This window comes from Acanthopagrus latus, chromosome 9 (assembly GCF_904848185.1).
Source record: "Acanthopagrus latus isolate v.2019 chromosome 9, fAcaLat1.1, whole genome shotgun sequence".
Classification (NCBI taxonomy): domain Eukaryota; kingdom Metazoa; phylum Chordata; class Actinopteri; order Spariformes; family Sparidae; genus Acanthopagrus; species Acanthopagrus latus.
The window spans coordinates 10735099-10856984 of NC_051047.1; the positions used below are offsets into that span (position 1 = coordinate 10735099).

Consider the following 121886-nt stretch of genomic DNA (forward strand, 5'->3'; position numbering starts at 1 on the left):
TGATTTGCGAGTGTGTGTGTATGTGTTGTGTTCTCAAAGGACTGTATATTTGTATGCAGAAATAGAAAAAGTATTCTTCTTAAACGCAATTTGCAGTACTTAAGTTATGTCAGAGGGCTGCAAATGCTGCTGATCACACATCACACTCTACAGGGATATAAATAGATGTTATGCTTTCTTGCCCTGTTTGCATTACCCTGTGTGTAACCCTGGTCCAGTCCTCTGCTGGTCTCTTGGCCACCGTCGCACAAGACACCTGCTTGTTGGCATGGCGACGTCTGAGCCTCTGAGACAAGCAAAGGGGCATCTGTTGAGCAGACAGAGGAGCGAGAGGCTTCTGAGCAGGACTTGGCATCTGCTCATGGATTGAACCTAATGAGGAGGGTTGTCATTTTGTGATTGGGAAATAATTAGCCCTGCAGGCCGACTGTTATGTAACACAGACTGTCTATCCAACCGTCCGTCCGTCAGTCCATCCGTCCGTCCACCCACCTCTGCTGAAGGTTTTTCGTCATATCAAGACTGAAGATGATGGTAAAAGATGACCAGACAACTGTAAATACAACATCAGACACCATCTGTCTGAAAACATCTGCATTTGAATACTCCCTAAAATGTGAGCAAGCTAAGTAAACTAGTTTCTACACTTACCCTGTTGTAACTGATATAATTGATAACACCCACCAGTTTGTTGTGTATCCACTGTGAAGAGATTCTCAATCCGCATCTGACCTTTCTGACACGTTTCTTGCCTCTCGTCATCCCTTCCTGTTTGAACTCTTCCCTTCCCGCCTTGCCATCTGTTCCCTCAACATGTTGCCGTTTCTTGCAGTGAACATCTTCTTGCTTAACAGCCTTGAACTCTGCAGCACACATCATGTCATTTGTATTCATTTCCCTTTAGAATGAACTGGTCGTATGGTGTGGTCTTCATCAAAATGTTGTGAATATGGCCAGTTACCGTGGATTTTGATGAGTTATTCCTCATGTAAAGACACATACTGGGACTTCTAATGATTGCTCACAGTACGTGCATGTTTTGTGTTGAAAGCTGCACACAGTGGATAAACTGGCTGACTTATAATAAGATTAATATCTTGCGCATTATAACAATGATTTGCATGCCTTTTCCCCACTGCAATAGGTCATCTTATAGGACAAATTTATACACATTTGTCAACAGTTTCAGTAAATAAAATATGGATTTGGTTCTAATGGAGTTAAAGTCCATCAGAATATGAATGAATATTTATTCTGATTGTCAGATTTGGAGGCGCGTCACCTGCAGTGCTCTCCTTTTTTAACCTTCACTAAATGCTTAAGCAGCATTTTATTCTCATTTCAGTCCCGGGAATGCATTTTCTCAGAGTGAGTTTAATATCTTTTTTTGCATTATGTGCCACAATGATGGATTATCTTGATTGTAGATCCGAGCGTTGACAAGGGAGAGGGAAGGGGGGGAGAGGCGGGATACACCGTCTTTTGGTGGCGTTTGTCCAACTTCACAGACCTATCAACGCAGGACAATAAATCTTCTGAATGCATATTTAACACTGAATCAATGTACACTGTAGCTTGAAGGTTAACCTGCTTTTTTTTGTTCAAATTTGTTATTCAAATGCAGCCTGCCTGGTGCGGCAGCCTTTGTCCATTCACAGCACTTATGCATGGTTCACTGATTGTCTGTGAGTTACTGTACGAAGGAATTAAAACAACAAATGACCTTAAACAAAACGCGGGTCCCATCTGAGTGTACGTGTCTCTTTAAACTAAACTGATTTGCTCAGACATTAATATCTGAAGACCAAAGTTTAGCTGTCTCTCCTGGACAGACATGAGAGGTTGACCTCTGACCTCTGTCTCCATCATTACATCTGAAGCTGCTCGGTAATACTGAGGACCTCCTCTTGTGTCCAGAAATGAACATCATCGCTGGAAAATTGTCTAAAGATCTTATTGTCTGTGGTCAGTTCTTGATAAAACAAAGACTGCAATACACTGTCCAACTTCCTCATTCTTTCATTCTTCATATTCACATCTATATGACTGTCTCCAGAGCAAATGAAACAACCATAGGTCCTTTTACATGACCAGTTCATGACTGGTCTGTTGCACCTGTATTCTCCACAATGTGGTATGACATACATCTGTTTTACCTACTTTTGCTCCAGGTTCCATCTTTACTGTATACATTATGTTGGTGCTTTTTCACCCATAGCTTAGTTAAATTTATATATATTGTTTGTGTCTGTAACCTCTATAGTGCTTTTAGCATTTTGGAACATGTTGATAATCATGTAGGTGATTTTAACTAGCCTGTCAGAAACGAGCAACCTAACATTAGCATGTGGCGAGCTAACCTTGGTTATCAAAAAAATGTTGAAAACGCTATAAACAAAAACAAACTGTGAAATGGATAAACGTCATTGACAAACTACATTGCGCAAGTAAGTAAAACGGCAGTATAGAGGGTTGTTGTTGTTGGAGCGGGTGTAAAGAGAGTGAGCTGGCCAGGCGGGGGGATTTGAAATGCAGCTAGCACCAGTTTGCAGCTGATTAATATAAAGAAGAAGAGCACTGCAAGTGTGAGCAAACTGAGAAAACAGTGAGGTCCAGGAGCTGCTGACCCTCGGAGTGGAGGACAGGATCAACCACCACATAACAGAATAATGATATAATGCAATTTTTTGGTCATCACTCACAAAAATGCTGCCTGACTCAGATGTAACGCTAAAAGCCGATACACGTAACCCCTCTTCGCTTGCGGAACACTGGCTTGCCATTTAAAAATAGCACCCTGGGGCAGCAGTGAGCCAACTTTGTTTTGGTGAATACTAAAAAGCCTTTTCATTCATAATAGAATACAAAAAGAGAGAAAATTAGTTATTTACTGTGGTGCTGTCTTACATAGTCAGACTCATGAACAACAATTAAAAACTGGATAGTAACAAAATCACTGATCAACAGAAACTTTCTGCCTATTGCCTTCTATTTTATTCCACGTTCTTCCTCCTTGTAATGACCTGGCGCCCAGGATACCCACAATACAAATAAACCAAGTACAGTTCTGTGAGCTACTTGCCTACCAGAGAGATGAGAAGTGGGCTACAGATGCCTGGAAAAGCTCAATCCTTTCCAACTTCACACCCCCAGATTCTTTTCTCTTTCAACCTTGTATTGTTCAGCTCTAACAGACGCTGACACAAGTGACATCACTTGAGGCAATTTTCCTGATTGCCAGTGTTTTATATGTTTTGTTTTTTTTCGAGTGTTTGCACATAGACATGGCACAGTCAGCCAGCTAACCTCTTCATGCCACATGTTTCATCAGGGAAAGGAATGAACAGTCATGTCACACCACACCCCCACACACAACACTGGGTGTGTAACAGAGGAGCGTCAACATTCAAAATGGTAAAGTAAAACATTCATACATTGACACTTTGACTTAACACTAATTCACACCTACAGGCAATTTGGATTTGTCACTTAGCGTAACCTGCACCCCAGGAAACTGCATCACCTGCGGGAAACCCTCACAACATGCAAACACCAAAAACGAAAAGATACACACTTAATTGCTCAAACACTTTTGATAGTAGAAGTAGGACACATCTGGGGGAAGAGGATGGAAAATCGGTTGAAGCCTCTGTTTTTTTTTTTCAGATGAAGTGCTCTTGTGAATCAAGGTAAAAGCCATTTTCCCTTATTGATTTCCTTTTTTTATATCCAGAGGTAAATAAACATGTAGAAAACATATGTAGGAGTTTTAGATCCTTCGGAGGTTACAACTCAATACATCCCAAGTGTTTGAAAATTCAGTGCATGCTGGTGCGATTACATCATCCACATTCACAATCTCAGTATTCCTTTCGGATGAAGAGGAGTGTTTTTTCTCTTAATTCTCAGGGAAGCTCTTTGCAAGGGCACGATATGTTTAAAAAGCTGTGTGACAAGTTCATGAATTAAAATGTGCCACACTGATTAGAGGCAACTGGAGGATGAATTTATGAATTTTTATCCAAATGAGGTCCGTAAATCTCATCTGTTAATGCAAAGTAGCCTGGTGGTGTCACAGGCAGTCCTTCATCAGGGGACATAACATCATCAACAGTGTTGTAAACAGTAATGAGTATAATAACTCAGTCTGATACAGTCATTACACACTTAACTAAATAAACTAAACTGATATTCTAATGTGTACTGGAGTAACTGCTCCACCAGCACCGTGGCATCTTGTCTTGGGATTATGAGCCCCTGCTCTGTTAACAAGGTGCTGTGGCTCTGAATCACAGCTGCTAATGACTTAAAGAGCATATCAGCTATGGCTCGTTTGCTCAGCAGCGGAGGAGCACACTGCTTTGAGTCGCTACTTTAATTAGGGATTGGCTAAAACACAGCTCCCTGCAGTCCTGACACATTACCGATACTCACGCGCTTAAAAACAGCTCCACAAGGACAGCAGGTTATCCCACAGCTGTCCGAAAATATAATGCAACAGAGTGATGTTTCCTCAGTATTCCGATGGCATGACCTGCCCGCGCACGTTACAACAAAGGAGTGCGATGCATTTCCTGCGCTTTGAATTCAATGTATGCGGGTATTGACCGAGTTCTGTGTGTGGAGGTCACAAGTTCGCCCTCGTTCCAGAGCAGACATTCTTACTCGGGGAGAGAAAGCACCAGTCACAGCCTCTCTCAATCAAGCCCTGATCAAGCACAAAGGCAGATCTGACTCTAAATAATACATGACTTGACTTCCCATACACACTCCCCACTGGGACATAGAAAAGAGGGTGCGGGTTCAAACATCTTTCCTCATCTTCAAACGTCCTGCCTTCATCTTGGCTGCTGCCACATTTTCTGACACTGCTCAGACCCGGAAAGATCAGGAAGGAAGGGCTGTTAAAGGATAGTGCCACTCATTTCAGTACCTGGTCGTCCTTGTCCTGAAAGGCTGTCTTTGATTTGGAGACGAATCAGTAATATACAGGAGAGGAGAAGAGAAAGGTGGACAAGCTGGCTGTTGGGGTGAATTTAGATATTTTTAAGGGCCATAATTAAGTTTTCAATTTCACATTTACTTTGATTTAAAGGCAAACAAAGAGCCACCAAACCAGTGTTCAACTGTTAATATCTTTTTGAAATTATGTGGGCATTTTGTATAATAGAAGCTGAAAAAAATCCGGTCCTGGTGCATACAGAATTATGTCACATTGGTCATTACATTTTTCTAAACAGAAATTATGTCTTGTTAACAAGTGTGTAACGTGATTTGAACCTGAAGGTCATGAGTGGATTTTAATTTCGACTTCAGTGAAGGGTTTCAACGTCGAGGCTATCTCATGCGATGACCCAATCATGTGACTTCACAAAATGTGATTGTCCGAGACAAAACAAAATTCTCCAGGTGTTCGACAAGCAACACATTTGTCAAGTGAAAATGCAAAATTTCTGTTGAGCAACTTGTCCACTTGGCAACTCTATTGCTATGCTCAGTGCTCATTGTGTGAGGATGTACTGATGGCACGACAGTATTTTGAGCTAAATACTAACTTCAGCATGCTAACATGCTCAAAGCAACAACACAAGTTCATCATTTAGGTGTTGTGTTTAAGCGTGCCAACATTTGCTTATTAGAACTACACAATAATTAAGATAAATCATGCAGGGAGCCTTAATGCCAACATTTTTGCCTGTTATTTCGAAGGTGTCAAAATTGTGGAGATCTGCTGGTCACCAAAGTCAGTGGGATTTGTCCTCTTGGGAATGTGAATTTCTTGGCAATCCATCCAATATATTTTCAGGTAATAGTTTTTGTTGGTCTGGACAAAAGGAGTGGAACAACCAAATGACACTGCCATCTCTACCGCAATGCAGGTCACAGGGCCACTGTAGTAAACATGAATCTGATAGAGCTGTAGTTTATTCATGCTGACAAATTAAGGTTCATTCAACTCCGTTAATAGTATCAAATTCTAAAAGCAAATACTGTCGTAGATGGCACTTGATCCAAGAATACTTATAGTTAACCTCAGGAACATGTTTTTTTTCTTTAGAAAGGCTAATAAAATAAATGCTAAATGAGTGATTGCATTAATTAACAGTGGCTACAGCAGCACTGCTCTTGTCATTGTTGCTATATGCAGTATATTCTTATTAAGCTATTAGTTGATGTTACTGGACCCAAGTCAAAACTAACTTTCAGTTCTATCTCAGCACTTTCACTGGAGTCATTTTTGCAAAGAATGCAATATGTTAATTGAGCTCTATGTTAACTTTCCGTGTCCAAATCCTGGTCATTTGATTAGAACCAAATAATATTCCCTCCTCTTTGACTGGGAGTGCAGACACGAGCACAGAAGGCAGACTGCTCAATAGGAGTCACAGTGCTGCTGCTCTTTGGCTGGTGATAAAGATTCAGCCTGTTCCTTTAGCTCCAAGTGTAGTCATGTGTATAATTGCTCTGGGACTGGAAATGCACCATGTGTGAATATAAAGGAAGGTCCGTTTAATGGGAAACACTGTCCAAACAACATAGCTTCACTTCGTCCCATGTCACAGAGAAGCTGCAGAGGATGGAAGGAGGTTCATGATAGCAAGCGACAAGCAGCGACAGTGAGCCGAGCTGACAGGGAAGAACGAGAAGCTAGATAAAACACAGACTGTTAAAACAAAATGAAATGTCTGATTCTCCAAACTATGAAACGCAATATTAGATTTCAGCTCTGTTTGGATGGGATTAACATTACAGGAGGAGGTGAGGAATAAAATATTCACTGTGCTTCTCGGTTATTTAATTTGTAGTACAAGTTGTGCTAATTCAAGCCTCCATTAATAGATTCACGGCTACTTTGAGGCAGCATAAACAAGCTGTAAAGGAAATCGTGACAGTTCATCACCTTTTGAGTTGTTATGACAAAGCCGTTGCTGTATGGCATGGTTGCTGAGCTAAACATTCATCAAAAACAACAGAGAGAAACTCTTGCATTCTCGATGGCGTTAGTTTCGTTTTAGTCTCCATTATCTCCTGAGAGAAACTTCTGCTTCTTTAGATGCTAAATGCGAAAGTCGTTAACGTTGTCTGCCAGACATTTGGTGCTGGGAGGGTGACTTGCAGTTAATTTTTTGAGTTTTTTTCTCTGAAAATTGCAGCTGGAAACAGCAGAGCAGTGAGAGTGAAATACAACAGTGAAATTGCAAGAATGTTAACAAGAATGTTTACGGGTCAAATATAATGCATGCCACATTAATATAGCAGTAAATAATTATTTGATATATATATATACTTAGAAATATACATACTAGAATAAAGTCACTCTTCCTCCGTGTGTCATGGTTTGAGTTTCTGGTTCAGATATTTCTTTTTTTATTTTGAAGTTCTCTTCTCATGTGTCCTCTTTCACTTCCTACTTCCTCCCTTTGTCTGTTTTCCCAACAATTTTCTGTGTTCAGCTGTGTCCCATCAGTTATCAAATCATGTGATAACCTGATTTGATAACCTGTGTGGTAAGTCCTTGTCTCTTGCCCTTGTGTTGCTGCGTCTCCCTGTTCTATCATCCCGTCGTGGGTTTCTGTCTTTTGTTTCTTGATTCGTGATGTTATTCCTGGTTTGTACTTTGTAATTTTTGCATTCCATGGCCTTGGTGAACAGCTTTATTTAATGAAGCTCGCCTTTTTTTTTCCAGGTATCTGCCTCCCTGTGTGTCTTGTGTCTGGGTCCCCTTTTGTTTAAGCATGACATTGTGTGTCTTGATCCGAGCTTCTCTGTTCTTTGCTTTCAAAGCTGGGCAAGTCATACTTGTGTCCATCAAACATGGACGTTTGGGGTTGCTGGCAAGACATCAACCCAAAGCGTTTGTTTGACAGCTTGTGAATGAGAGTCATCAGTTGTGTTTCTCCAGAATTACTAAACACGATCTGAAAATTATGTGTAAAACTTTAAAATGTGGCCACTTATGTCTTTTGTTTTGCAGAAATGACAAACTGCGCATTTACATAAAAAAACTTTTGTCACACAAGTGAATAACCTCAGTGATTTAACTGTCATTTGACCTAAGACTCTTTCAAAAATTGTATACACATGGCACCAAACTGACAGTTAAAACCAATAAGACTCCAATACTGTGCGTAGATCACAAGAGCAGACAATGACAGCAAAGGTCTGGACGTGTACTTGACAATCAATCATAATGAGAGACATTTCTTCAGCATCATCACAATAATGAGAAACAGTTCATGTTAGCATCTACTTGAAGGACTGAGGGAAGAGATACTCCAGTTCTAATGAAGTGCTGACTTTCGGGCAGGCATTAAAAGTCACACATTCATAACTGGATCTTCATCCTCAGGAAAATATTGTTCCAAAAGTTGAAATACAAAAATAAATAAGAATGCATTGGATTTACAGAGTGGCTTCTAACCAAAGAACAATAAGAACAGGCGGAGAAACGCTGTATTCACAAAATAGGCTCCAATTCCAAAATATATTTGGGTGTCGGGGGACATGTGGGGGTTTGGGGATATGTGACGGGGCTAAATGTTAATGTCTCATTGATCGTTTGGCTGAGGCAAGCAGAGACCCTGCTCCCATTGATCAGATCAAGGCCAAGGGCAGGATAAAGCTGACAACTCAGACACTGACCTCTGCTGTCTTGACCTTGGCCTAAAGCCAAGGAACTGACCTTTAACCTTCATTATGTGACCTCTGGCGCTCAGTGGGTGCCAGATGTGACCTGCGCTGTGTGTTTTAGTGTCCCGAACGTGTGCTCTTTTCTCCTCAGCAACCTCCAGAGAGGAACGGGGAGGTTAAAATATGTCAAAAGGTTTCACGTGAATGCTGCTTCATTTGAGAGGAGTGACTACAGTCTGAGAGGAGAGAGAGAGAGAGAGAGAGAGAGAGCACAGAGAAGGGAAGAAGGAGGAAGTAAGAATATTTCTACCCTCTATAGACGCAGTTGTGGGAAAACTGGCCGCTCTTTGGTATTGATCTGGTAATTTAATCACATGAGCACGCATTAAACACACATCCACATTCAGAGACATGGTGATGGATCACCGGATCAGGCAGCTTTTGTTTTCTTTGTGTTCACACGCCACAGAGGACGATTCTTTAACAATAAGTATTGCCCTCAATTCAATGCTCAGCCTCACATCAGGACACTGATTCCTGCAGCTTGGACTGACACTAAATTAACAGACACATATGACTGCATCATGTACCCTGTGTTTGTCCGTATTTCAGCATAGGTACAATTAAATTAGAAGTACAAGATTTTTACAGGACCTTTTATTAATGTAGTTGCTTCAAATCTTCACTTTGGGACAAAACCTTTCCAAAGTCTCACCCGCTCTGTCTTGTTGCTTGAAGTCCTGCAAATAACTTTGTAGATTTTTATGATATTTACTTACTATATTTGAAGCCAGTTGTCGTGACACGGTTGATGATTAAAATTTAATTGCAACTGCTGCCATCCCCCCTGTAAAGCATGATTTCAGAATCACTGGTGTATAAAATAATTAACAGCAGTGAACCATTTAATGTCAATGTAATCACTTGTTTTGTGGAATATTTTTGCAAAAAATAAGGGATAATGAGCATTTCAGCCAGATACATACAGCTGGTATCTCGCCAGTATCTTGATTTCTGCATCTCTGGGCTTTTTTTCCTCCCTCTGTCACTCAGTAAATATCGTCAAATCACTTTTAGTCCAAGTCAGGTGATACACAAGGATCTAGCAAATTAAATAGCCAAAGTATAACAAATCAGCCAGAAAATTAAGTGTGTGTTATCTTCTGAGCGTAACTGATAACCAGGTGCTACATGAGTGTTGCCGCAGACCTCTTATTATCTTTATAACATGTTTAAGCCAAATGGTATACTGTGTCTGTACAGGTCTTTTGGAATCTTTTCAAAGGTGCTCTATGAAACAATTTGCTGAAATGTGTATGAACTAGCTGCCGATACAAGCCTGTGGACGATTTGTTGAAGTTATTTGATGCTGCTGGACTGCGGATTTCTTTGTGAAGGGCTAACATAAATGATCGGTTTCCAGCACTGGTTTTCCCCACCTCAGGTGACCTCACTGTTGGTAGTTGGTAGTCAGATTTGTGTTACCTTTCCACAGACCCCAGCTAGCTGTTCCTCAAGGTTTGAGTTCTAATCTGAGTTTCGTGGGGGTTTCGTGGGGGATCTCTAAACTGACACTTTTTTACAAGAAAGAAAAATCTTATTGTATTTAATGCCAAATTTACAAGAAGGCACCAATGATGTTGAATGTTTGTAACCATTTCACAAGGTTTGATGAGTTTTTCCTTATGCAACAAATTCTTTATATCACACTACTTGTCTGGGATATTGCTCAAACTCTGCTGTTCCCCTGTTTCCAATTTTCAAGGTAAGCTAAGCGAAGATAACCATTTTGCTACTGGTAGCTTAAAGTAGTATTGACATTAGAGTGGTATCACCTCTGTCATCTACCTGCTGTTAAGAGTGGAAAAACATATTTACTAAAATAGTATTTCTTTAATGTGGGGGTGAACTTCCTTAAACTGGGATATAATTCAAAGTCGTCACATGAGGCCAGCAACTGTCCTTTTGTATGCCGTTGTGGTACCTGGCGCAGCCAGACATAATCGATAGACCATCAGGTTAAAGGTGAGAGATCATGGCCATTGTGTGTGTGTGTGTGTGTGTGTGTGTGTGTGTGTGTGTGTGTGTGTGTGTGCGTGCACGCACATCAAGTGATGGTGCAATGTGTCTGGCACGTGCTGTTGAATCTGGGGAAATGTAATACTCTTAAAGAAGAGGACAAGTGCGTGTGTGGTGTATGTGTGTGTGTAGGGTTTGGGAGCGGCAGCGGGTGGGGGGTTCCTTATTGATCATCACCACCACCCACACTGACCAATTGGCGGGAACACCTGAGCCCCATAAATCAGTAATGACATTAACAGAGGGCGAATGGGTGAGAAACAGACAGATGATGACCACATAAGAACTGCGCCACAGGAAATGCGTTTGAGTTGGTGAAATCACACGCTAACAGTCTGCACTGAGAGGATGCTGAGGCTCCCTGCATGTGGTAAAAGACAGTAATGACTGAAGCAATTAACTCAGCTGATCTTTCCACTAACACCTGCAGCACAGGGAGCTCAGTCGCATTTATTAATTTTTCTGTATGAACACAACAAGGAACAATCTCCATACTACTAATTGTCTTGTCATATGGTCCCGGCGTGTTAAAGCCTTCGTACTGTAAGTTCACAGCCCCGTCCCGTCTCCAGCCGCTCCACATTGTGCTCATATTGCCTTTATCAATCTGGTAGAGCCCGGAACAAAGACCTTCGTGTTCAAACAGCAATTACTCTCTCATCTCCTGAGGCATCAGCACAGGCCTAATTGGATTTAAATGAACCCCCAAATTTCCCTTTGTTACAGCAAATAATATGCAAGGCTTTTTAATTAAGATCCGATACAAGCCCACATGGAGGGTCTGCAGTTGCTTTCATGTCCTGCTCTTCAAATGGAGGCTGAAGCTTGCGTGGCGGACAGTGGTGCAGAGTTTGGCTCAGCGGGAGGTTGCATGTGGTGGTAGTGTGTGTGTGTGTGTGTGTGTGTGTGTGTGTGTGTGTGTGTGTGTGTGTGTGTTGTGGGGAGGGGTGGTTGTTGTCTATCAAGAGAGGTGGATCGGTTAATTAAATGAGCTCTAATGTGATTGATGAACTTCTTTCAGAACTGTGGAAACAAGTTGTTCTGTGTCGCCCCTTAACTTTGGTTTGTAGCTCGACAAAACATGTCTGATATCAGAGGAAGCTCTGCGAGGTGAGAAGGAACTAAACGTAACACATACAGTAAGTCATAAAAAGATTTTAGGAAATCTATCTTACTCGCAAATTCCCTGTCATCCAAACTGCACTAATCGGATGTCTTTCAGTATTATCGTTGTTGACTGTGTAAACCCCCCTGTAATGTAGCGAGGAATTATAGCCAAAATTTTACAAAAAAAAAAAAATGCTCAAGGAGGTTTCTTTTTGCTCGTCATCCACAGTGTAACTGCTGCATCGCTCCCAGAAAACACTTGGTTGGGGTTGGAAAAGATCACTTTTTGGCTTACCTGCTTCTGTGCCACAAATACAGAAATTGTCCAACTGTGTTGTTAAAATACCTGTTGGTTTCGAGCTTACAACTGTTGAAAACCGTGTAGAATATCAGTCTCTCAGAAACACGATATGACATTGAACTGTCGCTCGGTACTTCCGATATATTGTGTTTTGTGAAATTTCGTTTTGTTTGGACCCCCGGGGGCCCACAGTAACGTCACCATTTTACCCTCATCCTCCTGACATTAACAAGTCGGGTCATACACATCAAATGCGAAAGTGCTATGACACATTGTATAAATATAGATATGATACGCATAACAAGTACAAGTTGAACTTTTTCAGGCTTTGCAGAAACATAAAATGGCAGCATTTTTCTTCTGATGACAAGGCCGCTTTATCTGCTGTTTCGTGCTGAGTAGGTAGCGAGCAGTGGATTAAGCAGAGCTTTTTTTTTTCTCTGCTTGTTGCTGCTGGAAACAACGCTGATGAGAAATGTGACAGAAAAATAAAACAGAAAAGTTGAGAAACCTAAAACAATGAGCTGAAAGATGTTATAAAGCTCAGCAGTGACAGGTGATAATTCTTCACAAACAAGCAGTCCTGTGATGCATTGTTAATGTAAATATATTCATTTGTAGAAGCATATAAACTCCAGTGATTTACGTCTACTGTCTGTACATCTCATTAATGTAGTTGAATCTCTTTCCTTCTCAGAAATGGTCAGAAAAGTGTTAAATCCAGCATGTGTACCTCAGGCATAATCTAAAGTTGTGACATGTGTTAAACAGATGCTCCAGCACACAAAGAATCCTTTGCCTTTGGCGAAGGTGCACAGACAGAGTGAAATGTGCTGAGTCTGGAGTCGAAGTGTCGGCCTTTACACTTGGACAGTCCAACGACAGTGATCATTTTCTGCTTCAAAAGTGATTAGACGGCAACTAGAATGTTCTCTCGACGGATCTCAATTGTCGGGGGGGGATATGATTGATTGATTGATTGATCTGCTGCTCGTGTCCTCTTTGAGAAACGCAGCCATATAAGAGGGGCTGGAACAGGAAGTCATCAGTCAGCCAATTGGTGTCATGAATCATTCAACCTTTGACTTCATTACTTTGTCGAGTCAGCTTCAGCCAATCACAATGTGAGTTCCAGGAGAGGACAAACAACACTCTTACTGCAGAACTTGTAGTGACATTTTGGGATTTGTATTTTGCTTTTATCGTGGTTGATCTTCAGTTTTATGGCAAGATTAGGGCTGAATTCCGCTATAAGACCCGTCACACTGAGTATACGGATTGAATTCTCTCTTGCTTCTGTGAGTTAGCAGAGGAATTAAAGAAAATCTTTCCTCTTCCTTGCTGATAGCAGGACCATCTCTCAGTAACTCTGCACACAGTTTAGGTAATTTCCATTACCTCAGCTGAGACAAGATAATGATAAAGTGCTGAACGGAATACGTACTCGCGCTCCTCTTTTCTAATGTGTGATCCCACCTTTTTTCACTGGGAAAGCAGAGGAAATATTAAGTTAAGCTAGGAAAATATTAGCCAGCATGAGGTATGAGCAGTTTTGAAAATTGCTGTTTTTGCCGTATTGCGACTTCATTATACGTGCAAGCGAATTTATATTCACAGTTCCAACCTGTGTTAACATCATTTGACGAGCAAAGCCAATTGCAAGCGTCGCTCTATAATCACTGACTGCTGTTACATCCGTGTGAGTGCATAGACGTGCTCGTGGTGAAAAAGGTGGAGCTTCAGGGTTCTTTGTTGCAAGTGTGGCGTTAACAGCTGAAGCAGTGTATTGAGAGGCTGATCAAGAGTGAATGGAGCTGTGAGACCTTCAATACGCCTCGTTCCTCCCTCTTTTCAAGTCTGGAGAGTTTGGCTCTTATTCCGTGAGGTGAAGTCGAACAGTTCCATGTGGTTTGTGAGTGAATTAATCATGATGATTAATTGGCTTTCAAGTTAAATATCCAGTGAGCGATGTCAGGCTGCCAGACATCAGGGCTAAATTGACAGGCCTTTAAGGAGAAGCAGATTGATTTACACAGCAGCTAATGAATCCCCCTCGACCCAGACGGGGAGGAAAGGTAAACAAGTCTTTTCTTTCCCTTCCTCCCTTCTGCCTTGTTCGGGCACACTTTGCTCTCTGTATTGGACTCTAACCTGGCTTTCAGACTGACACTTGATAAATTCCCTCTTTGCTATTGTTTCCTCCACTATCATCCAAAGAGGACAGCAGAAACAGACCGAAAAAAAACTCAGTTGGCTGATCCAGCACCTCCAGCCTGAAACATCTCAACAACTACTGGATGGATTGCAATCAGATTTTGTTAAGACATTCATGATTCCTGAAAGGAGGAATACCAATTACTTCATTGATTCCCTCAATTGTCCCGTTGCTATTCAGTGAAATATTTCAATGTTTCATGGATGGTTTGTCACATAATTTCATTGAGACATTCATGGTTCTCAGCAACCCAATCGCCAGAATTGATGTCAGCCCAGTATGTTTCTGCAAAACTACAGATAAGTTATATAGTTATGTTTCTTTATGTTACAGCTTTTCCTTTGGTTCAGGCTGAAATTTTCTATTTCTCTTCCGTCAAAACGCTGTGCTTATGCTGTGGTTAGTTGTAGGCACGTTTGGTTAAATTTAGGAAAGCACTGTGGTGTGGCTTAAAATACCTGTTTGGCTCGCCACGGTCACAGATAGAGAAGGTCTGACCTCTTGTAGAAAAAAAAAACGCTCAGTTCTGGTGCCGCAGGAACTGCCGGAAATGTCCACAGCTCTCTTCAAAAACACCCAATTTTGTGGCTTCCAAAATGGCTGTAAATGTCTCCAGGCTTCCTTAAACATATCCAGTGGTGTGACTCAAACTCCGCCTGTTTAGCCACCTCCTGCAGGGCTAATAAGCACACACTGTGAACCTGATATGCCAAGTTTGGTACACAGGATGTTACTGTGGTTTGCAGAAACATTAACTGCTAAGATTACGCCCTGGTGACTGGGCTGTTCTCAGACAATGAAGAGTAAAGATTTAAGATTAACATTATTGGCTGTGGCTGAAGTATCTTCACAGTTATTGTATGGATTGCCACACATTTATGTCCCACTCAGGATGAATTGTAATAACTTCTTCTGCCTTTTTATTTAGCGTCACGAGGTCAAAATCTTAACTTGTCAATGCTTTAATAATAATGAAAAAGCTAACATTATGTGTGTTATGTAGTAAACGTTAGCATCATGTGAGCACCTTAGCATGCACGGTAGCATTTAGCACAAAGCAACACTGAGCCTGCCTCTGTGCTGTTCCGTAGCTTCCACAGATTGCTACGCTCAGGAGACCTCAGGTATTAGACCCAGACAAATTGAACGTTTCGTAACATTAGTATACACGTCTCTTCAGTTGTCCTCATCAATAATTCATCTGGAGATGATCAGCATGCCGATGTGAAGCTGGAAACACGGTGGTGGTGGTGAATGACTCGCAGCAGGTAGCTGACTTTGGTGGAGTCTGTCCAGGTGATGAGGCAAATAACTGTTTAAAACAACATTATGCAACTGTTTAACCTTAAAAAAGGCAGCCTCAGAGTCATCTGGATGCCACGCTCACTGCAACGCCCGACAGCAGGTTGAATGGCGCCTCTCGCATTCCCACTCTGTGAGGAGAGCAGGGGCAGGAGGGCGGTTCAGCTTGTCAACAAAAGCATGCGTATGGCCGCCCATGAGGGGAAGGAGGTAGAGGACACCAAGTCACCTGAGAGAATGAAAGACGGTAAGATTTATGCTAAGACTGAGAGTTTCATTGGGCACGTGGTCTGAATGGTAAGTTGTGCATCCACAGACTCAGCCTCAGTCCGGTAATTAACCAGCATATGTGCAAACTACAGTTGCCACAATACAGGTTTTCTGTGAACTACAGACATGTTGAATTCCTGTTTCACACTTATCATGTTAACTTTTCCACAGTAAAAGTAAAGTGACATAGTTCAGATGTCACCTGGAAGAGCTGACTTTCATATTCAGAGGAGGAGGAGTTGGAGAAGGCAGAGCCCTGTTCTGAGACAACCTTGAGACCAAGATGTGGAGATGTTTTTCAGGCAACAAAACCAGGTATTTGAACCCAAACCATGACGTCTTCCATACCCAGTGTTTTTTTGTGCCTAAACCATAACCGTAACACAACAATCAATCATTTGAAAGGTAGAAGTGCAACATATCCAGGGTCTGCAGAGACTTAGAATTCTACAGATTCAGCAGCTTGTGTAGATTTCCAAATCATTTACTGAAAGGATGAAATGTCACTCATGTTTATGTTTTAATTTATTGATTTATAGTAGGCTTTTGTACACATCCAAGGGTCAACATCTTAATCTCTCTAATCTGTTCAGAGGCTAACCAGAGAAAAACTTGCTTGTTATGAAAAGTCTCGTGTTTTAATGAAATTCCACAAAAGTCTCATCACGCGGTGTGTTATTTGGTCTTGAAATAACAATGTTCGAGTGTTGTTGAGTAAGACGTGTTTTCAAAATGAGACTTGATGTGTTTTGTCTCCAGATTGAATATCAGTGCTCCGAGACGTTCGGTTGTATCATCTCATTATCCAAAGAGTTCAGAAGGAAGAGACACTTCATCTCAGCGGGAGCTCAGACGATAAAGATCCCAGACTGCAGGAGGATGTCGTACCTGGACGTATGACTCATCTCCACGCTCCAAGAAAGTGGCGAGCGGTGCTGGACTATGTGCACAGTAGGATTAGATTTGAATTAGAAGTCGCAAACTTTGACGCATCCACATGGCAGTGACACCCATCAGACGAACATGTTTCTGACTTTGAAGATCAGCAGTAGAGAGCGGCAGTCTGAAGGAGCTTTGGGGTCTTCTTTAACAAAACAAAGCAGCAACAAAACGCTCTGATGCAACAAGCAGCTCTGAATGTTCAGACAGTATTTCTTCCCGCATCAGTTCAGACTTACCTATTGTTGTCTCCTACAAAGCTTTTGTCCATCTTTGCAGTCACAGTCTGCGTTGAAATTATGGATTTGTTGATAGGCGTAAAAACAACCTGTGCAGACAGAGTAAGTCGAGTCTGCCTGTGACAGAGGATTTCAGAAGTTGTTTTGTTCTGTTCTGTGCTTCTGTATGTTTTTGTTGCTTTTTTTGTTGTTGTTATATTGTCATTTCAGAATACACTTATATGTACCTCAGGCCAGCTCGGATTAGACCATGGTCAGTACAGATCATCCCGATAGGTGGAAACCTGGACAAAAAGGAGCTTCTGGGCCGTTTTAAAGTCCAGTTAGTCCCACAGTCTGTGAATTTCTTTTTTCCTGACGATGAAATACCACCTGGTTACTACCAGATTTGCTGAGTTGTAATGTGATTAAACATAATTCTCAAAGTCATCCGGTACTCAACAGTATGCAGTAGCCACATTTTACTCTTTGGTGCAATATGACTTTTTCTTTCCCTGGTGGGAGGCAGCTGATTCACAAGCTTGCATGATCATGTGATCTAACAAGTCCGTCTTGCCAGGCCACAAGCTCTGCACTTGTGGCTGAACACACAGTGTTTGACCCATTCAGCACCCGCTGTGGAACGATTAGCCGCGGGGGAAGCGACTGGTTGTTTAAAAACAACAGTGTATTATTTCATAACTGGAGAGTTTATTTGACTGAGAGAGGAGCAAAGAACGACACTGATGTTCCCGCTCTTCTCCTCACTGGCTCAGGTGGGATTTACCAGCTGGCTCTGCTGGTGGTAGCCCGCTCTCCTGCTGCTGATCTGATTGGCTGAAGTTAGCTTGTGATAGAACGTGATAGACAGCCATGCATTTTGAGTGTCTGCAGTGTTTAAAAGAGTTTCCAAGGATGATTTCCCAGAATGTTCTGTGCAACAAACCTCTCCGCTGCATCAGGTTAACTCCTGGTTACAAACTATTTAGTTACAAAGCAAGGCCCACTTTAACGCTGAAAATGTAAATAACATTGGCTCTAATGTGCATCAGCCCACCTGGAAAATGCCCCGTTTACCAAATCACCTGTCCAGCTCTTTAATTTCCAGGCAAACCTTCAGTCGGCTTCGCTTCTCCATTGTTTATTTTTCAGCGGAAATTCACAATTTCCTTGTTCCATCCTCAATCCTCAGCGCTGCACCGAAAGGTCACGGCTGGTGAAAAGCAGAGGCTGGAGTACGAGCTGTGTTTTGATGTTCCGTGCTACCTATTCCCTTTCTCTAACCCCCCTGAGCTCCTCTGATCTACTCCGCGGCTCATTAAAACACCCTCTCCACCTCCGCATTAGCATCAGAGTCATGGTCAGACTGCTTTGTGTTGTAAGGGTGGAAAAACAATATCAATAACAACAACAAAAACAATAGTAGCCTTTGGTCCGGGGAGGAGAGGAGGAGAAAGGTCTTTGATAATGTACATCAAAGAGAGGCGCTGAAGTAGGCTGTGTTTTCGTTGCGTGCGTGCCAAGGTCGTCTCTGATCCGGCTCGCGTGGTGTTAGCGCTCGGGGGGGGTCGGTCTTGTGGCACAAGGTGAGCTGCTAGGTCTTGCAGGACAACTTCTCAAGGATGGGAAGTCAAACATTACAACCAACAAAGGCTTGTCACGGGTTCAAGCTGCGGCCCTCGGTTCACTTTGATTCCCTCTCTCTGGCAGTGCATACGCCAGAGTGTTTTAAGACGGAATGCGAGATTTCTCTAACAGCGGCAAGGCCTCTGTCGCATATTTAGGTTGAGTTGCGTACTTAACGTTATCCTAAATGTTCGCAGCAATGTTCAAACCCGGAGGAACTCACAGGCTTACTTGAAGCGACGGTTCGTTTCATTTGGTCGCCTGCTGCCATTACCTGTAGGAGAAAGAGAGAGAGAGAGAGAGCGTGGAAGGAAGCCGGAGAATAAAGGCCCCCACACACACCGTCCAGACGTCCAAAGGCCTTATCCGACCACTCCGTTGCCTCTTGTCTGACCCGTTCGGCAGAAAAGTTGCATTGAAACACACACCGGTTCGACGTGCTGCCTACTCCACAGTAGTGTGTACGTTCTGTGCTTGCACGAGATGCAGCAAGCGGGTGGCGCTCGTTTTGTGAGTCGTAAACGAGGCTTATGCACTCAAGTCTCTTTACTTTCGATCAAAACGAAACTTAAGCTTCTGACGCAGCTGAACACGCCAAACATATTTGTTCCCGGCCTCGTCCAAGTCTCTCTAAAGGCTTCAGACGTCCAGCGGTTGGGCCGGTGTGTTCCTGCCTTAAGACTAAACATAACGTGAATAAAACCTTAAAGCATTACCTCGTCTGTGAACATGCTGTAGGTGTATTTTTGTCAGTGATGGTGTTTTTTTATTTGACCGTGGGATCATTTGTGTTTATTTGCCCCCAAAACTGCCGGATTCATGCACGTTAACCAGAAGATAGTGTGCAATGGCACCAAGGGAGTTTGTGTCTGTGCGTTCAAATTCAGGTCAACACTGAATGAATTCAGTACTCACCGGATTGTCCTTTTGTTTCCCCTCACGTCTCTGTAGTGTAGTCAGTGTAGTTAAGTACATTCCCTTAGAGGACTTCTTGTCTGTGTTGGTCTCAAAGCGAAGGATGGAAATTCATGCTTTAACCAAACAGTCCCAAATCAAGGTCCACTCGCAAGCTTGGTGTGCAGAATTTTGTACATTTCTTTCTCCTTGTTTTTTTAAATCACTTTACAGCTTTTGTATGTTAATGTATGTTTTATTTATTTTTCACATGTTGCCTTTTAAAATTACTTTAGTTCTCTATATTTTTACATTGTTGGCATCCTGTGGACAGCAATGGAAGAATTTCATTGTTTGGAGAAACATGTTTCCTTGCTGTGCATATGACAGTAAACGCTGTGAATCTTGACTCTTGCATATGGTTTAAATGCTCTGTACTTAAATGAATAGAACGTTAGCACATCAACTTAATTGATTTTTAGATTATGTTTAAGTACAGATCTACGGACAATTGTTTTTTAATGATGACCCAGAGCTTTCAACCATACAACATGGACTTTATTAGTGACAACTATTTGAAGATGGATCAATTGAAAGCCTGTACTGTATAACTGTTACTGATAATGCATTCATATGTGATTTCTCAGCATTAGGAAAGATAGTAGAACATAGTGCAGCGTGTGTCAGGTTGAATAGTCTAGTTAACATTAGCTTCCTTTGCAAATTGTCATCAGCGCTGAACCTCAGTCAGTCTGCATGTTGTCCAAATGTGTCACTTTGACAAGAACTCAAAATTGTCGCGAGAGACTAAAAATAGTTTTTTCTTTGAGCTTTTACCCTCTGGGGGTCAGTGTGCAGTGATGATGTGAGACTCCCCTCACTGTGCTGTGAATAAGTGTTAATTCCAAAGCTGCGCGCCACCATTACCACGCTGTGTTTAAAGGTATGCATTGCATTTATTTAATTAGGTTCCACTGTAAGGTGTCTTGATTGATGTCTCAGTTCTACTTGAGGCGCTATCATCCACACGTTTGAGTTTGTTCTTTTGTTACTGCCACGATGATTCAAACATAATTGAACAAAAATATGTAATTATAAATTCAGCCGCTGCTTCTCACCCCGCTGAGTAATCACAGGTTGGTGTATTATTTGATCTGTGCGGTTTTCCCCGAGGGTCAGGGGAACACAAGACACAAAAAGGCAATTGACATCCATAATTTTCGATTTCATAACAACCAATAAATTACAAACACTTTCCCTGTGATGGCTGCAGTTATGATCCGTAATCCACAGTGTGACGGGAGTAAAGTACCCCAAATCCAAAATGCCGCAAACTATTCCGCCACTTGTATCGCAGTCACTTAATATTTCAGTATCTGATACTTCCTTCTTTCCCTCCAAACCCACCTGAGAAATCATCTTAACTACAGAGAGTCTTTATAACCACGTGGACCTCGGTGGGAGCTTCAGAGAGAAATCTGTCCATTCATGAAAAGTGCAGGGCCAGCCAGAGTCAGCCAGACCGGCCCTTCAGGGACACCCGCTGTTTGACTTGGCTCAGCACTGGGCCTAGGTACAGGGCTATGGTTGTCTGTAGCCACAGGCTGCAGAGCTGCAGGTATTTCCTGACTAAATTTCTCTGTCATACTGTTTGCAGGCGTTTTGCAAAGGGCGGCATGGGAACTCTAGAGATAGAAACTCAAAGACACAAATACAACCACAGAAGTAGTCACAATATATATTTTCTTGTGTCTACTTCCGTTCTTGAGCCTGGGTAAGAGCTGAAAGGAAATTAAAAACTCACAGGCTTCCCCTCCATGTCTTATGTTTTTGGAGCCATATACTGTATATGCAGTATAGTTCTCATTTTAGGCCCGTGACTTCACCCGAATGCACTAAATCCCGTGAGTCTCATCTTTACTCAATTTCCTCTGTTTTCCTTCGATGATGGCCCAGATGTTTCTCCTCTGTCCCTGCATTCTGTTTAGTTGAGCGTAAGTATTCAGCAAAGACGTCCTCTTGTAACGGGCCATCATTCCAAGAACGTCTTTCACCATTACGTTAATGTGCGTTGACACTTAGAACGGGCAAATTTCTGACACCTGCAGGCTCACACACACACACGCACACACACACACACACACACACACACACACACACACACACACACACACACACACACACAGATGAGTGATGTCTTTGTACCATTTCCCGGCTGTATTCTCTGTGCTGCTCCTTGTCACTTTGGCCCCTTTCAAATGATCCGTTGGGATTAATGAATGTAATTTTCACACATTAACTTCCACCAATTCATCCATAATGGGCCAAAGCACAACAGTGTTTAACCAGTGCATCTGTCCGTTGGGTATCATCATTTACCCCGCCGCAGGCTTTCGTAAGCGAATAGTCCTTTCCGCGATGACTAATTGCACTACATCAGTTAAGTACAGTTAAAGGAACAGTTCACTTACAAATACTGAAATTAGTCATTACCTACCCACTCTCATATCGACAGGAAGTCAATTGAAGTTTCATAGTCCACAAAACATTCCTGGAGCCTCAAAGCAAAACAGTATTGCGGCATTCTCCAAAAACAAGTGAAGTAGCTGGGGACTTGTTTTAAGACAGAAAAAACAAGATAAAATGTCTCCATATGTAAGGCATAATCAAAGTCTTGAAACAACCCAAGATCCCAAATTGATTTGAAAAGATTTACACCCTTGACGCACGGTGCACTAACGCTTTTATCTTAGCAGTCACAGTAAAGATTCCAGTTTAGAAAAGGGCGCAAAAAACATCTTTTCAAATCTGTTTGGGATCTCTCGGCTTCTAGATACTGGATGAGCCAATTTATGTTGGGTTCATAAGTGTATGTTACGTTCAAGCTCCAGAAGTGTCCTGAGGACTACAACAACTTCAGCTTCAGTTGGCAATGAGGAGATAATGACATTGCATTTTCTTTTGGTTGAACTATTCCTTTAAGAGATGGATGGCTGGCCCAGCAAACTTTTCGCCCCTGCTGAATCTTCACTGTGCACTCAGACATGTAGCCAAACCTCAGAGAGACCTCCCTTTACAACTGAGTGTTATTGGTCATGTCTGCCTCATATTCTCCTCTCTCTCAGGAAGAAGATGAACACTGATAGTTTCTCCTCCGTCTCCTCTTTTCCTCTTTTACCTCGACTACCACACTTTGTCTCTCTGCGCGTCGCTCCCGCTTCTCCGCAGCTGCCTTTGCTTCTGATTTAAACGCGCAGCAGGGTGGGTGTGGATAGAGGCTCACGCTGCGAGGGATCTCTCTGACTCGGGGAGAGCTGAAGGTCAAACACACTCACGATCAGAACCACAGGATGACACTGAAGTGGTGGAATATAACAAATGCGGGGATGGAGGCCACGAGAGATAAGCTCTGTTCTCTCAGCAGTGTTTCCATTCTGTAAACACCTCAGACAGAGATGCGCCTGCTCTTAAAGCTCTTAGGACATAAACATATATATTACCTGAAAGCCACGAAGAGTGAGATCTGATAAGAGTAAGTCTCCGTGAAGAATGTTAATAACAAGAGTAAAAACAACTTCTCGTCATCCTCACAACTTAATTCTTTGTTTTATCTGCCTGGTTTGTGTTTCTCTCTGCTTAATTGGACAGACCCTTGACTGACAACGCAAAAGGACAAGAAACAAGAGAAAATCATCTGTTTCTTTGAATGGAAAACTCCTGGAGCCCAGATGAAGGTTTCCTTTATATTTTTTTCTTTTTTTTTTCCCCCTTCCTTTTCTCCTTTGCAATTTTTGTTGGAAGCATTTGCATATTTCAAAAGTCTACCAAAGAAAATAGCCCAGGGGCAGAAATGGCCGATCTGCATATTGAAGACTCAACAGAGGGCGAAGAGTGGGAGAGAGAGGAGGGGAGAGGGAGAAAGTCTACGCGTAACTGATTTGAAGATGATCTAAAAGAAACAATAATGTCAATTAGCTGACGGTGTCGTGCTTATTATGCCGGATTAATTGCAGCATTCACTTCGGCTGAAACTGATTATTTGCTCGGTTGTCAAGCAGTTTGGCGGAGAGCGAGCGAGAGAGGGCAGGGAGAAAAATGTGCATCATAAGAAGGCCTCTTCACCCAGCTTCCTTCATGAATAACAAATAGAGGACCCAGTGCTGTGACCAACCAGCACAACACATGAAAAACATTACTGCATTCCCCGACTCGTCTGGTTTTCTCTGCATTGTGCTGGTAGGCTGGAAATGTGAAACACTTTGGTGCTTTTGTAGGCTTTCTCTGTTTTTACTGAACGCAGCTCAACAATAAACAGGTTTTATACACTCTGGAGTACATTAATGCTTGCTTACTTTACCAACTGTAAGTCATAAAAAGCCTTGTTAATGGTCAGTAAATCATTTCTTCTAATGCTTTATAGATCAGTGAGAAGTCATTCATAACTTTGGAGCTGGTTGTGCTTGCTTATAAATGCTAGTAAGGCATTAATAAAGGTTTATAACAATAATCAGTCAGCAGTTTAGAATTCACGGTGCGCAAATTGTTGCTGTCTTTAAATTAATCATCTATTAATGCCTATCAGAGCAGTTACAAGCTGTTAATAAAACTGCATATTCTACCAATGAGCAATGTGCCATCTGATGTATTATGTGTGTTACGATATCGTACTGGATGAACTTGATAGACATATGCCCATATCCTTTTTGAATGCATTATGAATTAAAAAAAAAACACAGACAGACTACAAATGTGCTGGATATAATTCTGGAATCTGAAAAACAAAACAAAACAAAACCCCCATCAATTAAACAAATCTAGTCTAAACATTATGAGGTTTCAGGTAACAAAGGGTGTCACTTTGTGGAAAGGTTGTGGGGAGATACGGGTGATAAAAGATTTTTCAAACAGTCCATAACATCTTTATGATATGTAATCTAATGGGGCGGTTGCGCAGTGGCAGAGTAGATAGTTTCAAAAAATGCATCGCACCTTTTTAATCTGCCTTGTGGTTTCAACACCGCGTATTTTAACATTTTAGAAGCAGAGCGATCACAACAGCTCATGAGTCATGTTCAACCAATCCTGACTCACTGACAGCATGCGGTTCAAATATTGATATGTGAGAACATGGATTGCACTTGTACAGGGATTTGATTATTAGTTTATTTATCAATATGAATGAAAAATCTCGAGTCACTGATTTGTTTTCTTCACATTTTCTTCACACTTTCAAAAATCTTCACGATTAATTCACACATTTGACACAATTAAACCCAGTATACCTCCCCAGCATTGTACTGTAAGTCACGATCTAATTATATGCTGTAAAATCCAGCGAATAAGACCCAGTGATCATCATGTGTCAGCGAACCTTGGGCTCTGATCACATTATCAAATGAGCAACAACAGTTTTCCTGCACGTGTTGCTGGCTGTTGTTCAGCCGAAGTTTATAGTTTCAGACCTGGGTTGAAATTTTAATCACTTTGCACCCGAGTCAGCAGCAGGCAGGAACAACTGCTGCTGCTGAGGGACAGCTACGCACATGGTGTGAGTTAGTTTCTATTTTCAAGAAATGATGCTGGGACGGTGGGGAAAAACGTGCCACTTCAAAAAGCGGTGTGGACATGTCCCAAGCATCCCCGGTGTAAATGACACCTATGCCGGTAATTAATTTGGCCTTTGTGGTGGATGAAAACTTGCTTTGTCTTCCAGCTCTTAAGTTTGTTTCCACCTGCAGAAGGGCTGCGGCGCTTCTGTTTCTATATTGAGTTACCAACATTCACAGCTGCAGACTTGGGGTTTGTAAGAAACCCTACTTAATGACTTGTTAACAACCGTTATGTTGGAGGAGAACACACCAGCAGAAGAGACATTTCACAGCTAGTCACCTCACATTGTGCTTGGAAGTAGTTAAAAGCTGATCTGTATGGCCCAGACATTTAAAAAAAAAAAGGCCAGGAGTTCCAACGTTTGTAATTGTTTAGTGATTTGTTTTTTCCCTTCAAATTGGTATCTAGCATGAAATGATTGTCAGAACGGTAAATCAGTTGAATTCCATCATTTAAATACAGCAGATTTTTCACTTGAAATGCAGCATTTTGTTGTGTTGTGCAGCCTGTGATGCCACCATTAGTTGATCTGTGTTGTGTGAGCGTCAGGGATGAACCCCTGAGTGCCATGCCCTCCCCTCCAAAAAAGGGGGCTGCTGGACTGTGGAAGGGACATTTCCTGACGGGTTTCCATGGTAATCTCCAATATAAAACTCAGACAACAGCTGAATAATCACTGATACACAGGACATGACACGCAACTGCTTTTGCTGATTTCTCTACTGCTACAGAATGCTGTGACTTATTTCAAACTTACACCCTAAAACTGCATAAATCTACAGGTAATGTGGTGCATGATCACCGGGGGAGGTGGATTTAAATGTTATGATAAAAGTCTCAGTTTATGTTGCAGGTTGGGCAAAGACATTTTTGTGCCTATTTATCTTCCACCTTTTGGATGAGATCCAACACAAATCCCGCTGAAAAACATAAATTAGCACATTTATTGGGCTCCACCTGGCTCTCTCCTCTAGTCGGAGAACTCCGGGGCTTCTCAGTCGACGCTTTTACTCTCCAAAGGCCCTTAAATCTGAGGCAGAGCCGTGGTAGAAACATTCCGCATGACACGTTTACTTAACAGGCCATCCATAAACTGACCCAGCATGGAAACAGCCCAGCAGAACCGGTTTGTTTTGCTTTGTTTTTTGGAGGATGGAAAAATCAAACTGCTGGCTGGTTTTTGTGCAGATTCAGCGCTCACCAGTGCGGCGCGTCACGCCACTGTGGCCTTTTCCTTTACCATATGAAAAGGAGAGCGCATTGACATGCAAGAGGCGTATAAACACCCCTATGTACCAAAGCCGACTTGACACCGGCCTCGGCTGTTTTGGAAAAGAGATATGTACAGTATCCACCCTGCAGCATCTCTAACTCCAGGGGCACTAACACGTCAGAGCTGTTTAATTCTGAAGCATAATAATAATTATAATAATTAGAAGAGGAAGAAGAAGAAGAAGAAGAAGAAGAAGAAGAAGAAGAATTTAAGTTTTGTTTTGTTGATTTCTCTCTTCAGATTATTTACACATCACTGAAGATAGAGCCGCCCTCTCTCTTTTAATTTTCCAATATTTTCCGTCAAATTGTTGCCTTGATTTCTGCAGCAACAACTTTGTGCACCCGAGGCTCGACTGAGACACACAACTCCTCTCGGGCCGTGCGTCCAATCAGCGGGAGCTGCGCGCAGCCTTGCTGCTGTAATTGGATGGAGAGGGGAGAGGAATACGCAGCCCTGGCACGCCGTAAACACATGTCTTGTCTCCTTCGCTCCGCAGAGGACGCGCCGGAGAGACAGCGGATGGAGTGAGCGCAACTACCGAGAGGACCGCAGAGGCTTTCCCCACCTGTGTCGTTATCACTGAATCGCTTTAAAGCGTTATCATCAGAGGTTATAATACGCGAGAGTTTGGCGCGGACTCAAATCAGGTGTTTTTTTTTTCTTCTTTTTCTTCATCATCAGGTCTGGGGATTACGCACGGCGCAGCTCCCGGGACAGAGTAAAGTTTTGAAGACCTGTTTTGTTGCACAGGAATGCCAAGAAAGCTGCTTTATACCTAGAATTCCCATCTGAGATCCTATGGAGTGAATTCACACCTTAAAAAAAAAAACCCAACAAACAATCACGCAACTGTGTCGCTCATGTTGAGATAGACTTGATGGATTAGAGTAAACTGGGACTCACTAAGAAATCACCAGAAGAGAGAAATATATCTTCAGATTTATGCTTTGGGGGATGGCAACAGCTACCTCGAGTCCATACCTAGCCAGCAGCAGGATTTTATCCGGCCCTGTCCTTCACTCTGACCGGAGGGCTGGTGGCATGCAGCCGGGCAGCACCGCTGTGACCACCGTGTCTAGTGGATACAGAGGGGACCCTTCGGTAAAGATGGTGCAGAGTGACTTCATGCAGGGAGCCATGGTGGCGAGCAACGGGGGCCACATGTTAAGCCATGCCCATCAGTGGGTGACATCGCTGCCTCACGCAGCAGCCGCAGCAGCCGCAGCCGCGGTGGCAGCAGTGGAGGCCGGCTCCCCGTGGCCCCCCAGCTCCCAGCCGCAGGACGTGAAGAGGAACGCCGGCAGAGAGGACCTGCACTCGGGCTCCGCTCTGCATCACAGGTCGCCACATCTGGGGCCCCATCAGACGCACCCGGGAAGTTGGGGAGGCACATCTGCGGCGCACATCGGCATCACCGAGGGGCAGCAGCAGCAGCAGCAGCAGCAGCAGCAGCAACCACAACAGTCCCTCATTTACTCGCAGCCCGGCGGCTTCACCGTCAACGGGATGCTCAGCTCGCACGCCGGGCAGAGTCTCATGCACCCGGGGCTGGTGCGCGGGGAGTCCCCGGAGCTGGACCACAGCAGCCACCACCACCACCACCATCACCACCACAACCACCACGCGCACCACCACCAGCACCACGGCGTGAGCCACGAGCCGCACTCAGACGAGGACACCCCGACGTCCGACGACTTGGAGCATTTCGCCAAACAGTTCAAACAGCGGCGGATCAAGCTGGGCTTCACGCAGGCTGACGTGGGCTTGGCTCTGGGCACCCTGTACGGCAACGTGTTCTCACAGACCACCATCTGCAGGTTCGAGGCGCTGCAGCTGAGCTTTAAGAACATGTGCAAGCTGAAGCCTCTGCTGAACAAGTGGCTGGAGGAGGCCGACTCCACGACCGGGAGCCCGACCAGCATCGATAAGATCGCCACCCAGGGCAGGAAGAGGAAAAAGCGCACGTCCATCGAGGTGAGCGTGAAAGGCGCGCTGGAGAGCCACTTCCTCAAGTGTCCCAAACCTTCCGCGCAGGAGATCAACTCTCTGGCGGACACTCTGCAGCTGGAGAAGGAGGTGGTCAGGGTCTGGTTCTGCAACCGCAGGCAGAAGGAGAAGCGCATGACGCCGCCGGGACTGCCGCGCACCCCGGAGGACGCGTACTCACAGGTGGGCAGCATGGGTCCCGACACACCGTCACCCTCCATAGACTGCAAGAGGATGTACAGCGACACGTGAACACGCGCAAATAAAAAGAGAACAAGAAATCCTGAGCGACGTTAAGTGTTCGAATAACTTTTTTGGAGAACACGTCTCCCTAAATGACAGAAGAGAAAATTCACTTTTCTTACAGCTCCACGTGTCCTTCACCCACATCAATGTTATCCAGTGTGTATTCATTTCTGAGCAGTCTACTTTTATGCATTATTCTGCACTATAAATCAACCTGTGGGACACGGAAGTAAAAGAAAAAGAAAAGGAAAAAAAAAAGGTTATCTTAAATCTGAGTTGAAAATAATTCAAGGTTTATTAAAGGCCTACAGGTTGGACATTTGTTCAATTGGATGCCAAGAATCTTAAACAAAAAGTTATTTCCACCTCTGTAATGTTCAAAATGAAAGCTCCCTTGCAATGCTGCAGGTTATTGATGTCCCACAGGCTGGACTGGGCTGTGTTAGTCAAATGAAAGATGTTGATTTAATGCGCTTTATCCTGCATCAAGTTGTTTCTCAATGAGCAATAATTTATCTCCCCTCCAAACGTGTTTCTCACCTTTGTGTTGTGTGTCCAGTGGATTTATGTTGTGACACAGTTTGAGGTCAAAGAGCGATTTTCACAAAAATAACTCCAGTATGGTGTTTTTCCTCCATAGGAAACTTTATTTTTTAATAATTAGCAAGAACATTCCCTTGAGTTTCTATACGAGTAAGTCTGCTGTGTATTCCTGTGTGATGATTTGTACTATTTATTTTTTCCACTGTGTTTATTTTCATGGAATAGACTAATTATTTAATAAATCTGACAAAAGAAAAAGAAATGTGTTAAGATATTTGGGACGATGACACACACACACACTCACACACGCACGCTCTCACACACACACGCACACACTTACAGTGACCTAATAAACATGCAGTCTTGCTGCTTTTCAGCAGAAATTGTCAAATAAACTGATCATAGCCAATAAATGATATAAAGAGGTTATGAAGGCTGAAATGAAAGTGTTTTTTAAAAGACTGATTCTATTTTACCTGGGCGTTCTTGTCAAAAGCAGCTTCTAAAGCTCCAATAATTACTCAATTAATCAAGAGGAGAAATAGACTAGTTGTAAGATTTTGCCACTTTCTTTGCTATTTGTGGCAATAAACGGATCATAAACTCAAACTATCTCTGTCTGTTGGACTCCTGCCCTAACGCAACAAGCTGTCGGATACCCATCCCTCAGTCTGTTTTAAACACTTTTTAGACCAAAAGATTAATCAACAAAACTGAGCGGCAGATTCATCAAAATAATCGATGATCGCAGCCCGAGCAGCTTCATTAAGTTATCGTCATTTAAACTGACATGTAAATCAAAATAATCCATCCACCCAATCCTAGTTTTTCACGTTGCGCTCGAGTCCATTCGCTTGCCACCACATTATTGTGTGATATACTGTGGACCAGTCCACATACATCCTGTGGTGGTGATGTGGACTGCAGCCAACAGAGGTCGGCTATCCCAGCTGGCAGTTCACTTTGCCAGCGGTTGCCAAGGTGACGGCGAGATGGAGTGACATGAGGCGGCGGATGTTTTGCCACAGATGATGGGTTTGGCAGATATAGGCGGAAAACAATCTGTGCTTCTTCTCCCTGTCTCTGATCCACAGAAACACGAGACGCAGTGCAGAAACACACACACGTACGTGAGCTGATGTTTCATAGACCTCAAAGATGACAGGGGGAGCCGTGGAAAAAGCCGAGCAGGAGAGGTTGTAGTGAAACTTGAGGGGAGGGGGGTCAAAGGTCGGGTGGTGGTGCAGTAGCCGCAGGGAGAACACAGAGAAACAAAACACAAACCTGGAAGTTAATGTATGACTGCAAATGTTACGCTTTTGATTGTACTTCAAATGTGGTCTTTTTAACTGACAATCTTTGACAAGCTTCCAAATCGACGTTTTCACTACCTCCATCGCTCCTCATGTGAGTGCTGATGACATTATTTTCACGCATTCATGCACTTTTTGGAACACCGAGTCTCCGGATGATGCCAAAAATAAAATAAATCGTACTTTTTGTTAAATTTGGGCAGACAGGCCGGCCAATATGTCAGAAAGTGTGTAAAATGTGTGCTTGTGTGTGTGTGTGTTTTGGTTGAACATTGGCAGGATTTAGGGGAAAGGGAAAGTCTGGCCTTGCAGGTTATAAATAGCAGCCGGCCTGTATGAATGGGTGGTTTGAACGTGTCCTCAGACGTCAGCCTGTTCAGCCACCGTCACTCCAGGTCCAGGTCAATATTCAACAACATCACAGGCCGAAAGGAGATGTATGATGGGGGACAATGCGTAGGCCGGACCAGTTTATGTTAACATCATATTGCTGGTCTTTTTCTGATATTTCTCTATAATTAATACTTCCAGGAAAATCTGCAAAGATTCTGCTGTTACTGGGCAGCAGTTTTGGAACGTAACTAAGTACATTTACTAAAGAACTACATTTAAATACATTTTTGAGGTACTTGGACTTTACATGAATATTTCCATGTGCTGCAACTTTATATTTGTACAATTCAAAGGGAAATATTTTACTTTATACTCCACTGCATTTATTATTTTTTTTACAACTTCAGTCACTTTACATTTAGTCTAATAAATGCAAACTATTGTATAAAATAAACTGTGATGTTAAATTATACATAAGATAAAAACCTATTGATCCCAGAGGGGATGTTCACAAGCTACCTGGGAGATACACTATAGATCGCCATTAAAAATATAATATGTGACATTTCTTCAAACACTGACTAGACCTTTGTTATATACACTATCCTAAAAGTTTCCAACTAGGACTGACACAATAGTAGTAAAAATCTGATATTTTTACTACATCATTATGATGGCCAAACACATTCACAATACCCATATTACCATGATATATGTAGACAGTATGAAAAAAAATGCTGTCAGTTAAATGTACCCTTAACTTTGTTTAATGTGTGTTTTGTCTCTTCTTTGGCAAATAAATTACAGTCAAAATGTTGTGTTGGGAGAGTCTGTAACTATAACTGTATAAAGGCACACAGAAAGAACAATTACACTGAAGGAAAAGTGAAAAGACAAGCAGATGAACTGACAGACAAACTGGATTAGTTGCATGATATTATCATATGTGTATCACTGACACAGCATCAATATTTCATTTTCTACTATTATCTAATTTCCATCATTGTTCAAACCAAAAGAAATCCATAATTTGGTTCAAGGCAACGGTGCATCAATTTTTATAATCCTGTAATATGATATACATTATTCTGCAATGTGCATTCTGCACAACGAGTACTGTTACTTTTGGTACTTTAAGTATATTTTTATTCTCATACTGTAGTATTTTTTAATTTAGTTTACTGGAATTAATTGACTTTTAAATGTAACATATTTCCGCACTGTGTTATTTCCTCTTTTAATTAAAGCAGAAACAGCAACATATATAGTACATAGAACAACTTTATTAAACCCCGATGAATTCCAAAAGTTGAAATGTGTCGGTCGATAAAGTTGTCCTATATACTACAAGTGTCGCTGGAGATCTTTGAATCATCTTTGACTTTTTGGCTTCTCCGTGCACCGTGAAAGGACGTGAAGTTGTGTCAGAAACCCCTGACTCTACTTCAAGCAGAGACAACTTTTCAAATCCCCCCTCCAAGCATTTTCAGATGATATTACTATTCCAAAAGACAGTGTTGGCAATATGGCTACCGCTAATGGCCTGGCTATTGTCCAAAGCAAAAAAAACAACCATAAGAATCCCATGAAAAGGCAGAGTGAAACACTCAGTTGTGTTAATTAGTAGGCAGGCTTCGTTACTTACAGATTAAGTAGAAGGAATGCTGGTTATTAATCATCTCATCTCATGTGCTAAGGGAGAACACATATCAGCTGAATGGTCATCCCTTCACTCTTGTTCGACCGTTGCCTCCTCCATCAGCGGACTTCAGTTCTTTTTCTTTTGCAGTGTAGATTTTCCACAGTTATTCTGGTTGTTCCACCAGTACCTGGGGATAGCGACCAGGGAAAACAATGCCTCTTTTGCATAATAGCGGTCGCGCTTCCTTCGTGCCATAACGCAACCTTCATTTATGCAACAAAAATGGAGTATAGTGAGGCTTTATGGGGAACCAGTCTACACACTGATGGTGTCATTTTTTTCCACTTTGCAATCAGCATTTACTTAAGAATGATAACTGAAAGCAACAAAACCGCTTCTGTTTGCCAGTTTAAGTGCAAGATTGTCAGACATCTTCCACCTCTGCTGGGCAGATAAAATCAAAGTCAAAACCATCTGAGTGAATTTAAAAACTCAGAGTGAACATGGAGCTGTCTCTGCCTCAGACGAGTCGACGCGTTTTTAGAAACACTGTTTTCTCCAGACAAGGAAATGTGACCTGTTATTACTTTCTACGAAGACACACTGAGCTTGACTCCTAACTTGAACGTAAAAACGCCAAAAGATATCCACGGCAGTCTGTCACGCATATGAGTCCCGGTCCACACGTCAAACACACACACACACACACACACACACACACACACACACACACACACACACACACACACACACACACACACACACACACACACACACACATAGTTAATGCAAATGAAAACTTCTGCGTGCTCACTCAGCTACAGCACTGACATCACAAAGAGGTGGAGGGGTGGTATGCTGTAATCGTCTACCGAAGCCTCCTAATACGATGTGTTCCCGCCGAGCTGCAAGAAGTTGTCTGATAAAAAGATGGAGGCAAAAATCTAAGCTGGCAGGATTGCGCTGTGATCCCCTTGAAGCTTAGCGATGTAAAGATGGGAGATAAGGCTGGAATTGGGGGGGATAAAAAGCCCTTTAAAGGGTTTTTGTCATCGCTAGGTGTCTCCTCTGAATCTTAATGCCGGGATGGTGAAGGTACAAGCTGACAGTGTTACAGTAACATGTAAACCTCAAAAACATCTACCTGTGCATTTAGATTTCACATTATTCATAAGTGAAGAGTTGTTTCTTTCCTGACCTGGACAAGAGTTTGTTTGCATCCACACATGAAGGATGTTACAACCTCCTCCGATAAAAACTACTAATATAATTGCTCATAATTGCTCTTGAAGCCTTGTTCAGTGGCACTTTACAGAAAGCAATTATTGCACGATAATCCGCTCCTCGGCCCTCTGTGTTTGCGAACCACAGTTTGGGCACAACAGGCATGGAAGCTGCAGCTTTTCTAAGAATTACTGAACAACAGCAAAGTTTCAATCTACAACTCTTTCACCGTGGGTTGCACATTCTCAGTCCCCACTGTTTGGTGTTAATTATTTTCACATGGCGGAGCTCAGTTAACCGCTGAAGTCTAACACTGATTAACACACTGCGGCTCACTCAGTGTGAACACTCCTGACACGTGACTCAAACATGGAGTCTGAGGCAGGAGTAAAAGTACCTTTCAAGCGGTTGCGATGTCAGTATATTCAACAGAAGAGTCAATATGGTTACTTCTCCTCTGAATATTCTGATGTAGTGGCGAACATTTTTCACTTTCCCTCTGTTTGCTTTTTTGGCAAATGATGGAGTACCAAAGTCTCTCCATCAGGAAGAAATTAAAGCAAACATCTGTGGAATAATGGACAGGGAAATGAATTCTCTCACTAGCAAGCTCGTCGTGTGTGTGTGTGTGTGTGTGTGTGTGTGTGTGTGTGTGTGTGTGTGTGTGTGGGTGCCACTGAACGTGACGAGCATGCATGTGCCAGACCGGTGGAGTGGAACTCGTTTGATGGGCATGTTCAACACATGGGCACGATGCCAATTTAGACAAGCATGCCCATGAAAAGAATCTCCGCCTGCATGCTAAGTGTGAGGACGTAACCGTGTGTGAAGACTGGGAATATGCTCGTTTTCTTAATAAAATACAAATTAGTCACAATTGAATTAGCTTTAACATATCTGTGTCTGTGTATTTTATTATGCACATCTAAGCTCACTATCACTGTCACCGCTCTCACTGATGTGTGATCCACCTCTTGTCCAAAATAACAACACAAGAATTTGATCAATTCAGAGTGAAATATGTTAATTAATTGTGATGGACTTGTGATGATCTAAAATAATGATAAAAAAAACCCTTTTAAATAAGTTTGAGCAAAAAACAACCTATACATGCCAATAAAACCCTGAACACTGAACACACCAACATAAAAACTGCCTGCTTGCTTCAGTAAGAACAGCCAGATGTAAGATACAATGCTGCCATCTCCTGCACAAAACATTAAGTGCATGTTTCTGAATTTGTTTTTACTCTACTAGAGGATAATCATCAGAATCCAAGGAGGACTCTGGCACTGTGAAGATCCCACATAAGGGTTGATTAATGTTGTTGATCCATTTATGTTTTTAAATGTGTCTTGTTTCTGTGCTCTGCTGTAAACTTAATAGCTTAGTTGGGTTGTCATTCAGTTTACTATCTTACTTTATGGCTTAAAGCTGCTGTTAGTGTTATTTTCTTTTTTGAATTAGGGTTAATATCTCTGTATTTCAACAGTAGTTGGTCAGTAATGTTTCTGTTCTGGTATCCCTGTCAACTTTATCCCATGAGGACAGAATCCTGTTCCGGTACCTACACCAGTAATAGAGGAACAGGGAAAGCTACCAGTTCCAGAGCTACCAGTGACAGCTTATACTACCAATGAGGCCACTGGATGGAGACTGCTTGAAGAGAAGAAAGAGGCACAGAGAGTGGAAGGAGGGCTTTAAGGACCAGACCAGGGCTGCCCAAACTTTTATTTTTTTAACTGACTGTCCTCCTGTGCAAAGTGTCACCCTACTAACCCCATGATCAGATGATTTTTAATTCCTTTAAATGTATTCAAATGTATTATTTTTTCTCTAATAATCAGCAGGAGTAAGCTGATGACGTCTGCCTGCTGGCCCCACTTTAGGGCACCAATGGTCTGGACTAGAGCAAAAGCTTATTTTGAATATAATTTAAATATCATTATTATTGTGTGTGTGTGTGTGTGTGTGTGAGAGAGAGAGAGAGTGTACGTGTATATATGTTTCATTTCACAATAGGTCAGTACAACAAGATGTTTCTTTTGTTTTACTGCTTTTTACATCTGTAGTCTGTATATGCAATATTCAATAACACCATGGCAAATCTGAATCTGGGTGATCCATAGCTGAATTAATTAATTTTTTCTCTCCCTCTCTTTTCTCCCCCAACAAACCAGCTCGTAAATTAATACATTTGGCGCATTGCTCCTTTAAATCAGCGACCACCTGCTCCTCTGGCGTCACCATCCCTCCTGCAGGCGGCACGATGGCGATCGATACGGCAGCGAAATGTTCCAAGTGGGGTGTTTTTCGCGAAAATCTCGACATGGACGGGAGGAGAAAGGCGATCTGCGGGGGAGACTGACTCGGCGGGAAACGGGCACGGACGCTGATACCCGGTGTAACATCAAGGTAGGTTTATATCTGTTCAAAAACATGCGGCTTTATTGTTTTAACGAGGCATCATCCGAGCTCTGTGCACCGTCCTGTCCTGCTGTAGGGATGCAGACAGCCGAGACAAGCACAGGTGTGAGACAGACACACGCTCAGATGGAGACACAATGTGTGCAGGCTCAGTAGTGGCGGTATGTAAAAAACAAAACAACAACAAAAAAAACAAGTCCCTGATATGATCTCACTGTATGTCAGCCATGGATCATCAGCGGAGGTAAACACAGGTGGTGGTCACTGCATTGTAAAACGCATCACCACAGTGCGCTGTAATGAAAAATACATCTGGATGATGTTTCCAAGCAAATCTAACACCGAAACGGAGACATGATTAAAGGACCATGATGACTGATCTGAGTCGTTAGATCTGTTTTTGTGTAGATGTTCTCTGGCTGGAACATTTCTCTCTGTCTGTGTGGCCACAGCAGCCTCTTATCACCCATTGAATCAGTGCTGGGGCAGCTGGGTGAAGGCATAGAGAGCCAGCAGCTGGGATCCCCCTGCACGGCCAGCCAGCTCCCCACCCCCTGCGTGCACATCAATATCCAATGTATTTTGGGGGGGGGGGAAATGTGAGTTAGAAATTTCAAGGGTTCTTTTGCCTTGTTGTCTAATTTTGTCCCATTGCCTCTTAATTGCCACCTTGTGCCTCTGTTGCCATTTAAATTTTTTCTCCTACTAGATGATTTATTTCCTACATTTGACTGAATAAATGCCAAACTGCTAAAAATAATGACACACATATGAATGTCACATATATATATATATATATATATATATATATATATATATATATATATATATATATATATATATATATATATATATATATATATATATATCTCAGTGGCGTGTATGTTAAGATTTTTACTGTTAAAGCAGCAATTTGTAAGATGTCGCCAGAATTTTAGTTTATTTTACATTATCAATGTGAGTGTGAAGAAACAGCAGTGTTGATGTTGTATGTATGTGATGTGTTGCAGAGATCTCTACTGAAGTTAGCATGCTAACCAGCTAGCCCTGGCTCATCCTGTCTAATGGCAACACCTTGTACCACGAGAGGCAATAGTGTAGTCACTGGCTGCACAGCTAGCTGAGCCGGGAGCTAATTAGCTGACGGCAGCTAGCTACAGCCAAGGATAGCTAGCAAAGGGCAGCAGCTCTCTGTCACTCTGTTGGCATGTCACGGAGGAAAAAGTCCACCAAAAGCCTTCTCCATCCAGGTTGTAGTTCACAGGGCTTTAAACATGGAGGTTACGACCCTTAACTGGTCTTCTCGTCCCCCAGCTCTTCGGTGCCAGTCCACCTGGGAGGACCACGTCTGAGACCTGAACACCAGAATGACCTCAACACATTGTTAACGCTTGCACTGTCCCACCACCTGGAGCAGGAGGTGGAAACCATAGCAACAGACGTGTCTTGTGTGTGTGTGTGTGTGTGTGTGTGTGTGTGTGTGTGTGTCCTGAGGATGCCTCTCTGTTTTATCAAGGTTGCATCAGAGTCAGAGGCGTCAGCCGAGATTCAGCTTCTGCTTAGTCGACTGAAGACAGCAGCGACTGTTCCACGGGTAGGTACTAATACTTGTGTCAGTGTGTGCGGTTCTGTTCACGTGTGAAACATTACACATACTGCATGTGTTGGTGGGAAGGTGGTGTGAATGTTTGTATACGCGCCCATGTGAATCTGTGCAGCTTAACTGTTAATCATCAACCTCACTGGAAGGCAGTGAGCAGCACGTCTCTGTCCTGTGTGACAATATCCCGTAATATGGCGTGTCTGTGGGTTGATCCCACGGTTTACATAACTCTGTCAGCATCACAGGGACGTCATTCCTCCTCTCACTGCTGCGAATGTGAAATTATCACTGAGTAATAGATCAAGGAGCTGCTCAACTTCTCTGATTATCTAATGAAGAGCAGATTTTCTGTGGTTTGCAGTGTTATGAGACAGACGGCACAATAATGTATGAGCCCAATTTCCCAAAAGGTAGGGCGATGTATAAAACAAATGAAAACTGAGTGAACTCATTTGTAAACCGTGTTGAGTGAGATCAGTTTAAAGAAGTGTTCCTGTAGTAATATCCTTTTATACAGGTGTTTCACAAAGATGCAGACTTCACGTCATCCTTGTTATGAACGACTGAGCCTTTCATCTGTTATAAATGAACCCGTTTACCCATGGAACTTTTGTGACTGTTTTCTATTGAGCATATGTCAAAAGGATGATCAAATGATCACATTCTATTTCACTGAAGCTTTTCACCTTGTCCCAACTCTTTTGGAATTGGGGTGGTAACGGTAACATTGCTAACACCAGTAACATTTAAGTTCCTAATGCTAGCTACAGCTAATATTAACGCTGCCAATGCTAGCTAATGCCACTTGACCAAGGCCCTGGTTTAAATCTGGAGTTGGTTTCTTCTTCTCCTTCTTCTTGAAGTCATGGAATGCTCACCTTATCAGTTATTAACCAATATGTATTTTGATTGTTGGTTTGCAGATTGTTTTACTGTATTTTAGAAACATGCATCATGTGGATGTTCTTGTCTTCCCATCTCAGATAATGCCATGGAGGAACAACTCCTGGCAGACGTCCTAACACGCACACCACCACAACAATCAACCCTGTAGCTTCTTATGGGCTGATAACCCCTGATATTAGCTGCCATGGCTTTCTGTAATGAAAGCCGGCTGGAAGACTGTGACTTCATGGAACCAGACAGAGCAGAGGAAACGTTCCCGTCAGAAGCTGCGACTCCCGTCATATCAGTCACTCTGCGCGTGACCCTGGCGGCCATAATGATCTTCATGATCACAATAGGTTTCCTCGGCAATGCCATAGTGTGTCTGATTGTTTACCAGAAACCTGCCATGCGCTCTGCTATCAATCTTCTCCTCGCCACGTTGGCCTTTTCGGACATCATGCTCTCCCTGCTCTGCATGCCCTTCACTGCCGTCACTGTGGCCACAGCTGACTGGAGCTTCGGGAGCGGCTTCTGCCGAGCATCCATCATGCTGTACTGGTTGTTCGTCCTGGAGGGGGTGTCCATACTCCTTATTATCAGCGTGGACCGGTTCCTCATCATTGTGCAGCGGCAGGACAAGTTGACCCCGCACAGAGCTAAACTGTTGATTGCAGGCTCATGGGTGCTGAGCCTGTGTGTGTCTCTGCCGTCTGTGGTCGGGTGGAGGACTGGTGCGGCAGGTATGGGAGGCGCCTGGGCGCCGCAGTGTGTGCTGGGGTACAGTGACTCTCTGGCAGACCGTGGGTACACCGTGCTGTTGGCAGTAGCAGTATTCTTTGTGCCCTTTGCTGTCATGCTGTACTCTTATATGTGCATCCTCAACACAGTGCGCCGCAACACCCTGCGCATCCACAACCACACCAGTGAGCATTCCTGCCTGCCGGCCCTCAACCAAGTCAGCAAAATGAGACTCACCGGGCTGCAGCGGCCCCCTCAGATCAAGGTGGACATGAGCTTCAAGACCAGAGCCTTCACCACCATCCTCATCCTCTTTGTCGGCTTCTCCGTGTGCTGGCTGCCGCACACGGTGGTCAGCCTGCTGGCCGTGTTCAGCCGGCAGTTCTACTACAGCTCCGTCTTCTACCCAATCAGCATAGGTGCCCTGTGGCTCAGCTACCTGAAGACGGTGTTCAACCCCGTCATCTACTGCTGGAGGATCAGGAAGTTCAGGGAGGCCTGTCAGGAGTTCATCCCCAAGAGCTGCAGGCTGTGTCCCAGAGTGCCGGGCAGGAGCCGCAGGAGAGTGAGGCCCAGCAACATCTACGTGTGCAGCGAAACTCAGTCAGCTGTGTGAAGGCGAGGAGGAGCAGCTTCTCAACGCACAAACGTGCTAGAGTTTTTAACTTGACCCTTTTCTCGTTTTAAGCAATCAGAGGCTGCCGAGGCTGAGAATCTACAGGGTGTTGACAAAATAATCGCCACAAGAATGCACTTTTGATATAAACTTTTATGCCAACATGCCAGAGAAGTCCTTAAAGTGCTCAGAGAAATGGGGATATGCTGAGGAAGGGCGTGTCATACAATCAAAAGCTCCAGAGTAGCTACTGAATGAATCTCGTGGTGAGATTATTTTGTTTGCTTACTCCTAGATTAAAGATTAAATTTTACAGTCTCAAGATATGTTGATTAATTTAAAGGTCCATTGTGTAGGATTTAGGGCCAGACATGCGTGTCATAAATCGGAATGAACCTTTGAGGTGGAGCGGGGCCTTCCCCATTGACCCGTGGCCAGAGACCATATCGGCAAGTCTTTTACAACACCAACTTGAGGTTATCTTATTGTTCAACAAATGCAAGTTTAAAGGAATAGTTTGGGTCTATTGATGTGAGGTTGTATGACTTAATTATCCCTAGTCTGTGTATTACCTGCAGCGGATGACTGTCAGCTCTCCCCCTGTGTGAAGACATATGTTAGCCACCTTAAAGAAAGCCCACCTAAAAGAAAATGTATATATGTTTAAGTGCAGTTGTATTTTTAACATATATGGCACTTTACATTGCAGACAGCCCTTTCCTTTGGCACTACCTTCCCTCAACCATGCATTGCTGTATTCCTACACACAAGCAGGAAACACGCTGACTAGGAATAAGTACCTTATACAAACCAATACAACATACACATCAAAAGACCCGAACTGTCCCTTTGATGTCAAATGTTTAAATAACCTCACTTTTCATGATAATCCCATGGATTAGCGTGATATCATCCTCTTCTGTGATTATTAGAGGTCTGTCCAACATCGACAAAGCAGTTGACTGGACACCTCAAGCTGCAAAGAAGGTCAATTATGACTCTTGGTGTGAAGACTTTTTCATCAGTGGAGGTTTTATAGGTGAGCAATTCTCACTTGGATGAATAGACCCAATCTTTATCTAGTTGTCTTTATAAATCACTATCCAAGTTGCAGTGCCAAGTTTCTTCAGAAGCCCAGATTGGACAAACCAAACACTGACTCTCGAGAGGACTTTTCACTTTTTTAGCAGCCCCCCTAGGGGATGGTGAGATGAGGAGCCTTCACGTTGTTGTTACCTGCAACATCCTCGCCAGAAGCCACTAAATCCCACACACTGGGCCTTTTACTTCATGGCCATTACGATTTACAAGACTTACTGCTATTCAAACAATCCCGTGCCGTCCATTGTTGCTCCACATCTCTGTTTCATCATTTGTTCCTGATGTGTTTTTTCAGCATCATTCTGTTTAGTGCAGACTGTGGACTTTCTTTAAGGTGTAGTGGTGATAATAACTCTACTGTCAGTTATGTGAGGAGTTTCACAAAAAAACAAAACAAAACAAAAAACATTCATGATGTCAGTGTTCAGTGGTGTTCTCAGAGGAGAGTCTGTGAGCTTTTTAACGTACAATCTGACTTTAACGAACTGTTGTTGCTGAAACACGATCTCATGTGAGATGAAGCTGTTTTTTGAAACTGTGAGTGTGTTTACAAAGAAGCGTCTGCTATTGAGCTGTGAATGTTGGATGTACTGTTGTGTCATGAATGACCAGGTTAATAAACACTGTTTATAAAAGAGGCTGCATCGACAGACTTGAACGCTCAGAACAAAAAAACACGCCTGCTGCTTTTATAATGTACATAAACCACGTCGGTGCATAATAGAAAGAGATTGCCGAGTTGCTGGGATACTAGAGGCATCTATTCACTGTGAGCTGATATATATCTGCTTCACTGAGGACGACGCAGACAGAGGTTTGTGTTGTGGATACAATCAGGTTAGAAAATCCCCCCTGGAAGAGTGAGGCCTGCACAAAAACTGTAACTCATTTTGCCCTGAGGAATTCTTTGATATGCACTGGGTTGCCTTTTACATGTATTTGGCACTTCAATATAGATGACAAGTGCATTCATTTTGAGATATTTGTATACATGCTATAGATGTAAAAGCTCATGAGTAACACTGGCAGACTCATGCGGCCGGATAGAAGCTGTGTTGCTGTACAGCACAAAGCAGGAAGATGGTGCTGTTCTTTCATTGCAAATTGAGTTAGCTCCATTTCCTACCGAATGCTGGGCTTCATTATCAGGCTGAATTGCCATTTTGTTTTCCCTAATTAATTCATTTATTCTTAAGCGATTTTGGCGAGGATCTAGTGGTCTAGTGAAGGTAGGTTAATAACCTGTGCTAGGGATTTTTCTAGATAATCAGTTTTATTTTTTTTAAAGTAAAAAAATGGTTGTTTCGTGGTTTAAACCTGACACTCACAAGGTCAGACAAGAGATATGTCCCTAAATCAGATAAGTTTTTGTTTATAACTCCTGAACCACAGGAAGAAAATAAGTAGTATTTGTTTGTCTGCAACTATCAACGCTGCTGTAATGCACTTTTCTTACATTCCTCTCTTCTTCATACATGTTAATTCTTTAAAATGGAAAGGGAAGGATAAACCAGGACTTTTCTGGTGAGTGTTATTTAGCCTATTGAATGAAGTGTGTTTAATACTGTGTTAAAGAAGGCAATTAAGTGAAGGACACTTCAATTCAGGAGGTGTATGATTGTATTTTTCCTTTTAGTAAGAAAAAATAGAAGTGAGAGCATTTCATTCTTTGTGAGTTGTCCATGTATAACAATGTATCTGCCAGCTGAAACTGCAGGGGCTGTCAGACTAGCACCTCTTGCTGGTGCAAAGTGGTATTAGGAGACAGGAGGTGAGCTGTTTAGCATGCTAACTTAAGCAGACATCTCTGCAACACAACACATAGACGTCTTTAACGCAATGTTATCGCTGTTGTTTCTTCACACTTAACAGTTCTTGGATATTGGCCATGTCACCATCATGGTGACCTTTGACCTCAAATATGAAGAAATTCCCACAAGGCACTCCTGAGATATCCTAATCAAGAGAATGGGAGATGCAGATGGGTGGAAGGACGCACAACATAAAATGTACAGGCCCTCCAGTGTAACTAAAGGCTTGTCCCAACTCAATATGTCCTTATTTCTCAGTTATGTCCTGTTAGGTTCAGATAACTAGAAGATCCAGTTCTCAGTCAGTGATTGTGCTGGTTAGGGCTTCCAGATTATTCACAGCAGCACTTAGAACTAAAGAAGCCTTTCAAACGTCCAGTAACGTGGATAGGATTAAACAAGATGACGCCAAACTCTGTGTTGATCAGGGTAGCGAAACACGGAGGTGTTGTCTTGAACTGGCCCCATCTAAAAGACAGACAGAGAGGTCCTTCTTCTGCATTAGCATGCTGCTAAACAAGATGAATCCACTTCAGTCACAGTGGAACTGAAAACATACTGTATCGTTGAATTTTTAATGTCAGTACATACCACACCCATGTTCGGGAGCCCGCTGTGGCAGCCTCGGGTCAGAACAAAAATGTCCCATCCCCTGTGGTGTCTGGAAATTACTCCTTAGATCCACATCCAAGAAGCTATTAAGTTAGGACTGTAATGCGATGTTGGAGCAACCATGAGATCTAAATTAAGATGGAGGGACATGTGCATTGGTTGTCATGAGATGTAACATTATTAGATGCATAGGCCTCCTCGTTTAGGAACTGCGATGCAAAACAGCGTTAGAAAGACGGATTGCACTTTTATACACCTAAAGTACACTGTAAATATGTTTTGATGTTAATTTGCATCATTTTGACATTAATTAGTTAAAAGTAATTCTTACATTTGGAAATAAATACTCAAGTGACAGCGTGAGATATAAATATATTCTTCGCTGTGTTTTGTCACAGCCTTGACTGGAGCTGCTGTATCACCTCCGATGGTCCCAGTCCAGCCGAACTCTCAGGCCACTGATTGAGCCCTGAGCTAATTAGCTAACAGAAGATAGCTTCAGCTTCAGCTTCAGTTTCTGGAGCTACCTTTCAATTCTAACCTTTTTCCAAAAAATACACCGTTAAGAATATGCATGCTGTAAGAACGACAAGACTTCACACAAATGCTTCACAGGATAAAACAATGAAGTGATAATATTTTATATCCAAAACGTCAAAGGTCAACGTCACTAACCCTTTCTGGCCATTACTCAATGCCGTAACTCATAACACTAATCTTGGAACTGTGCTGATTGTGTAGTAGTGTGTCTTCTGTTCCGTCTGGATGAAGATGTGCGTGAGGCGCACAGTTGTTGTTGTGGCTACAACGTTGTGTAGAACTTTGTCAGAATCAGCTGACTGGTTTAGTGTTTCTGTCAATGAACAACACACAGCACTAGTCAAACACAAGCTCTGTGGTTTTGCTGATGCTGATCATTAGCTGTACCATGTGAAGAAGCTCCTTTGTGAAATTAACCTCTAAGTGGAGGCGGTGTGTTTCTCACTAGAAACTGTTCGCTAGATTGATGAAACATTTCCATACTGTGATAACTTCAAATTCGGCATCAGTTATAATTGATTATATTATACCTTTTCCTAGCAAGATTTTCAAGAAAATATAGCATTAGACTGGGCAGAAATGGCTGTAAATTACAACTTTTACCGGTTGGCAGAGGTCCACAATCACGAGGCTGTAATTCCAGTTAAGACTGGGCTTGAATAATTTGGTGCAGTTTACTGTAATGACGTGGACCACAAAATTGCCCCCCCCCCCAAAAAAAAGTGCAGAAGCAAGGATCCAATAAAGACACAGAAAGACTTCTGTTTGTACAAATTGCATAACATCAGCCTGGAATGATTTCAAAGGATAATTCTGTGTGGGTCTTATTTTCATAGCTGTGGCTATAATTTTTATCTGAAACAAATAACAGTACTCAACACATTTGTTGCTCATATCTGGGAACAAGGCGCCATCTGACAAGCTGAGACACATGACCAGGCTGCATAACAGACATTTATTGTTTATTTTATGTTGATAGAACAATCCTAACATTTTCTTTTAAGCAGGTTTGAACATATAGAGACTTAAACTACACAAAGGGGAATCACGTTATCCATTGGGAAATATTGTAAAAGCTATGCTGTCTTTACATCTATACAGTTTTAGGGCATAGTGAGTCAGTCTGCAAAAAAAGAGCACATTGCAGTTTGTTCTGTACAAACACAATGAACTGTGCAACATAACATTTACACAGAAAAAAACACATTTGGCTGAATGAATATTTAAATATGAGCGATTTAAACATCTCTTCTTAAGGAATACCTATTATGGACAGCTGTTCTTCAAACGTAGTGTGTCCTACAGATGTGTCCAACCTTGGACTACTGGAACATGCTACATGTTCCCTGTTTAGATGGTAAATCTGCAGTCAGAGGTAGTTACTGGAGTAATTTGAGCATGTATAAGGCTAACGTATAACGTTTTGTGAAGTCTGCAGATAGCTCTTTTATTCTTGGTGAAAACAAATAAATAAACAAAGAAAGAAAGAAAGAAAGACCGGCTGACATTGTAAAAGGGACTGAAAACAAAGATTTGTATTTACATCTGTGTTCACCCCGGTGCTTCTGCTGTCGGCACGCCGGGTTGTTATGACGCGGTGCATGCTGGGAGTCGGTGAGCATCAAACATGGCGACCTCCACGGGACAAGATGGACAGGCTGATGGTGCCTCTAAATTGGATCTTTTACTGCACCCTGAGCTGTTGTCTCAAGACTTTATGCAGCTGCTCTTGAGTGAGGTGAGTTAATGTCCATAGAGGAACGCGGAACGTTTCATTTAATGCGGATGTTATGGAGGGAGGTCGCCATAATATGAGCAGCATACCGGCTAACATTCAGCATAGCTCTGTGTTTATATTAGCTCTCGCGCCAGCAGCGCTTTCCTTCATGTCAGACGTTGCAAAGTGAGTTAACAGTTCTTTCTGTCTGAATCAGAAACGTGTCAGCACCAGGGACTGTGAGAGTCGGGACCAGCTCACAGAGCTGTACCTCAGGCATGTTATCCCGCTGCCGCAGAGGAGCCTGCCCAACACCCGCTGGGGCAAGAGGATGGAGAAGAGCCAGGGGAGACAGACACCAGCTCATCTACTCAAGTCAAAGTACAAAGACAACACTGTAACACTATTAGAAACAACGTGACATTACATATTGAAGTCCCTTTGTTGCTATTTTCAGACAAACCAGACACCTTCATAGTGACAGCCAGCCATACACATTAATTACTTAAAGTGATAGTTGGGGTCTTTTGATTTTGGGATGTCTGAGGTATTTCTCCTGAGTCAGTACAGTGCTCTGCTTCCTGTTGGTGCTAGGCATTGCTTCACCACACAGGCGTAGAGATGACAGTCATCTACTGTAGGGTTCACACTAGGGATAAGTGTCTCATACAACCCCAAACCAAATAGCCCAACTCTCACTTTAAATTGAATTTCAGCAGTTCACAACAGAACATTGTTTATCACTGTATAATGATATAGTTAAGTAGCTACCCAATTTCTGTTTTTGTGGATCAAGTAATTGTTTGAGTTCTATATGTCCTGGGTAGATACGTTTGTAATAAAACCTGATATTTTATAAGGTCTTCACATGTTTTGGATTCACATACTTAATTTTTGAAGTCAGTAGTGACTAAATCTGTTTGATAAATGTAGAAAAGTACCATACTTCCCCCTGAAATGTGAGTAAGTAGAACTATAAAATGAAATGAACACACTCAAAGCACCAAACTACCTAAAAGATGTAATTTAAGTGCAATATTTAATGTATATGGTTACATTCCATCACAGCTGGGGAAGTATTGGATTCTCTATCGCATCGTTTTGGTTACATTGCCATACAAGTTGAACATGTAGTTTTATTCAACAATCACAGGGTCTCTTGAAACGATTTTATTACGAATTAACAGGTATTAATCACTATTTTTATAGGTCATATGTGAGTAGATTATAATGTGATGTGGAAAAACTGAAACCTTTTGAGTCTCTCTTGGTTACCCACAAGTTTGTGGATGATTTGTTGAAATTGTTTGATGCTGCTGGGCTGTGGATTTCATTGTGAAGGACTCAGGTCAGAGTTTCCACGAAAGTCCGAAGGCTGTGACTTCATGGATGTCCTTAAGTGCCTCGTCTTAGTGCCTCTCTCCGCTCCACTAACAGAGAGCAACACAGAAGTTCCACAGAGCCCTCCACTGTGTTTCTGCTTCCACTGCTGTATGTGGCGAGTCAAAATATAATAACAAACCAGCATAGGCGAGGGAGCAGTCTCAGCGTGCTTTCAAAAAATGTCCGTAAAGAGCAGAGCTTCTTCCTTTGCACCTGCTCAAAAATAGAGCCCTGGCTGTCAGCATGAGTGTTAACAACTGATATTTGCTGTCACTGCTGTTTGATCATTTCCAGCTCCAGTAACGACCACAATAGGAAAAGGCCTCTGATTGTGTTTGATGGCAGTTCCTCTCACTCTGGCCCAATAAAAGTAAAGAAACCAGAGGGAACCACCGTGCCGACAGGAGTCACTGACAGGTTAAAACCTCCCCCTGTTGCAAACCTGTCCAACCCCATTCGCAAGCTGTCTGCAAACACATCGTCCACCTCTTCACCCAATCATCGCAGCAACGACACAGACACAAACCTGAAACGGGGAGCAAACAGCTCGGTAGGAACCCTTATTTATGTCAGCTCAGTAACACACAAATTTACTGTATGATTTAAGGAAGATAAGCACAATTATCAACTTTGTTCTGTGTTTCTCGTATTTAATCTTGTATTTAATTGTTTTAATTAATCGTTTGCGTAGTGATCGGGAGGGAAATCATGTAAGATAAACACTGAAACAGTACTTTGAACAGTATTACAATTATTTGATATCTAATATATTGAGAGATAACCACAAACACTGTGTAAATAAGGATGAAAACAAACCCCTAACATAGGAAGTGTTTTCTTGAATCAGACATCTTCATTATGTACAGAACAAACACTAGCAAATGCCAATGGATCAGCAAAACATCGTTGATACATCCTATGTTACATTGACCGCTTTTGTAACTTTGTGCTTGTTTTTCTTCAGGAGTCAGTGACGTCTCCAGAGGTAAAGAAAAAGATCCAGCATGTGACATGGCCCTGACCTCTGACCCATGACGGGAACTGACGGGATCTCAGGCTCTGAAGAACAGACCACTCCCCTCCCACTACATGTTGGTGCCCTCTGCCTGTCTTCTCCCCCGTCATACTTATCCCACTAACTGCATCACAAGAGGGAATGACAAGCCCTTTAACCTGTTTGTCGAGGCCGCCGCACAGCTCTCGACAAGAAGGTGTGGCGCTGTGGAGGTCATCCTGCTTGTCAAGTCACACGCTTCCATGTGGCTTCCCACAACCTCAAGTGGCCTTACCATCAGTAATCAGCAACTCCTCCAGTCCCCACGGAGACCTTCTACAGGACAAAACAACAACACACCTTTTTTTTCATTTCCTGAGATACCATTTAATATAAGTATGGTTGTTGGAATACTTTGTATGTGCACGAGTTGGTTTGAGAAAGATGGCCTCCACTGCTGTGAGAGCCTGTGGACTGCATTCTCTTAAAAAGCGTTTTGTGCTTTTGAAGTTCTTCCTAGTAGTGTTCCTTAGCTATTGAAATTTGAACCTTCAAATTTTATGTTTTAAAGAAAAGCAGCATGACATGCAGTTTTTCCCTACAGAAGAGCTGTGTACTTGTGTACCATCCGTATTTGACCACCCAAGAGTGAGTCAATTGTCATTCTTAAGACGAGCTGTATGAGTTTTCCCACATTACATAGTGTTGCTTTAATTGTCACTGGCTTTCCTTCTCCTCTCTGCATCTCGTTTCTGTTTCTTCTTCTGTCTCTCTACCAGCAATGTTATCTGCTTTTTTTCAGCAGAAAATTTGTTATGAAGTCACATTAAGATTTCACCCTTCACTCTGTTGTCATAACAGCAGGTAAGCCGTGTGTGGAGGCAGCTGTTGATTATGTAGCCAATAGGGCTGTAATGATACACGTATCGAAACTGAAATCGCGAAACTCAGATCCATGAACCTGTCTCGCGGTGTGAGAAGGCAGAGTCGCAACACAACTTCAAGTCCAGATCCAGCCCTACGAGCAATAAGTTGCCCCTTTCACACAGCGATTAACACCACAGCGGTGGTTTGCCGATTCTCCGCAGTTGGTTGTTCACACATTACGAAGCATTGCTGGAGTAAAGACGAACCGCTGTGTAAATCACACAGAAAGCTGACACTACAGCTTCAATAGAGACATGACGGTACATGCCATGTTGATGACGTGTGTGTGTTTTCAAGGTGTTTCCCTGGTGTCTCCCCCATCAATCTAAACCCGCGGACAGTTTATAATCATGTGAATGCTGTTATAATGTGTAGTGATTGAGATCCTGACCCACCAAACACCTTGGAAAGTGACAAAGTTATGTTTTTTTGCTATAAATGACATAATTCCATAATCTCCATTAGTAAACAGGTCGCTGTCTGAATCTGACACTCGTGAAGTCGGAGGCTGTTTTCTGGGGGAAAGTTCACTGAAGTGATCATCGCAGTGATTGTTTTTTTCATCATGAACACTTAGTGAGTTAAAGTTTTTTTTGTCGGTGACACACACTCTTTATTGGGGAGAAATGTGACAAGGAGTTGGTAGGACAGGCGGGAGGATGGATGCTTCTCCACATAACAGCTGCGGTACTTTTTCCTCGTTGCCAAAGACAGTTACAGTTACTACGTTACCTTAGTTTGGTTCTGTGACTTTGCTTTGTGGGACATTTCTCTTAATTTACTTGAGTGAGGGTCCAGTGCAGTTATCAGACCATCTGATAGACACACCCTCCATCTGCACAGCCGGCTCATCCATTCATACTTGTTCAGTTTGCCAATATTGCGTCTTTGATACTATCAGATGAATATCATATACAGAAGTTATTGAAATGTTACATAAATAAAATGTTTAATTAAAAAAAATAATCAAGGTTTATATCGATCCGTGGGTCAAAACTCGTGATACAACCGAATCGTGAGTTTGATGTATTGTTACAGCCCTAGTCATCTTAACAACCAGGTGCACTTACAAGTTTCTACAAAACACTGATATGGACACCCATAACTGTTAAATGACCTGCTTCTCATGGCCAATACCAATACGATAACTAAATTTCTAACCTGTAATTTTTGCAAACCTGAAGGTGAGAAAGACTGAGATGTATTGAGCAAAGATGGATGATTTAATAATTCATAGCTTGAATAAGAAGTTTTGTGTTGAAGACCTATAGACTTTACTCCCTCCCTTGGACACGACCAAGGGAGCTACTCACAACCAACAGAATAAAATGTGCACTTCGTCTGAATTTGCACAAAATTCGGCAATGCGGCACCTTCCCACAAGATTCTTCTTGTGCTTTGGAATGTATTGACCACGACACAACCATAAATTAACATTTTATTTCTCTTAGACGCTGTTGTGTTCTCACTAGTGGCGCTCCTTCTCTTCATTCACTCATGCCGCTCTGTCTCAGTTAGTCTCTCTCCATAAGCTATGGAGTAGTTGACAACTTTGAATACTGTTTTTACAAACAGCTACCAACAAATCCTGCATAGAATGCCTCTAAACGAAGGCTTGATAATAGCAAAATAGCATCATCTCGTACCTCTGAGCTCAAATCTTCCAACGCTTTTGCCACTATATGCTTTCACTGTCAGCGAGTCTCTGTGTGTGGTGGTTGAGGGAGTGGAAGGTATCAGCGCTGTAGCCAACATCACTACGTTTTGCAACAGCTGAGTGGGAGTGTCCATTTTAAAACCCTGGCAGCACAGATGGACTCTTAAACAGTTTGTAATTGGTAGTTCTATGACTTGATTGGACAGACTGATATTCTAGAAAATGCCATAGACTCTCTTTGAGACTGATTGTCCAAATGATGGACATTGGAAAGAGGTATTGCGATCATGTTATGAAGCAAATGATATTAAACATTTTAAAGAATTTTCAGTTTTTCCCTGGTATACCTTTAAAAAAAAAGAAAAAAAAGAAACCACAGATCATGCTGAACTTAATGCAGACATTTTGAAACAGTAGTAGGTGTCAGTGTGTCCTCCACTGAATGAACATCAGTACTGTTTTCAGATTGTTCAGGGTTTTTTAAAATATCAATGTGATGTAAAATTAAATGGAAATGATCATGATACTGCTTGGTGTCCATTTTGAGATACAATAAGCAACATATTGAATATCAGCTAGACCAAGAAAATGTTCTTTTTGAAAGTATATTTATTTGGAATTGTGGCTAATTGACTTTGCTGGTAGTTTGAAGTGGATGTAATCAGAGTTCATCAAAAACACACAGGAAAAAGATTTACCAAGCATTTTGAATCCATTGTCATTTTTTGTACCAACTGTTTTTAAATAAATTATGTCAATACAAAGGATCAGTTTTGTCAGTTTAATTACTGTAGAGGAGTCAGCAGCTCGGTGACCCATGTCTGATATCCCGGTATTGTAACATAAACGGTAATAAACACACTCTTAAACCAATATTGTTGTAAGAAATAAGAGAAATCTATGTCCTCTTGAGTAAACAGTTGGACACCATATGAGTAAAGACACAGTTTCAGTAAACTAATTGAATAGATTAAATTTTATTGTTGAATAGTCTTTGGTAAGAGCAGAACTCATTCACAAGACCTCTACTAAAACCTCAACTCACTTCATCAAGGTAATCCATGCACAAAGCAGTGATTATTATTACACTTCAAAGTGGATCGCTTATATTAATACTGTAGGTTTATTTCACAAAGATTCATACAGTGTCTGTCTGAAAACAGTTTGCTGCTTCATAATCATAATCTGAAATATCTTTACATTCACACCAAAAGTTATCTATTAGTAATTACTTTTTTCTCAGAGTGAACATTTAACTTAAATAAACTTTCTTAATTCAAATAACACCATTATTAGTCTCTGTTTCATGGCATACGACAATGTACATTCATAGTGATGCTAGGTTGTAAAGATGCTGTGCTCTGGTAGTATTTAAATTTTTTTTTTTCATTCCTCTGTCATTACATGGTTATCAGATCAGATGTATCCGTCGTCCCTCAGACGAATCAGATGTCCTTGCCGCACTCCGGGCACAGGATGTCATCACGTTCAGTCAGGAAGCCGCGACCAACCAGGGACACAGAGCACTTCTTACAGTTGAAGCAGTCGTTGTGCCACTGGCGCTCCTCAAAGGAAATGTACTTGCTTCCTCCGAGGCCTGAAAGAGAAGAAGAGGTACCATTCAGAATGACTATAAACACTCCTGTCGACTCGTAGGAGGAATGATAATTAGATTAGTTATGATTACCGCTGATGGGGGTGGTGCAGGAAGCGCACTTCTTGGCATAAAGGTTGCAGAAGCAGTTGAGACAGTAGGCGAAGTCATCTCTAGAGGTGAACCTCTGGCCAGTCAGCTGCTGCTTGCAGCTGGTGCACAGGAAGCAGTCCTTGTGCCAGGGCTGGTCATGATAGGTCACCCCACCAGTGGTGATGGGCTGATGGCAGAGAGCGAGAGTGACATATTGTCACACATCTTTCTTGCACATACAGGAGATGGTAATCGTGCTTCTCTGAGTCAAGATGGGCAAGAATATAGTTGTACTTTAAAAACCAGCTACTTTTAAGAGTCTTGTCATACCTTCTTGCAGTGCACGCACTGCATGGCAAACTGCTTTTCATAGCAGGGCACGCAGAAGTTGTGGTTGTCCTTAGGGATGAAGCTCTTGGTGCCGATGGGCTGCTGGCATCTCTGGCAGGTGAAACAGGTCTCATGCCAGCTGTTCCCCTTGTGCTCCATCTTCCTGGAGCCTTCAGAGAAACATAGAGGAAGAGAGTGGATGGGGTTAGTAAAGGAAACAGATGGGCCTAACTGAAAAAAATCATCACAATCACACACTAAGTGATACATTTTCCAACATCTGAATTTGTAAGATAGTTGTATCAGTGTGACATTTCAGCGAACAGCTATATTAATATACGTGATAATGACAGTCTAGCTCAGGGTGACAGGGACTGATAAGATGAGCGCCAAGAGAACAGTTTTAGGTGTTATCGGCTTTTAATGTCAAACTTGCAGGATTCAGAGGGATCATAATGAAATACAACCTTCATGGTTATGTTTTCAGTATTGCATTTTCAACTGTAAGTAAGAATCCATGTTATTTGTTGCTAGATGCCACTTGATCCTACACACTGGACCTTAGACATGCCGCTCTCTTCGTTGCCCTCGACCTACCTGGCATGATGGTTTTCTTGCAGTCATGGCACTTGGAGGAGTACTCGTTGGAGTAGCACTCGGTGCAGAGCAGCTGTTCATCCTTGGTGGAGAAGGGCTTGTCCACCAGCGAGCGCTTACACTGGAAGCACTTGAAACAGTCCTCGTGCCAGTGACGGTCCTTGTAGGACAGATCCTTGAGAAGAAGGACAGCAGATGGAGAGTGATGGAACTGCAAATACTCCACGGCTTACCTAAGTATTGGCTTAAATTTTAGTGAAAAATATCTAATTCCACTCGATGTAATACAGAATCACCAAGAGAGCAGACTTCCAGTGAGATAAATGGAACATGTTTTTGGACAATTTTTCCTTTTTCCTTTACCAGATTTTTACTTTATTATCAGCAATAAGAAATCCCTTTTGGAAAATGTATTCCTGAATTGGAATTTTTTTCTGGTGTTATAATTAGTTTTCAGGCCATAAACCAATGGAAAGAGCAAGTCATGGGTCATTTGTCATTTGTTTGTGATGGCACTTACCCTGGAGTTGCAGCCAATGGGCTTCTTGCACTCCTCACAGGTGTTGGAGTACAGGCTCTCGTAGCATTTCACACAGTAGGGATTCTCCTCTCTCAGGACATATCTCTTCCCAAACAGGGACTCCTTGCAGTAGTGGCAGTCGTAGCGCTCGGTCATCTTGACCCAGAGTCACTCAGCTGAGAGGGCGAGGAGGACAGAGAGACACAGACAGAAAGAGGTAGAACACCACATGTGGTGAATTTCACATGAAAAAACAGCTTTCGCTGGATGATGACAGACTATTTTTCATCACCTGAATGACTTTAGGTCTGTTAGACAGTTTAGTCTTTTTTTGCAGCAGCATGTGGAAATGTCTTAAAGACTGTAAATTCCCAGAAATGAACGTCTTCTAGGACACGTTCATTATCAAGACCCTTCACATTACAGCCTTTTTCCATGTTGCATTTCTCCACCTTCATCTCTCCGTCTCATCTCTCGGCAGTCCTCCATGTTGTTCTCGGCGTCAGGAGGAGAAGGTGACAGATGAGGAGGGTTATAAATAACCCCTATCAGTCCTGCTTAGAGACAGTCAACTTTGGCCCCGGTGCATACCAACGCTCGCCAGGCACACTGTACAACGACCCATCCATCACCTCACGTCCAGCTGTCAGCACCAGAGCACAGTATCCCTTGTCATCGTGTGTGTGTGTGAGGGAGTGTGTGTCTCAGTGCGTAAGTGGGTTTGAATGGCACTCGTAATAATGGCCGCTCACAATCTGCAGCTGTTTGCGGTGCGTCTGTTAAGCCCTCTGCTTATCCCACCTGTGCTTACATATACTCTTACTCTCTGTTAACAGAGGATAGTGTAGGCTGTATATTGAAGTGCACGTGTGTGTCTTTGTTAGCCTTATGCAGAGGATAAGATGTTCCCTCACACACACGCACACACACACACACACACACACACACACACACACACTCTTTTATTCTTCTTACTATATGTCCATTTATTCCTCAGCAAAGCTTCGTATTAAAGCCAAAAAACAAAAAAAACCTAAAAACTAAAAGTCTTTTCTGCTTTTCTTAATTTCTTGCCTTCCTGTCATTATCACCATGTAAGCCCACCCCCGTGTTCAAGCGTGATCTCCATGAGTCATTTGTGATGTTTCGCCACACTCAGAAGGTTATCATCTTTTATTTGGCGGAATGAAACTGAGACGTTTAATCTGCCTGTCCTTTCTGCTCTGAATTATTGTCAGCCCCCCCCCCACATTCCCTCATTGTCTGTCTCCCACCATGACTCACCTAGCTTATGTAAGGATTTATCTGACTCCTAAAAATAAAAAAAGGATAATCCGAACCACCACAAATAAAACCTTAAGCTACCCAGACATGTCGGGCAGCTGTTTCCCAGCTTCTGGGGGTCCCTTTGATGCGGCCCCATCTGGGGAGTCTCACGGTGTGAAATCACTTGATGCCAAACTGAGCGACAGCCCGGTCTATCCCGAGAAAGTTCCAGTGGGTTTCACCCACACCATCAGCTATTTGGATTCAAAGTGGAGCCAGATTCTTACTCGATTTTTGGGCTGATGGCAATGCCACATTTTTGGCAATATTTCCTCAAATGTAGTTATCAAACTCTTGTGACCAAGAAATTTAACAGAGGCATTTTACTGTTTAACAAAAGACTCTATTGTCTAAAATGAAGTCAATGCACTAAAACTGAAGACTTCAGTGGAAATTTAAAATAAATCATCCCAAGCATATTTTTTTCAGTATTGTATGCAAAATACGTTTTTCACATCAACGTATTTCAGGCAACATCTATGCTGAAACTGATATATCAGTGACATGTAAAATTGCAGGGTTTTTTCTTCTTAAATTTGTGGTTATTTCACAATTCTTTGTGAGGAATTCTACTTTTTAGTCAGGCTGAACACCAAACATCTACACATCTTTAATGGCACTTCCAGAAAGGTGCATAAAACTGTCTTTAAAAATGTTATCTAACCACCTACACTGCAACTGAAAAACCATAAACAACTACTCTCTGACAGTGAAACCCGTAAACAGCTTTTTAAACACCTATTTGTCTTCTACTCTTCCAGATCTACAGTTTTCCTGGGAATTATTGGTCAATTCAGTAAGTAAAACACAAGCAATAGCTTTGTAAGTGGATTATGGAAATGTTGAATCTAATTAAGCTCTCAGTTGAGAATGTTCTCATCAGATCCCATCCAAGCTCAACAAACTTTACTGTATATACAGTAGACCTCTACTATTCAGAGATCTAGCAGGGACCTTTCTGCTCTTTGACAGTGTGACTACAAGATTTAGACTAGACCTCATCACACCAAAATACTGTGAAGTGGATCAAATGCTGTAAAACCACAGAAAAAAAGCAAAAGAGCAGACTTCTTTGCCAACACTAAAGTCACTATTGTGTAATAGAAACCACGGAACAGACATCTCTATCAGCACAGTTTTTTTCTGGAGTGTGAGATGAGAAGTGTGGGGGGGGGAGTAGGGTGGAAATGAACTCTGAGCTGTCATCTTTTTTGGATGCAAAATAGAAAATAAAATGATTTAATGAAAGAAGGAAGTCAGGCATCGTCTCTGAGATAGAAAGGGCTGAGCGAGAGGAGGTGGTTAAGTAGTGAAGGTACTGTGCAGGTGGAAAGAGGGAGGACACGAGCAGACGGGTGGGGAGGCAGGCGCACAGTGAGCAGCTGTGCCCCCGGAGGATGGAAGACACGGTGGAGAAAGACCAGTGAAATGGGTGGAAAGATGGACGAGGGAATGGATGGAGAGTGGAGCAGCTGGAGCAGAGTCGGGTCTTACCTTCCTATCTGAGGAGTGTGTGCCTGTGCGGAGTCTGGGGCAGACTGAGAGAGGAGGCTGCGGGTGAGCTGAAGTTACTCCTGATTGCATTACTCCACCCATCAGGGGCTAATTGAAAGCAGGGGAGGGGCTTCTGCAGGGGAAGGGGTGCCAGCAAGGGGGCAGGGAATCTTTTTCGAGATGATCTATAAATACAGTCTCGCTTCACAGAGATAACCCCAAGGCCCCCTTTCACTTGCTCACTCGGTCAGCGAGACCGTGTGGCCTTTTAAGGTCACCCAGTCGTTCACTCTCTCACTTGCATTTTACTTCATCCCTCAGATATTTTCGTTTTGTCCCCACGACAGCCTGATCATATCCTCCCTCCCTATCTCACTTCCTGGAGGAAAAACAAATCATTCTTCTTATTTACTGTTTTCATTTCGTCGGAGATATCTGTGGTTATCATTATCATAATATTACACACAACCCAATGGTGGAAAGCACATTTAATCAAGTTGTACTTGTGTACAATTAAAAGCTACTTTTTGCACCACTACATTGATTTGACAACTTTAGCGACTATTGTTTGCAGATTTGGTTTAATAGTAGAAAATACAATCCAAAAATGAATTGTTATCACGCTGTGTTAAAACAGAGATGGAAGAGTAGTTATTTATACACGAAAGACAGAAAGACACATTTGTGCTGGGGGGAGTGAATGTGAACAGCAGCAACATGGTGATGATAATGTGGTTGTCATCCTCACATTCAAAGTTTGACGTCTGGGAAACACTATCCATCACCTTTGACAGCGTGTGAGCACCGAGCGTTGATGATGTAAACACAGTGTCCACCTCTCCTTGTTTTACTGAGCACTAAACATGGTCCAATGTTTCTGATTTCCAGTTGTTTGGACACCTTTACCAGCTTCATCATTAAAGAGATATGTAACTTTCTGCAGAAACAACTATACAAGTATTCTATATTTTTGATTTGTATATTTATATTATCCTAAATGTTTCACCTGTCACTATAACTTTTGGATGAGAGTTGCAAAGTAAGGAAGGAAGCTGGGGAATGTGATAAAATAAATATAACATGAGTCCTGTCAGATAGATTTTCAGTAGTAGTGTTTGTTGTTTAACACTGAAGACAACAACTCCCATGATCCCATGCTACTTATGTCTTTAGTTCAGTTCTGACTGAGAGACCCCTAGCAGCCAAAATTACATGCTATATAATTAAAGGTGCAATACATAAGAATCTTTGAAAACATTCAAAAATGAGCAAAACTGATCAACAGAAGGTGAAGACAACAACAGTTTATTTTTATGATGTACATGTGTTATGTTGAAGCGATGTCTTTAGCATGCTAACCAGCTAGTCACTTCCAGTCCTGTTCCAAAGCTACTGTGTCAGTGCTGTAAATACCTCTCCGGTGCTCCAAGCTCACAGTCTGGACTGCTAACTGCATGGCTAACTGAGCTAACTGGCTAGTGGCAGCTACAGTTAATGGCAGTAAGAGGTTACTACCCTGTCAGCAGTAAGGCTCGTCTTTGTTTTGAGTAGGAATTCGACAGGTGGCCAGTTCTTACATATTGCACCTTTAAAGTGATGAAAACATTAATGTGTATTTAATTATGATCCTGTTCAATAATGCTGCTAGCTTATTCTGAAATAAGTCCTACTGCACAACGAGAAGTTTTATCGCTGTTAAGCATATTATAATACTTTTACACCTTTACTTAAGTAAAATATAAATGCATGACATTTACTTCTAACAGAGTTCTTGCTACTTTTCTTATGTACTTCCCCCATCTCTGACACACACACACACACACACACACACACACACACACACACACACACACAATGAACACTGTAACATGATGCCAGCATCTACCTATAGACTGATGCCAATGGAAAAGATGGCAAGGGTCAAATGTTAAAAATTGTTGTCCTGTGAGATTTTGTCCCTATATATGTCTCATCTGTCTCTACCTCCCTATGTTTTACTCACAGGGGAATACACATTCAATCCCAGACCTCCAACGTGTCGGTTACAGTGTCCAGGCCTGCTAATGACAGACACCTACATAGTTTCTAAGAAAATTGTAGCACTATTTTCTGCAGCCCAACACTCTCTAGTTCACAGACCACCCTCGTCCATCAACCACACGCTGTTCCTAACTCTAACTCTCTCTCTCTCTCTCTCTCTCTCTCTCTCTCTCTCTCTGAAGCAGGTCTTCCTGACCTGGTGCTCCCTGGACACTCTCCAGTTAGAAAATGCGTCACTAGATTCAAGGGCTCTATTTATAGACAGCCATAAAGAGATGGGGGCATCACAGAGTGTTGTGTTTGTGCTGCGTGTCAATGTGCATGCATGTATTCACGTTTGTATTAGTTGTATCATAAAAAAAGATATTTTCAGGCATGTTAGTGACATAGTTCCAGGTCAGGCTGCCACTTTGGACCAGACTGAAATAAGTGTGAGATGGATTGGATGTAAGTTTGTTAAAACTTTTTGCACACTCCCCAGAAGATGAATCCCTATTGACACTGCTGGTTCTCATCTGTGGTTTTGAATAAAATGTTTCACAAACTAGTATATGGAGTGTCATGTGATTAGATAGATACGTTCATGTTCCTCTTAGAACCTCAGTTGTCCCTTAACTGTACATATTTTCATTATAAACTCTGCCCATGTTGGAGGGTATGGTGAATATGTTGGATGTTTTAGCTTGAAAAATGACTAAAACGACTTAAAACAAGTCAGCACACCTGATTTCTTCAATGATGTGCTCTCTCAAAAATGAGACTTCATTCTGTACTGTCTTAAGTGTTCCTTTAAACACAGCAGCGCCCTGCAGATGTTCTGGTACTGCTGCATCTGGTGATCCTACAAATTCCACCAGTCATCTGAAAATGGCTGTATTTTCTGAGTGTACATCTTCATCACGGCCACGCAGGGTGAGCTCAAACGCACCACGGAACTTTACACAGTCTATTATTTTAAACAAGATGTGCCTGTTTTTGTTCCTCATTGCGTCTGCGGATCCCTATCCTGTTGCCTTCATCAAGCTGAGTATTTACGATATATACTCTACCACACATGCCAAGATGCAAAGCATTTTCCTTGTGGCTCTTAACTTGTTCATGCCTTTGCACTTTTTCTGCAAAGTGCTTTAATATGCTTTAATCCATGCTGGTTCAGTTCCTGCTGTCTGAAAAAGAGGTCCAGGAAAGCAAAATAAGATGCTGACCTCACTGCATGCACTTAGCCACGACTTCTGAGCAAACCGGCTGCATGAAAACGACAGGGTGTACTGTCTACTGTCTTCCTCTGCTTCGCAATTGTAGGGCCCCATGTTGGGACTCAAACCCAAAGCCTCTGTACTTGGGATGCCCTCTCTACCAACTGAGCTAAATGCAGCCCCTAACTGCATTATATTTAGGTTTCTCATTTTAAAATATCAAGTCTTATTCAGTGAGTGTCTATGGTTCTTCATGTGGGACAGGTGGGGCGGCACAACAGCGCCCCCTATTGATTAGTCGCCACTGCTGCTTAGCCCACTTGGCTAACACTTCAAAAGCCTTGAAAGTGCCACTGGTCTGTCAGTTATGATACCTGGTTACTTCGGCTAGTTCCACAGAGTACAGAGCATGTACTCGTATCACCAATACCCGTTTCCACAGTGACTTCAATGGTGACCTCTTCAGAATCTTAAAATGTGCCACTAGGCACATGTCAGCATGCTAACATGCCTAACTATGATGGTGAACATGGCATACATGCTAAACATCAGCATGTTAGTGCCTCATGTTTGTGGTCTATGTTAACATTAGCAGTTTGCTTTCTGTTAATGTAACTTGTAAACTTTGATTTGTTGCACTTTTCTGTACATGCAACATCTATTGCATGCTCCTGCTAAAAGGGTTTTTTTTTTTCCATCAACGTGAAGTTTTTCCTCACTCGAATCGAGGGTCTAAGGACACAGGATGTTGTCCACTGTACAGATTGTAAAGCCCATTGAGGCAATGTGATTGTGATTTTGGGCAATGTCAATAAAAATTGATTTGATTTGATTTGATTTGATTTATAGCACTGCAGTGTAGCCCCAGCTAGCATGGCTGTAGATTCTTAATATGGAGATATAAGTGAAACAGTGTGCTTTCCTTGTAATACTAAAACTAAATGTTTTCTTTACCGCTCTTCGACGTAATGTTCTCCAAATATCAGCAGACAAATTAGATTAGCACCAGGGACTTTTTATTCCCTGTTTAGATGCAATCATGCAATTATTGCCACCCTAACCATGTTTTAAGAGACAACTGGGACAAAGGCGATGCTGTGTTGTCCAGTAGTAGGCAAAATTGAAGTCAGATGTCAGTTTGTCAGACAGGAGAGGATGTTGTAGAAGTTCCCAGGACAATACTCGAAACAGTTTTAATTTGATTACTCTGCCTATCAGACATGAGGCATGCTTTTACGATGTACTAAGAAAAAAAAAACTGAAAGGATTATTCTTTTAAAACTTGAGCAAAGATGCATTCAGAAACCACACATTAATCATAGTCTAATAATACTAAACTATTTAATTCAGGAAATCATGTTTATTCACTTAACCTGAAACATGTGGTGTAATGCCTCAAGGCAAAATCTTTTTTTATGCCCAGAACTACCCCATCATGCCCTCAGTCCTTGCCTCACAGCCCCAAGCTTGGACACAGTTGTCCCTCCCCCGCTCTGTGCTCTGGATCGAGGCCTCCACCTCAGCTGCTAAGGCCAGAGGGATAAAGGTGCAGCTGTCTGGGCACTGCAAGGCTATCGTGATGCTAAAGCCTGGTGCTTACTTCTACTGCAAATACAGCCATATGGAAAGGTCAAGCCAGGCAGACCCCATCATCACTAGTGGACCGTTAATCATTAATGCCACAGCAACCAATTGGATTGGAATTTCTCTGGGTCATCCAAGATCCAATATGATCCTCTGGAAGAGCTTTGCCGCACTGCAAACAGTCAACCGGAGTGAAATGGATCCCAGCAACTGACGTAAAGGAACGTGCAGCGTCATAATGAACGTCCCAAATGGGCAATTAGAAGTGATGAAGAAGGACAGAATCATTTTGGGCTCCCAGTGTGGGAATAGGGTATACTTGTAGCTTAGCAAGTGTACAGCAGGACTTTGTTCAGGGCTGCAAGCCGTGATTTGATGCTGAAGGCTCACAAGGTTAAATTACCTACACTGAAATAAGTAGTTTGATACTGTATTTTGCTAAGAGGTAGATAAGAAGATATCCCCTTTATAGTATTCAGAACCATTCACTGTAAGGCTAAAGCAAACATCCAGTTAGCTTAGCGTAGCACCAATACTGGGAACTTGGGGGACAGCTTGGCTCTGCTGTTAGAAAATCCACCCACCAGCACCTGTACAACTTCCTTAATAAGATGTTATAGCTTTTCTTTAATCCATGAAAAATACAAAGTGTCAAAATGACAAGCTGCATTTTTTAGGGGCCAAAAAGACTTCAGGTGTGTGTCATTTTTACACATCGTTTTTCATATAGATATGTTACCAGCTAGCTTGGCTGTTTGGAACTTTATGCTAAGCTAAGCCAACTCTCTGAAGTTTTCTTAGAATGCTTAGAACTATTGCTCTATTAAGTCATATCCTATTATGCCATCTGAGGCAGAAGCTAATCAACACCAGTGTCAAAAAAAAGTATAAAGCATACAAGCTGTGCCATTTCCTTATTTTAGATCATGTGATTCAGTTTGTGCTATCTTACATCTTGTAATAATGATAATTCTGGACTGGACTGGACTTGACATACGGCTATTAAGGTCAGGGCTTTTTTTTTGCCTGAGTGATCCAATTCTGCTGTCAATGGGGCAGTCTTGTACACTGATCCACTTCTCACAAACTGCTTGATTAAATAAGATCCGAGAAAAACATTGGCCTGTGTTATTGTAAATGTCCTGAGATTGGGATGATAGCGTGGCTACAAAAAGTCTTCAAGTTGCCAGTTACAGTCTTAACTAACTCCATCTAACCATGGGATTTGCTCTCTGGTTATGTAACATAAGTATTAAGCCCCAAGCAGAAAAAGTACAAATTGTAAAAGTTGAATTAAGCCCCACTTAGTGTTAAATTGCTGTTTCAACTTGTTCCAACAATGTTTTTCAAATGATTCACTGATGGATATTTTGGTACAATTTGTGGAAGGGATTTGAAATAAAAAAGTATGCCATGAAATGATGACAGTGTGTGATTCTTTCTTCCAGCAACATTTCAAACAAGCAAACTGAAAGAATTAGTAATTGTAAAATATTTTTTCCTCACATAATGTATTGTGGGGCCTCACTGTATCACAGTTCAAAGATGCTTTGGCTGCAAGTCCAAGATATATCTCTAGACCGTCAAAGATTTGCTGCTATTTATACATTTATCCCACATAGGTGGACCCGTACATGCTGAGTCCAATCATTTAGTGTGAAAGCAGACTAACATGAGTTGGACTGCTGTTCATGATATGTTTAAAGGTGCAAAATGTATGAATTTTAGGTTAAAACATCCAATTCGCTAGTCAATGTGTACCACAAGATGTGATAGATAGTAAACAACATCAACACTGTCCCCTGGTGCCCCGAGATCCCAGTCTGAGCAGAATTAGCTAATACGACCACTAGCTGTGTGGTTAACTAACGAATAATAATGAAAATGGTGTCTATTGTGTTTACCCAGGAAAGACAAAAAAGTCTCAAATTTAAAGGGGGCCAACTCTATGTGTTAAAGTGAGTTTAACGGTCTTGGAGACCACTACTGCATATGTGAAAATAGAAGTAATCAACCTTCTGTGGCTCCAGAGGAAGCTGGATGTTATGTGATAAAATGCCTCCAATGATGTCACTGAGTGGCAGCTGCATTTTGGGTAATGTAGGCACCAGGTTTTTGGACCCAGAGTGGACAATTTGATCAAAAGCATGAAAAAAAAAATCAATGCGGCAGAACCAGAGATATCCCCTTTTTTATTCTATGAATTCTTCTTCCTTTTCAAAACCTGGAGCCTGTATTACCCACAATGCAATTTAGCCACGGAGTGACACCACTGGAGGAAATTTGTCAGATTAAATGCAGCTTCCTCTGGAGCCACAAAATGCTTGTACTATGTTCACATATGATATATTATTCCCCATCACTTTAATGTGTAATGTGGGGAGTTACCCTTTAAGTTATATGTTTTTAAACTTGGGCAAGGGCCAAAACACGTTATTGGTTCTTGATATTCAAATGTGCAACATTATAGAACTTTTCCACTCCTGACCCCTGTACTCGCTAGGTGACACGGATGATTAAAAAACTCCTGTGCACATTTTCACTCACTCTGTGCCGTAGGATAAATGTGGGTCTAAATACAGTATATGACACAACAGGTCTTGAGTCATTTAGCCTGGTGTTGTGTTCCCAGACTACTAAATCCCTGCAGAGATTGGTGGGATGTTTCTAGCCACCAGACACTTTATTTAGATGCTGAAGTTTGTCTTTTCTCTTTGTTCAGTTTGATACGGGTTTTAAAGGGTTCTGATGAGATCCTTAAAAGCAGGGGCAGAAAGATGCTTACAACGGCATTGATAGTTTTCCCTTGAAAAATAATTCCCCAGCTTTGCATTTTTTCATGTAAAGCTCACTGATTTAATGATGAGTCTCATTTTATCTGTATCGGTAAATACTTGTGTAGTCTCTTTGTGTATCTCCATGGAAGTACGTGGACATTTCATTTTATCATCATCAAATTATTTTCAGTGAAAGGTCCCAGTCTTAATAACTTGGTTGTTTCCCTCCTGTTTCCATTCACAAACAGGGTGCTTCAGTCTCATCTGACCTCACTTAACTGGAGAACAACTGGGCCCCTCTCTGGCTCTGTTTATCTCACTAATTCTGTCAAAGCAGCAGCAGCTGTCATATGGCACTCTGGCAGCCAGTACCTACCAAGCCCCATGTCCCAGAATACAGATCCACAGGATCTGGGGGCTGGTGGAAGATCGAGGCTGCTGGTGGTGTGGTGGCAGCTGGGGGCCAACACTCCCTTGCTTTTTATGGCTGTTAGGCTTCTACTTATTTGGCCACTCTTAGAGCAAAGGCCCGGTTTGGTGGACGAGATGTTTGACTTTTGACTCAGAAAAGGAATCGGGTTTAGAACTAGAAGACTAGAGTTCAAAGTTACAAATTAGTTCACTGATTTGAATAATTTTGCTGGGTTCAGTTCAAAGACATAAAGTCAATGATTTTGCCAATTGTACATCTTCTTTTCTTTAGGCTGATCAATCGCATCATTGTTTGAACACACATCAGCGGATGCCAAGCGCGACACCACTGCTGGGCAAAGTGATTCAGCATTTGTAATTGCTAAACCACTGTTAAACCACAATTTTACAGTCAGGTGTAAAGTGGATTAAATGTGTGTAGATAACATTTTCAAGCCACCCATTTTAACCCATTTGGGCAACTCTGTAGGCTACTTTGTAGGAAGTGAGTCAAACATCTGAACGCACAGTAGTTTCTTGTAGAGAAACTGATAGGCTTCCCTGCCTCCAGTCTTTATGATAAGCTAAGATAAACTAGGAGGAAGCTTCATGTTAAAGCAACATCATGTAGAAATTGGCATTTTGTGCAGTTTGGCTCCACCCACAGTGCAGCGCCACTGTGGTAAAGACAAATCTATGTTACAAATCTGTTCCAGTTTGTCAGACTTACTATAGGTCCTAACTACAAACAAAACTCAAATAATGTCGTGTGGTAGATAAACTTTGATTGAACTGTGAGGCATTTTCTAATATCTAAAACTAATCGTTATAACGCAAGGCAAATTATATGTGTGACTAGTTTACATTTAAATTTACAAGTCAATGGTAAAATATTAATATTTTCTTTGCATTTGGTCTGAACACACCATTACACTGTATTTGTTTTTTCAGGTGCAATCTGTAAGAATTAGCAGTGTTGAATTTATACTCCCAACAATTAGGGGGCAGTATCAACTGTTAGCTAGACATACTACAAAGGAGCGTTTACACTGCTAGCAAAGGAGCTTTGGACCTCGGATGAAAAGGTTTTCAGGCCTGGGGCTAGCTGGTGAGCATGCTAACCTCAGTAGAAGTCTCTTTAACACAATACATAGATGTCTTTGACATAATGTCAACACTGAAGGATGGTCTAGAGATGGCATGCATGACACAGCTCCAAGACAAAAAACAAACACATATGAATATATTTCATTATACACATTCTCTACATTTGATGTGATTCACGTTTCACTCTGCCTGGAGGCCGCAGAATAGCGAACATTGTACAGGAGCCACCGGCTCATCATGTTCATCATCACCTCGAATCAGGTGGACTTGAAGAAGCCAAAATAAACATCTAGTTTCATCAGAGTTGTAACTGTAGCTGTGCTCAGCTGCAGGGCTCTCGGCCATCACTCAGTGGGATGATTTTGTGCGGCGTGGATCTAAAATGGAAGACATCCTGATTATAGCAGCAGCAGATAAAGTGTTGACAAGCCTCGATTAATAAGTCAAGCTCTCCTGGGCTGAGGAGAGGAGGGGCATGAAAGACTATACATTGCAGTAATTTTACACTTTAACAGCAGCTTTGAATGTTATTATGCAATGTTTCCTCTAAGTCAGTGACCACACGCCGCCTCATCCTGTTATGTTCAATGAAATGCAAAAATATAATCCAACTGTGTGTTAGTGTAAACATCCGACTCAACTCTTTCCAGTTATGCTGTAGTCAGCTGTGATCAAAGCAAGTTTAACTTAACATGTGGATCTTCAACAGGAAATCATGAACTTGCACTTATTCCTTGAATCAGCTTCTAATCCTGATCAGATTTGTGGTGTTATATGAAAGTCCTGGTCCGTGTTGGATGAGTGTAGGGAGTTGGCTTTGGATCAGCTCACCAGTACGTTTGTTATTTCAGCATTCAAACACTAGTAATGCCAAGTATGCGTGACACGCATGAATGAAGATGGAGGCGGCGTTTAGCTTGTCTGCTAGGCATGATCTGCCCCCTTGTGATGGGAAACTCTACACTTCAAGAGCCAAATACCTGCACAGTGAACTTTGAGTGTTTGACCTTTTATTTTCACTTTCACATCCAGGAAACTCAGATGAGACCGCGGGCGCCTTTCACTTGAGAAAAAAACATGGGCACAGGAGCTTAATGAAGATACTAACCTATAGACCCTAAGCGTCTGTAACAGAATACTGAATAAAAGATCAAGATTTTACACATAACTTGTACATTTTCCTCCCAGTGCCACAAGTTCGATGCTGTCTTCTCTTCTCTTTGTCTCAAGGGCAAAAATAGACATTGGCTGTGGTCTTGCGGGAAAATACAGATGTTCTGGCATATCATCGTGCAGGAAATCAGCCAGGGATCTAAAAAGTGATCCATTATGCATGCTACTTATATCAAACAGCTCCATTACTGATAAATATAAAAGAAATATACATAAAATGCTACAATTCAGTACATGGAAGTGTATACTTCAAAGTTGGATAACAGACAAAGTCTCTACTATACCACAGAGGCATGAGGTCACACTCAAACATGCTTCTCTATGTTATTTAACATGCATGCTACATTCTGAAGATGATTTATTTCACAGAAAGTGAATAAATGATGTAACGCCTCAGTCTCTGTCCTGTATAGATATCAATAGGTCTGTGAGCAGAGACAATTCTTTTTCTTTTTTTTTTTTACTGCTGTTTGTGATGCGTTCTTGAAAATCAATGAACGTGTTTTCCTGGAAAACTCAGATGAGTGCAGGTCATCGTCGCCCTTTCAAGTGTAGGAACAAAGATCAGCCATGTGGAGGCGCTGTGGAACAAGGAACAAATAAATGAATCTGCATCAGCTACCACAGCTGACAGAACTGTTCAACTGATGAATGCTGCACATGAGGGACATGGTTAGTAAAATGGGAGGTTTGTTGTGGGCACCTGAGCTGTATGTTAAGATTAGTTCAGACTCGTTTTACAGGTGTGCAGTGGGTGACTGTAGGTTAGATAACAGGGACATGATGCAATCCTCTGGTTTATAGTTTAACAGTTTCCGGTTTACAGTGGAAAAATTGTCAATAAATGAAGTCAAACAAGTTCTGGGAGGCTCCTGTACACATTTTTTAACATAACGTTTCATCTTTACTGACTTGTTACTTAATGTATCCGATTTCAAAGGTTAAACATCGTGATAAAGACTGACTTGCAAACACAGAGGTAACACTTTGAATGATGAATTTGTAGGTAATTAAACCTTAGTTATTAGTGTGTAATAAACCACTTATTAAGCAAATTTAAAGCTTTATTAACATTCATCAGAACTTTATAATAGCATTCCAAATAATGTTTGTAGATGAAGTACACAGTATTAACTATTTAGAGTCTTATAGACGTGAGTTGAAACTTTACAATAAACAGTTGCTTAATACACGGTTCATAAAGCCCTTTAAGGTAACCTTTCATTTTGCACTGTGCCAAAAAAAAAAACCCTGAATAAATAAATAAATAAATAAATAAATAAATAAATAAAAAACACAACAACAAAACAAAACAGAATACAAACTAGACCTTGAACAAGAAATAAAAATCTTGCCCCTCCTCCAGGTCAACATTCAATCAGCTCCACTTTATGATTCACTTCATCTGTCAACACTCGTAATACTGAAGAAAAAAAACCTGACTCATTTTTACCATGTTGTTAAATATAACCTGCTCACATGCAACTACTGACTCACTGTCAGTGTTTATCCAACATCCATCATGCAACACTTGCACATATTTTCAGGACACATGTAGAGCTTATTAATCATACCGTGATACTCTACAGTGTGTTCCGCTTGCTTGTCCCCGACCAATATGGAAACAAGGAGGGACCCAGGCCTGACCCCACTCAACACTGTTTAACATAAATCTTCTCTTCTGGTTAGTAACAACACACTATGGCGTATAAAACCTCAATTTCTATTCTCCTCAAAGTTTCTAGCAGAAGCTCAAATAATGTACTTGTTTCAGTTCCCTTATCTGTGCCCTTGTGTTTGTACTTCATTTCGTGTTGGTGACACTTTTAAATTTTCCTGCATGGAATGCTGATATTATCTTATTTCAGCATAGTCTCATGATTTCATAATGGGGGCTGGAGCATCTAGTGGAAATATGACTTTTGTGTGGTTTGATCATGTCACATGGTCATGGAGTCAGTCAGATGTCCTGAAATACTGGAAAGACAGCAGTTGACACAACAGCCACAAGCAGATCCATTTAGTTCCCGAATAAATACCAACATAGCAAATCTTTCTTGTGCCATTGTTTGTTCAGTTGAATCTCAACATTTCTTTCTTTTTTTTCTGCAAGTGTAGAGAAAACTGCAGGGGCAGTGGCCAGTAAATGAACTTGTTGTGTCACTGTATTAAGCACTGTTGAAATCATGAATGGGTAGAAGCTGTTGAGGCGGGCTGACCTTTAAGAGTTCACCAGACTCCTGATAAAAATCTCTTTCATTAAGATGAACACAGAAAAACAGCAAGCATCCCATTGTCATCGGCAAGGGGCGACATAGTCCCCCAGAGTTAGTCCCTTTTCCTCTGGCGTTGCCCTACACTGGTCCCGGCGCTGGTGACGTCACCAACGGGACCAGCGATCAAGCTGCGAGAAGAGAGCAGGGTTTCACCGGAAATCAGTTGACGTTCCTCCACAATTAAGGTTTCTTTTTTCCTCGATGACTGTAAAACGAATTCTAAAGGGGACTTAATCAAAAGGTTAGGATATTGAAGGAAAATATACAATACAATGAAATATTACAATAATGATTATGATTACAGATTACTGGAAGATAAGTGAGTAAAGACATGTACAGTCATTACAGTTTTTAACTGACATTTAATTGTCCCAATCTTTATGGAAGAACAGCAAAGGTCCCTTTTGCACATACATTCACACACACACACACACACACACACACACACACACACACACACACACACACACACACACACACACACACGCACGCACGCACGCACGCACGCACACACACACACATACATGTATGTAATTGTGAGACTGTGCTATGCTTGCGTTCGTTTTTTCTGGATTTAAATGGCGGATTTAAAGGCGTTCTTTACTAATATTTTATATAGTCAAATTAGCCCCGAGCTGCAACAGTGACATACTGTTTATATTTGTATGCATCTGTAACAATACTCAACTAATATAATAAGTAATGATATTATTTGAAGGGGCAGCTCTTGTTGTTAGCTCAGACTAACAACCCAAAGCCTGTGTTTTATCAATGTCAGTTTCATCATACACTGCTTTATTTGCTTATTTGATTGTGGTTCAGATATACTTTAAGTTTGTTTTTTCTTCGCAAAGCACTTTGTTTTAGTGCTGATGTATTTGTATTTTGTCTGCATAACGTGTGGCCCTGCCGTGCTTCAACAAGCGACACCAGTAACATCTTTTGTGCAGGACAGTAAACAGCTACTGTCTGCCGCCATCAACAAGCTGTTTTATTTTGAAAACCGATAACGGAAGCCGCTTGTTGAGCCAGACTAGCTAGCTTGATAGGAGTGATCGATGTAGAGTCAGTCAGCCTGCGACAGAAAAATAAGCGAGGATAGGTCGGGCAGTACATTGTCAGCCCATGTTTAAAAGGGAAGAAACATAGTGAAACCCGAGGATATGTGGATTTAAGCGTCATATTTGTCGCTTTTCCGCGGGCTTAGTTACCAACTGTTCGGTACGGGGCTGCTCTTCTCGGCGTGCTGAGCGTCGCCGCTTGCCCAGTCTCACTGGAGTGAACACTAAGGTAAGCCCCGAGCCGCAAATGAACTGTGTAAGTTGGTGCAGTTGGACGGGCTACTTTGCTCCACTCAGGCACTGTGCTTGGCCCTATTTTTCCTTTTACTTTCCACACGGAAATTTTCTGCCAAACTGTCGTAAAAGTTGCGACAAAAATCGCATCTGGCTCGTGTCACTTTGTATAATTTGACGCTGGCTCTTTGTCCACTCAGATGAGCTTTAACTAGACGTTGTGCTGTAGCCTCGGCGAGCCTCGCACTTGTCCCGGTTGGCGTTGAATAACGCAGTCTGTGTGGGTGAATTTTTCACCCTCACAACTAAAAAAGCGGGTTTTAATTTATCCACTTTGCCATTTCGCATTGTTTACACTGGGCCACTTCTTTAAAGGCCTGTAAGCGAAGGCTACTACAGCAGGTCTGTAGACACCTCTGCTCTCCAAAACATCTGTCCTGTTTGACTTGTTTACTAGATTTGTCTGCTTTCTTTACTCTTATTAAAAACACGTTCAGTCATTTGTTTCACACCGGAGTGCGTGCCGTGCGTCTGAGCTGCTGTTAAAAAAAACAAAACCTAATAGCTTAAACAATGGACCACATTTGCCAGAACACTATAGATCGGCGACTGGTGGCACATGCCGAGGTTGTCAATGTTTCTAGTGGCTCTTCGTGGTAACTGCAACTTGTATCCCTCACACCAACCCCAGTAGATGGTGGGCTGCATTGTCTTTCCTTCTTGTCTGGAGAAGTTGCCCGTTAAAATGACAATGAATTCAAACTTGTCAGTTGAAGAGATGGGGAGAAATGTGTTTGTTTGATTTTTGTCTCAGGCATTGTAGTGATCCAGGCTACTTTAAGATGCAGCCACGCAGATACACTTTCATGGCACACCTCTTGTGCAGACACACCCTCTGTTAAGGGCACGATAGTTAAACAGTGTGCTGGACAAGGTTCGCTCAGCAATGACAGGTATGTGGAAGGCAGGTGCAAGGATAGACTGCTGGGCTTGTGTTCCAGAAACTTCCTATCTTGCATCAGAAGTGAAGAACTCTCAAGGTAAAGCAAATGTGATTCAGAATGCTTCGCATAGTTCATTTTTTCAGCGCATTTGAAAACAGACTAAAACTACCCCACTGTATTTCTGAGGGAAATGTTGTACTTTTATGCCACTATGTTTATCTGCAACCTCACAAATTGCGGCACTTTGCAAGAGAGCTGCACAATTAATGGAAACGTTATCAAAATAGCAATGTTCAAATCGTAGAGCCCTGGCCAGACAAATTGTGCTGATAACATGTTTGCCTGTTAAACACCCATCAAATGTCACATTCTGCATTATAAGAAAACATGTTGATACAAAATTACATTTCCCACTAATTCTCAATCATAATGCAATTGCAATTTATGTCAAAATAATTGCAATATCTTTTTTTTTTTTTGCTAATTACTATATTACATTTGAGTTAGGCCTTCTGTCACTGTGTATATTTTTCATATTTTGGTACTGTTTGTATCACCATACACTTATTGTTAAGTAAACTTAATTAAAAACGTTGTTTCACTAACAAACCATAATGAATCATACATAATCAAATTTAATTATTTTTCGTCCCGTACTTGCCTTACTCGTATTTACAATTTGAATACCTCCATGCTTTCTTGTCACTCTCATCTCTTCATTTTCTCTGGCAAAGCTATGAAGATCACGACAATGTCACATTTGTTGCGGTTTGTACCAAACGAACATGTTCTCTTTAGGCCAGGACATTGCTGCAGCACTACAGTACTTCATTATGATGCTGTTTTGTAATACATTTTGCCTTAATCAAAGAAAGGGCACACCTCTGTGCTTCAGATGTTGCTCGTTATATTGCCCAGTTCTAATTTTAGGGACACATCTGAATGCAGGACATATTTTTTATGTTTACTATTTTTTCTGTATTGCTACTTTAGCTTCTCCCACTGTCTGATAAAGTAGATTTGATGTGAGAACCTGTTTAGTGAAACCCTCATCAGTTGGCAGGAAATTAATCAGCGATGTTTGAGACTGTCGATTATCGATGGAGTCATTTTTGAGCAAAAATGGAAAAGCAATTATCTTGTTCCAGCTCTTCTTAAGAAATTAGCATTTGCTGGTTTTCTTTGTCCTCCATGGTAATAAACTGGGTATCTGAAGGGAACATGTGCTGGCTATTATTATTATTATTATTATTATTATTATTATTATTTTTATTTATTTATTTATTTATTTATTTATTTATTTATTTATTTATTTATTTATTTATTTATTTTTATTTTAGTAACCAAACAATTACCAGATTGATTGAGAACATTATCAGTAAATCAGTAGAAATAATGGGCAAGTGCAGCTCTGCTGTTTCTCTGTATTTATTTAGCTTGACAGCAGGGTTTCACCTTAAGTAATGTATTTGTCAAAGGGTCAAGACTCGGCACAATACCCGTCAAGTCTCATGTAAGTTAAGCTGTCATCCATTTACTAGTTAGACTGCTGCTTGTAAATATTATGAATCCCGGAGGCCAAATACACATGAAAGCATGAATCATTTTCTTGTTGAAGTGAAACTAGACACGTAAAAAGGATTTATTCATTCACACAACACTTCTTACAAAAACAAAACACTTCTCTCTGTCAGGCTGTGTCGATTCCTAGAGGTACAGCTTATGTGAAATCTCCTCAGATGATTAAAGTTGAAAGGCAGGACGAATCATTGTTTAATTGGTATCATCTACATATTTTGCATTTATGAAAATAAATAATCTCTGGTCCCAGCATTTCCACTGCAAGAACGTATTGTTTCCCAATCACTGCATTGTAAATTTTATATTTTGTGGTTTTCGACTGTTGGTTTGACACATTAAGACATTTTAAAACCTCAGTTTTGGCTATAGAAATTTACGATGAACATTATTTATTGTTTTCTGTTTTTTTTTTTTTTACAGACAAAACTATTACTGGGAAAGTGAATGACTGATGAATTAATAGTAAAAATAATCTTCTAGTTGTAGCACCTCAAGTTAATGTGTAATGTAAAGGTGAGCAGGGTGAACCTGTGCCCTGTGGTTTGGACTCAACTGTCGAGTCCACGTCACAGAGGTGAAAGCTGTCAACTTCCAGGAAGTTGGTGTTAAATACCAGCCATAAACACAAGTAAGTTTTATAAAGCCAGAGTTTTAAGTACAGGTTATGTATTTGAAGGCATAGTGGAAAAGTGGCAAACAACACTCTAGGTTAATGGTAGATATATTACCATTATTTACATTGTCTACAGTAAGTGTGTGTGAGTAACTCAAACAGTATACATGTAATGATTAACTTCATATCCAGGCCGATGAAAGAACAAACGGAGGTGGTAATGCTTGACTTTCACTGTTAACTCGCAGTGGTATTCTCATTGGTACAATTCATTTGGTGTATGTATTACTTTGACAACCACATAGAAACACATTCCAGGAAAATGAAACAAAGTCGTATGATATTTCCTGATTCTCTTGAATGGAATGTAGTGTGTTAGAAAGCTTATCAAGAAAACACAGGATTTCTCTGTCCTTTGTTGAGTTGTTACTCAAGGCAGCCATGTCTACGTATTATGATGTGTTTGCTCTTAAAACTACAGTGAGATTTTTACCAGTTTGACTCATATATGGCAAGATAAATAACCTTAACTATTTGTTTTTTAGGCCTGGTGTTACTCGACAAACTGAAAGGGAAATTTATTGCACTGAATTGCATCACTTAATTGTGTTATTTAGTAGTTCACAGCATTTAAATTAACCACAAACTATTTTTGAGTCATTTTTTAAGGGGGTAAAAAATTCGAACTTACCATAATATGAATATCTTCTGTTTTATTTACTCCACCATGAAAATAAACAGTAATCTGTGGGTTGTAGACAAAACTGACCTTTTAGACCAAACAACTAATCAATTATTCAAGAGAATAATCATCAGATGAATAACCAAAGACAATAATTGGTAGTCGCAGCCCTATTTCATACACATTCCTGTTTGTTTGCCTTTTGTTGAGAGATTTGTTTTTGTTTGGTTCACATCGCTTGCATTGAACATTGAATTGAAACTGAATGTTTTCTCTATCGTGGGTCAAACGCTTAGCACACAGACTTGTCATTTGAGCCACGCCTTCACAGACGAGATAATAAGCACCTTCCTCCTCTTCCTCTATATTTGATTGCACAGTTATGAGCTGAGACTAATTACTCTGCTCCTCTTCACACACTATAAGTGATTAAAATCACACAGTGCCTACACAGCGTTTTGTTCCTCTACTTTGTTCCTATGAGTAGGAGTTGATGTTATAACAAGAGATATGTTCCCTCTTTCTTCAAAACTATCTTGTGTAATCTGAACTTGATGGTGTATTTTTACTAAAACATGACTGGTCTTAATACCGTATTCAAGAGGTACTATGAGTCTAGGATATGTGATAATAATTACACATTTAGTAGTCCTTGATAATTTAAAAAATATTATATTCATACTTTAATAATGTAGTTGGTAATTAAATAATTTAGAATAGTAATTTCAAGATGGGGTGAAATATCTGCCTTATTAAAGTTGATTGCATCATCCTCTTATTTAATGACCCATAATAAATGGAGTCTCTCCAGGAAAATGAATTTTAAATGGAATTATATGTCACTTTAAAACACTTAATTACAATCTGGCATTCTAGACTTAGCACAGGTTTGGTCCACTGTTATATGGCTTCATCCTGTTTGTGCCCCCAGCTGCATATTTTTCAGCGCTATCTGGACAGCAGAAACACAATAACATGACTTTTTATTTATCTATGACAGTCTGCCTCTCCGGTGTATATGATGAAATGGTTTACAGTCTAAGTTAACCTAAACGTTGAGCGTTTCCATCAGTCCTTCAGGAAGCTACAGTGCAGCAAGGAAAACCATGCAGGGAATACAGATTGCTGTCAAAATTGGTATTTTGGGTTTGTGGAAAGTGAAATATTTGCCTCCCTCAGGAAATCCTAATCTCTCTAGGAGAGGAGAAGGAATTAATAAGTGCAGGCACAGATGGCCGGTCAGGAGACGTGGAGCCACGCTCACAAAGAGCATCATGTTGGTCCTGAGATAAAGGTCATCCCATTGTCCTTGTAATTATCTGTAATCTGGGGAATAGGCGTCCATTAAACTCAGAGTCCATACAGTTATGACAATAGACCTTCTCTCTGTGACCCATGATCTTTGAAGAGAAAGAGGATTTGTGCTACCGAGCAGAAGGCAGACAGTGACAATTAAACAGTATGTGTCCTTTCAGAAAAATAGCCTAATAGTTTTTGTCATTAGTACTGTGTCTTTAGAATAAATATACAACTTCCTGTGTCATCAGTCATTTTCCTCCCCCATGTTGCTGCAACACAATGTGTCTTCATTGCTATGATTTTAAGCTACGTGAGGCTCTTGCTGTGACATTTTGTACCGAGAATCATGTCCCCAGTAGATGAATGGCATTAAATCTGGTGATCCCCGACTTTTCCTCTAACACCATCATGAGGTTGACATCTGTTGGACAGATTACTATAAAATTCGGAACAGATTTTCATGTTGCCTACAGGGTGAATTCTAATGATTATGGTGATCCCGATTACTTTTTTGTAACACCACCAACAAGATTCTGCAAAGTGTCTTAACATCTAATATGGTGCCCAAAATTTTGCTCAAAAAGTGAGGTTGCCACACTTTGTACTGCTCCTCTAGTATCAGTGCAGACTAATACTAGAGGAGCAATGGTTGCTAATATTAGCCTATAAAGCAGCGCAAGTGGTCAGGTGATGAAGCTGTGTTTATTTTTGATTTGATGACTTGATTGATTGTATGAAGTTTTAAATGAATTGCAAATTTACATGTTTTTCTTCTATTTTGAAACTGTAAAGCAAGGGTTGGGAGCAATAATCAGGAATGTTATGGGGCCAAAGTCTTGTTTGAAAAACACAGGTGATGTAGCATCTGTCTCTTTTGCCTGTAATTTACACCTTAGCTGAGTCACTACTATATTTTCTGCCTCTTATCAGCAGTTTAGAGTTTCAGCTGTCTCCCCTGAATGTTCCTCTTTTGTTCCTTTAGTTTGTCCATTCTCTCCTCCTTGTCCTTCGTCTCTGTCATCACCTCCCTCCTCCACCACCCGGCTTGAGTTCCTAATTCATGCCCAACAACTGAACTAACAGCCTGTTGGCTCCAGTGTCCTTGTGTCACCACTGGGCATCGAGCCTAATCCTACTCTGGGACACTGGGGGGGGGGGGGGGGGGGGCATGAAGGAGTTCGAGAGGAAGGGAGGACACTCGGAGTGAGTAAAGCTGGTTATAATATGGTGGTACAGTGTCTTAGTCTCACACTCACTTAGTCGACAAACCACACCCGAGGACTTTGTAATCTGTGGATGGTGCATGATGATGTCAGGCCTGCGATGGCACTGAAGGTAATCATAGAGTTGAAGGAGTCCAAGAACTTCAAACATGATGATTAAGGAAGCATAATAATGTCGAATATTATTATAAAAGCTGAAAGACCAGCAGAGAACTCTGAAATTCACCTCCATTGCTGGTAATGTTTCTTATTTAATGGAGTGATGCAAAAGTGATCCAAGGTGGCAGGGGGACTGTAAACCTCCTGAGGTCTTCAGGGAGATCACTGTGGGGATTAGATTTGTAAATTTGACCCCTCCTACCTCAACAGACAAACGTGACCATAAACTCACAAACAGACCGAGAACTGCTCGTTAAATCTTAATCAAGGGTCAGCGACTCCCTCACACTTTCCTGCTGAGTCTATGTGGTTCATGTTACATAGCAGAAAATTGGTACTTAAGGCCATGAAGAGAGACGGAGTGACGAATGAAACTCAACACTTCTTAGCAGGAGAGTGTAAACTTTGGACAAAAGTTCAGGGCCTTATGTGCCTCTACATGCCAATGCAGGCACACACTCAAACTCACACACAACAATCAAACTATTTAATCTAAGATGCAGATTCTGATACACAAAGCACTGGCTAACATGGAGTACTGACAGTTCCTTTTATTTTTTTTATTTAATTTTTTTTTTTTAATTTTTGTTAAACTCTTGATAAAATGGATTCCAGATATTTGGACTGCAGGTGCAGCAAATGTCTAAATCCACTGTCAAAAAACATAAATCCTGAATAATATTGGTTGCAGAAGTCTGTCACATTACAATGCATTTATTGTGAAAAACATGCAGGATGGGGTGAATTATTGATAGCTTTATTGATGTTATTATATCACTGTCAATGATTTGGGTGGACAGAAAAACTGTATTTGATGAAAACTGATGAACCTGTTTCATAAGATCAACATTGATGCACCCCTAAATAAATCAGGTATCGTCAGATAAATAAAAAAGAAAATAATCAGTTGTACCCCCACCAATATATTAGAAAAAACAAATGAAAACAAAGACAAACCTGTACTCCCGATAAAACTGCCCAGCAAGTCTTAATTTAACTGATTTAATAACAATCAAATGATCTTGTTTAGGTGGCTTGCAACGTCTAACAATCCGTAAAAGTGAAAATAAAGAGACTGCTCATGCATCATTGTAGTTTCTGTGACTTGTGGAAGGAGTTAAGCTATCGTTTGAGTTTATTCCATCATGTTGTTTTCAGTGGAGGCTTCAACAGGCCCTTCATGCTCTAATTGATTTAATTAAGTGGACGTTCTCCCCTTTGGCAGTCCTGATGCACAAACCAGCGGTATGCAGACAAACATTGAGTTATCTCACCCGGAGCACAAGGGTTTTTGCTTATCTGTATTTCACAGAACGATCCACGTTCCAAGTCCCCCACAGAGCATCACAGCCCACGTTACGCAGATCCCTCTGAGGTTTAGACTCATTAACAATCTCTCGCCATTCCTGTGGATGCTCCGAAAGGCATCGACGCTCTAGTAAACACTATGACTCACATTTGTTCAGGGTCTGCCCTCAATGAAGAATTGTTCCACACACTATGATAGGCAGATATACACATTTATCGTTATCTCAATATCTACAGTAACCTTGTTGCTTTAGCCAAATTCTACTCTGCTTCATTTTAATGAAGTCTAATTATTTTTACTTACCCTTGTTTACTCCCAATTTGGAATACCTAATTACCCATACACTGTTAACTTTGATGTGGTCCTCAGTGACTCACGTTTCCAGCTGTGCTTCTCACCCCCCAGCAATGAACTTCACCAATAAGGAATAGCAAGTAGGTGCTTCAAGCTATGACCCCAGTTCCACCCCCAGTGTGCACGAGCCCCAGCCATCCAGTGCGATTTGTTAGTGCAGTGGCTGTTTCTATAACAACATGGCGCTCCCTTTCACACAATGAAATGACCTAATATAGTTGGTTATATCAGATGCATCTTATAAACCTTAATGTCAAAACTAACTTGATTTATAATCAAAAATGAAAACTTTTGAGTGTTATCTGACAAACACAATTTAAGTTGGTGAGTAAATAGAAACATGGCTCAGCAGCACCACTCTACAGCCACCATCAGTGCACCATCTGTGTTTGCAGTCTGCCACTCAGTGAAGGTTGCATCAGTTTCAAGAGTTGGAATCCCCTAGTTAATCTTTCATTCATATTTCAGTAGTTTAACTTTAATATTTCTGAACCAGTGTCTCCAGTCTAAGGGGCTTATGGCTATTGAAAAGCACTGTACACAAAGTAAGTGGGCTACATGTGTTATTTCAATTTGTTACTCTTTCACATATTTTATTAAAATGTCTGCTGCTCATTTAAGATTCGGATTGTAGCCACAGGTTTTGATTATTATTATTATTATTATTATTATTATTATTATTACCATTCTGAAAACTTAAAAATACTATTGAACCCAGACCCTCCCACTGCTCCCTTTTTTAGGAATAATTTTTCAAATAACTGAACAGTGATGAGTCCTTGTTGCGATCAAGTGTCTAGTGACCAGACTAATGAGTCTAAACGTGCACCACAAACTCGTGTTGCATGGTCAACACAGTGGTAGGGATGGGAATAGATAAGACTGTATTGATAGCAGTGGGATATACACAGGAGTTGAGCATCAACTCTTATTATTATCTCTAAGTGCAAAAACCAGCATGCGTATGATCACAGTATCATCTACCAGACATTACAATTAGCCCTGTTGTTGTTGTTCTTGTGAAATGAAGACCTGCTTTGGCTCGTTTCCTCCTCTGCGCTATTACATTTCCTTGTTACAAGTTTCCAGGAGTGTATTCACAAATTCGACACCATAGTTTTGTATTTTGAAACTGTCAGAAAAGCATGCCGGCTTCAATGAAAGCAATGAATACGCTTGGAGGCATAATATTCTACTGAATCCGACGATTTGGAATCAGTTCTCAACTTGAACCAGTCCTCAGTTTTCATCCTTACACAGCAGGATGGTGTTACAGCTTTAGGGTATTGTTAAAATTGATTTGATACAGAAACCGGTTCCTCAAGGACATCTTTTCGATACCCATTTCATGAAATCTGTTTTTAAAAAAGATTGCATTACATGTACATGTGGTGAGCCCTTTATCAGGGTGTAAATTCATGTTTTTCTTTAATGCCTCAAGACAGCCAATCATGAGCACTATTAGGTCTTGGCACAGCAAGCATGTTACACGCCTATTGGCTCACTGATGCTGTTGAAATTAACTCCTTGGATAATAAAATTTGGTCTTAAGTGACAAGAATATTTTTAATACTCAATTTAAGTTTGATACTCAGCCCCAAACACCCATGTAAAGAATTCAGCAGATGTGTAGCTTTAGCTTTCTTTAGCTTGGAAGTGTCAAACAGAATAAAACTCTGAGGAGGTTTTATGACTTGATGAATTTAAGTGATCTGAAATTGGATCCATGTTACTGTGCAGTCACTGGTGTCAAGGCTTCTGCAGGTCTTCACAGCTGCTGATTTCCCGATTAGCACACCTTCAATCAGATACGGATTGGAGTGAAATAAGCTTGTTTTGCAATTTGTTGGATTTAAAATAATGCACACTCTCAGCTGTAGTGTGTTTCACCTCTGGCCTACAGGATCTGTAAGCGTGCACCGGAGGGCCAGTTACTTATCTTAAATTAATAGTTGTATTTAATCATTGTGACACTCCCCCTGAGAGCAAACACCTTGATCACTCGTGTGGTTTAATACCGCAGAGAGGATTTGGAAATGTAATTTCCCGCAAGATGATTGAGAAATCTCTGTTATTAAGAGAAATTGCCCACACTACACACAAAGAAGAAGAAAGTGAGAGCTTCTCAAGGTGAATCAATAGTGTTGCTGGGACATGCATTATGGGAGGGATTATATGGATGGAATTCAACTCTAGTGAAGACCTGCCACCAGCTCAGCTGCTTCTACAATGGGGGAGCTGAACAATGTTGTCAGAATTGCACAATGAGCGAGACAAGACACGACACAGAACGGCCAAGTGATAATAGCTACATATCTGACAAGTGTAGTGTGCAGAGGGCTCTGAACTGCCAGGCCTTCTGTCACACTTGTTAGATGGTAATATTTTCTGATCTGAGGCCACTCCATTGAAACTGAGTGAGTGTTGACACAGGACCAGGTTCTGTATTTCTACTGTTTACCTTACCATGGTTGCGATGAAAGATAAAATGGTTGTTGCAGTGATAACTGTCCAGAATTGTAAAATTGCTGTCTCATACTACTATAAATTGTTGGGCAGTGTTTTGCTGCCTCATAAGCCTTTACACTCGTGGACCCATTACTACAACTGGACTTCCTGGAGCAACACTCCCCTGCATTGCAGTGATGTTTTGGACTGCTTTCTAACTGAACAACCCCTTAAGGAGGAGTAGCATTTTTTTTTTGTCTCGTTTGTGCATCTGTTGAACATTTACATAGAAGTCCTCCAGATAAATGGCTTTTAAAACTTTGATGACTCTCACCTGACGTGTCCCACATTCAGGGTGAAAGAGGGTTTTTTCCCATCACAATTCACTTGAATTGTCCTTTCAGTCTTCCCTTGTGCTCTGATTTCCCGCCACATTGCTTTAATGTTTTCATTCTCAGTTGGCTTGTCACATATTTTTATACCACGCTAATTGTGTTGTATGTCCTTGACCTGTGAAATAATTAGGTTACGGCTGTATTCTAGTAGCTGGGTGACAATGATCCTTGATATTTTTATCCTAAATGTCTTTGTGACATATTAAAGAACTGTAGTGATTTAGGCATATAAATATCATACAGAGATATAAAGAAACAACAATCTTGTCATGTGACGACAGTTTAGCTAATCATGGTGATAATTCAGTCTCATGAAATCTGTGGTTATGAGGTTAGGTTAATGTTTTGGAAACAAGAGGTCAAATTTGATATTTCTGCTCCAGATATCCTTAAATTTTTCATGGCAGATAATCAACTAGAATCACTAATTCATGCATTTTTTAAACATATAGACTACAAGGATTGCGTGTCTTCATTTATTTGTCTGAAATGTTCTGCTGCGTGCTACAGAGTTGATTCAGTTGCTGAATGGAGCAATATGATAGGCCCCCTATAATCCATTTGTGCCTTTCTCTGGCTCTCTTATTTTCACACACACACATGCGCACACACACACACACACACACACACACACACACACACACACACACACACACACACACACACACACACACACACACACACACACACATACACACACACACATACTCCCATGGCTGCAGCTGAAGGAAATCCTGCTTTATTTATGAGATGTATAGCTCAGAGAGCCACAGGGTTCTCCTGAGAATTCAAGACTGCACACACACAGCATTTCGCCTGTGGAGTCTCTCCTTTTTTATGCTCTCTCACACACACACACACAGTCACATGCATATGCTGCAGGGCATCTATTTACGCTATCTGCTGTTGTGGCCGGGCAGAACCACAGTTGTTTGAGCGTGACCTCAGTTTTCCTCAGGAGCAGGCACAGAGCTGCAGGCAGATGCCCGCTGAATGTGGTGCTATGGTGTTTTATGTGGCAGCGGTTGAGTGGAAGGAGTGAAATCATCTGCATGTCAGGGAAGCAGAAATGCCATCCCATGCTCAGGCCACAGTAAATCACTGTAGTGGCATTTGGGTGCATTTAAAATGTCAAGCAACTATAATAGGACCAATAGAGCTGAGAGGGAGAGAATAAGTATTTCAGAAGTTTAAACGATCAGTTGAAGCACTGTACAGAAATTAACATGATGGCATGGAGATAACACCATGTTTTTGGGCCTCAGCTGAAGTGCAACAATGAAACCGTAGTGGTGGCAGGAAAAATCTTGTTCATACTGTAGGGAGCCAGGTGTTACATTCTTTGTTTTATACTTGCTCCCATAGTTCTGTTGTAGTTGTAGTTGGAGCTGTTATCTGTTAAAGCTCCAAACAGTAAAAACCCACAGTATACAATGATGTTTTTTAAACCAAAACATGAAATCAGTGTTTATTGTAATCATTCAGTCAAGAGAGAATCTGACCAAAATTAAAATACAGGTTAAACTGAAACTCTCGCCAAAAAGCAACCTAGGCTTTATTTGTGAATGTATATGAGTCAAACCTTGATGTAAAAGTGTAATTACAACGAAAGAGGCTCTTTCAAGATTTACCATAGTTTCGTTTTTGGGCAAGCCAATTCTCAGTGGAGTGCTGGGGCACTCATACGCTAGTATCAAAATCGCTCTCGAGGAAGGAGAGTAATGATGGGCCACTCCTAAAGCCTTCCTGTTAGGTCGCACTCGGGGATTGACTCTTTTTGTCTGCCTTGATTGTGGCGCGCCAAAGATACAGCTGCTAACATGAGTTGTTCTAAAACCTTCTTTTTAGTAAACTATGTGTACACAAACAATGTTCTCAATGCTCATGGGTAGGGACTCTGGTGGTACTACAAGTGGTACTACTACGAAAATTAGTCAAGCAACCAGTGAAGTTCCAGGATGTGACTGTGCCTGTTTTTAAGACTTTGTCTGATACATTACGCATAAAACAACTAAGACTAGTAACTTGTTGTTACTTTTTCTTTTTCCAAGGATTAGCCTGAGATAGAACGAGATATAACATGTTTAATGGTGAGCCTTACACGAAACAGGGAACAGATTTTGCTACCATTTCCAGTCTTTATGCTAAGCCAAGCTAAACTGCTTTCTTCTGACTGTAGCTTCATATTCCTGCGCAGACACACGAGTGGTTTAGATCATCTAATATAAATCTCAAAAAAAAGAGCCTATAACAGTGCTTCCCCAAAATTTGAACCATTCCTGTAACCACCTTTTGTTGCTTTTCTTAATGAAGAAAAATCATAAAGGATTCCTAACTTAACATGCAGACATTGGTAGCTGAAGTTAGTCATTTGTCAATGATGAATATATCGACTTTCAAACTAGTCGAACATTCCTGAGATATTCTATAATTTCTATACTGCCCTCTCCACCGCTCACTTGAAGCATAACAACTTCCCTTCATTCGTGTTAAGTGGTTGGTTCCTGTAGTCATTCCCATAACTGTCTTTCTACTGGCTGAATGTCATTACAGAGGTCAATGTCTCTCTGGAGATTTGGCAAAGCCCGTTCTGATGCTGAGAAAGAGCCGAGGCATACAGCGATCTCATTCCGTGTCGTGTCCAGCTGATGTTGAAACATGGCATTGAGAACTGACGTATGCAGTCCATGTATACACAGAAAAGAGACGTAGATTTTACATATGTCATTTCTGTTTTCTGCATACTCTTCTGGTCCTCCCACGTGACTATGACATCCACACAAGGTTATGTAACATAGACAAACAAACATTCACAAGAAAGACAAGCAGGATACCAGAAATGACTCTCTGCTCGTGCTCCTCAGAAAGAGTTCCCATGTGTCCTGGAAGACCTGGATAAATTTAGACTTTTTTCCATCGGTAATGGAAAATGACAGTCACTCAGAAAATAAACAGCAAGGTATAATGTCCCAGGAAGTGTTTGTCTTTCCTGAAAATATCTGGCAAATTCTCACCTTCCCTATTTGCTGGAAAACAAGACTATCTGATCTCTTTGCAATGGTTGCTGAAGCTGTGTAACACTGATTTGCTAATATTCAGACTGTTATATGATAAAAGGAATATGAAAAATCAATACCTTCCATTGATCTACTGATATTTTTGTTGATCAGAAAAACAAGCAAAATTCCCTTTTTTTTTTAGTTTTTCTTGTCTCCACTCCAGTAGGACAAGATTTATGTCCTTTACCAAGCATATGTCAGTGTCTGCCCTCAAGAGTCATGATAAAGATATGTGACTACAGCATATCTGGATTGTTATCACCTTCAGTAGGAACTGAGTAAAAGACTCACGTCTGTACTTGGCCGATGGCGGTTTGAGTCGTCCAACAGGTCTGCATTGCATTGCACCAGCCTTTTCTGCATTGCTCTCGCTACATCAGTCTTTTCTCTCTTGGGAGCCTCAAGGTAGCATCTGATCAAAGAGAATAATTCAGGTCCATAGCTGAGGGAGGAGCGGCGAGAAGACCGATGGAGCAGAAGGTACAAAGAAAAGGTAAAGCTCAAGCTGGGATAATGTCAACGGTGGTTTGTGTTACACAGGGAAGAAGAAAGGTGCTAAGAGACTATTTCTGCACCGTGTTTCCACATGAGCTAACCTCATTTTACAACATATTCTTTTACAACTTACCCATAGAGGACGTAGTTTAAAATTGAAGTTGGCAGTCCATTGGGTGATTATGAGCACAGGGTCGTCAGTAGTGGCACTGCCTGCATACCTATCACAAATGAAGCACACAGAGAATTAACTCACAGATGCAAATTGTGCCAGCAACACAACTGCATGCAGCTTGTTTAGTTTCCCTCCCATGTTACCTCATTAAGAGAAATCTCTTCCTACCATTTGTTGCTTACAGGCATCCGCACAGATGCACCGTAATGTATAGGATTACCTACATGAGTGTAGAGGTGGATGATTGAGAGTAAAACCCCCTTAATCCATTCCTCAAGGAAGGGTTTTTTTCCCTCTAATGCTCTGTTTTTTTTTCCTCGTTCAGTCCTCTTTGTTTTGTTTTTTTTTAAATCCATGCATATACTTGTTCTCCAAAAAAAGATGCACACTGAGGTCGGGGGATTATCCAAACTAACTGGGGCATTGTTTCTGGAAAGAGACACTGCTGAATGTAATTTTTCACTGCTGTGAGCACCGCTAATAAAACTGTTCCATTACCTACATTGTGCTCTGGTGGTGACAGAAATTTCCAAACCTGAAGAAATGGAGCCAAAACTTTCTGCATGGCTACATACCAAAAGGCAAAGTCAGGATTTTTTTTTTTGTGGTTTAAGTTAACTGACCCTTAAATATAATCGGGCTGTTTTTTTTTTGTTTTTTTTCAAGCGCGGTCAGTGTGCTTTCCACTTAAATGCAGGATCCATCAGTTCTTAAAAACTAGCTGTCAGGGCTGTGAAGAGAACAGTAATGGGAGGCTCGTAGGAGTACAAGGCAATTTAAAAGTAAAGACACAGCAATGCTGCTGCTGCTTCTGCATCCCTAGACGGGAGTTGTAAACAGCACAACATTTCAGGAGCAGAAGCAAAACAACATTAACAGGCTCACAGATCACCCCTGTGTATTCATGTGTTGAATATTGCTTGTGTGTGTGTGTGGCCTAGATTGTTTCGCTCGGAATTCACACTCCCAAATGTTAAGAAGTTATGTGCACTCCTTCAGTAAATTGTTGCCACTGTAGTTCAAACTTGAAGGGATGCAGGAAGCGCAGGGTTAAGTGCTTCCCTGCAGTGGACGAGAGACTAGAGCTGCATTCAAATGCATGCTTTTTCTTTTTTACTTTTTGTACGTACATCAGCTGCCTCTTACCGATGTGCATACATACTGCTTAATCATAGAATTGAACCTTGAGCATTGACCCTTGTGATCACACATCTGTCCCAGTCCTTAGCGTCGTGTACCTAATGACTTGTCATCTTTGTGTACTCTTTGGCAGCCTAATTGATGTGACATGTTGTCTGTTGTGTAGAGGATTGTGGGTCAGATTACCCACAATAGCCGGCTGGTTTGCACACTGCAAAATGCCACCGGACGCTGTAGAGTGGGACGTAATACATCTTTTTCCAGTCATGATAAGATAGATGGCAGGAAACTGGTCATCACGCTCTCAGTTCAGCATGTAGGGGTGTATTAGAAAGTGTTGAATGTGACCCTGTGGCCATGTGGTTGCTTTCTTTCTCTCATAAAAAGCACTGTAACTTTGTGTGAAGTTGTTGTAATGATACCAAAGATTTTTGCTTGTGATTTGTTGTTTTGATAAAGGATGAGCAGGTTTGACAATATTTGCATTTGTATCTATATTTGTATACCAACTAAATTATCCATATCTCAATCTGTACTTGGAATTAGTGGGGCCTAAGCCCAAAATGGATGCTGCAAATACTGCCGATAAATGAAGGTATTTGCACCGGCGAGTACTTAAGTCTGTGCACTGATCTGATACCACATATTTTAGAAATGGGACCCTGCGACTTCCCATTTAGCTCTGTGAACTCTGCTTAACATTACATATCAGAAATCAATTTGTCTTCTCTGCTTTAAAAACCAACAGAGGAAATTGTGCTGTGTTGCTCTTGGTGACTACTGTTGTTAGAGCAGCAAAGAAGAAGTTCATATGACATGAGTCCAGAGGAGGTAGCAACATGTCAGCTATTTGTCAATGTACATATACTCTCGATAACCCCATATGTTGGTATGTAATATATGTACTTGCTACAAGAAATTAACTATTTACAGCCAGATGTGGTTACACATTGAACCATTCGATAGCAGCAGGAATGGGACTCATCAGATCTGAGAGCAGTTTGCAGGACATTTTTCAAGCCCACCAGGTCTTCATCAGATATAATGGTTTTTGGGGAATGGGTCCGTTCCTAAATTTAGACAACTTTAAAGATTATAAAGATTAAATCAACCTAAGTTTTAGTACCAATATAAAGCCCCCTTTCCCCATCTAATAAAATAAGCCAAGTGCATTTTTTAATCATTTCTTAACATTCAGAAGCCAAAAAATCATCTCTGCCAAATAGTATATCGTCGCGTTCAGTACCCAGCCCTGTTTTAGCCTCGTCCCAGATTTATCACTGCGGCGTAGCTGACTGAGCAACGTGGGTCTCATTGCCAAGATGCATAATTAACACATTGTTTATTTATATTGTAACTCATTATCTGTCGCTAATTTCATGTGACCACTTCATGATCTTGTCTCCTCTGGAAAAATAAACAAAAAGAAGAAGAAATGAAACTGACATTAATTACTTTATTTGCATATTACATTATCCAGACAGCCGCAGCTGTTGTCACATTCAACCAGAAGTGGACAGCTGTGGAGATTTTTTGCATCTTGTTAAAAATGTTATCCAAACCAGAAGAAGATGACGACACAGTGGAACGCATGATAGTAGTGCTGTATTTTCATTCATAACCCTGCTTGCAGATGTCAAATGGATGTATTATCAGTATGCCTCATTTGCCTGACTCATTCATTCATGGAGAGCATACAGCATCTGGATGTTTTATAATATCTGATCACTCCTTACAAGCACATAGCAAGTGTATCCTCTTACTGCTGAGTGCTCCTGTTAGGTAGTCTCTGGTTAGCTAATTGACCATATTGACTATATGGGTGTAAGGAAAGCTGAAATGCAGGGCTTGACTTGCCCAGGGCATTTTGTCTATTTGATTTTCTGCTGCTCATATTTAACAAAGCGAAGTTTCCAAGTAAATAAGAGACTGCAGTGTGGAAAGGTTTCTCGCCTCCAGTCTCAAAATGTTCGATATGGCACAGAGCATCTCTTGTTCTCTGAACGTCCTGCAGTCTTTTTCTTTTTTGGCTTGATGTTGTTCAGCTCAGCCCTGCTTCAGGTGAGTAGTGAAGTAAACTGAACTGTAGGGTGGGTGAGAGAGAAAACACCCAGCCGGGCTGATTTTCAAAATGCAGTTTTTGACTAAAAATGATTTTGAGGTTGATTTTAAGACCACGATTGAAACAATAGAAAGTGTCTAAATCTGTGCACTGATTGCAACTATCTGACCTGCCAATTCAGATCTTCTCTCTGTCCAAGAACCATAATCAACAGCGCACACAAACATGTTTGTTTTTAAAAAAATTTCAATTGGATGTTCATAATAAAACAGGCTATTAAATAACTAATCCAAAAAAACACGTTTTAAGCAATTTTAATGAAACCTTACAGAAATGTCTAAGTGAATTTTAGATTTCTACTACAGGCATTTATCCGTGCATACTAGTTTTGCCTCAAATTGTGAAAGCTAAAAACAGGAGTCTGTCTGCAATGCTGAAACAACCGATTATAGTTTCTGGCCAATCAGTTCTTGCATCTCTATCTAAGTCTGTTCTTGTCTATAGTTTGTTGGTCAGCAGAAATCAAAATTACCACCATCACAGGTTTAGGATTTACAGATGCCTGCTGGTTCAGGTTCACCCTTCAATGTGTCCCTTTCAGCTCTCTGTGGTAACATTTTTCTATTTCTGTTGTCAGAAAACTGAATAGACATGAGTAAGTGATTTAACTGAAGCTCATAAATACTACCTCTTAGCAAGACATGTTTCCTCAACTGCTGTGTTTTGACCCAGAGTCAAATCATGCATGATTACAAACTTGTTTAACATAATCAAGGAAGGAAGAAAGGACAGGTAGTAGTTCTGCCCTGAAGCACACTTGCATCATTATTTTCCAAAAGCCAAGTTGTCATCGCCTGCACTTGTTTTAAGTTTCTCTGCTCTGTGATTACTTTTTTTTTTTTAAAACCTCCATTTTAGGGTGTTAGTTTAGTCTTTACGTACTGGGGCAGAATGTCCCTGGAGACATGCTTTATGATGAGGGGTTACAAAAAACGGATCCAAATTTACAGTGTGTGGTACGGTTCATTTGACAACAATAGCTTATAGCGCGGGCAACATCTTTGTTGTTTGACCTAGTAGTGACCTGTGTTTCACAGATCCTTTATTCCTCTCTTTATCTTTCTCTCTGTCAGACACAAACACACCATCACCTCCGGGTTTTCTCCGTCTGCTCCAGTTGAAGGAAAGCGGCCGGCGTTGTACATCAAAGCCGTGTTCACTACATTTGCCCCGCTGTGCTTTACAGTGCTCGTCTTTTGTTGTTCTGCCAGGGGACATGGATACCAGACTGTCACATACAGAGTTAAAAATAGAGACACTCATTCCTGCTTTATGAACCAAAGCTGCAAGGAAAACGATAAAAAGGACACAAGGAAACCTATGCTGATAGATAATGGCTCGCAGCACAGAGGAGTGTGTTACAGACCTTACAGAGAACGAACTGCTCAGAAGAGACGACTCATCATGTGTTTGTTGTGCAGGGAGCTATGCAAAGTGAACAAGCGCTGCTCTGTTATGGAAAGAGGTAAAGTGGGCATCAAGGAGCAGAGAAAACAACCCAAGTTTGAAAGCAGCTATTTATGGCTGAGGAGAAAAAATAAATCAATGCAGCAGGGATTCAACGTTGTTTATCATCTTTCAGGGAAATCATTATGATGGAATAGTATTAAAATTAACTTGATGCAGTACTCTGTGCCTTAACTAAACAGACGCTAATTAAAACGGCAATTCACATAATGTGATATCTGACAAATCGTGGACTGTCGGTTGATGCTTGTGTAGAAAATAATCGATATCTCCCATCTGTCTGCACAGATAATGTGTAATACTGGGATTAAGTAACAGTGGTGATGCACAATTATACCCCAATGTAATGCCATCATTCAGCTGTCAAAATATGGTGTTGGTACATATTCCCAAGTCATTTCTGGGGACACTCGTGGAGATGATGTTTTGCTCTCTATCCTCTTTAATCCTCTGCTGTTCTCCCTGACTTTAATGGGGGGAAGCAGACCTTTTGTTGAAACCACCCCGCTGTGAGTGCAGAGACTACATGCACCTTTGTGTAGAATGAGCGCTGATCCTTTGTAAAGAAATATCGAAATTCTAAGAGTGAAGGGCTCAACGTCGGATTCTTTGGGGCACGCCCATGTCAGTAAGAAAAAATGGGACCACCCATCGACTGTTGTCATGGAGACTCACTCAACAATGTTGGCTCCTTCGAGGAGAGGAGGGCAGAGGCAATGACAGAAAATGAAAGTGACATGTGAAAATGTGCTTTTAAAGAGAGGCTGGGGGAAGGACGGTCCGGTTAAAGAAAGAAGGGAATTCCACCTTTCTGTCATCATCCATTGAGGCAAGTTAAGATTTAAGGGATTTTTTTCTTGGAAGTGAGTGAAAGTGCAGTGTTTCTGCATCAGGCCAACATGACTCAACCTGTAACATTAAATTTGTTTAGAAAACTTCCCAAGCGCACAGATGCACCATATACACTGTATGTCTGATTAAAAAGTTGCAAAAAGGGGAAAATTTGAAAGAATACACTAAATAGGGGGTTCAAACCTTTCTCTTTACTTGCCCCTCCTGTCCTGAACAGCCAATCATAGTGATTTCCCTCAGTAATGGCGTGCCGCCGATTCAACCTGCTCTGTTGGCTGAAACAAGGACTGACTGATGCTAATACAGGACAATCAGTGTAAGCTTTCAGCACTGTTATGTTAGTCTGTGCAACAGACAAATTTTGGTCATGCTGCTTCCGTAACAGTCTTTAGATCACCCCTGTCAAAGCGGTCAATACGCTGACTAATACCCACACTTGAAGCTTGTATTGTGAGTAAACATGCTGGCTTTTCTCTGGCGCTTTTGAGAAGTGCTGTCCTCTGTGAAGTCCGTGCCATCTGTGGTTCAGCTCATGACACTCATGGGAACAATCAGGCGTTTTTTTGTGCTCAAAGCTGCTGCAAGAATTGAACCAAGGCTATAATAAAATAACAGATAGCTCTCTGAGTAGGGATGGCTTTGTGCAAGCTACATGGTTGCGCGTGCACACAACATCAATTTAATTTGCACAGGATAATAAACTTGCATGCGCGACATTGTATTCTGTGTCGTTCATAGTGAATTATCACCTGATTCTGCAGCTCCTCTTGGCTTTATGCAGCTTTACAGAGCTTAAAAAAAGTTAATATTTGGCTAACATTCATCATGTGGACACGCACAACTCCAAATGAATGGTAATTTTGCTCAGCAGCTGCTGGATGTGGAAATAAAATGTTTTCCATAACGTTTGCCTGTATCAGCTAAAAAAAGGTGATGATATGTGGGTCTTGCTGTGGCCGGCGATGGCCTATAAAATCAGTTATTACAACTTTTAAAGCAGTTTATCATAATTAAGAGGAAATTAAAGGATTTTATTTCTGTCCTTAGTTTTATATGTCATCTGGTTTGGATTGAGATATTTACCGCCATTCAGAATGAGTTGGTAAAGTTGCCTCTTCTGTCGTCAAATGTGCAGTCACGTGGTGTGCTGATATCAGCCCTTGAGCTGTTTTTGTTGTCGGGCTGCGCAATTCTTCTCAACCCTATTTTGAGCCGACCACGAGGAACCCTCCCGATGTTGTACTTGAGACGTCTTTGCATGGTTTGAGTTTTGGTCATTTTGATGGCATCCACATGTACGGCACCCATTTTCTCCCCTGAAACTTAAGAAGAGCAACCGCTAAACCTCATCACAGGGAGGCAGATGAGCTTATGTCATCTACCACACCCTCAGACTTGGGGCCTGTGAGTGTGTGAATGTTTCCTGTCTGTGCATGAGTGACAGACTGAGAGCTCATCGGGGTTGCCCGTTTCACAATATAGCTGTCACTTTGCAGCTGTGCATGTGGAAAACATTGTTCACACTGACTGCATGTGAAAGGCATCTAATTATGTGCTGGCCGGGTTGTGTTGTTCGAGACAAGTCTTTCTGTGAAGAAGATCATTAGATCCACGGTGGCTGTTACAGTGAGTCAGGCGTCCGCATGTTTCAGTCTGTTCACTGCACTCCTAATGCTTCAGACACTGATTGCCAGTAAAGCAGTCGTCCACCACTACTGCTAACAGTGTGGAGTGGAGTGGAGGGGGAGGGTGTTGGAAATGTCTTCCATTGGCTGAATCCTGCCTGTCTTTGACCTGAATGCCAAACAGAGAGAGCTCTGCCAGACGTTTTTTTTTTTTTTTCTTTAAAACATCCCCTCTTTTTATAATCCTCTTTTACTTTCCCTTTCTCTTTGTGTGGTGTTGAAAGAGCCTGTGAGCGTCCCCCCCCTTCACCCCCCTCAGTGAATCGAGTTGTGAAGTGCTGGTGAAGCCCAGCTCAGCAGTCTGTCGCTCATCTTTCCTTATTTAACTCTCTCAGCAGAGGAATGAGGGGGTCACAAAGAGCTCGAGCTCTCAGGCTTTCCCTCTTTTTAAACCTGCTCTCTCTCAGATCTGTTTGTTTTCTTTTGTGTGTGTGTTTGTGGGCTCTCCCTCACAGGAAACACGTCTTTGTTTGTTCAACCATCTGTCTGTGAACCATATCAAGGAAAGTGAGTAAGTGGCTCTGATTAAATGGCGAGTGTAACACAACATTTTCTGTTAAGTGGATTCAGTTTCCACGCGCAGTTGACTCAAGCACAAATGGTTTCAAACCAGACTTTCCGATTGATTTCTGTATAAGCTGCCCTCATGGATTTCATTGGTACGTTAACTGTCATGGCGTCTGAGCAGGCATCAGAATGAGCAGTGGTGTGCAGTATGTACTGAGGCTGCCTGTCTGACACACATGGTTGCCCATCGAGGAGGATGGACTTGATTTGGAGTGGCGTTCCCATCACTCAGCCTAACGAGCAAGGTTGTCAAGGAGACAGAGATATTGGTATCATGGATGAGGGGGGAAGCACTTAAGCAAGCATGGGAGAGTAGCCCATGTTATTCTGCCATGTTCCACAAAGCCACAAGTGGAAAGAAATGACACCGAGCTAGAATGATCGTGGAAGTGATTTGTTGTGTATGAGAACGCTTCAGAAGGTGATTTCACTCCTAACCTGTTTGGTTTGGTTCAATTCTGGAAGTGTTTGCCTGTTTGGTTCACTTTGTGTTGGCTGATGTAAATGCTGTCCTGTGCAACCCACACCACAGGGCCACACAAAACCTTAGGATTTGTAAAGAGATATGTGATGCAAATTTTTTTGGGGTGCACCCAAACATGGCCCAGCTACTGTGTACAGGGCTGAAGCACGATTGTTTCTCTTCCCCATTCCCTCACTGGCCTGCACTCACATTGCTTTGCCCACACAAAGTCATGGAATTAAAGGCAGGACGAGGCGTTTCAGGAGCAGTGTTTTCTGTGGGAGACGGGAGCTTCTGTTGATGTGGACTTTGACCTTTTTATCTTTCAAGATCCTTTACATGCACGTGAACCTATGTAAAACACTGAAGGAAATGGGGGGGGGGGGGGGTTGGTAAACATCAGTTCAGTACTTCAAAAGCTAAAATAACAAATGAATCACCTCCATCACCAGTGAGCAATACAGGCAATAGTCAACAATTGTGTAACAAGCCAGCCACTTGACTGACTTCCTTCCTCACTGTGTAATGAATCATCTGTTGTTTGCCCTGGAAATAATAGGAAATAGAGGGAGTAGAGGGGATTTGGTATTGACAGGTGGCCAAAAAAAACCACACCATCCAGTCATTTTAATCCAGAAATGTTACTTGTCATTTCTTTGAAGCGTAGTCTGAAATGACCTTATGCTGGTTCTAGGTCTCTGTGACAGCAAGAATCTGTAAGTCTTTGCTCCGAGCTAGAAATGAAGACCACTGAACCCTTATTTGATCTACTTTGTATTTCAATCTCTCAAGTGTTGCAAAAGTAATACCATGGAGCGAATTCAGCAGATATAATCAGGTTTTTTCATCCGTCCATCCATCCACGCCAGGAGGAACAAATGCAATAAAATGAAAGGAAAGTGGCAGCCTGGGCCTGAAGCGGATAGAGGCCACAGCACGTTCACATACCTCCTGTCTCCTGGAAGACTTGACGTCACCGTCCCTCATCTTGTCATAAATCTGCCCTTCCACTTTTATTTCCTGTGCTCTCAAAAGAATCACAGCTGCTGTGTTTTTGTCTCGTCCTTTCCTTCGACCTGATTCTTTCACCATTTTCCTTCTGCTGCCTTTGTTGGCGCAGTAAATGTTGTCACATCCTGGGAAGTTGCAAACGTAACTTACGGTGAACTTGACATAAAGTCTCCCAGTGGTGTGTTGCACAACCCCATCGCCCCTCCCCCTTCCCCTCCACCCTACTCCTCTGTTGTCCCTGTCCCGGCCTGTGAAGAAATCCAGTTTGACAGCTTCAGTGATGGCAAGCAGAGGCACATTCACAAGTGCAACGCTCTACTGTACAAACTGTTGCACTTTTCACTGCTTCTTGTAGAGATAGAGGAGAAGCTATTTGACACATGTCACGCAGTGACACACAAGCCTGCCTTTGGCCGTGGCTGTAACTGTAAGAATGTATTCAGTCATGGCTGCACTGTCTCTGTGGTTGTGGCCTAATTGAAGTGGAATTGAATGTCTTTGGGTGAAAAAACAGCCAGCTCCCATTTACATTTCATAAAATGTTGCCTTCATAGAAGATATCAATCTTTCCACCAGTAATGGAATCTTTTTATATGCTTTAATTTGTACCGCTACAGTTCTCATGAGTCACAGTTCTGTTTTGTGGTTTACGCTTTATCTGTGCTCTGCCCTCTCATTAACGAATGAAATGTAAATGACAATACGAGTTAAGGAAAATATAGTCCCCCTGCATCGTTAATGTGTGCCAGTGGAAAATTGTGCATTGTTGTGCACGTATAGTTAATATGCATGAATGTACTCACCCACATGCTTCCTTGCACTCACATTTATCAGATGTGATCTTTCCATTAAATAGTTTGACTTGGCTCAGTTACTTATAAGCTCTGTAATAAGTATATATTATGTGTAATTGTCTTGTAGAGGATATTTAACTGTTACCGTGTCGCTGCCATAAATCATAGTGTCCCACAATAGCTACTGATAACCTCACATGAGATTAGATATGAAGTAGACAGTTTTACATCATTATTCAGGCTGAACAATTGCAGACACTAAAGCTTTACAGCATCACAATTCATTCTGTATCTTTAAATTCACTGCTATCTTCAAAGAGCTTCTTCACCACTGAACCATTTTTTTCCGTCCTTTTATTTATTCCAGCGATGTTGTTTCCAGCCGCAGACTCATAACTCGGCGGCGAGCTAAATATAAACCGGATTGCTCGGATAGTTCTCATACCGTGAGAAGCCTTCCATCACCAAAAAAAGAAAAAAAAAAGTTTTTGCAGAGCAAACTTTACTGATCCTTTTCCTGCGTATTCTGAAGAACAGGCAATCCTTTTCTTGTTTGCCTGTCCGATGAGCAGATGCATGTAATTCCTCAGCAGCTAAGGTGGTCCAGCAAGCCCATGTCAAATCACTTCACCTACGGCCTGGTGAAATAGAGCATGTAATCGCTCACTGTCTGTCTCAAAAACTAATAGGCAAGGCTTTGCGTGCGCGTGTTTGTGTGCGTGTGAGCATGCAGAATGAGCACATAAATTGATTTTGTGTGTTCGTGCTGCTTTCTACTAAAGAAACCTTTTTCAGAGGTGCTTTTTTGGGCCTGAATGTTGCAGTGTAGAGGGACTCTTGTCATTAGACCTGTGTGCCTAGTCATGGCTTTTAACTGTTGAAAATAATTGATAATAAATTGTTTGCGCACTATTTTTCTTTCACATACAGGTCTGACCAACAAGATTGTATGTGATTATTGCGCCCTTAGTGATACATTCACAATGTATAGTAATATACTACAAAATAGATTTGTACAGAGAAACTGGATTGCATAGCATGCAAACAGGATACAGTTGAGTAGTCTTACTTATAAATATAGTATGTAAACTGTGTAATATTTGTTATACATTTACATATGTATAATGAGTATGAATATGAATAAATAGGATAAATAGGTGAGACAGGTAGTGCAAGGTAGCTCTAATGTTGGGTTATGGTGTTTTATCAATGACATATGTGAGAAATGATCTGTGTTCCCCAGAGCCCAAGATGATGCCCTCAAATGTCTCATTTTCGTCCAGGGCTCTGATGTGACCAACTACGTGATGATGATCCCATTCAAGGAAATATCAGTTCAAGTGCCAGTTTAGGCTCTGGATATTACCACGAACTGTAAACTCATATTTAGCTTGGTTATGTAATTAAGCCTGGTGATGAACTGGCAACCTGTCCATGATGTATCCTGACTAATGCCCAATGTGAGCTGGGATAAGCGGTTTAAAAGTCGTGTGCATGGATGGATATGGATTATTTTGTAATGACTTGTCACTTGTCACAGCAAGACCTCACAGCCTCACACACACAAACACACACACACCTCAAAATAAGACTCTATGATAGAAAGTGATTAAATGTGTGGACACGTTCACAGATTTAAGAGGAGCTGATATACTATGTAGTCTTGTTTCAGTCATGGATTTTGACAGAAACTCATTCACTCACAGTATTTCTGTCTTAAAAATCGTATCAGTTCATTCAAGTAGTCGTGATCAACCCATCTGCCCCCTAGTGGCTGCTTGAAGGTGTTGCAGTATTTACAAATGGTCATTTGAACCAGTAGCCTATATACCACTTGTTTGTTTTTCATCTTTGCCCTATGACAAATTGTTCCTATACTAATAGTAACATTGAAGCTGCCACAGTCTTCTTTGTGGTACTTCTTGAGCCATCTTTCTCCTCAGCTCACCCCAGTCCTTGTCTTCTCCACAGGAGGACTCCATGAAAGATGACAGAGGAGGTGATTGTTGTAGCCAAGTGGGACTACACGGCCCAGCAGGACCAGGAACTTGACATCCGTAAAAACGAGCGTCTCTTCCTCCTGGACGACTCAAAGACCTGGTGGCGTGTCCGGAACGCCGCCAACCAAACTGGGTACGTCCCATCGAACTATGTCGAGCGCAAGAACAGTCTGAAGAAAGGCTCGCTGGTGAAGAACATCAAAGACACGCTGGGTAAGAACAACTTAGTTGCACTCTGCTTGGAATTGCTTGTGTTTTAGTTGCTTGTGTGTGTAAAAGTTGAGTCAGTGTCAGAAGATTTTTTTTTAATTAAAGTGGAAATTCTGTGCACTTCCTGTCTAATGCTCTGTGTTGGGGAGCTGAGGTGTGATCATTAACACTGGTCAGTATGTGTGGATGCATGTGTTAGCCTCAGTCCTCATGAAGTAAAATGATTCCCTCACTGTGTCTCTGTCTCAGCTGGGAGCTGTCACTGCACACTCCAGGGAGCCTGTTGAGTTGGCCATTGCTCTCAGCTGTCAGCACGCGGTCTCTCAGTCCCCCAGTCACGACTTGAATACATTGGACGGTCCATGTAACCATAGCTGCCAACCTTTTAAGAGGGACTGTGGTGCATATAGTATGAGTGGATTTGTCTGGGAACCAAAGATAAACAGGCGATTAATAGGCTTCTCAAAACTAAATGGGGCTTTTAGCTCCTTCATAGCCTGCTATAAAGATTATGACGGACCTAAGAAAATGAAATAAATCTAAGAAATGGCTTTTATACATATAAGCCAAGGTCATTTTTAAAGGTCCCTCTTGTAACAGTGAGACAGGACCACTGTGTCATTTCAGGCCCTAGTCCTCACATACAAATATTTTTGTAAATTGGGTTTGAAGCACTGCTCCAGTGATAATCTCTGTCTACTGGGCACGCATCGTGCCGTTGTAAACAGGAAGCAGATTGTATACTCTGGTCGGTTGCCTTGTTTCAGAATCTGCTATGAATGAAGCAGTGAAACGTGACTGCTCATCACAGAATCTGGATAACTTGTCAGCAGAACATTGTAAGCACCCGTTTGTGTCCATCTAGATTTAACTTTAAACAATACATCATCCATTCCTTCTCTGTACAAGCTAAAATACTCCAATATCATGACACACTCCGAGATAACGGAGTATGTGTGGGTGTCCAAAAATGTCAGTTTCTGCCCAGGCAGACATAAACAATGAAAACAGCATTTCTGAATATCTTCACCCTGGGAGGACTTTACAAAAAGCTCAGCTGTCTGACCTAAACCAGTGTTTATCTGTGTACGAGAGGCCAGAACACAGAGCTTTGTTTTAAGCAATACCAATGTGGACAGAGCCTCAGAAATCACAGAATACACATTTCATTTACATTTAAAGTTGGCTGCCTTGTTCAAAATAGATGAATAAAAACAAAGACCCCACAGCTGGACATCCCAAAAGTTTTCGTGTTCATTGCATTTTAGTATAGCATTGAGCTGTCAAAAATAGAATTGCAAACCAGGTACTGTCACTTGACATCAAACAGTTGATTTGTCAGTTGGTTGAGTCTGACTGAACAGTCGATCATATTCTCGCACCCTATTATTATTATTTTTTTTATTTTTTTTTCTCAACGCACCGGTGATCCGAACATGTGCACTCACCCTCTAACTGGCCGTGATTTGAACCTCTTCAATCAATTGCCGGTTCCAGCTTTTTAAAATGTGGAGTTTTTGTCTGTTTTATAGTTTGTTCAGAAATGAAAACCTTTTATGTTGACTGGAAGGACAAAGCGATATGAAGAAGTCAGCGCAGGTTATGAGAATTTGTGACAAGCATTTTTCAGTATTTGCTGATGGATAAAAAAATCAATCAATTACCTGAGAGAATAGCCACGTGGTTCTTTATTGAGTATGAATAACATGACCTGACTATTCATACACTCATGTCTTTATTTCAAGGATGATATGAAAATGCTTGCGCACCAGGCAAGCATAAGACTGAAGCTTGAAGTGCTGCAGTGTGTGTGTGTGTGTGCGTGTGTGTATGACACACATAACACCCCCACATGCCTCTGAGCCATGGCTTTAACCTTTTCCTGACACAATTATCTTGTTCTTTGGTATTTTGATATTTGCCAGTGAGCTCTTTGTACAGCTGTCGACTCTGAGTCTTCAGCTTCAGAACATCTGCATGTCACTGAGCCATCATGAAATTGGTTTGCTTTATTATGACTGATAGTCAGACAAATGATCTCATAACCACTTTGTATTACATATCAGGCTTCCCAACAGACAATCTCATTTATTTGTAGGATTGTGAATTTGGAGTTGGGGGCAAAATATAATTTGGGTGCTACTGAAGCTCCCCATCAGCTGCAGAGTACAGATGCCACAGATGTGACAGCCAGAAAGCAGCCTTGACAGAGTAAGATGGCCTCAGTTATAGACACGTGTTAAACTAGACTGTTTTGGCATGTAGTTCAAGTCGAGAATGAAAGAATTGAAGTGGGGAGAGGGCAGGTTGGAGCATGGCACGGAAATCCCTCTGTTTTGACAGTTTTCGCATCAGTTACTTCTTGTCACAGTGGTCTTGGGAGACGGAGATGGGGAGAAAATAGAAACATGCGGTAGAAATTCTAACCAGACAGAATGATCTGAAAGTACGTTTGTTATAAAAATAGTAACTGTATGGCCCTGACAGGCGGCCATATTTAGAGTTGGGGATGAGGAGAATAGAAAAAGATGAAGGCAGTCTGGTCTAATGCGCTGATTCCTCTTGGCTCTGTGGATACCAGCCCTCGGGGGGGGAAAACTCTGCAGCTTTATGTGGGCCAGCATGGCACAGCCTGCCACTGTCACCCACACCCAGGGTCTATTGTGCGCAGAGACAACATGTACACACCCCTGCCCCCCCCCCCCCCCACTCTTCCACTTCAATACAGTTAACATCAGACCCCTGTCTGTGTCGCGGTAGGTCGCTGCTTTTCTATCATCAGTAGATTGATTGGTGGAGAAATCAGCAGCCTAATGGTTGTGCTGGAATGATGGATTACCTCTCTGTCCCCGACTGTTACATTTCAGCTACAACATTATATTCCATTTCAGTCTAAGTAGTTTGCTTCCAGCCTGGTGGGCCTTTAGTGTTAAAAGCCTGAGCAAATACGATAGGCGAGAACATTTTCACGATGAGGTGATGAGCAATAGGTGAGGTCAGGGGCTAATGGAAATTACTCACCCACTTGAAAAAAGAATCTGACTGGCTGAGAGTGCGATTACTTCATCCTGGCTCCTTTTCCTCTCTTTATCGGCCCTTCGGTACATCTACGTCGTGATTATGAACCTTGCAGGTAGTCGGCGACTGCTGTTATCTCCAGCTTTCCCCCCTCATTTACTGTGCTTTTAATGTGGTTATATCATCGACAATCCATACAGACAGAATTGAATTGTAAATGGCTTCATGCTGCTTCGTGCCCCAGTTTCCTCTCACAGGAAATAAAAACAGTAATGGGTGAAAGAATTCAGCAGTAATATTACTCATTGCTGAAACTGGGCCATTGCTCACCAGCAGAACCAACTGCAAGTACGATTTCAAGAGTTTCTACCTGGCAGCTCAGCGACCATCAGTTAGTGTGTGGGTGAGGTGTTTTAAAAGTACTTTGGCTTGTCCGCAGGTCAAAAAGCATTACACATCTGCACTCCATTTCACTCTGTACTTTCTAATGAACATAGTTATTGTAAGCACTGAGTGAAATAGCCCCATTTTCTGCACAAACAAGCTCAAAAGTGGGCAGAAAATGTTCAGGTGGGTGAAACATTGTGTGGTCTACAGCAGTTCATTCAGGAAGCTTCTAGTAAGATCTTGGATTTCTGCTACAGCCTCCACAGATCTTTTCTCTAGACTGTTTTTTCAGAGCCTGGCAGGTATAAGGCTTACATTTTCTGGTCACTTGCACACATGAATAAAAGATTTGTGGGGTCTGCTGGTGGCCTGTTGGTCTAAGACTAATACAGGCTATACAGCTGCATGTCCTCATTTGAAAGTTCAATGTTTTAGTCATGCTGGTCGTGAGTTTCACTGGGGTCACTCCAGAAATGATTATGGATGATACTTTGGGTGTTCAATGGATACAAAGTATTACAATAACTGACACATTAGTGGCACTTTTAGGGCATTAGGAGCCTTAGCTATGTTGGCTAAGCTAATAATTATAGAGTTAATAGCATTCACTCAATAGAGTTGCTCAAAAAAAGGTCCTCATGATTGAATGTTAAACCAATCACTTTAAGAAAGACAATGTGCATCCTGTTACTGTGGAAAACGTTGGTTCCAGTTAAGGGACAGGATGCGCCAGAAGTGATAATTCATGAAATATATCATGGAGGTAAGGAATAAGGTTGATAGGCATGGCTTTAGAAAATGGGAAGAGATGGTTTTGTGCCAGTCAGTGTCCCACTTTGGTCTAAAGTGAGAAGGGGACAGATTGCCATAAAATGTAGCAGATGTTCACATCCCCCTCAGGATGAATGGCTTTCAGTTCCAAATGCAAATGTTGTGTGTGACCAAATACCTTCTAAGATGGTGACATTCTCTGGAGGCTTAGCTAAACTTCATGCTTTGTACTAATTATCAAATATGAACTGCTGAATAAATAAGCAAATACTAACCTAAACATCGACATGAAAGTAAATCAGTGTGAGTATACTAAGGTTTGCGTTAAGCTCAAAGCACAACCCTGCCCAAGCACTGTCCAACAGAACCGTGAGCATGGCTGGAGAGTCACCTGATCTCCTCTGCAGGTATGTGCACTCTCTACAACAATGAATGTGCACATACTAACTCAAGTCTAGCCCTTGTCAGGGCAGGAGCTGCCATTGTTTTCCAACTCTGTAGTGGCCAGTTTTGACAAATGTATAGCAGCACATGGGAAGGCTGCTATACATTTGTCGAGAAGCAAAAAGCAGGAAAGGCTGAACAAATTATTTTGACTTTCGGCCATTATTTGATAGGATGGCTTAGAGAGTGACACGAAATAAGGGTGGGGTAAAACACCAGCAAAGGACCACTGGGTGAGATGAGCTGTAAAGGCACCCCAAGAACGTGATGTACATTTAACAAGCCAATTTGATTAAGGCTAAATGCCAAAACCTCACTTTTAAAGTAAGTAGTAATTTAAGCCTTTAAGTGACTCATTCTTGCACATAATTCATGGTGCGTTTAGAGGCATGAATTATGTGCAAGAAGAGTGCGTGATGTGCAGGCGGCTGCCGGTTAAAGCTTTCCAATTTATTTTCATTTGTCTCTCTGAGCCCCCATTCAGGTGTTACTAGTTTCGCACACAGTAATGCATAAAGACCCTGTGGCACTTATGGAATATTGAGAACAGAGCAACACTGTGAGGGTTATTAAAGGGCTGCATGGCTCATCTGTGATCCACTTAGAGTACTCTTTAAAATCACAGCACTCGCTGACACTGTACTAATGCTTCATTTAGGGGCCAGGTTGTGCTTTTTCATTACTGCACACACTCGGCTGGTGGGTGGTGTGGTATCGTGCATGCTCATTTATTACAGTGACTTCCGCACTGCCCTCTACTGTAAGTGACGGAGTGAAGCAATATGCTGCAACATGCAGTCATGGAGGCTTTCATCAACTCAGCTCCCCCTGAGTTGGAGTCCTCTGGGCTTGAATATCTTGTCTCCCTCCGCAAGATGAAGAGGTAGGTGAAGGTTTGGAGTGAATGTGTGGGAGGAGGGAATACGGTCTGCTGCTGCTCTAACCAGCAGGCCAGTGCCTTGAAGTGGAAATGACTGAAGTAGAAAGGTGTGTATGTTTCTGTGTGCAAGTGTTTTTCGCTTGGCTCAGGAGAGTGTGTTCCTCTTGTGTGTGTCTGTTCTGTACCTCATGGCAGTGACAGTCCATTTCATTTTTCCTAAGGGGGCGCCTGAAGTAGGCCCGGGACTCAACCTTTGTCTTTGGTTTACAGTCAAGAGACGCAGAATCCTCTCGCGCACACACCGCTATCAGATATGTAGGATACACACCCCTATCCATAAACATGATCTGCTTGTTATTCCCGTCTCATCCTTCTTCTTTGCGTTTTTGTCAGCTGTGGCCTCTGATGTGCTCGGTCTACTGTCTGTGTGAGAAACAGCTGCCAAGGGACCCCTCGCCTTTTTTTCCACAGCTCTCTTCCTCTTCTTCCTCTTCTCGCTGCCAACAAGTTTCATGCTACTCTCTGTGAACCCAGCAATTTTCCAAACAATGCAAATGTTCCATTCACCACTGACATTTCTGTGGCATTTCAGCAGGCTCTGTGTGTGTGTGTGTGTGTGTGTGTGTGTGTGTGTGTGGTGGTGGTGGTGGGGGGGGGGGGAGCTGGGTGATTAGCTGTCAGGAAACTCACTTCAGTCATTAGCAGCACACAGCAGCGTATGCTAACACCAGCCTCAACTGTCAAGTGAGCAGTTTTAAAACGTTGTCAGCCACATGGTGTATCATTATTATTTTAGTATGAATTTGAAAAGGGGACCTCCTCTGTTATGTTCAGCTGAGACTCTTTAGAAACTTTAAGTTCTGACGTGTGCAAACACACATTTAAAGACGTCTTTGAAAGTACCTGGATGGGAAAAGTCAGAGACAGGTAAGACAGAGGCTGACTTTGTTCCTGAATATGTCTGTCATTATCAAGCCCATGGTGCCTGCTCCACTTTTCATTCCCTGTCTGCACCACCTATTTTCATCCCTTTGATTAGTATATATGTGTATACGATGTGTAGATGGTGTCGACAGAATACCAAGCAGATAATGAGCTTTCATTCCAGTGGGCATGAGTAAGAGGATGTGGTTCACTCAGTGCGCAGCTCTGTGTTAATTCTATTATCAGGCATATCGATTAGGCGTATACACCGCTGAAGTTTCTCATAGGATGTCCTGCATCCTCTAATTTCTGATGTAGTTTTAGTGCTTCTGAAGGCCCACGAGTGCAGCTTGCAGCCTCACTTAGTTTCCTGCTGACCTAAACTGCCTCCTCTCCCGGGGGACCTTTCTCTTCTTTCTAAAATCTTCTTTCAGTCTTAACAGCTATGAAGCTGCTATAATCAATATTTTTATGGTAGCAATGGATCAAATGACTACTTATGAAAAAAGGATGCCAGTAGTGACAAACCAATGGAGTATTATCACCTGACTCTGCAGCTCCCCTCAGCTCTACAGAGAATGTATGCATCTTTCAGTCCAATGTTTTAATACCTCAAAATGTAACGCATCAGTTCATTCCCACGCACAGACTTTAGTCACAGTATATTCAAGTATATTTAGCAACCAATTTTATAATTTTTTAACTTTATTTTTGTTTATCCATCTGAGAAAAATTATGCCATCCGTGATCAATTAAATATTGGACAGTTTTCCCTTTGCACTGCACTGCCTACCTACTGACAAGTCAACATGCCCTGCAGAGAGACGGAGGGGATGTTCTCTGGCCCTTCCCTGTAAACACACTGTGATATTTCACGTAACACTCTTTGTGCTGTTGTCTTGTAAAAGCTCATAAGTGCACCTGGTTCAGCACCTCGTTGGTTTGGATTGTCAAGATTAGCTGCATTCTTGAAAGCAAACCTCTACCACATGCGGCTCACCTTCTGTTATGAAAATGTAATCAAAGGTGAAAAAAAAAATCCTGTGCAACTTTATAAAATGTACTGCTTACAAAGAAAGTCAACAGAGCAGACACCAGACACATTCTGGGAGACCTAGACAGAAAGGCAAGGCAAGCCTCTGTGTGTGTGTGAGTGTGCATGTGTGTGGAGACACTACTAAGTAGACAAAATTAGTGAGTGAATTTTGGACTTGCATTAATTAACTAAACTAAAACATGATTCCAGATGTTTCTCCGTGTCTGCTGGATGTGTCACTAAGTAAGTGTTTGCTAACACCTTTGCCGTGTGAACTTTCTGAGATGATGATATTTCAATCCTGGCAGCGACCGATGTTTTCTACAGTTGAATTGCCAGCATGAGAGACACAAGGTTGGATGTGAGACAACATTTTTAGCTGATCTGTATGAACCAATATCTGTGCAGTATTTCTTTAGAATGCTAAATGCTCATGCACTGTTTACCTGCATGCAAACAGAGCTGATAGGTCAGTACTCCTCGGACTCCCATCGCAAACTAGATCGCTTATGGAAAACGTGTCCCCCGTCTACCGGTTCTGCATTTATGTGCAGATGTCTGGTTTATTTTGTTGGTTTGTTTCATCAAATGCAGGTTGATGTCAATTTAAAGCAAATTGGAGGAAAAACAATTTGGTTCTTGTTTTCTGTTTAACAATTTTCTCTTGTCTGTTTATTGTGCAGGTTTGGGAAAAACTAAGAGGAAGACAAGCGCTCGGGATGCTTCCCCAACGCCGAGCTCAGACACGGAGTACCCGTCCAATGGCAGTGGGGGCGGAGGGGGTGGTGGAGGAGCAGCTGAAAGAATCTATGACCTCAACATCCCCGCTGTGGTCAAGTTTGCGTACACAGCAGAGCGAGAGGACGAGCTGAGTCTGGTCAAGGGCTCCAGGGTCATCGTGATGGAGAAGTGTAGTGACGGATGGTGGCGGGGCAGTCAGACAGGCCGCGTGGGCTGGTTTCCCTCCAATTACGTACAGGAGGAGCTCGGAGGGGCCGATGACCGAGGGGAGGGAGATTCCTCGAGGGTCTACCACGGAGGCTCTCAAGGGACTTTGTTGGCCAACGGCCGTGCAGGTGGCCGCGTCGAAGTGCTCCATTTGGTCCAAACGCTCTACCCTTTCAGCTCTGTGACCGAAGAGGAGCTGAACTTTGAGAAAGGAGAGGTCATGGAGGTGGTGGAGAAGCCCGAGAACGACCCAGAATGGTGGAGGTGTAAGAACTCACGTGGCATGGTGGGCCTGGTGCCTAAAAACTATGTGATGGTGCTGGACGAGCGGCCCGACCTGCCGACGTCGAGCTCCCCGCAGAACCGCTTTGTGGCACCGGCGCGCTCAGGGAAGTTCGCTGGGAGAGATTGGTACTACGGCAACATCACCAGACACCAGGCCGAGTGTATACTCAACGAGAGGGGAGAGGAGGGTGACTTCCTCATACGAGACAGCGAGTCATCGGTGAGTGTGTAGGGTAAGGTCATGGCAGAAGTGTATTAGTAATGCTGGGAGAAACTCAAATAACGAAGAGAAGATTTGATCAATTTTAGCAGAAGGAAGAGCAGATTTTAGAAATATAGCTCCGAAGTAAAAATAAATACAAACCATATCCTGTATGACGTGTTCTGGGTCTATATTTAAGAGCCAGGTGTCAAAACGTTGAAGAAGTGCCAAGCTGATTACACAGTGATACAAATGAATGCTCAGAATTCGTGACAACTGGTCAACTCGTTTGTGAAGCTTGTAAGGAGAATGCGATGGAGCACTGGAGCTTGTATTGAAGCTCAGTCGAGGAGAATGGCCATAAGAAATATAAGTGAGAACACTGTTTAGTGCCACACCGCTTCTGCTTGACAGAGCTTCAGTTAACGCTCCAGCAAAAGAAATCCTGACATCTCCTGAACTATCTTCAGTAACAAGTTGACCAATTCTCAAGTAATCCTTGACTAATTGGTGCAACAAACATGATCCTAAGAAAATAATTAGTAAGTGCAACATTTCTTATATTTTGCATTGCTGTGTTTGTGTTTGATAAAGTAACTGTGTATTTGTGCTTTTAATTTGCAAACCTCTCAGTTGATGCTCAAATTAATTTTGATTGAAGAAGAGGAGAAAGACACAATCCTTCACAAGTCTATCCTGCAAAAATTAATGTTTTTCAGTATTTTTTGGGATTAAATATATGTCAAACCATAATTTCACATGTGAAATAAATGATCCCTTATACACATGTATTAAGGCCATATAAACTGTAATGTATGACTCAAATGGTTTTGTGGAAAAAAAGGTATGTCCACATTGAAATCCTTAAAATGACACTTATTCCTTCTCTCCCATCAAAAAATACCAGAATATATGAATATGTAATTAAAGGTGCTGGACACAAGATGCTTCCTGCACTGTAAAGTCTGGTCTCTGTGTTTTGGAAGCTTCAAGTTTCACCTTTTTGTGTGCTTGATAATGGACCATTTTCAATGAGCACAGAGAATTTACAGTTGAGCAATGAATGTATGAACAACCCTCCACTGTCAAACTGTGCACTTGCATCGTTGCACATGTTGAAGCTCAAACATTAAACTGACGGAACAAGAAGGAAAGGATACTTAAGACAAGGAGGACTTTTATGTCACCACTAACAATAAACATTTATAATACACCTTTAGGCAACTCCTTAAGCATGTCTAAGTTAAAATTAATGTTACAAGGACCTGGGTTTTTTCATTTTGAAGCAGTGATCGTGAAGCATTTTTTCTGTCTTTAAGGATCAACATTTCTCATTAGTTGTTTGAGAAACGTGGGTTCAGATCTTTAAACGTGAGAGTACACTGCCACCTGCTGGAGTAAAGCAATCTGTCTTTAAAATTCATTGCATGTGTCTTTCTGTTACATTTCTAACCCTGTCAATGACTGTCTCCTCTGTGTACTTTCAGCCCAGTGACTTCTCTGTGTCTCTGAAGGCGGCCGGTAAGAATAAGCACTTTAAAGTGCAGCAGTTGGACGGAGCGTACTGTATCGGCCAGCGCAGGTTCACCTCCATGGACGAACTAGTGGAGCACTACAAGAAAGCCCCCATCTTCACCAGCGAGCATGGAGAGAAGCTGTACCTGGTCAAAGCGCTGCTGTGATTCACACATCCTCACACCTACACTGGATCTCTCTCACAGACACACACACACACACACACACACACACACACACACACACACACACACACACACACACACACATAGGTTCCATACACACTAAACACACTTAATACTAATGCCACTCCCTAACCGTCTTAACTCAAGCCTTAGCTCTGGACCCTCCCGCTTGTGGCGCCTGTACCACATCCAGATCGCACTCACTCCTCTGAGGTGTCAAGTCTGTCGCCCTCTGGTGGCGACTGGGCGATGCTCTTTCTAGCTGTTCAACCAAGCAGTCAACCCCCGAGACAGTGAGCACTGTGTCAGCCGCTGCCCAGCCGCTTCCTCCACATGCAGCACAGCAGAACAAGCCTCTGTCTCCTGAATGTGCTGTGGCCTCATCCGCCGCTAACAGAACGCCTGAGGCCTTGTTAGGGGTCGAGCTCTCCTTCTGATGTCATACATAATGTCCATTTACTATCACGCACATTGTAGGTTACACCATTGCTCTTAAACCACACAGGAGGACAGACAGTTAACAGTTCGAATAGGACTCGAGCCTCTTGAGGGACTTTAATCTGGTGTTGTCCTGTCAACTTGCTGGCCATTGTTTTATTTTGTTTGTTTATTTTTAAGTAAATGCTTCTTCCTGAGTTAACTACTTCTTCTTCTTCTTCTTCTTCTTTTTTTTTTTTTTAAAGCTAATTGAAATTCCTATCGGGATGTTTGAATCATTGCTCTTTCATACAATGACTTCACAAAGTGACCAGAGCCACTCTCTTGCCTTTTTTCTCCTAATTTTCATCATTCCGCTACATGATTTCTCTCCCTGTTTGAACTTGTGTCTTCTGTCACTTTCTCAAATTCCTCCGCAGACCTGGTCATTAGTAGTGATGTTATTGAGAATTTGAACGTGAGACTTTCTCCAGTACATCTGAGGGGCAGCGTGGGGAGCATTAATGCAATAGGGGAGACCTCTGATTTCCTGTAGAGTCTGAATGTTTTTCAATGTAACCAAATGTGCCACCCTGTACCCGTACTACTGGCTCCAGGTCTGCACTGCACTCACCACACTTGGCATTCATTCATAGCTCTATGCTCGTGCTTTATATCGTCTCACATAAAACATGTCCCTGCCCTGTTCTCCAGTATGTGTCTGTAGCTACATGAGGATACTGACTGAGGAATGATTAAAAAAACAAAAACAAAACAAAGCTTCTCTTGGTAACACTTCGGAGCAACTACACTTGATCTGCTCCAGCTCTTGTGAACAAATGCAGTTATGAAAGAGTTCCTCTTCTGATGGAGCATTTGTCAAAGATGAGTGCGTCTTTGCAAATCGTGTGATTACACAGAGGAGAATGTAGCAGGAACAGTATAATTGTTCTCAATTAACTGAACAATTTGGTGATTGACTGAGACCCCAATTATAGAGTAACACAGAAGGGGCAGCCCTGAGCCCTCCACTAATGAATCACAAATTATTACTCATTATGTCAATAGAGGATTTGGAAATGCACAATTAATGAGACACTGCAGCAACAGACTGCAAGGCGACGGCTATTGACCGCTCGCTAAGTCCCTCCCCAGAGCGGTGATTTTCCAATCATAGTGTAGCAAACACAGAAATGCAAAGGCAGGTCTCTCTAAAAGGAAGTCAGCGAAAGAGAGAGAGAGGGCAAGTCCCAAGCCTAGAGAAACAAATTGAATGATGTGATTATTTGCTCTAACGTCATTGACCAGTTGGATGCCTGGCTAACGAGCATTCTTCATAACCCAATCGCCAGAATAAAATGTGAGCACTGTATGTTTCTGCATATATTAGGTCTAGGCACAAAAGCGCTTGGTTAGGGGTTGGGAAAAATGCACCACAAACGATAAAAATAATCTCATTTTGTAGTCTTAAACAGTCGTTTCTTGCTTGGCAGCCATCTTGGCAAAGTCTAATGCCGGCAAAGGTCCCTCCCTTTCTCTCCTGACAAGATAGTCAGCACAAGTACATGTCATCTGAGCATGATAGGTGTCACATGTTGTAGAAACGTTGATATGAAGCATAGAAAACATACACATTTATCCCAGTCGTGCTTTGCTGAAACGTACAACAATCTTTTATTCTGGCAGCTGGCCTGTACCACCTGTAGCAGTAAGGAGACATCACTTACAACATTATTAGCCAGTTGGCCACAGTCAGTGATGGTTGTCATTCAGGATGGCAAAATCTATGCGAAGCCAGCCTGGTGTCTGCCTCTGAAATCAAGTACAAATGTTGAGTGGTTAAAGTGCCGTCGTTTGCATCTTAAACCGACGCTGATGCTGTGCGAGAATGAAACGCTGGGCAGACGGAGCAACAGAAGCCAAGGGCGGCGGGACTTAACGATCGATCAGTTTTCCTCGTCTTGTCCTGTCAGCAAACCAAATATACGGTCATCTGGTCTATAATGAAAAAGTACTAGTTCAACCAAACGTTTTCAGTGTTTCTCTTCTTTTGCTATGTGCATTTGTTTACCAATGGAAGTGTTGTTGATCGCGGGGTCCTCAGCTTTTATATGATATATCTGAATGTTATTGAGCATTGTTATTTAATTCTTGTCTCCACTGTATGTATATATTCAAAATAAGATGAGGTGCATATATGAATCGTTAAGATCAAACTATGGTACTGTATCACCGACAACGTGATGAGAATTGAAATACTTTTGTTCAATAAAATTTTTTGAAGAATACTAAAAATCAAATGTGTTGTAGCGTGTGATTGGTGGTAATCTTCACAGTGCTGCTGGTTATTGTTTAAACGGAGCTATGTCTTCTTATTACCGCTACTGGCAGGTAATAGTCAGTGTATATGTTCATTTGGAAGCTGCAACACATCAGGAACAATCTGGGATTCAGTGTCTGTCTCTCAAGGACACCTTGACGGGTGGACAGGAGGAGCCACAGACTGAACAATCAACCCTGCGCTTAATGGCCGGCACACACCGCCACCTGAGCCTCAGCTGCCTGATCTGTCTTCCAAACCTGTGTTCCCCTGGTACAAAAAGGCTTACACAGCCACCAGAATTACAAATAGGGCTGGAGTTAAAAATGGTTGACAAAAGGGAAACCCAAGGCAAAGTGTTCAATTGTACAAGAGTCTGCAGCCCCGTTAGAAGGATGGAACACCATTTTGTTGAGTGCTGTCTTAACACGTCCTGTATGTTTTCAACAATACGTTGTTTTTTAGGTGCCATTAGGCTTTGTAATTATTCAGTGTGCATCTGTATCCTGTGGATTGGGGCACTGTCATCCCTACAAAGGTCACTCCCATCAGGATAGAATTGTTTCCTTATTGTTATGCTGGCATAAGCTGATAACTCAGAACAATTTTATTGATTTGCTGCAAATCTGTCTGTGGGAACAAGTGAACAAGGCCATACCAGCAAAATGCTCCTCTACATCATAACAGAGAAACCGTTTGAATGTTTCCCCAGTCATTTATTTACATTTTCCTTGGATTTTTCACATCTGAAAGATATTACGCACTCAATAAACAGTGGTAATTTTGGAATTAAATAGGCTTACACTTGTAAACCATATCTTGTAAATAACGAGCCTTAGGGATGAGTTCATCCAGAAATGAGAATCAAGTTGGAATCTCCCAACGCTGATGGAAAGTCAGGTGAAGATTAATAGTCTACAAAACTTCTTGGGAGTTTCACAGGAAAACAGCGTCACAGCATTCTGCAAAATTTGAAAACTTCAGATGACTTTCCATTGTTGAGTGAATTTTCATTTTTGGGTGAATTCATTCAATAATTCAGGTCTCAAGTACTATATTAATCTGAATGATTTGATACTTAGAGTTAACTAGACCTGATTTACAAACAGTTTATTCCAGTAGTGCACAGATTTGATCAGGTGCTTGTATGTTGTACTCTAAATATGAAATGGCTCATCAACTATTGTTTATTTTGCAGAATGTAAAACTACACATTTGTCAAAACTAAGACGGCAAACTACAACTATAAACTATTATGTTATCTTAATATGGCCTGAACAAGCTAAAAACTCAAAATGTGCACACTATTCTATGAAATCCTGTTTTGTTTTTTTGTGTTTTGTTTTTTTCAGTATCGCTGCGGTGCTTCTACATTCTGAGAGTTTGGCCTGTGTATAAACTCTGTCAGCCATCATCAATCCCCTCAGGCCGCTCAGGTCCTGTCTATAGACAGCTCCGTCCCTCACACTGTATCCGTCAGCTGGTGCTCCCACAGTCCGCCTGATCTTCAAGGTCACATGAGAGTGTTTTGCATCTGCCTCAGTTTTGATGGCAGAGAGCTGCCAACAGTTGGGATAACGCGCTTCTATGCGAGGCTGACGGCCGCAGCCTCTCAGCAGACCTCCTGTGGTTTATTTTCTGTACCTGAGAGCACGTTACCCTGTGGAGGGATGTCTGCTTTTCACAGGAACATCAGCAAAGGACAGCATTATTTGTTATGGTTAACAGAAAAAAAGAATGGAGGCGGAGATATTTTGACCTTGCAGAACAGTCGGTGAAGTTTGAGCTGCAGTGCCTGTAAATCACCACGCGATGGCAGTATCGGGCTTCTCGTGTTGTCATTTTCAACATCCACACAAACAATGAGAGCACAGCAACAGGTTGGTTGCTTTCCAGTTGATGCAATGTGATGCAGTGACACTGGGATTCTGCACTTGAACTGGGTCTTTAAAGAATAACTCAACATCTTGAATCTACCTTTGTGTCAGCGCATGTTCAGTTCTCTTGTTTTGCCAGCAATCGATGAAACATTGCCAGCCAAGCAGACATCGTTAACAAACAGCACAATGTAAAAGAACTAACCAAACATCAGTAGCTGAACACACATTGATACGCACAGGACAAAGGGCTAGTAAATCAATCCTTCCACCCAAAATCTTATTATTAAAAAAATATATTATTAATGATAATAATAATGATATGATCATATGATTATGATTCGGTACTTCATATTATTAAACCTCACTTTTACTTTTTGGTCTGACCACCACCCAAAAGTGGCCAGTGTTGAAGTGGGAAACCTCCTCATAAACTAAGAGTGTTCCAAGAGAGTTTTTTCTGTGGCAGTTTTTTAAAACAAATATTATTATTATTATTATTATTATTATTATTATTATTATTATTATTATTATTATTATTATTTATCATTATTTGTATATATTATTATTTGGGGGGTTGTTTTGTCCATGGGTCAGTTGGGGTAGGGGAAGTAAGGAGGGAAAACTCTGGTGGGGCAATTAATAGTTGGTGATTGTCATATTATACATGGATAAACAAGAGTATCGAGCTTGTACTGTTAGGTCAAAATGATCATTGTCAAGTGTTATACACATATATACAAATACTGACTGTCATAGACAACCTAACCTCCAGTATTGGGGGGGGAAAGAAGAATTGATCACAAAAAAATGTAATACAGTGGCACAAGTTTCATGTGCAAGTGGTTTGAAGCTGTGCCTGTAAGGCTTATACAGGGACTGAAATCTGTTGTTTGGATAAAATAGAGCACTTCCACAGAGACGTGTATGAGAGAGGCAAAGGTAAGCATGGTTTATAAAGTGTAGATGAGTGAAGCTATGATGAGAATGATTACTTTGTGGTGCAACAGCATAAAGGATGTTTTTTTTTGAGGAGGATATCATGAGTCAAAAGAGAACCAGAGAGGGAAATGACAGACAGATTGGACTAAGTGAAGTATTTGTAGGGCGGAATCTATAAAGCCTCATCAATACAGCAGCCTGGTTGTTAGGAAGCATTAATACAGACAGGATAATGATTCCTCCATCTTGCTCCTCAAACCTCCCTCTACATTATTCAGCCCCTCCATACACTTTGCCCTAATGGAAATGCTTTTATCCGATCTCTTTCTCTACATTTTCACTCGTTCCATGTCCCTTCAACATGAAGTGGCTTCTTTCTTAAAGGATAACGGCTGGAGATGTTTCTGTAATGGTCTTATTGTGAAATCTTGTGAAAAGCCCAAAAGCATCAATGAATCTATCACATAACCACACAAATATATCGCACAATTGATCGAACATATTTGCTTTTAAAGAAAAAAAAAAAAAGAGTTAAAACAACATTATGTAACTTTTGTACCTTGCAATAACATCATGTTGATGGCCCAGTGTCTTTAACAGGGTGAATTTATTTCTGCAGTGTGTAACTTCAGTGAGAGGGTAGATCACAGTATTACATACATTTGTATTTACCGCATTGTTGTTACACTCAGGAACAGTAGAGGGCACCAAATCACACAAAATGGCAATTTCTACATAATGTTGCTTTAAACTATCAATTGTCCACCAAAACATATTTTTGTTACATGAAATTGTGTTTATCTGGTCAGATTTTCTTTTAGTCTTAGGTTTTTGTTTCTCCTCTGTCAGATATTTATCTATTTTACAGCTTAAGCCCTTGAAAAATCATTCAAACGAAACAATCTAATGAAGAGAAAAAAAACAGGATCGCTCAAAAATCTTGTTTACACGGCGGTTAATAACCTTCAGCAAGTCTGGACAAGTAGACCCCGACTTGATTTTAGGTGTTTCAAGTTAAGTAAGTCAGATGTCATTGAATTCTATTACTGTCAAGAACGATTCCAGTCACATTAATGAACCACACCACCGTGCTGGATGACACGTTCCCTCATTACTGTGGAAATGTACGGTGTGGTTCATTCTGACTCACACAAACACACACACGCGCACACACACACACACACACTATCCAGCCGCTGTAAACAATGTGATGTGATGATGTGCCCACACACAGCTCTCTCTCTCTCGCAACTTGCTTGTGCCACCACCCAAAACTCTGCATTAAAAGTTGGTCATGAATATGTTACTCGTGACTGTCGTTACACACCATGGTGAAACTATCACGTAAACTTCCTCATATACATATTTAGGATTAGTCCTCTCTGTAAAGTAAATGCACAGTTGGAAAAAGTCTCAGTCAGGCAGAAATGTTACGGATGGTTTTAAACACGTTCACCGGCTTCCTCGATCGCCCTCTGACGCTTGGTCTGAGAAATCTCGCGCACCGTTGCCTCAAATACAATCATGGATTCCCGTGGTTTGAACATTTTTGAAAACAACACAAATTCAACTACATAGGTAACAAAGCGCTCGCTGTTTTGGGACATTTTAAAAACAGAAATTACATTACATTATATCTTTAATCTTGAGCTTGTGATAAAGCTATAGATGAAATTCCATTTTTGCTTGGAAAGACATGCTTCTACTTGTCAGATAAAAAGAGGCTTATCTCGGCCGGTTTGCCTTTGCCTGACATACAGGGACGCACTCTACATTCATTCCTCTTTTCATTTCATCGACAGCAAATTGCCACATCACTATACACTGGGGCTGGCGGGCACACTTATCTGTAAAGCCATTACCACCATCTTAAGTAACAGCTAGATCCATACATGGCAAAATGTGGCTCTTTTCTTGGACTTCAAGTCGCTTCTGTCAGTGTGTGTTATCTATTGTGTAATGTGTCTGTAATGTGCTTAATTCTGCTTATCTAATGTGGCCAGGACACGCTCATTTAAGAAAGGCTTTCTTAGTTGAATAAAGGAAAAAAAAACTGTATGATGAAAATTGATTCTGCCTTTTTAAGAGAAGGAGGTATACGTGTGTGAGCTAGTTTTACCACTTTGGGTTGGCCAGCAGGTGATTTTCAGTGGCCCCTTTTGACCCCCCCTACAAAAAAATGTATGGGAGCGGCCCTGGATTCAGAGATTAATGTGTCAGAAATCAGATTGTTGTTCTAAGCAAAAATGGTATTTCTAGGGCAGTGCATGTAACTCTAAAACACTTTCTAGAAACTGGATCAAATGTATCCAAAGCACGATCAGCACGGCCAGCTTAGGTAACTCTGTGTGGTGTTTTGCTTTCTATTAGTGGAGTTCTTTGAGTCTAAAACAGTCACATTTGCTAGTCATGTCACTATCTAAGTATGGAAAATCTGTGTTTTCGACAAAATATTTTACTGAAATGGACCTACTGGACATTTGGGAACAAGAGAAGGCGACGTTTGCTGGATTTTGCAAACACAGAATCAGTCAGTACATTTGAACTGCAGAGCAGAAGTATCTTGATCAGCGGTCTCAAACCTTTGGACTCCACTGTGGGAAAACCAGCAGCAATCATTTTCACTCTGTGAAATAGCTGAAAGTAACCAAGTCTGTGAGGTCCGTCCTCTGTCGGAGCGCTGTGACTCGTCCTCTGGCCAACAACAGAACGACACAGCATGAATTCTGCTGATGTCCTCAGAGGAAAACAAACTTTGGCAGACAGGGTAAATGGGTGGAAATTAGAAAGAAACTACTATACACCCCCTGGCTGAATGGTGGGACAGTCTGTCTGGACACCAGGTGTGAAAACTGTCTGGTACATACCAGGTGTGAAAACTGTCTGATACGTGCATGCATGCTTCATCTGCTCCTGTTTCCACTCTCCCCTTTTAACCTCAGAAAGATCCAAATTAGTGCTGCAGCTCAAGGCTGAAAATCTCCCGCTGAGCTCTTGATGGTTGTGACACCAGCAGTTAAATATATACTGTAGTAAAAATAATGTGTCTGTCGATAAGAGAGGAGGGCCAGCGGCTGGATCCAGATGTGACCTCTCGTTTATTTTACCTCACCTTGCCGGAAAAACACGAGGTTTTAACAACATAAGGGGACATTTTTTTTTTAATTTTTTTTTTTTTTTGCACCATGAAACGTTGAGCAGGCGTGAGACGCGTGAAAGGAGCTCTGTGATGTGCTTGGTGGACAGGCGGGCGGGTGCAAAAGGCGAGGCCAGATGTGAAAAACAAACATGCACGCCTACCTGTCTACTTCTAATCAAGATGCAGCCTTCATCCTGGGATCAGCTCGAGAGGGAGAGGATGAGTGAGAGGAGCGTAATCTGCAGCTCAGGTGAGACGAGCCGGAGGAGGATATATTGCAGACTGATCTTATAACATTTCAGCAACCACGTTTTTAAAAAAAGAGATAGAGATGCTCTATGTGCACCTGAATTCACACGCACTGTGATTACTTTATTTCATCTCTTTTGTCTTTCAGCTCCCGGGAGCCTGCGAGCTCTGCGTGTGTCAGTGCTGCTCGTCTCCCTTCTGCTCAGCGTCCTGCCGCCTACAGGTACATCAGCAGCTCCCACAGAGCATTACACATCAGCGGACTTGACAGTGTAATATACAGTAATTCTGACATGATGGACAAAGTGTGAAATAATGTTCACGCCTCTCTCTCTCTCTCTCTGCCTCCGTCTCCCTTGACAGGAGCAGAGGAGGGTGTCGCCGGCGGGAGGAGGGAGGGCAGGCAGAAGCGAAGCCCACCCTACTGGGGCCTGTGGTCGTCGGACTTTTACGGGTGGCTGGAGGAGCTGCGAGCCCGGGCAGACCACGAGGGGATGCGGGACCTGGCTCGCACCTTCTGGGCTCACTTCCCCGTCAGCAACGGGCTGGGCTACGATAGTCCCGAGTCTGACCCTCAACCTGAGGAGTGAGGACAAAGAGAGGCAGGGGGCAGATTTAAGAGTGTGAGGGTGGGTGGAAGGGTCCTTCAACATGTGTTTACATGTTCACAGCACGGGGCCGTAGATGTTTTGACGCTGTCTGTATGTATGACACCATACAGGTGCGTGGTATCTTTGTCCCCTTTTGTTTCTCCTTTTGAAAAGTACTGATGTGACAACTCTTTCCTTTGGGAATGCACATTTTGATGAAGGTAGTAAACTATAGAGATCAATGTTTTTAAACTTGTAAAGTGCAGAAAATATGTAATGCTTCACACGTCTCACACAACACTTAACATGTCAGATTTGTTTGCGAGCCACCCAGCTGCCAGAATAAATGTCGACAACGTTTATTCCTGCAAGCTACAGATATGTTCAAACATTTCTTTGTGTTTCTGGTTATTGATTCTTTAGGTTCTATTTTCAGTTCATTCTCGTGACAATGCTGTGCTTGTTGTGTGATTAGCACAAAAAACACTTAGTAAGGGAAAATATGATGTTTTGGCTTAAAATGCTCTTTTTGTTTGCAAAACAAATTGCCTCGACATGTCCCTTGGTCTCGTCAAAAGTTTCAGTTGTGGCAACTACAAACACGGCTGGAAATGCTCCGTGCCAAAAATGTGTGAAATGTGTGACGTCAGGAGATTGTCCCGAGGTGTCCTTGAAAGCATCCAGTGGTGTTTCGCCACCACAATCCCCTCCAGCTTCAGATACAGCAGTCAGGTAATAAACATCTGAGCGTGGTAGGTTAGTTTTGGAGAGATGTCAACGCAGCCTGTGACACACATGTGAAGGTAACCGTGGTTTGTAGAAACATTCGCTGCCATTATTTCAAGGCGACTGAGCTTCTGCCCCAAATAATAAGACGCATCATTTTACTTACATTATGTTTTCCTACACAGTGACGTTATGCATTAGCAGCTTTACTGTTTAATTCAGTCTAATACAACTTGTGCAAAAATCTACTCCTCATGAACATTTGAAGGTTCTTTTCATATTCTCCAACCCTCACAATTTCCATTGTCTCCTCTTGGGGTCACACTTCTCCTGTTTTCTCTCCCAAATTATGGTCATTTTTCACACTTTCTTTCCCCCCCTTTTAGTTATCATAACCTGTTTCTGGCTCTGTGCAGCGTGTAGTCTGCCGTGCTGTGGCGGCGAATAATCCTCAGTGAGTGAGACATGGACAGAGAAATGGAAACGAAGATAAGAATGTTTACACAAATTTCAGACGCCCTGGGGAGAAGAATTCCCATTTCGTACTTATGGCTTTAAAGGAAAGTGGCCTTAAAAATCTGTCATGTCTATTTTTCTGCCAGTCACAGGGATCGCACCGCGTCAATCACCTTGAGGAGGCTGCAGGGCATTGGCGCGAGCAGACTCTGTAAGGGGCGGGGCCAACACATGGACCCAATATTACTTTATGCCACAGATTTACACAAGTTTACACATTGTTTCCTGAGAATTATTATTTGTTGGGTTAATCAACTGTTGGACCCTTCTGTAGTAGAACTGTATCAGACGGCATTAGTTTGAGCTCAGTGTGGCTAATAAACTCCCAGCTAATGTATTTTGTTGATTATTACCGGTATCAGTCTGCAGGACTTTTTTCTTATCAGGTATTCCAACATTGCTGTGCACTTTCGCCAAAGTTTAAGGATCTGAGTGTTTCCATTGCCGGGCGGCTCAGAAACTCCAAACTGACCTAAAGCATATTATAATACGTAAATGGTTCAAAATCGTCTTTATTGGCATTCTCATGAAAATGAAAGGAACACGAGAGAGACGGCAAGAGTCAACGTGATAAAACAGAGTAAATGATCCTCGGGGTTTCTCTCATCTTTCAGCTTGTAAAACGTGTCCTCTGTTTGTGGTTTTGATCTTGAGAGTCGTCTTTTGAGGAAACAGTGTTAGCGAGCTTTCAGGGACGTCTGTGTGCAAAACTGTGAGACAGTGTGTCTGCGCTCAGTCAAGTCAAGGCTGAGGAGAAGGGGGGAGGGAAGATGGAGTCAAATACATTGCAAAAACAAAGCTCTGTACATGAGGGGTCGTGTCCAGGGATGGTGGATGGCAGTCACAGCTGGGGGTGCTGAGAAGTCATGCTGTATAATGATGTTGTAGTACGTACTGTGTGACATTCTTGTTTTTTGTTTTTTGTCTTTATTTGAATGTCCAGGATAACTTTGTAGTCCTTAATTCATTCCTTAATTAGGATAACTAATAGCTATTTACAAAAATGTGTTACAATTTGAAAACAGAAGGCAAAAACTGAAAACTGTAGCTCAAAGCAACCACAATCCCTGCATACATCAACAGCAGGGAGATGATGAGGGAGAAGAATTCTCCAGACTCCCTTGTAAAATCTCTGAATTTTGTGTGTGGTTGAGTTGAGAGAAACTTTCTAAACTTTGTACAATGCTTTCCACAATCAGTTCTTAATCACTTGGTCCTTCTTGTCAATTCGGCAAATGTTACACATAAATACAGACATCTCAGAGTGGAGAGGAGTGTTTCTAACATGGATCTGCCTGATTGTGACAGTTAACAGACTCCCAGTCTGCAGTGACATTCACACACTTGGCAGATTAACCAGAGAACTGTCAGGTAACATTGTTTTCATGATCAAATGAAGTTTTTACATCATGTTGGGGATCAATTAAAGGTTTTTATAAAAATCTTTCAGGGAAGGAACTAAAGATGCCGTTGTAGAGAGTGGCTGACTTTTCTGAGCTCCGCACCACTGCACTGATATTTACAACATAACTCCACCCAATTCAACATTCACCACAACATTCATGTTGGGTATTTTAATATGAGCATTGATAAGTATTTTCTGAGATGTCGGGACAAAATGCCACCAAAAGAAAGTAGAAAATCAGCCAAGACGAACAGACCAGAAGCTACTGCTACCTTGCCTGACCTTTCCCCAACGGAAGAGGAGAAACAACCGCTAATAGCTAACACCGGATGTACTTGACCCGGCTTTTTGTCAAACTATTCAGGAAATAACGGCAAACATAATGAGGGTGATTGATGAAAAACTTGGGCCACTATCCTGCTCGGTAGCTGAAAAAAATTGAGGTAAGAACCACTGAGGCAGAGAACAGGATCTCTCCAGCTGAACACACCTCAGAGACAGCAGAGGAGCAGATTCAAGTGCTTGAAAACCAATTGCAAAGCATGGCCGAGCATATCGATGATCTCGAGAACAGAGGCAGGAGAAAAAATCTCTGGGTTGCTGGCTTACCAGAGGATGCGGAGGGAAGTAACCTAACAAAGTTTTTCGAGAGATGGATACCCAACCTGCTCACCTGTTTGGAGAAGTAAAGAGCTGCTCCAGCCCAGACGCTCAGCTTTGTACTGCAGTGAACAGGGTCCAGAGAAAAAGCGAAATAAACCACCTAAAACAAGGCTCACCTAAAAAAAATCTGTAACAGTTAAAGAGTACATTGTATAGGGAAAATTCACACTGCTTTACGTCGCCGTCAGACAGCCCTTTCTTTTGGCACTACATTTTCTCAACCGTAGAACCTCCGTATCCCTACGCATTAGTGCAAGAGGTGATCTGCGAGCGGCGAAATACAGTGCGAGGCCCAGATGCTGGACGAGAGGTTTACTTTTGATAAAAATTAAACTAAACTCTGTATCCCTACGCAGGAGGTTCTCAATTAACAAAAATGTAGTGCCAAAAGAAAGGCAGTTCTGATGATGATGTAAAGCGGTGTGAATTTTGCTTATACAACATACGCTTGAGCTGTTATAGGTGAGCCTTGTTTTAGGTGTTTTATTTAGCTTTTTGAACGCATGATTTCACTAAAGTCTCACTCTTGTCATTTTCTGAAACTTGGCAGCCCTGCATCTTATTCAATTGTAAAATAGTGAAAAGACATGAATGGTTGGTTTAGTTCTTTTATCTGGTGTAAAAAACACAGATCAGGTTGTTGCAGTTACCCAGCGCTATGGGTGGGCTGGATCTCCCAGACATTAAAAGATATCAATTGATTGCCCATCTAAGATATTTAGCTTAATTGGATTAAAAGACGATGCTTCCTCAATCTGGCTTGATATTCAGAAGTCCCTATCCAATTGTCTAAAAAAATCAACTTTTTATTGATAAAC

The 121886-nt window shown here is 41.8% G+C and overlaps 6 protein-coding genes across 6 annotated transcripts; 5 read left to right on the top strand and 1 right to left on the bottom strand.

Moving 5' to 3' along the window:
- The first annotated feature begins 26732 nt into the window (after positions 1 to 26732).
- On the top strand, positions 26733 to 29496 carry pou3f3a (POU class 3 homeobox 3a). The gene has a single exon (XM_037109776.1). It carries the CDS (start codon positions 27411 to 27413, stop codon positions 28704 to 28706), a length of 1296 nt encoding a protein of 431 aa, XP_036965671.1. The 5' UTR covers positions 26733 to 27410; the 3' UTR covers positions 28707 to 29496.
- Positions 29497 to 36002: 6506 nt separating this feature from the next.
- Positions 36003 to 41766, top strand: gpr45 (G protein-coupled receptor 45). Its single transcript, XM_037110901.1, has 4 exons — positions 36003 to 36170; positions 37497 to 37602; positions 37699 to 37776; positions 38769 to 41766. Exon 4 carries the CDS (start codon positions 38876 to 38878, stop codon positions 40025 to 40027), a length of 1152 nt encoding a protein of 383 aa, XP_036966796.1. The 5' UTR covers positions 36003 to 36170; positions 37497 to 37602; positions 37699 to 37776; positions 38769 to 38875; the 3' UTR covers positions 40028 to 41766.
- A 3887-nt stretch (positions 41767 to 45653) lies between these two features.
- c9h2orf49 (chromosome 9 C2orf49 homolog) lies at positions 45654 to 51534 on the top strand. Its single transcript, XM_037110392.1, has 4 exons — positions 45654 to 45829; positions 46026 to 46189; positions 47486 to 47741; positions 48156 to 51534. Exons 1-4 carry the CDS (start codon positions 45719 to 45721, stop codon positions 48210 to 48212), a joined length of 588 nt encoding a protein of 195 aa, XP_036966287.1. The 5' UTR covers positions 45654 to 45718; the 3' UTR covers positions 48213 to 51534.
- A 193-nt stretch (positions 51535 to 51727) lies between these two features.
- On the bottom strand, positions 51728 to 56846 carry LOC119026208 (four and a half LIM domains protein 2). Its single transcript, XM_037110390.1, has 6 exons — positions 56724 to 56846; positions 53904 to 54079; positions 53384 to 53558; positions 52787 to 52956; positions 52457 to 52643; positions 51728 to 52366 (listed from the first exon to the last, which is right to left on the bottom strand). The coding sequence occupies exons 2-6, from the start codon at positions 54057 to 54059 to the stop codon at positions 52215 to 52217; spliced, it is 840 nt and encodes a 279-aa protein (XP_036966285.1). The 5' UTR covers positions 54060 to 54079; positions 56724 to 56846; the 3' UTR covers positions 51728 to 52214.
- A 13450-nt stretch (positions 56847 to 70296) lies between these two features.
- Positions 70297 to 110941, top strand: nck2a (NCK adaptor protein 2a). Its single transcript, XM_037109938.1, has 4 exons — positions 70297 to 70577; positions 97391 to 97632; positions 105773 to 106542; positions 108012 to 110941. Exons 2-4 carry the CDS (start codon positions 97407 to 97409, stop codon positions 108204 to 108206), a joined length of 1191 nt encoding a protein of 396 aa, XP_036965833.1. The 5' UTR covers positions 70297 to 70577; positions 97391 to 97406; the 3' UTR covers positions 108207 to 110941.
- Positions 110942 to 117000: 6059 nt separating this feature from the next.
- Positions 117001 to 118135, top strand: otos2 (otospiralin 2). Its single transcript, XM_037110306.1, has 3 exons — positions 117001 to 117169; positions 117317 to 117391; positions 117532 to 118135. Exons 1-3 carry the CDS (start codon positions 117010 to 117012, stop codon positions 117756 to 117758), a joined length of 462 nt encoding a protein of 153 aa, XP_036966201.1. The 5' UTR covers positions 117001 to 117009; the 3' UTR covers positions 117759 to 118135.
- Positions 118136 to 121886: the final 3751 nt, after the last annotated feature.

Excerpts from the sequence above, each read along its gene's own strand:
- nck2a (XM_037109938.1), top strand. The coding sequence starts at position 97,407 with ATGACAGAGGAGGTGATTGTTGTAGCCAAGTGGGACTACACGGCCCAG. Across the intron at positions 97,633-105,772 it reads GAACATCAAAGACACGCTGG|GTTTGGGAAAAACTAAGAGG; the intron begins GTAAGAACAACT and ends TTTATTGTGCAG. Across the intron at positions 106,543-108,011 it reads TACGAGACAGCGAGTCATCG|CCCAGTGACTTCTCTGTGTC; the intron begins GTGAGTGTGTAG and ends GTGTACTTTCAG.
- c9h2orf49 (XM_037110392.1), top strand. The coding sequence starts at position 45,719 with ATGGCGACCTCCACGGGACAAGATGGACAGGCTGATGGTGCCTCTAAA. Across the intron at positions 45,830-46,025 it reads TGCAGCTGCTCTTGAGTGAG|AAACGTGTCAGCACCAGGGA; the intron begins GTGAGTTAATGT and ends TGTCTGAATCAG. Across the intron at positions 47,742-48,155 it reads AACGGGGAGCAAACAGCTCG|GAGTCAGTGACGTCTCCAGA; the intron begins GTAGGAACCCTT and ends GTTTTTCTTCAG.
- gpr45 (XM_037110901.1), top strand. The coding sequence starts at position 38,876 with ATGGCTTTCTGTAATGAAAGCCGGCTGGAAGACTGTGACTTCATGGAA.
- LOC119026208 (XM_037110390.1), bottom strand. The coding sequence starts at position 54,059 with ATGACCGAGCGCTACGACTGCCACTACTGCAAGGAGTCCCTGTTTGGG. Across the intron at positions 53,559-53,903 it reads CCATTGGCTGCAACTCCAGG|GATCTGTCCTACAAGGACCG; the intron begins GTAAGTGCCATC and ends CTTCTTCTCAAG. Across the intron at positions 52,644-52,786 it reads AGTGCGTGCACTGCAAGAAG|CCCATCACCACTGGTGGGGT; the intron begins GTATGACAAGAC and ends CTCTGCCATCAG.
- otos2 (XM_037110306.1), top strand. The coding sequence starts at position 117,010 with ATGTGCTTGGTGGACAGGCGGGCGGGTGCAAAAGGCGAGGCCAGATGT. Across the intron at positions 117,170-117,316 it reads GAGCGTAATCTGCAGCTCAG|CTCCCGGGAGCCTGCGAGCT; the intron begins GTGAGACGAGCC and ends TTTGTCTTTCAG. Across the intron at positions 117,392-117,531 it reads CAGCGTCCTGCCGCCTACAG|GAGCAGAGGAGGGTGTCGCC; the intron begins GTACATCAGCAG and ends CTCCCTTGACAG.
- pou3f3a (XM_037109776.1), top strand. The coding sequence starts at position 27,411 with ATGCTTTGGGGGATGGCAACAGCTACCTCGAGTCCATACCTAGCCAGC.